Genomic DNA, 144179 nt, shown 5'->3' on the forward strand with positions numbered 1-144179 from the left:
TGAGAATCCTAGTTTCGTTAAATATCCGAGTTCAGTTTTTTCCTCATTCTTTTTTATTCTTGCATTCTCATAGTTTGTTGGTTTGTGGCATTTTTATGTCATAACTATTAAAATGATATTCATGCTAATAATGCTAATATGTAATCATGCAATACGGAAAAAGAAATAGCTTTCATCCAGAAATATTATTTCCAAGGGTTTGCTTTCTTTCTACAATAATGCAAGTTAACTCGTGTGTAGCGGCTAATTATATATTCACAATCTTGAACAATTTAATATCCAAATAAATTTCAATTTTAACATTGATATTATACTATACTGAGTATGACTATACTGAGAGCTTGGAACTGATATCTCAAGGTCGGTGGCACATTTACTTTAAGGTTACGCTGGAATAGCCTCTCAAGGCTACCAGCTTAGGTAGGAAAAAAAATTACGTCATAGATGTCTATGGGCTCCAGTAACCACTTAACACCAGGTGGGCTGTAAGCTCATCCACCTTTAAAAGCAATAAAAAAGGATATTCTTATATGTACTTTTTTCTATGTAATTTATAACATCATCAAAACAGAGTAATTAGGATGGAGCCATTACTTAGTTTCTTAGTTAAAGGATTCTCGAGCGAACTTAGGTCTTTGAGGGTTATTCTTCTGAGCATTATTATTACTGTTATAACCTTTGGTTAACTCTTCTATCTTTTACGATATGAATCATTTACCTTGCAAGAATTGTTGGACTTTTAATCTACATGTACTTGTTATGACTAATCGTTTTCCTGATTGAGTATCATTCTTTTTTTTTAAGGGATTTTATGACCTGGTTACTAGGACCTTTAGGTCAAGTCTTATTTTAATTTTAATGAAAACTTTTTTTATATGAATAATGATATTATGAAATGAAATGAAGTTGATTAATATGCAACATGGCATGAAATTAAAGGTGATGAGATGATATGGGATGAAATATAATCTCAGTAAAATGGTGGTCATTTACTGAGACCAGTGGACTTTTTGGAGGATCCCGAGAAATTACGTTCAGCGGCTTTGTTTCATTTTCCCACATTTGTGCACTTTCACAGATACAAAACAGTTAATAAACCACCGTCATTACACATTTAAACCTGAAAAACACTAAGTAGACAAAATAAAACAAATCACACAACTTTACTCCTCGCGTTGGCGCCAAAAAGTTCCGTATATCTGTATCAGTACATACGAATCTATAACGAGTCCAGTGTGGCCATATCTAAAATCACAACAGCGTGATTCGATGTGGCCTCGCATCGACTTGAAAGCATAATATATATACATACATACATATTATATTGAACCGAGACTTTGAAACTGATCCTGCAGTTTATGTAATCAACATATAATTATATAAAGTGTCAAGGAGTTTGGAGTCATAGTTTAACTAAATATCGTGATCTTTTAGTACTAGGCTTAGTATTAGTTTGTTGCTCTTCAACAATCATTCCTGAGCATCAAATTTACTGCTGATTTTAATGGAATCTACAAAATATATAAATAAATAAAGTTCCAGAGAGCCTATCACTGAGGAAAATAAAAAAAAATTGGTAGAAACAATTTCAAATTAATTTCATCACTTTTTGTCAACGATGGTTAATAATATGGTCAGGTAGTGAGTGGCAAACGTTTTTTTTTTTAATTAGCAATGTTAGGTGCTTTTCCGAGCAAACCGCTAAAGACTTTTTTCAAGCCTTTTGAATTTAAAGCACAAAAGAAATGTTGTAGAAAATCAGTAAGGTTAAAATCCGTAAGTTAATGTAGCAGCTCCATATATTAGAAAAGTAACAATATGAAAATTACTTTTTTTTCTAAAACAGTCAATTATAGTTAACTTTCCCTATAAATTATGATTAAAATTAACTAGCAAAAGACATTTCCTAAAATACAAATAATGTAAGTCTTTTAAAAAATTAAAAATGCATTTTCAAAATATAATGGTTTTTCTAAATTGTTGGTAGCAGCTGACTGAACCGTGTTTTGTATCTGGGATGTTGGTCACCCTGGCGTTATTTTACGCGCACATGCGCAGAACGACAGGTGGTCGACGACTCGACCCAGCCGTCCCGACTGAACCTATCGACTTCTCATCCTCATCATCAGCCGCTTTCGTGCTCTAGCAAGAACGATGTGCAGTGCTTTGTGTTGAAGTGCTCGTGGTGACATGGCGTCCCTTTTCTAAGTGTGATTTTAGTGCTGAAACATTCTAAATTTTGTTTATTTACAATGAATGTGAACTATGATAGTGTTTGTAGACTGTGCTTGTCAGCTCGTGGCGAATTACTGCCCATTTTTCCTACCACCAGTTCCGATGACTCTGAACCTCACGTCCTCGCTTCAAAAATTAAGGATTGCGTATCGGTTGAGGTAAGTAATACGTAAAATAAACAATAGTTATAAGATATCAGTGAAAGTAGACTCTTGGAAAACGTGAGAACTCGTCATCCGCCTTTTTCAACGAGCATAGCTGCGTTTAGGTGGAGATGTCGTAAGATCGTCCACCATTTTGTAATGTTCCACGGTTATCGGTCGGCTCGTGGCCGCGACGCACCGCATTCCGTTCAGCCGGCTAGGAACGGCGTTTATCATGAGGTCGGGGTTTGGCATTATTCCCGGGGGTCATGCGGTCATGCCGGGAGGGGGCTGCGTATCGCTAGGTATGCTTGGCGTTGGGTGTATTGATTTATCGGTCGAGACCAGCCTGCAGCTCGTCCCTCGAACGGGTCGAGCGTCACTGTCGGCGTGAGTACGATATAGATGTGTGTGCGTAGGTATATCGAGCGCTAACCCTCGAGGGGCTCACTGGATGCCACTCGACTCGCTTCTACTTATTCGGTCGAGGAGCAGCCGCTTGTCGGCGCGTCTATACCAACGCCTACCTACTTAGTTTCTCCTCGCGTATCTGTAGTCTGTATGTACTGTACGTGAGGCGCGGTTTCGCCTTGCTCGTTCTGATGAAATGCGGCGTGGTGCGCGCCCATTCGCCATCTATACCATGATTACGTATGATTTATTTTTCAGATAACCGAAAATGACGACTTGCCGACAAATGTCTGTAAGAAGTGCATGGATAATGTCAACAATTGGCATATTTTCAAGGATGTATGTGAAAGAACACAAACCAAACTGATACAGTTGATTAATAAAGATGGCAACCAACTAGAAGAGGTGGGTTTGCTCTCTACATATTTGAACATGGAATGTTAAAAATTAAATTGTTTTTAGCTCATTTGTTTACATGTCGAAAATTACATTTTCAGGTGAAAGTAAAAAATGAACCACTGTCAGATGAAGCATATGATGAAGGAGTGGTTATTGATGGCTCTTACCCCGATAATGAGGTTTGTATGAGATAAATCCAAATGATTTATTTTGTATTTCTTTCAATTGATGACCAATACTGATCATATTGAAAATGCTATATTATTTCATAAGCCAATGATATGCAAGTATTGCTGTTTAATGTTGCATTTTAGTGTCAAGGTCATGACTGTTGACAGTTCTGTTTTATATTAAGAAGGTATCTTAAACTTGATGAAGTATTTTCATTCTATAAATTATGAAATGATTGTGTTGTTGGATACAATATGCTGAAATATTTTGTGGAACTAGTTATATTTAAATGAAGGGTTGATAAAAAATTTAAGACTATGATGATGACTCGTTGGTATATGTTAAGGTACTTATTAGTTCAGAAACATAGTTACTGCCTCATAAAATTTCTATTTTTTATAATAATATAGTTTTTCAATTTTAGAATACAACTATCAAAGGTATTTTGTTTGTGTACATTTTATACAAATTTGGTAGTATTCATTAATTTCATAAAAAATACTTATAAATCATTCATAAATTTAATCATATTATGGTTATATAGAGATAATATTTTTGTTAAAAAATGTTATGGTAAGAATATAAAAATTTCATGTTGATTCTACAGTTGAGCTTTTACTGCATAAACATGTGACACCACAAAATACTTGTGGTCATGCACATTTGATAATATTTTTTCTAAATTTAATTGCATCACATAAAAATGTTAGTCATTAATAACACTTTAGTAAATATTTTAAAAATAAAGTCCCATATGTTAAATTTCAGACCCAAAGCTCCCATAAATTACAACCGGAAGGCCCACCCATCTTGACATCGCTTGGGCTCACACCGAGGAGTGATAAGGTAATGAATCTGTTGTATTTTTATCTAAACTACTTTCTCCACTAATGTGTAGCCAATATGACATTTCAACAATAATTGTAATTTTTTAAATAACTATCATTTACAATTATTAATACCAAGAAATGTAAACATAGTGTTGTGTCTTCTGACTTGTTAGATATTGTTTTGGAATGGTTCAATTGAATTAATTTCATCCACAGACATGCATAGACCCCCGTATGGATTGGCATCGGGTGCATGCAATATTGAACATGGTACAAGACAGTGAAGTTATTGATTCCCTACAAACAACAGAAGAACGTGATGTACTCCACTGCTCTGACCATGATTCTTCATCAGAATCTGAACTACAGGACCATCTCGATGACTCCTTCCTTGACTCTAAAATGGGTTATGTCTGTAAAAATCGTGAAATTATTTCTAAAACACCACAAGTAATATCGCCGTCTGTGAACCCAAAAGAACATTTGAAGTCTAGGAAACTGAGAGCATTTGAGCCAAAATACATACAAAATATTGAAACTGCTTGGCAACAATACTTCTCGGATGATTTGCTCGAACAGATTGTCACTTCTACAAATGATCATCTGGGTCAAAACGAAATAAGTTTCACAGACATTCGGGAAATAAAAACATTAATAGGGGTCCTTTATCTACATGGCATATATAGACCCACTCATCAAAAATGTAGTGATCTTTGGGATGACGTCTGTGGAGTACCATGCATTAGAAGTGCTATTACATATGATCGATTTAAGTTCCTCCTTGAGAATATGCGTTTTGAAAAAAACTGTGCTAAGAGTAACGTTCCACTTGATCCTATGCGTCGTATTCGTAAAGTATTTGAAATCTTCGCTCTGAATTGTAGAACCTCTTTTGATGTAAAGAACACTGCAGTTATTGATGAGATCATTGTACCCGTTTATGGACCATGTCCATTTCGTTACGAGATTGATAAGAAATCATTGAAACGTGGCATCAAAATGGTACTTCTTGTTGACCCAAACAACTTTTATGTAACAAATTTGGATGTTATTAGTGATCCTTATTTTGGTGCCGAAGAAGTTGTAAAAAAAATGGTTCAGCATTTAGTCAACACTGAGAGAACAATTGTCATGGACAGCTGGTTCACATCCTTTACTTTGATGGAAATTTTGAAGAATGAATATCAACTTTTTACTGTTGCAGCATTAAAAACAAGCCATCATCATATACCACCTGCATTTTTATCACCCTACAGAAAATGTAAATCTGTCATGACCGGTTTTCTCCAGGATAGCACTTGTATTACATCTTACGTTACTTCTGAATCTAAATGTGTTAACGTTATATCAAATGATCCAAGATATTATCACAAGGGTAGACACATCGGCAATTCGACAGTTGTATCCTTTTATAAGAAGAATCAGTCTGCTGTTGAAGTGCTTGATGTTTTGATGCATTATTACACGACCATGCAAATGACTAATGATTGGACTCTTTCCCTTTTTTTTACTATGCTAAACATCGCTACAATAAATACTCAAGTCCTATGGAGTTCAGAAAATATCAACAAGATAACTCATCGTCGTAATTTCATTAAAGATTTAGCTCTTAGTCTTTTAAGAACAGATAAATTGTTGGTTGAAATAGATGATATTCCGATAAACAATCTTGTACAAAACTCATCTTATTTTATGAACAGAAGAAGATGCCGAATATGTATAAAAACAATGAAAAGAGACAGAAAAACTAAACAATGTTGTGTAAAATGCGGACAAAGTACATGTAAGGAGCACTGTGTCAATGTTTGTGTTCAGTGCTTAGGTTAATTTGGCTGAATGTGTTTAAAATTGGATTAGATTACTGCTTTCACATTCGAAAGTTACTGAAATTTAAAAATACTCAAATAAATCACCTGGTTGGTTTTGTGTACGATTACAATAATTTTATAGTATCAGACGAAATGTCACATTGGCTACTTGGTTGTTAATACGTGATATTTTTACTTAAATCCAAAACTGTTTTAGGGAGTAGAAAGCGAAAAAGATGAAGAAGATGATGAAGATGAAGACGTGAATAATGTAGCCGCGCCTCTTGCGAAAGTATCAAACATGCCTGAAGTTTCTATTACGGTTATGCGTCCCACTGGTGAGACCCTACACGCCCGCCAAGGCATTCAACAAATAGCGTCAAAAGATTGTCTTGTTTGTGGACGCAGCTACAGATACTCACACAACGCCAGGCGACATGAGTTGACCGCGCATAGTTTTGATAGGTACACTAACAAAACCACGACGAAAAAGTCTCGTACACATCTACAGCCGAAATTGAGGCCTAATCCATTTAATCCCAAGGCGCGACTTATGCCTAATCCTATCAGTCACAAAATCCAGTTCAAAAACATCCCGATCGTCAATGCGTCGAAAGCGGGTCCACCGAAACCAATTCCTATTAAAACTGTAAATTCTAAAGTTACACAAAATAATTTACCATATCCCCTTCGTATTAAAGCACTAAAAGACTTGCAAATCAAGAAAAAAGAACCGCAAATTTTGAAAACACTCCTAACAACAAAACCGGAAGTTTTAGTTTCTGAACCAGAAATTATGAATTCGGGTCCTGAAAGTCCCGAAACTTTGATATCGGAACCAGAAATAGCATCGTTTCAGGTAGAAACTATTTTATCTGAGGCCGACCCTGATGCTTATGATCAGCAAGGTGACGACGAAGCGGAAGGTGAAGTAAATGACAGTCAAAATCAGAACTATGACACAGTAGATATGGATTCTGAAAACGAGATCGAAATTGCACGTCAGCGCGAAGAAGTGGATGACGATAAGAAACATGACGAGCAAGATAATGCAGATTATAATGAAAATCATGATGAGAATATGCAGAGTGATACCGAAAAGGATCATAATGAAGACACAGCGGACAGTCAAGAGAATCCGATGGTTGACGAAAATATTCATATAAAGTATGAAGATCATGAAGATAAAGATAATGAAGATAATCAAGATGAAAATGATGATTACGATGAAGACTATGTCCCTCCCGAAGGTCTCGCTCCCGTTGTCGAGATAAACGAGGACATGCAAACAAATTCATATCTTAGCGAAATGAACGAAGAGGAGGAGGAACTCGATGAAACAGCCCAGTCAGGTGAAGCGATTGATCCCAACGACGCTACGGTTGAAGAAGAAGAGAAACCTGCTAAGGTTTTAGACCCTGATAAAGTTTACGTGACTAAATCTCAAAGAGATTTTATAAATAAACATCGCGATATAATTGAGCAAATTAACACTAAGCGATGTCTGTGCTGTGACAGAGAACATCCGCGCAGGAAAGCGGTTATACAACATCTACAGAAAAACGGGCACAAGGTTCCTAAACACACCTGCTACAATTGTGTTGTAACTTTCGGCCACATCGGCGCGCTGCTCAGTCATATGCGATCGAATTCGTGTACGGATCTGTGGAAAATAATTTACGACGAAAACGGCATCACCGACGATATCGTGATAGAGGATGAACCTGTGCCTGTGGACGTCAAAGTTCAGTATAAAGATATCTTCAATGCTAGGTCATACGCTTGCAGACTTTGCCCTGCGAAATTCCAATTGAAACAGTTTATTATGAAACACGTATTAGACGTTCACGAAGATGGACAGTCTATGATGCCACTCCACTGCGTACATTGCAGGGTAAGGTTTAAAGACAAAAATTTGTTAAAGAAACACATACGCGTCGGCGAATGCACCGTTAATATTTCTTGCGATTTGTGTGAAGAGAAATTCAGAAACATCCAATATTTTAATGATCATGCCGTTGCTGTACATGCCGGTACCCTTGATCAGTCTGAAACCTTGACCAAGTGTGTGGACGGTAGGCCAACCGACTGTCCCGTCTGTGGAAAGAAGAACACAAACTATCCTAGTTTGGTGAAACATTTGAAAATCATACACGGCGAAGATAAACCTCATTTCTGTCAGCATTGCGATTCCAAATTTGAACAAGCCGCTGATCTAAACAAGCACATATACACGGAGCATTCGGATAGGACCTTAGGCGTTCAAAGCCATGAACCTGACATGACTCTCGTTAAAGAAGAGGCCGAAGAGTATCATTATTCATGTACTGAATGCAATGCGATTTTTGAAACAGTTGACGCATGGACTGACCACCAAGTTGCCGAACACAATCAGGTGGCACATCATTGCGATCAATGCGAAAAGAAATTTTTACGACCTTCAGAACTCGCGGAACACAAGAACACCCACTTGCGAGTGAAATTTTACCCTTGCAGTCTGTGCTCTAATTCCTACAGTACTCCGCAGAAACTTGCCGACCACGTTCAGCAAATCCATCCTGGAGCCGGGAATACCCCCACCGATGCAGAATTTTACTGCGACATATGCATCAGGTCTTTCAAAAGTCGCCAGGCGTATTCTAATCACATGCGCATTCATGCTAAAGTGCCGACGACTAATAGGAAACCGGGAGATCCTAAGAGTTTTGCTCCACAAATCATCGGGAAGCCAATTAAGTCTTATCCTGGTGTTCAACCAGGCTTTGTATCGTTTAAACCGAATTATAGTAATATCCCTAATGCTCCGTATTGTTGCGATATTTGTGGTAAAGGTTTTATGCACAAGAAAAATATTTGGAAGCATAAAAAGGTATTACACGCTGATCTCTTGAACGACAGAAATGACAGTGAAGAGAATACTATGCATGCCTCCACCGAAGAGGATGAATATAATCCAGATGAAAATGGTACGATTTTGTCGACACCGCAGTTTAATAGTTTTAACTTTGCTAATTTCAATAATACGCAGCCGACTCAACCACAACCCGAATTACCTTATTCATGTGAATTGTGCTATCAACGATTTCCGGTCAGGAATGCTTTGTGGAAACATAAGCGTAATAAACACGGAATTATTAATCCGAATATGGGCTCCGGTTCTGATAATCACACGCAGTCCACAAGCGAGAGGGGCGACACCAGTAGCAGGTCAAGTTGCACGATATGCAAAATCAATTTCGCCGATAAAAAGTCGTATTATCGTCACAGGAAGAACTTTCACAAGACTTCTGTGCAAATGTGCAAAATATGTGGCAAACCGTTGAGTTCTACGTTGGAGCTTTACGAACATCTGAAGGCTGCACACGCCCGTGAATTGCTCGGTTATAACGCCAATCAGGTCACGAGTAGTAAATCTCAAGACACCTCACAAGATGTGGACGGAGACTACGATAACGATCAAGACACCGGCGACGCGAACGTCGACTATCAAGCCAGGTATCCCTGCGAAGCGTGCGGCAAACAGTTCGTAGGACTGCTGGCTTTACAGAACCATCAGTGCGTTAATCAACTCCCCCAGCAGCCGCAGACTTTTGAATGCGAAATATGTCACAAGAGCTACACTTCGATATCAGCTCTGAAGAGCCACCGCGGTTGGCACCTTCGTTCGCCGGACGGAAAAGCTGCTGCCAATAATTCAGGCCTGTGGATGCCACAGCACAAAGTTTCCCACAAAGTCAGTAAACATGAAATCGTCGATGCCTCGCAACTGGCTCGCGTTCAACATTCGACGCCGACTCCGGCATCCGTTGCCAAAAGAAGATTGCCACCAGAGGTTGAAGTCACAGTTGTGAACCCTAATAAGAAGTTGCGATCTGACGACTCTATAGAGACAGACCAACAGAGTACAGGACCTCTTGAAGACAGATACTGTGGCATTTGCGACAAAGAGTTCACGAAACGCGCAGCCTACCAACGTCATATGGATGAGGTCCATCAACCGAATTCAGTTTTTTGTCCTGTTTGCGATAAAAGCTTCACGAGAAAGTCTACTTTGATCGTACATATGAAGAAGCATTACGAAAGCGGCGAAGGAAGTTCCTCTGCTACTGGCTTAGGAGATGAAGAGGTGCACGCTTGCGATCTTTGCGGCGCGCAGTACGATAATGCTGATGCGCTGAGGTCTCACAAAATGAGACATCACGGCGAGGAGGAATCCGGAGATTCCGAAGACGACGGTAACGGCGTGGTGGACCCTCCCGGGGAATTTACATGCGCTCAGTGTGGGGACGGGGTGGCCACCCCACGGGACCTCATCGCCCACCGAACAATGCACGCGACTCCCACCAAATTTTTCTGCAACATTTGCAAAGTATATTTTGCGAGGGCCCTAGACCTGTCCACACACACGCGGGCGCGACACTCCGACAACGAAAAGGTCTACTTCCCCTGTGCTATGTGCGACCGTTCATACATGAACAAAAAGAGTTTACAGAGACACATAGAAATGTCTCACTGATGTATACAGGCTATAAATAACATGGGTTATTTCTACGGGAGATAACAGAACCACTCTTTTCATGTTTGTACTTTCCTGCTAACGCCGTTTGGGGGGACCGTGTTCAGTTATGTACAATTTTATACGCATGCTATTCGTCTTTATCTAAAGCAATTGTAATGTTCAGTCCAAGACTTTATGATGTCATTCCTTAACCTTATTGTTTTGGCATTAAGAAATATGTAGTTATTTTCGTAATTTCGATTTAATTTTTCGTTTTAAGCGTTTGCTCACATAGTGTGTTATTTAATTTTACTTTTCGTTCATAATGAATGCTCCCGCGAACAGTGGGGTCAATTCTAAACTTATGTTTATTTTGTCTGTAAGTACTTACTTATGATTGCTTCGATATTATAATCAATTTAATTTTGAATGTTTAATAACATATATGGGCCAAAATTGAAAGATTAGTCAAAATCAGTCATATTTTAAGCAACCAGTGTGTTTAAATTAATTTCTCATTACGTTTTATAATTTTAAAAAAAATATTCATCTTTTTCTCGGTCGGCATGACCTAGGTTTAAAATATTTGAATTGATACATATATCTTGTAAATATAATTAATGTAATTTCGGGATCTAAAAGAGTTTTTTATCGAAGGACCGTTTGTGTTTAAAATGTACTGATTATTTTAGTGATTTCAAGTATAATAATTATATTTTATACGAAAACCACATAAGACATATTTCCTCATCTATGGCTGAAAATACGAAGTAAATTAAACATAACATAATTCAGAGTTTACTTGATCGTCTGCGAATCAGTGCCAAAATTATGTTTTGCTTCTTGATAAGGTGATTAATATCAGAAATGTTCCTGTAAAAATACAAAGTTATTCTATAAGAACGCTTTATAGATATGCATTTATTTATCTTTAAGATAATTAAGGTCTTGTGAAATATATAATGTAAAATATATTATGTACTATCATACTTACGACTACACTCTTATTAATATAATAAAGACTTTTCAACGAAGTCGATAAATTTTAAAACAAAGCTATCCTCGCTTGATATTCAAACCACAATTTTATTTATTTCTTTAAAATGATATCAACTTTTGCGTAAGCTTAAAACTTGGCGCCTCCATGTTCGGCTTTCATGGAAAAAGCCTGAATGCCAAAGAAAATGTGTACGCCGGAAGTTTAAGTTTTAGTTAAATGCCAATATAGGAATATGAGCATTATACGGCCCTTCTATAATTGAATGCTCATCGTAGCTCATGGACTAATATCAGAGACAAAGCCAAGCAGTTGTCGACTAAGTCAGGTAGTTTGATGAAGGAAGATCTGAAAGTCTATGCCATGTGCGATATAAGTAATCCCCACTATAACACGGTAGATTGGTTCCGCGTTATAGGATACGTGTTGTCAGAATTCTCGCATAACGCGCTTGTATGACTTCATATAAAGCGTTATGTACAAATAGATATACGAATATAATATAGTATAACCAATGTTTTTCCTATTACAAAACTAGGAACGCAAATGTAATAAATTAATTTATTTTAATTTCACATGACAATTACTGTACAATATGCAAAATTAATTATGAATTGTAGAAATAATTATAAATTTCACAGTACAGAAATAGTATAACGTGTGAAAACCCCGCGTTATATGGGGGATACCCGTGTTATACGAGGGACTGAAATCGCGTAATATAAAACTGCGTTATAAGGTTGCCGTGTTATAAGGGGGGGATTGCTGTATTTTTTCCTTAGACCTGCGAGTCACTTTTTCGCAATGACTAAGTTCTTAAAAGTGTCTTTCGGATGATTTATAGATGATATTTTGTCTGAGACCAGATTTCGGAGCCTTTATTGTCAAAATGATAATGAAGAATAATCATTTTCAAAAATTAATTTCGCACATTCGAATATTTTTAAATTGACAAAGTGTAATTACCATTATATTAATCATGTGGCATTGCTATATTACACTATCTCGAAAATGTGCCATAACTCATATTCTGATGTAAAATATAAGATTATGAATTTAATTCGACGTCATCATCACAGATCCTTTATTTTGGTTTAAAAACATCACAATCTAATGTTTAAGACATTTAATGCATACTTTAAATTATATAAAAGTCAAGTTATATCAGAGTCTGTACTATTTTCTTGTGAATATATTTTAGTTTCATTAAAAGATGGTATCTTTATTAATTGTGCCAGGATTAAGTCTTCAAGCTCTCTTGCATTATTTAACGATTTATTCTCAGTTGCAGCACAACTCAGTAGCAATACAAACTAATTATAAATCGAAATCAGTGGGAAATTTAATTTAAGTTGTAAAAATTATGGAATATTATCTTAAATGGAGACGAATTATCTGACGATGGGCAGCGGTAGCTGGTTTATGATCATGTTGGGTCTTTTAATTAAATTGAAAGGTTTGATCGTTTTACAAATTATTGCTTCTTTCGATTGGTCGCCTTTAATTCATTAACATCTGTGCTTGTATCTTTTTACACTAGGATCACCTGGTGCGTAGGTGTCATCGTACCAGCTGTGTCCGATTCAATATTCATGTTGACGATGAAAAATTGTAAAGTTTTGATGGCAGGATCCCAAATAAGACACAAAAATAATAGTTTATAAAAACAAACAAAATACCCTTTTATAGAAAATGTAACTAAAAAAAGGACATGAATTTTAATAAATTTGAATTAAAAATAGTGTAAAAAAATAAGTTTATTGTAAAAAAAGCATGGTGTGGTTTTCAGGATATTATCAAAATAACCCTACTACTCATCTGTTCATAAAATATTTATAACTACTGAGACCATGCACCCTACGCTTTTTTACAATAAAATCATATTTTCATACACTATTTTTAATTCGACATTTATTAAATTTTATTTTCTATTCTTTTCTTGGATTTTTTATAAAAGCGTATTTTGTTAGTTTTTTTAAACTATTATTTATTTTTAATTTTTTAGTTGAACATCAATCTTCATTATATTTTTTTTTTGTTGAATTGTCATCGGTCCTTCATAAGTATACCAAATTTCGAGTTAATCCGACGTTTTGAAGGTGGTCAAAATCATGTTCAAAGATTCCGTTATATACTAACATACATTCGTCTGAAGCTAATAAAAGCGTATTAAAAAACTGCACGTCGTATCAAAGCGATATGTGTTACAAACTAGATGACTAGATACAAGCCAGTCTTTGTGAAAAAATTGTATTTCACAAGTTTATTTTCGATCTTTTTCGAGGCTTTATAGCGTGTATCGGTTTATCGACTTTGATGAAAATTTTGTATTTTTATAATGATGTTAGGTTATGATTTGGTTACTATCGAATATTTAATTTAATGTTTACAGGCATAAACATGTCCATAGATGGGGGTTCATTTTTGTCATTGTGGTATGATAATAAAGTGACTTAATTATTATAATAATCGTTTTGTTTTATTTGCATCTACCATTCATCTAGTGGCCATTTACATTTTCCGTATTAGATTTTCATTTTCTAATAGAAGACTCCCACGGTTTATATAGATCGAAACGAATCTGGTGTAGTAAAATTGAGGTAAAGGTCCTTGGTTTTTAAAGCGCGAACCGTCTATATATCGACTATTGATGCGTATAAAGTGCAGAGCGTCAAAATACCGACTACTGCGCAGTTTGATTAAAGGTATTAATTAGGTATCGACCTATACGGACGTGTTTTAGTGCGCGCATCTATGACTTCTTTAATCGATGTATAAATAATGATTAAAAATTATTTTGCTGTCAATTTAGCACGTTTGCGTGAGCAACCTCATTTTTGAATATTGCGACTGTGGCGCACCTTTTTCTCATTGGTGGTAAGACCAATAAAAAAATTTTATAGGGTACTTTTTCAAATACCTTTTGCAATTTCTGCGAAAATAAGCTCAGCCCTACAAACAACTTTTATGTTACAAGGTGGGCGGCTCCACTTATCTGCGACGGCGGTGGATCCTATTAATAAATAGTTTTAAAAATATATGTTTCAGCTAAATATTTTCATCAATTCTATTATTTAAAAAAGATAATGAATGCCGAAACAAAAGATATTGATGAATTAAATTATATTTTTGCCGTGACGGCTCATTAGTGGGTCGCCTTTCCGATAGGATGGTAGATTCTGTGAAGTATTGCTCTTGCTAGGGTTAGTGTTAGCAACGTCGTCAGGTTTGAGCCCCGTGAGCTCTCACCTACTTGTTAGGTTACGCTGATATAGCTTCTCAAGGCTATCAACTTAGGTAGGCTTAGGTAGTTAAATAAGAAAAAAAAATTAGACACGTTTAGATTTGCTCAAGGTCATCGGCTTAGGAGATACTTGTGATGTTTATGGACCCCGGTACTAATTGAGAACTAGGTGTGCTGTGAGTTCGTCTTCCCAGCTATTGAATTAAAAGTATTATTTAATGAAATTACTATGATTATCTACGTAGGCATGTCTTTTTAATAGGATTGAACAATGAAACAGACAATAGATTGCACAAAACATTTTAATATAAACTTAAAAAGTCGTACAACAATTTGAAAAATTATTGACTAATTATATTAGCCGGCAATGGAGTGCCGCTTTTTACTATATTATGCAAATATTATATTATCTTTAACACTTCATCGAATATATCTTACAAAAGGAAAGAAAAATAAAAATTATCTTTTACAATAAAAAATTTCATTACACTAAATTGTATTAATATTAAACTTACATTATAGATTTTATCTACAAAATACTGTAGCATTTCGGTCAGTTTTTCAATGGATTGTCATAGAAAATACATTTCATGTAATTTAATAATAAGATATTAATAAAGTACACTTTAAAGGTATAGAACTCATACAGCTAGACTTAACTCTAAATCAAAATATAAAAATAGTAAAAATAGTTGTACATTTCCGTTTAGGTACAACTTGTCCATGTTGTGCATTGAATTGTTTCATCTACAATACATATTTGGTGAAATTGCGAGATACGTATAGAGCAATTTCCCGTTGCCAATTATTTCTGTTTTGTATTCGCAACACAGTGACAAGCTGATCCGACTACCCGTTTCCCGCGCTATAGCAGCGCTTAAACTACAGACCTCCATTAAAAAAACTGTACCGATCGCTAATGAAATATAAAAAAGATAAATAACACATAGTATTCAATTTTCAATGAATCGCATGCACCCGTTATTTTAATGAATTGAGATATATTTTTCTATGATTTATTCTTATTCATGTCTTTTAATAACAATTTAAATATTAAGTATACGATACACGCTAAGACCAGCCACCGCGGTGCGGTCGACCAATAAATTTACACAAGGACTAATATCTTCTTAAAAAAATACTGTTAGATTGAAACGTAGCTAATCCTATATTATTATGTTATGTATGTTAATTATTATAAAAAGGGTACAATCGTACGAGTGATGATAACACTATGTGAGATCTCCGACGCCCTCGGGCGGCCCGCCGCGCCGTCCGACCGGATATGCAAATATTACAACATACGAATACAATACACAGGTATACCATACCGATACGCTAAAATAGTATGATTTTTTTTATTTTTTTTATTAAAATACACAATTTCTCTATTGGCTTTTCGTTTTCACGTGAAAAATTATATATTTATCTCGTACGAATATATATTGTATACATAATTAAATATTAATACTTCTTAGATCGGAGGACGTATGTATACAGGCTCGCTCTAGAAGGTACGTCGTCAACGCACTCGGCCGTGCGGCTGTTGGCTCTCTTAAACTACTAATATATCGATATCGAACGAAGACATCAAAAACGACTCGGCTTTTAAATATTACGAAAATAAATCGCCGGCAAGTCGCGCGGCTAATTATTATTGCTCCTATCGATTAAATTTACACATCGACGTAACGAACGAGAATACAAAAAGTTATGGAAAATCGTACGGATATCACAAGCGGCGGGCGGCGCGGGACGCCCCCGCGGAAAATAAAAAAATAAATCGCGGCGCGCGTCTCTCTCGTAAAAAAGTAAAGACTCTATGAGCGGGTCGCGCGGTGTGCGCCTCAGTTGGCGAGCAGCAGGTGCGACGGCGCCGGAGGGTAGGGCGGCGCGCTGCCCGGCGCCGGCTCGCGGCGGGACAGGTACGCCGCTTCCGGGGCCGGCGACATGGACCGCGCCGCCAGCTGCTGCTGCATCGCGCGCTGCTTTATGTAATTGCTGAATTCGGTGGGAGACATGCGGTTTGCGCGCTTGCTGCTCGTTTTGAGCTTGGTGCTGCCGAACTTCGTCTGTGCAAATGTAGCTGTCGTGAAGGTGAGCGGCTGTGCACGGAACGGAGGCGCAGGAGAGAAGGCCGCGGGCGCTGGCGGTGACGGCGCCGCAGCAGGCTCCACTGGCCTGAAGCATTGGGCCTCAGGGTTGAACGCGCGTGTTACCTGCACATTACAATTATTGTTTTATTTTAATTATGATTAAAAACTATTTGTAGTTATTTATTATACTTATCTTAACAATTTTTTTTTATTAAGTTTAATTATAATTAAGAAATATGTTTTTCTATTTATTATCAACCGTTCTATTAATCTTATGAGATACTAGCCGTACTCGACCGCTTCGCTGGGCATTTATACTTGACATTATTATTTGTTGTCATTATTATTAGGGAGTCCAACACTCATAAAAATATTAGCCTATCCATTAAGTACATGTATTTTTTACATGGATACCAAATTTCAAGTCAATCGAATCCATGGTTCAGTAGTTAGAACGGAACACCCGTAAAAACCACCGTAGATTTATATATTAATATAGACTACATAACATACACATTTACATGGATTAATAATGACCATATAAGGTGTTACAATGATCTTCAATTTAATCAATCAGATACTGACGATCTGTTTAATCGGTTTGTTATAATTGATTTGAAGGTGATTAGTCTGCACGTAGATGTTGCTTCCGGGCCACCAGTAATCTTTCAATCACAAAAAAAAAATGTAGATGTTGGTCTTACCTCCCGATCGGTTCTTTCATCGGCAGCACGCTCGTCACTGCTGAACAAAACCTTCACAGCGCCCTTTTCTCCGATACGGTATGATACTTCACCTGAAATTCAAAAGATCCCAGTTATTCAAAAGGAATATCGCGTTGATAAACTAAAGCTAAGTATTTACTGTCATTAGTCGTTTATGAATTACTTCTTAACATTCCCGATCCTGTGGACCGAATGGTAAACAGTCGATGTCGCCCAAAACAGGTCATTTCTGATCCTCCTTATCCACTAACGGTGCTTTTAGGTAGCCCAAACACCGGTCATCGTTCTCGTCGAACCCGTCGCTTGCGACGAAGGGCTCGACGAGTAAATTAACCCACAGACACAGCCCACTGAGTTTCTCGCCGGATCTTCTCAGTGGGTCGGGCTTCTGATCTGGTGGTAGATTCTGCGAAGCACTGCTCTTGCTAAGGTTAGTGTTAGCAACGACGTGAGCTCATCTATTATGTAGTTAAAGCTACGCTGATATGGTCTCTCAAAACCATCAGCTTAGGTAGGGAAAAAAGAGGTTCTTAACGATTCATCTAATAACTTCGTGAGATGTATTTTCGTAAGATATACGGCCAAAAGATATGCATACAACCAAGGCCGTGAGCTCATCTATCCAACTAAGGTAATGAGTAAAAAATATTGTCTGTGTTTGTAATTTTAAGCTATGAGCCATTGAAGACACATCAAATATAATGGTACTGATAATTAAAACTGCTTTTACGGTTTATACTCGCGTATGTTTTGTTTTCATGTAATGAATGTTTCCGACGTTTTCAATACTTTACAGTTTACGTAGTCACGGACGACGATAAAAAGCGAGTAGAAAAATTAAACTTAATTTTAATTACTTGTCTACGACTCGCGAACACTGAAGAAAATACTAGAATGATAGTGTTTTGTCTCCCACATTTTTAGTTAATATGAATGTAATTTAAACACTTTAATGTCTGAACTGTGTGCTTAGTGCGAGTTTTTTAACGTTCTCGTTAGCGTAAAAGTGAACCCAATTTTGTATGCAGTTGGAACAGCGCCCCTAGCGACAAACGTAAGCAAACGATCCCATTCCATACAAATATGAGCTAACTTTTACGTTATCGAGAACGTTTAAAAACTCGCACTAAGCACACTGATGAAATCTCTGTAACGATCGTCAAGTTCAATACACTTAAATGCAAAGTAAACAATAAAATTTCAATTTACACGGCATTCTTAAACAATACAGATGTCACGGACTTCGCTTGCGTCTCGAACGAGGCCTTAGTACGTGCGAGCCAATTTACGTGTATCCGATAATGCCCTCCTGTTCTCGGTCGCCTTATAACTATTACCGAGATTACATCTAGTTGCAATAGTAGTGGTGCTGTAACATTCATGTTATTATTGTCGAGGACTATATGACCTTTACTATTTGTTTGTTTAATAATACACGTACGTGTGGTATATATAATTTTTCATTACGTTCGTGTTAAGTTTTTTTTTATTTGTTTTTATTGCTTAGATGTATGGACGAGCTCACAGCCCACCTGGTGTTAAGTGGTTACTGGAGCCCATAGACATCTACAACGTAAATGCGCCACCCACCTCGAAATACAAGTTCTAAGATCTCAGTATAGTTACAAGGGCTACCCCACCCTTCGAACCGAAATGCATTACTGCTTCACGGCGGAAATAGGCGGGGTGGTGGTACCTATCCGTGCGGACTCCCAAGAGGTCCTACCACCAGTGATTACGCAAATTATAATTTTGCGGGTTTGGTTTTTATTACACGATGTTATTCCTTCACCGTCGAAGTCAATCGTGAACATTTGTTGAGTACGTATTTCATTAGAAAAATTGGTGCCCGCCTGCGGGATTCGAACACCGCTGCATCGCTACATACGAATGCACCGGACGTCTTATCCTTTAGGCCACGACGACAAAGTGTAAGATCGAGAGTGTTTTACAATTTTATCTTGGTTTATTAAGTAGCTCCTATTTAAATGCCATCTGTACTTGTATACCTATACAGTAACATCTGGATAGGTTTTTGATCGTTCGCACGTTTGTGCAAGCTAATTTCTACAATGGCTGACCAATTTGCATTTCGTTTTAATTTGGTCATGAAGATGGTGTAATGTCAGTAACAGAACAGTATTTATAACCAAGAATAAAAGCTAAGCAACATTACATTTGTTTTATTAAAATGTAGCGAGATGCAGCTTTTAGCGAGACGATGTCATAATTAAAACTATATTATCTACTATCACCCACAGTATAAAATAGAATTTATTATTTCCGACGTTTCAAATACTTTGCAATTTTCGTGGTCACGAAAGACACGAGCTCAATGGTCACGATGTCAGTGAGATATGTATTTGCGAGTTAAAAACGAGTGTTGAGGTGTCTTATGAAATTTTACTTTTCAACATCTACAATGAAATAAGAAAAATTGTTCAGTATCTTTTCCCTTTTGTTTTTCAATTGATTTTTTTTACTAATTGCTGCTGTCCATCTTTAGTGCTTATCAATACAGTTTTTTAATTAGAAAGTAGTCAATCACGAATCAAAAGAAAATTTAATTACATACAATTGAGGTGCCAATGAATATGGTAGAATTTCGACCACTAGGCGAACACTAGTAACTAAATATAATCGACCAAATAAATAAATAAATAAAGAATTTAACATCAAACGAACCTGGATCAACCCAGACAGCCAGATCCCTGGGCAGGTGTTCTAGTACATCACGTACGGGCACTCCCGACTCCCTCGCCGCTCTTTCAAGCACTGGATCCAGTGGGCCTCCAGTTTTCAGGCATCGGAACGCAGAGCCCCGGCACGGTCTGTCCGGGTACCAATGACCCCTGAATTTGTCCTTGAGTGCCTTCTCTAATTCTTCCCCGAAGATGTTGACTCGCCGTCTTGGCAGCTTATTGTATAAGTAAGATATGACGAAGTTTAGGGCGACTTGCACTTCAATATGCATTTTTGGGAGCACTGTGAACAAGAATAAAGGTTGAAATTAGTTTTAGTAGACGCTATCGCAGTTTGTTTTAATGGTAGACGAACGAGCATACGGACCGCCTAAGGGTGAGGGGTCACCGTCGCCCATGGGCGATCGATCGATCGGTCGATTTAGATAAAACCACGGACCACCGAATGTACTGTGATATTTACTATAGCAATATACCCAGCGTTCTCCGGCGTTACCATTTACCATGATAAAAGTATCATCAGCTGTCTTAATTCAGGTTGTAATCCATCTCTGTGCTAAATTTCATGTAAATCCGATCAGAGGCATTTCCAATCCATTTTTGCGTAATTTTGTTAAAAACATACGAACATTTTATCTTTCGAATGTTTTACATTTAGTATTTTTTTCATTTATTATAGACGCCATTTTTTAGAATCAAAAATTTTATAAAAAAAATTCCTTGATGTCATGCAACTTATCGTTGCATGTTTCTGCGTTGTTTCATTGTCTTTATTACATTATAGGTTGACTTTTCATAACAAAACTCATTCCATTTGATCATGAAGATGCTATAGCTAATAGGTTACATTCGTAAAATGAGCACTGCAAAAGAACTAATTAAATGTCATGACACGGCTCATTAGATCTTGAAATAAAACGTGGTTCCTTAAACCTAATACTGGTGCTAGGACCTCTTCTGAGTCCGCACGGGTAGGTACCACCGCCCCGTCTATTTCTGCCGTGAAGCAGTAATGCGTTTCGGTTTGAAGGGTGGGGCAGCCTTTGTAACTATACTGAGATCTTAGAACTTATATCTCAAGGTGTGTGGCGCATTTACGTTGTATGTGTCTATGGGCTCTAGTAACCACTTAACACCAGGTGGGCTGTGAGCTCGTCCACACATCTAAGCAATAAAAAAAAAAATTGTAGGCTAATCGATTTTCTAAAGCGGCGGAACGGTAAGCAAAGTTTCAAGTGATTTGCAAATTTATTATTTAAATGAAGATTACTTTCACAATCATTCTGCGAATTTATCGATCGAGTCACTGGAAGCGTTTATTTCAAAAACTAGCACTCACCCGCCGTTCGAATCGTGTTAACTTAGAAATGAATCAGATCTGGTACTTTTTTTTGGACGAAAAGTGACTAATGTTATTTTTTGGACTCCTAGTGATAATGTGTGCATAATTCCATGCTCTTCGGTAGAGTAGTTAAAAGACAAAATCGTAGCAAACAAATTCATATTCGCATTTATAACATTAGTGTCGATTTCGTATAGCTATTATGTTCTTCGATGAAATCTACTTCGACAAGTTTGAAACTGGATACGCGTATTTGTGATAAGTTTATCGCGCTATAGCACTAAAAGCTTAAAGAGTACACTTCAGTGGCAAGAAGGAAGGGGTAGTTGGATTTTAAAGAAACTTTTAATTAATTTTATATTGCTTCCTACCTCAAAACTAGTTTTGGAAGTGCTATTAAACAATAAATATTTTTCGACATTTAATGTTTTTTTTCCTACCTATGCTAATAGCCTTGAGAGGCTATTTCAGCTTCACCCTAATATGTAGGTGAGTACACGGATTCAAACCAGAGTGTTGCTAACAGTGGCCCTAGCAAAAGCAGTGCTTCGCAGAATCTACCACCGGATCGGAAACGCGACCCACTGAGAAAATCCGGCGAGAAACTCAGTGGGCTGTGTCTGTGGGTTAAGCATTCAATGAAATGCTTAGTTATATCGTAGACGAACAGTCTGATACATTTGCTATTGCATGACGGTCAAACGGATAGATAGTGACTCAATGAAAGTCAAAATATTGATTTGTAATACAAATAAATTTGAGACACGTGCGAATCTAAATAGTTCGTGTGATACTACATAGTTTCTTCAATGTATTCAAGCGAAGAGCATAACTAAGTATGTGAATTTGGTACAGTGATATCGGGCATTGTCCCCAGACAAGATCGAAACATGTATATGTAGTTATAAGCGTATTTGATCGCGTGAGAACATATTTGATGACTATTTTTTATCGCCATACTAGGCGACAAGCGTACCCGTGGTGAGTAGTTGTCGTCGATTATGGAAGCCGCTTAGTAACGTCATTTAAAATACCTATTGCAATTAAAAGTCGTTAATAACATAAAAGCTCTGGTTTTTTATAAATAAACATGTAATTAATATTATGTTTAGGTACAAATGCCTTTGTCCTAGAAAAATATTTGTATAGGTATGTGTATGATTTTTAAGCCATGGTTATGTATGTAACCTATGTTAAAATTTGAATATTTTTTGTTTGCGACCTTGAAATATATGTACATTTGGGCCACGTGTGGCTTTTTGTTTTTGGATTTGTGGTCAGTGACCTATCAGTATTGTTAGATATGCTTGGCAAATTTTTCGGTTTCAAATTTTTAGTTCGAATAACTAATAAAATATGTCTACTTAATCATAATATAAATGTGACCACGAATTCTGACCTTGAATACCTTAGTTATGATAAAATTCAATTTACCTTTTTTTCATTTTCACGATTTCGTTTTAATTTTGCTATGGATTTTGTGTAAGTTTTTTTGTATTTTAATATATACAATATTTTTAATTAACATTAATTATTTCATATAAATTTCCCTCAAACTTAATGGTTTTATGGTAAAAACAATTAAAAAATTTAATACCATGTAAAATGTTTTGATTGATAAAATGAGTAATAATAATAATAAAAAAGTTCAAATGTTAAATGGAATGTATTTCAAATATTTTGCTATGCTAAAATCAACTGTAAAAACCCTTACAGTGTATACCTACTCATACATATAACAAATATAGTATTTGTCTCGTGACTTTCTGTTTTGACTTTGATTCTAATTTGAATTTTAAATTACAGTCTGTGGGCCTTGTTTTTCGTATATTAATGCACATTATTTACTTCATTCAGAAACATAATATTTATTTGACGTTCTCGTGTTTTCAAGAACTTTCTAGAACTGGTTTTCTTTACTGTGTGAAGTAGAAGCTATTTTTCTCGGACGTGACCAGACGTGACGGTTGTGTTATGAACTGGAGATAAAACAGAACTGGTTATAGATAAAAATGTTTATTTCAGACTAGCACTTGAAGTCTGAATCGTGATGAATGCGATATAATCGTGTTTTTCGGTAATCTAAAAAAACTGTTTGAAGTGATACTCTATTGGTGTGGTATGACAAAATATGCTATTTAGATTGCATCGGAAAGGAAGCCTTTGGAGAAGCTAGAGTTGCTCTATAAAAAAAAATTGCACGTGACAATAACTTTAGAAAACAAATTCAATGTAATATATAAATCGAAGGTTTTGTTCGCGACGAACGATATAACCCCAAACCTCTTTGAAGGGTACTCAAAGGGTCTTCTGAGATAAGTTTCTTCGGAACAAACTAAACAGCTTTGGCCCAAAGGAATGACAATATTAACCCATTTCCGTCAACACAAAAACCTTTTCACTAAAATATGCATATATTGAAACCGAAATTTACATCTAAAGTTGTTAATGGTTTTTTTGGAAACCGCTGCTTGTTAATCAGACAGTCTTTGGATTCCTAATTACGATTATTACCGAACAATCGAAATTTCTAGAAGATAAAATGGAACAAAAATGCCCTTCAACAGTCAATTGCCGCAAGCTAAGAGTAATTCGGAAAAAGTGTCAGGAACAAGCGCAAAAGAGGCTGATCAGCAATAGTACGATAACTAAATCGTGTAGCAGGGTCACTAACCACTAAAGCAACCATATCCGACCCAGTCGACGGGGAAAGCAAAGCCGCCGTCGCCCAAAATATGTCTTGTCGGATCCCCCAGATCCATTCTCGGTGCTTTTAGGCTCCTCAAGCACCGGTCACCGTCCTCGTCAAGCTCGTAGAGTCCAACGTGCGAACTAGCCCATAGACACAACCCACTGAGTTTCTCGCCGGATCTTCTCAGTAGGTCGCGATTCCGATCCCGTAGTAGATTCAGCGAAGCACTTCTTTTGCTAGGGCTAGTGTTAGCAATTCTCTCAGGTTGAGCCCGTGAGCTCACTTACCGATCCGCGCGAAGTTGGAATAGTCCTCTAGGCTACCAACGATTAGGTAGGGAATAATTAATTAAGGCAACGTGGCAATAAAATTTTATTAATCTTCGGTTTATGTATGTTTGACCTCTGTGCGTTTGATTGTGAACGAACTTGGTACGGTTGTTGTTGACACTACAGGGAAAGTTTCTGTCGTAGTACCATTAAAGCAAGGTAGGTGGCGCGGTAATTTCAAGAAATCAATATTTTTCATACAATTAAGCATGACAATGGCGGGACGCGACCGAGTTTCACTAGTATATAATAAAATATGTAGTTTAATAAGCATTTTTCTGTGTGTTTCTGTAATATGTGCAGTGATTAATGAATCGGTTAGTTCCTTTTTACTTGGAGTTTGTCTTCTATGATTTATTGTTTATAGGCGGAAATAATGATGGATAATGGATAGGATAGAATACGGAATGAATATGTTAGAGGAAGTCTGAAAGTGGCACCTGTGGCAGAGAAGCTGAGGAGTGCGCGTTTGGGATGGTATGGACATGTGATGAGACGAAATGAAAATGAGGTTGGTAAGAGAGTGTTAATTATGAATGTGGAAGGATATAGAGGAAGAGGTAGACCTAAGAAGAAATGGATAGATTGTGTGAAAGACGATATGGGTAATATGGACGATATGGGGAGTGAGTGAAGAAATGGTATATGATAGAAGAGTATGGAAGGAGAAAACATGTTGCGCCGACCCCAGGTGACTGGGAAAAGGGCAGGAGAATGATGATGATGATGAGGCGGAAATAATGAACAAACGAAATGTGGACAGTTTGCCTTATTTCGATTAACATTATGGAGGAGCGCAAGCGTGTGTTCTCGTGTTTATTCTTTATTGTGTCTGTTTCCGTTTTTGTGATACACATTAATTATCGGATGAAGACATGCGCATAGTATACGTGATTAAGTCCGATGAGTATTATTAAGTTTTATAGTGTAAGTTGATGTACATAATAATATGTGCGTATTGTGTTGCTTTTTTTTGTTTTTTTTGTTAAAACTAAAATTTTTAAATTTCTCTTATTTTTCTTCCTTTGTCCACTCTCTACTTATATGTGATTTTTTTTTAACAGCCTTAGCAGGCAGACGAGTATACGGCCCACCTGATGGTAAGTGGTTACCGTCGCCTATGGACTTCAGCAATGCCAGGGGCAGAGCCAAGCCTCGTTCGAAGAAGGACATGTCATAGCGCTCAGGAAACATCGTGGAGGGGAGCTCATTCTAAAGCCGAGATTGTACGTGGCAAAAATGATCTCTGGAAACGCACTGTGAATGAACTCTACTCTAGGATTTTGATGGTGGAAACATGTTTGGCTATTGTTTTAGCTATTTTTTTAAATTTTATAAGTTTGTATTGGACTATTGATTTCCCAAATAAATAAATAAGTTAATAAATAAATAGTATAACAAGTGTTAAATTTACTTAAATTTAAAAAGATCGCAATAATTGTATTGTCTAACTCTTGTCAGCTTCAATTTTTGAATCGCATTGTACTTGAAACTGACAATAACATGTTGGAGCACCAAACAATCCTAACTAAAAATACAATACGGACACAATCTATAAATTAAAGATAGAAAAGCTACCTACATAACATATATTCATTTAAATTTACGTGTCGTGAATCGTCGTGAATTTATATACGAAAAATAAAGCTAAATTATTTTATTTCCAAAAATGATATAAATCTCATATTAAATACATAGTTACTATAATAATTATTATTTTAGTAAATCTGGTTTTTAATTCGGATTTATTATCTTCATTGCCATTGTTATAAAACAATATAAGAAAACGTAATAAGTAGAGGCTGACAATTATACCCAGGTATTATTTTCTAGGTGAATGTTTCCTAACGTTATATCTGGAACAAAGCCACCCTTGTCACGATGAGGAATGGCAGAATGCGGGCGCGGCGTTTGGCAGAAGAGATAGCGACTATGGTATTTTTTATTTATTAAAATGAAATAAAGTAAATAAATAAAATTGTTATAATAATAAAAAAAGCATAGAACAGAAAAGGTTTAAAGGTAGACCAGACCCCAATATCCATAAACTCTGAAAGAAAAATATTCAAACTCAAACTTTATAAGTTCGTACAAAACCGATTGAACGACTTCAAGCAATAATTTTCTCACACGTTAATATTTACCAGAAACATAAATGAAACAAGAACGATTACTAAATGATTTTTCACAAAGATTCCACTACAAATCAAATCCGGACCTAGTAGAGTAGTTATTAAGGATCGTTTTTAAATATTTCATATATATATTTCAACTGACAATTTTCGACTTTGATTTTCCTCGGGTGACACGAACGTAATTATTTATTCATCTATCTAACAAAAAAAACTTATATTTAACCTACGCTATTATTAATTACTATTAATAACATGACTCGTTGAAAAGGTCCTGGCCCTCCCATTTATTGAAGGGTGGGGCAGCCGTTGTAACTATACTGAGACCTTAGAACTTATATCTCAAGGTGTGTGGCGCATTTATGTTGTAGATGTCTATGGGCTCCAGTAACCACTTAACACTAGGTGGGCTGTGAGCTCGTCCACACATCAATGCAATAAAAAAAAAATTTAGTTTATAACAATTATTATAACTATTTATGAGACCTTATAAAATTAAATTAAACTAGTATGTAATAAATGTACAATTTCTTATGAATTAATTCGCAGAAATGCGGTTTCCCAGGCCGCGGCTGTTAGCCGAACCATGTGAGCCGTGAAGTATGAAGGTCGGTAATTAATTTGAAGATTAATCACGCAGCTTCGTATTTGCTTCCAGGCTGATGGTTACCGCGAAAGCTTTTGGCTGTTCATTGACGCTTAACTCGGCTTTGAATTCGTGACTGTATATGAATGATTCTTTGATGGATTGTTAGCAAAGGAAATCTGGTCTAACTGTAGGATGTGGGAACATATGCTGCGTTTGTTTAAAATAACGTGGTTGGAGATTTTCGTGCTCTTTATTCGGGGACCGTTTGAAATCTTTCATAAACAAGTCTCAACATACATTAAAAATAATAGAGAATGGTGAAATAGAGGAGAATAAAATAAATAGATAAATTATTATTGGTGGTAGGACCTCTTGTGAGTCCACGCGGGTAGGTACCACCGCCTTGCCTATTTCTGTCGTGAAGCAGTAATACGTTTCGGTCTGAAGGGTAGGGCAGCCGTTGTAACTATACTGAGATCTTAGAACTTATATCTCAAGGTGGGTGGCGCACTTAACACCAGATGGGCTGTGAGCTCGTTAACCCATCTAAGCAATAAAAAAAAAGTGTACCTAATAAAACAAAACTGCTACGATGTAGCTACGATTTGCCAGTATGTAAGATACAGATCGATCGTTTGACATTTTACTGAATTTCCGTAAACTGTGTATGTGTGTGCGTGCTGTTGTCGACAGTACGAGTCGATTAAAAAGTCATTTTTCTCGCTGGATGTACCAGAAAAAAAAAACATTTATCTGTATTTATTTTTTTGGAACAATGACATTATTAACTTAATTTTAAAGTAAAGTTATATAAATTTTAAAGTAGGTTATTGTTCAAAATGACGCATTATCTGTGTTGAATTTATTAATTATTTTTTTAGCCGACTTATTTCTTAATTAAAAACCACTTGTTTGTATTAATTATATGTATTGAATTTGTAAAAAAAAATTGTTTTTTTTGTCGCCGACATCATTCTTAATTAAAAACCACTAGCACTTGTTCATATTAGAAAAAAACCGATGAAACAAAACCTTAATAAATAATAATTATGGTCTAGTTAGTACGTAAGCGAGCGGTTTCGGAAAATACATTAAGCCTTCATCTGGTGCGGCGGCGGGTCGAAATTCGCCCCCAACGATATTCCCAACAGTGCGTGTCAGGTCTTTTTCGATCCACTAAAACTAGGGTAGATTAAAATGTTATAAATACGCGAAAACATACTGTATCAATTTATAGTACACTAGATGAGGACCGAGCTTTGCTCGTTTTTTTTTTGTTACGCCATCGTGTTGTGTCTTTAAAGCGTTTAGTTGCCCTCAATTAAGGAAAATAGTATTATTATTCGCCAATAGATGTCGGGAAGAGTTGATTATTGAAAACACGAATAAAACAACATTTTCTGAAAATAAATCGTAGCTAGATCGATTTATCGCCCCCGAAATCACCTGTATACTAAATTTTATGAAAATCGTTGAAGCCGTTTCCGAGATTCAGATTATATACATGTATATTAATATACAAGAATTGCTCGTTTAAAGGTATAAGATAGTTGTTGGTGTCGAACTCTTACAAACTCTTGAAATAAAAGGTCCGCACCAGCTACAGCGACATAGTTTTACGTCCGGTTTGAGCCCCGAGAGCTCAACTACAAGCTAGGGTAACGCTGATATAGCCTCTCAAGGCTATCAGCATAGGTAGGAAGAAAAAAACAAAGTTTTTTTCGTCCGCACCATCAAGGGCGGATCCAGCTTTGGTGCCAGGAGGGGGTCACATAGTCATGGTCAAGTCAAGAACTTATAATTTAATTTTGATAACAATAGATACAAGTAAAAAGTAGGTTTTTTTTTAATGTACGTAAGTACTGTACTTAAAAATATTTATTCTTTATTGTACACTTGAAAAACTTAACACATAATAACTTGTACATATACACGTACATACTGTCATCTTCTCTTGAAGAATCCAGAGAAGCACTATCACGCCCGGAATGAGGCAGATTATTTAATTCTATAACCGTGGTCCTAAAATCATTATGTTCAATATGTGGTCCACCTAGGTCCTGGAACCAGCTCAGGGGGGGGGGTCATGACCCCCATGACCCCCCCCCCTGGATCCGCCCTTGCGCACCATCTGAAAGTATCGCGGCGGGCCGACATTGGCCCGTTCCGCAGTGAAAGTGTTAAGGATAGCTTCCAATCCGGTGGTAGATTCTGCGAAGCACGGCTCTTGCTAGGGTTCGCGTTAGCAACAACGTCAGGTTTGAGCCCCGTGAGCTCACCTACTAGCTCGGTGACGCTGATATGGTCTCTCTAGACCATTAGCTTAGGTAAGGAAAAAAAGGATAACTCAAAAACATTGGTCAGAGTTGATAAAATTTAAATAGGATCATAAAGTGAGAAGAATCTTCTCTGAAATAAAAAAAATCATTAAAATGGACCTAGGAAATACTTCTGTTGTAACTTATATAAAAATACAGTTACTTAAAAACCTCCCCCTTTTTTGAAGTCGGTTAAATACATTTTTTTAAATTTTTTTTTGTATTGCCCTTGTAGGCAGACGAACATACGGCCCACCTGATGGTGAGTGGTTACCCTCGCCCTATGGACTTCAGCAATGCCAGGGGCAGAGCCAAGCCGCTGCCTACCGTATAAAAGTGATATACCAAACATTGTGATTGAAACAAAAAATACACCCACAATTTCAAACGTAACATAAATTAAATCCAAAAACTTTTAATTATGATCGCTACAATAATCATTAAACTCACAATAATATCTTTAAATAAACACATTAACTTAAATAAAACTTAAATTGGAGACCGATAGCTGTTATTCATTTGATAATAATTTAATAATATTTGCCATTTGTCAATCAGTTTTCTAATAGGATAATCTAAATAATTTTTTTACACTTTAGGATTGTATGAGTCATAGACGTGATACTGCGACTACTGTGACCATTAAAACGGTTAATTATTCGTTCTTTGATCGCGAAGAAATGATACAAGTCTCCCTAATTTGGAAGTATATTTTTTCATGCAGATAAAAACAACAAAGCTATCACATGTGAAAGTTAGCATTCGAAAAGCTTTTGTGAATTACAAACGAGCTGAGGTACTTATGAAGCCAACTGATGGCGGTCGGTGATTTTGATCCTACAAATGTGTAATCTAGTTGTACTGTAATACTGTTTGAGGTGGAAAGCATGTTGAAGCATTACTGGTGGTAGGACCTCTTGTGAGTCCGCACGGTTAGGTACCACCGCCCTGCCTATTTCTGCCGTGAAGCAGTAATGCGTTTCGGTTTGAAGGGCGGGGCAGCCGCTGTAACTATACTGAGACCTTAGAACTTATATCTCAACGCGGGTGGCGCATTTACGTTGTAGATGTCTCCAGTGACCACTTAACATCAGGTGGTCTGTGAGCTCGTCCACACATCTAAGCAATAAAAAATAAAAATGAAATCAGTGGGATTTTGTAAAAAATTTGAGACACGGAAAGAAGTAGTTTTGTTGTTTTCATTCAAATTGTAAAACTCAGCTGCCGCATCGATTTGCACGAACGAAACCGAGCGTACGGAGCGGCCTTAACTTCGCTTGTCCTATTTATACGACGGCCTGTGACCCAGTATCGATCGGCCGCCCCACTGCCCGACAACCCCCTTTATACGCTCACATAATTACATCCCTTAAGATTCAAGCGACAAAGTTGATATTCCTATGTGCGATATCGCGCTACTAAGCTTTAAATAGTCCGTCCCAGTAGTGTTCTGTGGTTATATTCGAACGTGAATTTTCTTTCTGTTTTTTTTTTTGTCATTGCAAAAATGGAAGTTAAATATCGGAAGCTGTTCAAGCGGTTAATTTTGTTATAGGATTAGGGTCAGGATTATCAAAGATCCTTCGATAAAAAGATAATTAAGCGAAACGCCTACCGATTTCATGAATAAATTACGAACCAAGAGAAAATTACTTTCTTAATCAATTCCGTTGACGTCACGAGACGAAGAATAATTAATACAACGCCCAAACAAATTGCATAGTTCAGTTTTAATATATTAGACATTTACTAAGACTCTGTAAGTCGAGAGATGTGATTTATTTAGGCGTATTAAAACTACAAATGATTAGTAATTAACCACACAAAAAAATACATTAAGTACGTAAGTGTCTTATATTAACATTATTATTTACAATTTGTTCAAGCTCTTTAATCGGATTAAATACAATAGATTGGACAATAGGTACATCGTTCTTAACAAAGCTGATGATTTTAGAATGTTTTCTGAAGAATGTGCATTTCTGTAGCATTTTATTCGATAGCATGTTAGTAATTGGATAGTTTCACGATTCCAGAGTATTTAAAGATAATAATAGTAACGTAACTAAAACTGTATTGTCCGCAGACTGCTAGAAAATGGAAGATAAAATTCAATAAACTCTGAGACAGAGATATTAGTATTTATTTACTCCGAGCGCGTGCACTGAAGTGTTTTTACTTCATTTTCTTTCATTCAATTGCGCACCCTGTGCGGAATGTTATTTTTAAACTGTAGTAATTATTTTAGACATTCTGCAAATATAAAGCTATTATTTCTTCCTTTGGGGTGGTTTGGTGTAGGCTTGTATGGTATTAAAGGACTTTTAATAAGCAATTTAAATTATAAACAGAGTTTTTTAATTTGAATATTTCTTTTCAATGTTCGTATGACATTAAGTTACAAATGAGTGCAGAAAAATGCAAACGACCGAAGAGAATATGTTGTGATAAAATGAAATGGAGACAAAACAAATTCTTACCTGTAAGTAATTTGAATTTATATTTCACTGTCGTAATACATTGAGTACCGATGCTGCATAAGTAAAAGGCACGTTATTCGAGGAAAGGAAACAAATGGCTAAACCCTTCTTCTGTCTCGAGGCTTACAGATAAAAATGGGATGCATCTATCCTATTTACGACTTTCCCCGCAACTAATCTGTTGATAAATTGTTATGGCTTAATATCTTCTTGCACCTAATATATCTGAATGGATTTAAACTTGTTGCTTCTTATAGTTTTGCTAGTGTTGTTTAAATGTTATTCGGCTTAAGTTTATAAAGTTGATTTCTTTAAAATTTATTTCTTCAAAAGTTTTTCATTAAAACTTGTTCTCATTTTATTTTGTTAATAAATACGAATAGTGTTTTCACACTGTAAGAAAGCTAGGGATGGACATGATTGTTTGTCTTTTGTTTCGCAAGATCGTTCTTTATTTTAGAAGAATATATAAATATTTAACACGTGATACTCTAGTGTGAAAAAAGTCACTTTATGGGATAAAATTGTACATGGAGACTTGTTAAAACCTGTAAAGTTCTTTTTACTTCTGCCTCCAGGAATTTGTGCCTTTTGGTTGGAGCAAAAGGATAGTTGTTGGAATTGAGACCGAGTTCTCGCCTTAATTCTGGGTGGCACCATACAAGTCGCCATATCTATGAGCATTGGTGAGCACAACGGAGGCCCACAGCAGCGTGTGAGCAGCAACCGATTTAAAACAACACTCTGTATAAAGAAGCTTGAATATTTCAACACAAAGTAAAACGACTGGAACCGCGTCTCTGGTCGAAATTTTTTCTGATATTCTTTTAGCTTTCAGAAAGCTTTTAAATACATTACACGGTCCGACGACGGAGCAAATTGATGCTAAATGCTGAGCTATGGTTCGGTCGGAGTGAAAGAGCTTATTTTTATTGGTTCCTTGGGTACCTAAATTTCTATCTATCTACGCTGATGTGGTTCTCTGTAAATGGTACTTGAAATGTTTCCTAACGCTTAGGATTTATTTTGTTGCATTAATTTTATTAATCACGGTCTGCTGGTTAGCGGTTACAGAAGCCAACAGAAATCACAAGGAGAACGGCGTCGTCTTTCTTGAGATGTGAATTTAAAGCCTCAATTTTATTGTGTTGGGTATGTTAATTAATTACTGGTGGTAGGACCTCTTGAGAGTCCGCGCGGGTAGGTACCACCACCCTGCTTATTTCTGCCGTCAAGCAGTAATCGTATCGGTTTGAAGGGTGGGGCAGCCGTTGTAACTATACCTGAGACCTTAGAACTTATGTCTCAAGGTGGGTGGCGCATTTACGTTGTAGATGTCTATAGACTCTAGTAACCACTTAACACCAGGTGGGCTGTGAGCTCGTCCACCCATCTAAGCAATAAAAAAAACCCCTCGTGACGGAACGAATAACTGATCCGTCAATGAAACAGGCGGCATGTTGGTTCATACTGGTAGGGTTCCACAATAACCCCTACTCCTTGTAAATTTACGAGCAGGTCCACATATGTTCGGCGGAAGAACCTTAGAACAAGCATTATATCCTTATGTTTTGACGAGACAGACCTTATCTTATTTGAGATCTACAGAGTGGTAATGTCGACACATTTATTCGTAGGTAGGTCATTAACACTGATATCATTTTCCTTATAATTAATAGCATTGTCAATGCTCCGCGCAAACAAGGTTCAGATGACAGTCTCGTTAAACATCACGTATTGGTGAGCGAGGTTACGGCGTGTCGCAATCAGTCATGGTCGTTTCTGTGCGGTCTATGGTCACCGTACTGTATGAACTAATATTTCAAGGATCTCGTGTTTAATACTTTAAATTCTTACTTTGAATCGCATAGACGTAATGTATAATTGGATTTTATTGGAATAATGTATTCAAGAAATAGGGTAAGCATTTATTGAAGTGAAACTTCTTTAGGCGCATGAGGGTAAAATTTTTACAGAACGTCACGCAGGTATGCAACGGAAGTGACGTCAAACTACTATTGAAATTAAGTACTTGTCAAATGTCAGTAGTAGTAGTTGTTGTATTTTTCCAACTGGGAAGGCAAATGTATCATACCATATAGCCTAATATTTTATAATTTTTTTGTGAAAAATGTTAATAGGAATTGAAATGAAATGAAAAGAATTTGGAACATTAATCAAATAGCATGAAATTAAATTAGTCAATTCAATTGGCAAAATATTAGTCATTTACAATTTAGAAATCTAAACATAATGTGACTGTCAACACTGAGGTTTGTGATTGACATTTGACAGACTTTTGGCGGGAACATATCTTCCTTTTTCCCTTCCTCTAAGTCTGGGAAATCTAAAGTTTTAGATTTGTATAAATATAAGCAAGACTCATAAATTAGTTCGCCAAAAAAGTTTCACTTCTGACATGTGTACTTTGTACGCACGCACTTTTTTTTTATTATTTAGAAAGAATCCTTTTTTTTTTTTCAAATTAAATTATTGTTTGGTTTTATTGAGAATATGATTTTAAATAAAGTTTTTTCTACTATCTAAAATAGTAGCTGTCTCGTTAAATTAAAAATTATAAAGAGAGATAATATACTTTATTGCACACCAAAACACAATCATCATTATAAAAATAGTTAACATTTGCACAATAGGCGGTCATATCGCTAAAAGCGATCTCTTCTAAACAACCGTTTAATTTACGGAAATTCTGGAAAAGATAAAGATATAGCAGGTATATTACGGTGTACTATTAACAATACATTATTAAAGAAAATATATACATATAATAAATAGATATATACCGTTAAAATATAATATGAAATAACTATTTGATTTATATACCAATATACATACTTACTCGTTCATACTAATGAACTTACACATAATAAATCAACTGTATGGAAACGATAAAGCATATTACTGTATAGTACATAGTGCATAGTACTGTATAGGTTTAACTATGATAGCTGATATATAATTTTAATGGTAGTAGAGCATACGTTGAGTCCTGTAGCGGTTATCATTTAATAAATACCCTTTATTAAGGATATCGTAAAACGTTATACATCCCGTCAGCAGAAACAGTGTGATACTGGAACGCATCATTTCTGATTACCTTCCGGCGGGGTCCGGTGTGAGCTTTAAAAACAATTCTAAGTTCACTGACATGAGCTCGTTGCTGTGTGACGTTGTGCGGATAAAATAAAAACATGATTCGAGACGTATTATGGTATGGTATGTTTAAGAAGGTGTTCTTTTTTTATATACTTTAAAGTAAATTGTATTCGAATTCGTAAAGTAATGCGCTGGGATAACTTTACGTATCGACAATTCGGGTTTATGTAACTGTCAACCCCTCTTTATATGATATGACATTCCCCGGCCTATTAATATTAATTGTTTATTACCTTTAGTCTATTCTAAACATGTAATTATTCTGTGTAAATTTTTATCTCCTAATAATATTTAACTCTAAAGTAGTCTAACATATATTTGTATGTGTTGCTCTTAAAACCACAGATTCGCGTATGGAAAAACCGACCAAATTTATTTGTATTTACATTTAGTAATTTTTTTTCCTCTCTAAGCCCCTGTCATTTTTGTAAATACTTTGAGATTGGCAAAATCAATGCCTAAGGCGTTGGAGCCACATTCTTTATAAAAAAAAAAAACTGTCAATCTTCGATTTGAATTACGAAAACGGTTTTCATACGGTGTTACTCCAGGTGTTCATACGTAATATTGAGATTTCGTGCAGTTCTTGAGAATAGGTACTTCAAGCACGGTGTTTGGTATCAGGGCATGCTAGGTTTTAAATGATCTTGTTTATTGTCCTTGTAGGCAGACGAGAATACGGCCCACCTGATGGTGAGTGGTTACCGTCGCCTATGGACTTCAGCAATGCCAGGGGCAGAGCCAAGCCGCTGCCTTTTTTTTTCTTTTTTTTTTTTACGCTGGTGAATCCATTTACGGATACCCGGTCGAGGGGGGTAAGAGACCGGGTTATGTCGGACTCCGGCGCCTCCAGAGAAGAACAGGGAGAAGAAGACAGGGGTTCTCCTCCTCTCCCAATCCTACCGTAAGTACCTAGCGAACAGTTTCAACAAATTTGAAGTTTTTCCTATTTTATTTCGCGATAATCACAACAATGTTACCGGGTTACATTAGCTTTACTAACGAAACAGTTTTTTGCTGTAAAAAGTCGACGAAATTAAATAAATATTGTTATCGTGTACCGGCATCGGTAAAATTATCAGCGCCTATGCAAATTTCACCCAGTTGGACCGCTTTCGCATGTGTTCGGGACTAATGCGATAACGATGTGGGTTATCATTGTTTTGCAAGAGTTTACTTGTTTTACGATGTGTGTACACTCATGTTTTTTTAGAAGGAATGCTGGGCTTATAGAGTACTGGTTAGCAGTACGAGGCTCAATATTTTAAATGTGACAGTAAAAGCCTTTATGTACTGTTTACTTATGTATCACCAGAAACTCCCGTTTCTCAAAATTACGTACTTATAACTTAAGTTTTAATTATGAGACGAGTATTGGTAAACTGCGTTTAGCTTAAATGCGTTCAGAACATATAGTTACCGAAAAAATATTACCATAAAAAATTCATAAACAACTTGAGCGGGAAAATGATTTTCTAATTTCTCCCGAGAACTCGTTAAAAGAGAACATTCTTTGATAAACGCTATTATCGTACCGTGGGCTTCCAATTAAAGGACCAATTATGTCTAGAAATTAACACGTTTCGTCCTAGATTTGATTTTGTTTCTTGTTGTTTGTCAATTAACTAACAACTTTAATATCAGTTTAATTGGAACATGACTTTGTAAATGATTTATTTAATGGTTTTATTTAATTATATATTTGAAAAACAAGCAATATCTTACAATATTGCTAAAACTGTATCAGAGGTTTTATTCTGAAAAGTTGCTAATTTTTAACTATTCGAATATTATGATTGACTGTTTAATTGACAAATGAGTTTTTTTTTTATAGTAATAGTTTTGATTTTAGTTTTAAGTTGAATGAATATATTTTATGTATTTAATAGCCAAAATTTAACTGAGAAATTTGCCAATATTGTGTATCGATATGAAAATATAATCATCTACACATATTATATGTTAATATTTCTATAACAAAATCGAACTAGGTAGGTATATCTATCTCCTATGTTATTGTTCCGTAAGCACGAACGAAAGCTTCGTACAAAAATTCAAATCAATACAGAATCTGTCTCGGAGGCGATCACACAATCTTAGTTTGAAAATACAGTCTAGGGAAATAAGTTGTGCCCAGCCTAGCGAGTAGTGACTGCTTATTGATTCCCAGATGTTATTTCATTTATTTTCGAGATGATTGCATGCCGGTTCTCTCTTGTGACGAAGCTATGGAGGATAAATAAAAGTTACCGTACTTCGATCTGATTCAGGTATTGTTTGTAGTATCAGCCATTTCTACTACAAATACACTTACTCTAGTCTTGTTTCAACTTTTTATTATTTATTGCTTAGATGTGTGGACACGAGCTCACAGCCCACCTGGTCTTAAGTGGTTACTGAAGCCCATAGACATCTACAATGTAAATGCGTCACACACCTTGAGATTTAAGTTCTAAGGTCTCAGTATAGTTACAACGGCTGCCCCACCCTTCCAACTCAAGTTGTTATGCTCATTCTTAGTACAAATAAACCTATTATTCACGTCTTTGACTGGCCAATGTACAAAATATTATTTGAATTAATTTGATATTAAAAGAATAGCGATTTAAATAGATTTGTTTCTGTACTAAGCTCATGAAAAGTCCTTAAAGGCGAAAAAGTATCTGTAACTAAAAAACCTCTATGCTATGAAAATCTGTATTCGAGAGACAAAAGTATATATGCAAATATTTATGTTGCCCTAGATGGGCATACGTGTACGCAACCCACCCAGTATGGGATTACCTGAGCCCGTAATTATGTTGCATAATGGACGTCCTACCTACAAAACAGGAAAATAAAGATTTTAGGCATACACTTATATTTATTTCGGCGGCTTGTCATTTTTATTTGTTATGTTATATCCACGAATGACCCGACCGAACTGTTTCTGTTGTATCGCCAGTCGGAAACATCGAGAATCAATTTCGATTTATCGATGGATGTAGGCTTTTATTGCTAGTTAGTACGAGTTCTGCGCGTTTCATACGTTCTTTGTGTATTGTGTTGTTATTGCTGTTGTTGTTGTTCGATTGTTGGCAATTGTAATTATTGTATTGTATTGTATTGTGTACGGAATGAAATATATTTATGACTTTATGCACGAATACTGATTGTTCGAGTTTTAATTCGTCGTCATTATTTCAACGTCAACTGAAAATGGAACGTTATTTGGTTTTATGTAAAGCGGTTATGGAATATATCTTATACCTTTAAATGAGCAATTCTTGTATATTAATATATATGTACATAATCTGAATCTCGGAAACGGCTCTAACGATTTTCAAAAAATTTAGTATACAGAGGATTTCGGGGGCGATAAATCGATTTAGCTACGATTTATTTTCAGAAAATGTTGTTTTATTCGTGTTTTCAATAATCAGTTCTTCCCGACATCTATTGGCAAATAATAATACTATTTTTCTTAATTGAAGGCAAATAACCGCTTCAAAGACAACAAGATGGCGTTATCAAAAAAAAATAACATCATCTAGTAAACATTATGACGTAAATACTGCAGTCTACTTTAAGGCACAAGGTTGAAGTATTAAATTGTATAACTGCTGTATTACCCTATGAATAGAAACCTTCATTCTCATTTGGCAATGAAATCAAAATGGTGTTGCCCAAACAAGATAGAACCTTATGAATTAGGGATTTAGAAGATGGAAAATAAATAAAGATAATACAAGGTTCGCTTGACAGAGGTATTACCAATAGCTAAGATAAGCCATCATCAGAATAATATTATACCAAAGCAGACTTTAATATACGGCCAATCCTCTGATCTAAGCATGAACTGAAGTGTAAAAAACTGAAGACATACTCTCGGATTGGATCAGAAGTAGTAATCGTAAATTACGGATAAAACAGAGACAGTATTGTGTCAATTGAATTGAGATCTTATGGCTCAAGGTGTACGGTGCTAATTGAGCTTATCCAAGCTAGGCCACGTGCCTTTTCATTAGCTTACGTCAACCCCATGCATATGTGATTTTCCACAAGCGTCAACTCACTAGCTAGTAGTGGATGTCACTTTGGTTAGGAATAGCCGGCTTGTCCATTTACGCTCATAAATCTTTGAATTAATTTATTTAATACTAGCAACCCGCCCTGGCTTCGTTTCGGAAACATTACATTTTATTATTGATGATAGTCGAGTCCCGCGATGTTACCCGAGGATATTGTCGTACCGCGGGTGACGCCGCGGGGCGAAGCTAGTCTAAAAAAATAGCCTAAGTTACTCCTTATATCATCAGCTAACTGTCAGTGAAAGTCAAAATCGGTCCAACCGTTCCAGAGATTAGTCGGAGCAAACAAACGGACAGACAGATAGACAGACAGACAAAAATTGTAAAAAAAATTATTTTGGTGTATGTGCCGTATATATATTCATATGCATGTAGTAAAAAGCTGTTATTTCAATATTACAAACAGAAACTCCAATTTTATTTATATATGTATAGATGACTTTCTAGGGAACGTTGTCATATGGATGACGCAACGTTATTCGTGCGAAAACTGAACGCGTGGGTGTCAATTTACGTAAAACATGTACAATACACGTTGTGATAACTAAATACAGAGGGAATGACGCGTAAGGGATTAATTTGTTAGAAATTACGTTGTTCGAATGATAAATTTTGTTCAATTACATTTCTCTTTTATCGTGTTAACACTTTTATTGTGCTTCATGTTATAAAGTAATGTATAACACGGATACAAGGATTGTAGTTTTTATTTTTATGTAAATTGGTCACGTTTTCTTTTTTAATATTCATATCTTTCAGTTTAATGCTTTGAATGTTCGAAATTGAGGCATTTTGTCTGAATTTTGGTTCGAAGTTGCAATTAAGTCAATACATAGATAGTACTTCTTATTCAAGTAGATAGAATTGAATATTGTAGATGAACTCTCGGCCTATTTGGTGATAAGCTACCAAAGCCCATTTTATTAGTGGTAGGACCTCTTGTCAGTCTGCACTGTTAGGTACCACCAACCTGCCTATTTTTGTGGTGAAGTAGTAATAAGTTTCAGTTAGAAGGGTGGGGCAGCCGTTGTAACTATACTGAGACCTTAGAACTCATATCTCAAGGTGGGTGGTGGCATTTACGTTGTAGATGTATTTGGGCTCCGGTAACTACTAATACCAGGTGGGCTGTGTCCACCCATCTAAGTAATAAAAAAAAAAAGATGTCACATGGACGCTGTCATACAACTTAAAATGTGACGTCTGAGTTTTAACTTCAGCATCACACGTACATATGTCAGAAATTGTTAATGAGAATTCCTCAACAAATTTAGTCGTTTTAAAATATATACTTGTTATTTCGTGAAACGTCAGAAGTGAATCGTGAATTGTGTTCTTGTCACAATAAGATACGTCTGTCTCAGCAAGGGTTGCCTAACGCGAATTTGATGTATGTATTTTTTTTTGTATTTTGCATTTTAACCAAATGATAAATGAGAATTATTCATTGATAATCCGTCATATATCTCGTGATTGACGTTACTTATCCGGGGCAACGCAAAGCCGCCGTCGCTCGAAACATGTTTTGTCAGATCCCCCGGACACACTCTCGGTGCGTTTAGATCTCACAAGCACCGGTCACCGTCCTCGTCGAACTCTTCGATTACGACGAAGAGCTCGATGAGCGAACTAGCCCATAGACACAGCCCACTGAGTTTCTCGCTGGATTTTCTCAGTAGATTCCGCGAACGGCTCTTGCTAGGGCTAGTGTTAGCAAATTCTCTCAGGTTGAGCCCGTGAGATCACCTCCCCGTCCAGACGTAGCTGGAATAGCTTCTTAGGCTACCAGCGAATAGGTCGGGTAAAAAAAACTGGCGCTAGGCGGGAACTAGATGGGCACGTAACAATGCTTTCCGAGATGTTGTCGTGGGCGGTAAAAATCATGACCCATTTGTTCGTATAGTTTTTGTAGCTCATAATATGTTCTACATCTTTATACAGTCTGAGACTTCAAATCTTAATAAGCTTTAATTATTCACAGTAATCTTCTCTTTTAACTGTAATGCATGTTTGCTTTAATGTGGTAAATAGATCCTAGTAAATAGCGCTTTAACAACTTCTTATTATCCGTAAAACAGGTACATGGGTAATGTTTTGCCAAATATACTAGAACGCAGAGGACTACGTCAACATGATATTCAATTTCCAAACAATTTTTTTTTTTTTTTTGTTTCTTAGATGGATGGACGAGCTCACAGCCCACCTGATGTTAAGTGGTTACTGGAGCCCATAGACATCTACAACGTAAATGCGCCACCCACCTCGAGATATAAGTTCTAAGGTCTCACTATAGTTACAACGGCTACCCCACCCTTCGAACCGAAACGCATTACTGCTTCACGGCGGAAATAGGCGGGCTGGTGGTACCTACCCGTGCGGACTCCCAAGAGGTCCTACCGCCAGTGATTGTATTCGAATATATTTATTTTGCAATGTAGCGTAAAATGAGTTCTTAAAAAAGAACATAAGATTTCAATAACGGTTGGTTGCAATATTTGTCGATTTTGCCCAACCCTATTAACAGAGTACGCTATGATAAAGACAAACTCACGTTTTCTTACAAAGTGATATGCCCGAGACGCACATAAGATACATACATATATGTATGTATAATACGATAATGTTACGTATGATACGCATATTCAGAAATTTTCGTAAACTTCCCGATGAAAATTCTAGAATTTGTATTGTAGGTATATCGTTTCAAAAGTTTTAAATTGAAAACCTTTTTGCCTGAATACTTTGTTTCTCTCTTATTGCTTACATAATTGTTTGTGGGGAATATTGTAAAGTCGTACGATTAGTACCAACATCGTGGCTATATCTGCTGCAAAGCATAATATGTATAGGTTTGATAGGGGGTCGATTAGCCATTATTACAATTCAGATTTTGACATTGTACATTGCAACTACGATCGAAAATGAAGCCCAAATAGACTTATGAATTTTAAGTATCTCTTTCTCTCTCTCTTTCTCTCTGTCGTCTGACATTAATGAACTACGGTCACTGATGGTAACAGAATCGTAAGCCTCTCCAAAAAAAATTTAAAACGGATCGATGATTCTATCGATCGATTGTAAGCTTTAAAACATTGTTCTTAGCGGTTGTAAGTCTCAGTTATTTTCACTATAACACCAAATACTTGATTCAAAGGTGAGAACGGTAGCGCATTCATTACAAACACGATTTGTATAATAATTACAAGTCACTCTCCCAAGGTTACAATAATAACACATAACGACTTCGTTCGAAATACACGGTTTCAGCAAAACATTGTGTATGTTAATTAAGAAGTTTCTGTGACAGGAATGACAGTTTTCAACGAGTTTTGCATATTAAAATTAAGACGGATAATAAAAACAAAATAAAAATAAAACAATGTTACTTTTGTTTGTTTGTAACTCAAAATTCGTTTGACTGGAGCTCAAGTCTAAATTTGACAACAACAAAACAACACGCGTCTTTAAACTAAAATAATAGTTCTTTGAAAGCAATACAAATGGCGGCAGTGATCTTCAAGAGACGGTATCTAATCTTTGAAGTACTGCTTTTTTTCACACTATGAATTGTGTAGATACCCCGTAGTTTAGGCATGGTTATAAGCTAATTGTAAAAGGCAATATCACGTTTCATTCCTCATCGCAACCTCATTATTCAAATGGACAACATTTTGGTTTAATTAAAATATTTCCTGTCGTAAAGAGAAACCAATTTTATTTTACTGGTAAATTCTTTAAAATTTACGACGGCAGAACCTAGATTTTCTAAATAATCATTCATAAATCATTCTTGCCAAACCACACGTCAAAACTTAAGTAAGTAACATTTAGGAACGATAAATTTTCACACATCAAAATGATGGATCATTCATTTTTTACTATCGGAAAGTTTTGAGACAATGATTTATCTACGCACAGGCTCTTGTCTTATTTCTGATTCTCGACATGATAAAATATTTAATAAAAATGAAAACAGAAATTTTTTTCAAGGTTTTTTAAGCATAGTCTTGCGAATTAAAATTCTCCCTCAGCTATTAATTACTATATTTACAAATATGTACAACGATTTTAGTCAAAACCTAATAATGACCTATTTAAATATTTGATTGTCAATGAAGCTAGTTGTTAGTAGGTAAACAGGCCAAAAGTTACGTAAATGCCGTAAACAATTTATAATAGTGACATAGTGACAATAGGCATGCCGTAAACAATTTATAATAGTGACATAGTGACAATAGGCATGCCGTAAACAATTTATAATAGTGACATAGTGACAATAGGCATCATGGTAATGCGATGAGTGTGTCAAGGCATTTCCTATTACAGTTTTGACACGGACCATATCAATAACTACAGTGACCTAGCTTAGTTCTTTGTTTGAATAAAATTCTTTTCACAAGGGCCCCTGTGGAGTTTTTTTTTTCATAGATATATAAGTACACGGGCTCTGTTCTCAACCTTGAGGTATACGATCGCAACCCTTGGAACCGGAACATACAACAGTTTCGCCTTAAAATTACCAACGGCAGTAATTAATGACGTTCAGCAAATGACGCTCGGTTTTAATTACAAGACGTTTCTCTGTACGTACCCAAATAGCGATAGTGACAGTGAAGACCTCTTCGAGTAATTGTCAATGTAGTTTTAAAATATTGTTCTCACTGTTTTTTTCTGTAAACGCAATGAATTTAACTCGAGTCAACCTTAATAGCGCTTTTGTTATATTATGACGATTTTAAGCCACATATTGTTTTTTATATTGTCTCGATTCATGAAATAATCCCACATAAAGTAACTTTACAGGTGTAATTTAAATATAGTAGTTTGTGACGTCATCACGAACAATAGTCTACATGAAATTGAACCTTGCCTGAAAAGCTTTAAAAATTGTTTTCGAACGATAGCGTAGTCACCACTAATGTGAAAAGTTTTACGTCACCGCCCCACATAGCAGGGTCGTTTAAATAAACCACACGTCAAAAAGTTAACTGTTACATATGTTATAAAGGCAGTTATCTGATAAATGTTTTTTGTTTAGCAGGTTGGGAAGCTTTATAAGTTAGTCATATTGCTTTTGTTCTAGAAAATTCATTTGCAAGAAGCGAACGACTTTTTTCATCCTTTAGGGAGAGCGTGAATTGCGCAAATTCTAAAATATTTCTCCTTCCAACAACGCCAGTAAAATTCTGGTTCGACTTGTATTTTAGAAAGTTGTTTTTTCGATAAAGTTTTCAGGGTCCGATCGAATACCGAACATATTTTTATGATAAGCAACCCCAGTAAATTATTTCCTTTTAAAACACTGTATTTTACTCGGAATGGCGGACGTACAGCCTAGAGATATAACGGTTTTGCGAAGGGATACGGCGAACTGAGGATTATGGCGATTCCTTTAATAGTCCCAGACCTTATCGATTTAATGGAATAGTCACTTTAGAAGTTGCCACTATTAGATCGTATTGATCGCGTGTGATAAAGAACGTTACTTGATTACATTACTTCTATTCAAGTCAAAATTAAAACCAGATCTAATAATGTTAATGTTTGAGCCAATGATAGCTAGAAGGACTTCTTAAAATAAGAGAACAATAAAAAAAACGACATTACAATTCTCGACAAAAAAAACATCTGCCCAAGACCCATTTTCCCAGACGCTCGATAAAGCATAGAAATAAATGGCAAGAGATATCTCAGATAAGGCATTCAGCGAGGAAACTCAGCCGTACTGCGTCCGATAATGATTAATGTTGCCCATTACATCGTATGGAGGGCCCCAAAGAAACTTGATTGATGGAGGGTAGGGAAGCGGGGCAATATGTGCCCCTGTTTCGGAGATGTGTTTCTTTCAATCTATATAGGGCAGTAGGGCGGCCCTTGTTGAATTATATCGACGGTACGGGTCGTGGATAAGAAAACATGGGGATGCTAATAATTAGGTAAGTTTGTATTAAATTATTACATTAGATAATATGTTAATTTCGATGGATTTTCTTGCGTAAATAAGGCATTCTAATAAACAGCACACGTTAGAATGTAAAATTGATTATCTCTGCACAGAGTTTTGATAATTGTACGTTACTGATCGGATTAACTGTTTCCGATGTGTATCGTTGATTCAGAGGTAAATGGCAATCAATCGGGAATAGCATATAATGGTTTCTGGCTTGTTTTAAATAAATGACAAATAGAACTTGTTATGAAACTGCAAATGCAAAGAAATAAAGGTATAAGCCGTAGAGATGATCTGACATAATAATTTTTAGTACGACTATTTTTCAGAGGATACAGGTATACCAGCGCTGAAGCAACTACCATTAGATTTCCTCCATATTTGTGTGTATTAGTGAAATAAATACTTTATTTTGAAACCTACCCATATTTTATAAAATTTTGTATTAGATTTTGTTATATAATGTCTTATTCACCGTGAATATAATTCGCGAGCATGTTTTTTTTTATTTCTATGTGGGTGAACGAGCTCAGGGCCTACCTGGTGTTAAGTGGTTATCGGAGTCCATACAGATCTACAACATAAATGCCGTCACCCTATGCCGCCAGACTTCTATGCCTCATTTTGTATCATGTTGTGTCACTGTACGATTATATCGAGTGCCTTATTCAGAAAGAGCTTTTCATATTATCTTGATTGGTTTACTTGATGATCGCTTGAGTTTTGAGTTGCTGTGTCTTATTTATTGGGTGGGTGTCTTAAATTCCTGTTTAATTCCTATTTAAAAGAATTTTTGTCTCGATCGTACATAATACATATCGACGATTGAAGGGCAAATGTGACTAAGCGACAATGCGTGAACTTTACAGTAGACTAATTTTTAACTTTAAGTTGAAATACTTGAAAAATATTCTATTTTAACGAATCTAGCTGTAGGATTGAAATTATTTTAATAGACCTAGAAATATATATTTTTTGCGCATCGAATATGGTTATTGCCTATCATTTATGTACAAAGCAGCTATTGTTTCTTAGTCACGTTTGCCTTTCAAGCGTCGATATACTGCCAAAGATGGCGTTCGTATTTTATTGACGGGCCCTAGTAATCATTTCATTAAAACGCGCATCCGACATACTAGTATATTCACTGATAAAAGATTAACGCTATTTATTTCGTTCTGAAAATAAATATCATTTGCCTCATGTCCCAAGGGCCTATATCGATTTCATAATTTGCATAATTTGAAGAAGGAAAAAAAACAAGATTCTAGACGTTTTCACTTAAGAATTTTAATAAGATTTTAGGCCGAGATTACGGATTAGGCACGTTCCAGGTTAAGTGTCGACCGACACCTAAAAATACAACCGGCCTATGATGACATAACGATAAGTCGAGGTTAGATTAACCTCGTTAATTCTTTCACAGGGTCGTAGATATAATCTAAATAAACGCTGAAACCTGGTATATGTATATACGGATCAAATACTCTAATTCAACCTTTCTCAAAGTGGGTGGGCGATGCAGGCCTAAAGGGGGACGGTAAGAGACTCAGAAATAAAATGGGGGCGTTGTGTAGAAGCTTGGGAAGCGCTTTGTAATTTCATCTAGGAGGACTCTTAGTCACTGACTGAGCCCTGGCTATAGTGGTTTTTAAGTAGGTGAAAAAATGGGGGCGCTAAAAAATAATTTATTCTTAAAGTGGGCAGTAGACAAAATAAGTTTGGGAACCCCTGTTCTAATTCATCAAAGTGAAGCCACTGCAAACTTGAAGTTTTAATACTTTTTTATGTTTGAGCAACCGCTGCGAAAGCATGTTTCGACGTTTGCCTACGTTTGCCGCTAGGGGCGCTGTTCCAACTCCATACAAAATTTAGTTAACTTTTACGCGATCGAGAAGTTAAAAACTCGCACAGATCGAATATGGGCCACTTCGACCTTGTATATTAGAACGGGGGCATAGCTGTGCCATTCATTGCTAACAGTAAAATATATTTTTTTAACTTCGCACGAAGAAATGCCTTTGTCATTCTATAGTTGAAACTCGAAGACAGACAAGACGTCATTGTCGTTCTGAATTTATCGTATTATCATAGATTCGAATTTCGTGTTTAAATTTTTAAGGCCCAGGACGCACAGATTAGGTTTACGTAAAACATGTACGAAGCTAGTTATTTATCATCATCATCTGCTGGTGTAAACACAATTCATGTTTCATCCCTAAAACAAAATGTTGTGGAATTAACGAAAACGTTTGGCGGATTTTTTTTTTGCTATTTTCAACTAAACAAGAAAAGGTTATAAATTACGTAAAATCAATCACAGATTGCTATTTGCATGAACTATACTTATACGCTAATTTAACATCAAGGTCATCAGGTAATGGCCTTATCAAAACTTCTATATTCATGGAAAACGCATTTGCGGGATTGTAGAAATATTATTAGATCGATCGATTACGTATTAACGTCACGATAGCGATCGATTACCTTCCCCAAGACAAGTCCTGTTATCAATCAAAGAAAATACAGTTGTCAAAATCAAACGGAGCGTAGTTGACGGATGCGCCCAATTTTTTTGTTTCATTATTGATTATTTTATAAATCTTGAAATGAAAATTGTGTTTTTTTTACTACTATCCGTAAGTACAGCCATGTTTTATTGCAATTAATGATAAAATAGCAGTGACGCGGCTACAGAGTAATGCCTCACTTCACACGAGTAAACAATAGCCATTGCCCGTGACATTGACGAGGTCGGCGCAGCATTGTAATGCGAACAAGACAGATGGTCGCTCGAAAAACACGCGTCCGATCGCGTTCAGGATGGCACGCTACGTGACGTCACAAGGCCATAGAAATTCAGATTTTTGATAACGATTTTAAATTGTTGCGTAATGAAAGAATTTGTGCATCGGCCTCAGCCTGAGGTCGCGGTAAGGTCGAATTTGATTAGACGTGTGGCAGTAGAAAAATTTTGATGAACATCGGACTATTTATAATACGTATTTTCCTCGTAATATCGAACAACCTCTGCATTTGAGGTTAAGTGAACACGGTAAATAATGTGCCTCGTTAACTAACCTTTAATAGCAAGGTAATTTTAAAGCTAACTTTTTTTTTTGTTTATGAGTATGTAATACAAACAACTCTGACCATCATTGACAGAAGAACCAGTTAGCTATACGTGCGTAATACTCGTATAGTCTCACTTTAGTAACAATGGATGGTATTATGCCATTGACACGCATGTATAAACCAACCAATGCAGTGCGCTGTTTGTGTTTTTTTTTTCCACGTGATTTTATACTGCATGACTGGCGCCGGAAAGTTGGTTTTCAGACGAAAAAACAGTACCTTCAAACAAACGCAAACTGTATGACGACCTTTATAGTTTTTAGGTTTATTCAGCATTCTATCAACAGCTGTCGTATTTTTTTTGTTATTTCTTTTCTTATCTAGTGCGTTTCCAGAGATCTTTTTTGCCACGTACCATCCGGCTATGGAATGAGCTCCCCTCCACGGTGTTTCCCGAGCGCTATGACATGTCCTTCTTCAAACGAGGCTTATGGAGAGTATTAAGCGGTAGGCAGCGGCTTGGCTCTGCCCCTGGCATTGCTGAGGTCCATGGGCGACGGTAACCACTCACCATCAGGTGGGCCGTATGCCCGTCTGCCTACAAAGGCAATAAAAAAAATAAAAAAAAAAAATTATCCATAAATCATGTGGTTTTGTATTTGCTTCAATCACTGTTTAAAAAGGTCAGAGTAATATAATTTTTTTTTTCGCAAAAAAATACTGGCAATGGATGTTGTTTTTGAAACATTTTTAAAAACGTTAAGTTATTTACATGCTTAATATTGCATTAATGTATTAAGCATACGAATCCAATTTTAATATTGATGCTCACAAATCACAAATTCACTACAAAGCGCACAAAAAAAAAAAACTGTTTTTCGAAATTCATAAGCGAGGACATTATAAGCAAAGACGCTCAAAGTCATCTCTATAAATTTTAAAATACAATTATCCGTAAGCGAACTATGATTTATTCATTCATGACGTGTTCCATTTGCATCTTATTAATACCGAATTTTGATATGGACCTTAACACATCAAATTACATTCATTAGCATAGTTACAAGGCGGCATTTCAATCAAATAATATCCATATCTATTTAGCAAGTCAATATTCGGGTCGTTGCGAAAATTCCAACAGTATTTCAAAGTAGGTATCGAAATTGCATATTTATAGATAGATTATACTAAATTTAAAGTGAACCCCTCTTAGACCACGACGACCTTGTTTAAAACGGCACAAGCGCTATTGGTGGTGATATTACTCTCTATTATTCCTATAAAAATCTATATTGAAATTCAAACCGATTCCTTCACAAGATTTCAAATCAATTGGATAAACAATGGACAATGGATATTTTAAACTTATATTCATTAAAATTTTACCTTATTGCAGTTACATTCATTAAACATTAAAGTCGTCGTGGCCTAACGGATAAGACGTCCGGTGCATTCGTGTTGAGCGATGCGCGGGTGTTCGAATCTCAGGCGGGTACCAATTTTTCTAATGAAATACGTACTCAACAAATGTTCACGATTGATTTCCACGGTGAAGGAATAACATCGTGTAATAAAAATGAAACCCGCAAATTTATAATTTGCGTAATTACTGGTGGTAGGACCTCTTGTGAGTCCGCGCGGGTGGGTACCACCACCCTGCCTATTTCTGCCGTGAAGCAGTAAAGCGTTTCGGTTTGAAGGGTGGGGCAGCCGTTGTAACTATACGTGAGACCTTAGAACTTATATCTCAAGGTGCGTGGCGCATTTACGTTGTGGATGTCTATGGGCTCCAGTAACCACTTAACATCAGGTGGGCCGTGAGCTCGTCCACCCATCTAAGCAATAAAAAAACATATAAATGTAAAAAAATATTACATCATTCGTAAGATAACTAATAGTTGTTACGGTTTTGGGATAGATATTCAATCAGTAGCGGTGTTTAAAAGTATTTCTTTGGTAAGCTACTGCTAGAGTTACAAACAGTGAAATTGTTTGTTGATATGTGGTTGTTATTAAGTTTACGTGTGATAATTAAACTAATTACAAATTAATTTTAAACTCTCGTAGTTCAACTTATGTATTTTTTTTATTTGTAATCGCCACACTGTTCCAGAATAGTTTTGGCAATGACAGTTGACAACCGTGTAAGCTGTCACGTGTTTACTAAATTTAAAAACGCACCTACAAAATATTCTAGCACAAACATTCTTAATTATTATTGAAATTTTTTTGTTTGGTAAGATAGAGTCGAGTTTGTAGTATAAAATTTCGTATTTCGAGTCGAACAGTTATAACGTCATATCAACGTCGTCAACAACAGTATCTATATATTAATACGTGAAGCAAAAACTTTGTATCCCTTTTTACGAAAATTGCGCGGACGGAGGAGTATGAATTTTTTTACACTTATAGAGAATATAGAGAAGAAGTGCACAATGCTAATGTTTTTTTAAAATAATGCATAAAAAATATATTAAATCAATAAAGAAAAACTTACATACACTACATACCATGTATTTGACACACACACGCATGCATACTATTTATTGTCAAACTTTTGTTCTTGACGTCTGTGGTCAAATTGAGAATAGATTAAATATTGTTTGTCTTTATTAATATTTTTTTATAGTGTAGTCTTGGCGAAATTTGTGATTATAGAAGTATAAAATACAATCATAATAGTGTGCATACTTACAATTCCAATTAATTTTAGTCGAATTTCGACTACTGCGGGACCTCTAGTAGTTTTTAATACGGATCACTAAGCGTAAACTACAGTACAATAAGCCGCATTCAAAAAGTACGATTGCGTTCGAAAGTCGTAATTCCACAAAATAACAACAACAATAACAACATATAACATGTAGTAACAAACCGTAGACTGCGGATTGGTACCGCTTCCCATATCTGCCGCTAAGCAGTTACGTGGCAGAAGAGCGGATGCGTCATATTCGTACTCATCATTCAATATCCTCATTTCGCGTCGCACTCGTATTGTCTAGATAAATCTCAGTGCAACCGGCACAGTTTCAGCGTTTACGAGTTCTTTGCTCTTCTTAGATTTAGTGGGATAATTTGATTCTTCAGTCTGTCGCAATGTGTAAGCGGGTTTGTTTAATCGGATAATTTTAGGATAGAGTAATTATGAAATACGAAACAGATTTGTGCATTGATAAATTTTATTTGAATGATAGAAATCTAAAAGTTATCATATCTATATTATATATTATATATATATATAAATGAATTGCTGTTCGTTAGTCTCGCTAAAACTCGAGAACGGCTGGACCGATTTAGCTAATTTTGGTCTTGAATTATTTGTGGTAGTCCAGAGAAGGCTTAAAAGGTAGAAAAATATGAAAATGTTCGGAATTAAATAAAAATAACAATTTTGTTTTTCCTTTGATGTGTCCCCCGTCGGACGGATTCATTTTGTTTGTTTTAAGTTTATTTTATACAAAAGTTTAGGTCTTGGCACTACGAAGTCTGCCGGGTCAGCTAGTAATATGATAAATTTAAATTTTATAATAATTAGGTAATGTATACATGTACAAGTAATTAATTACCGATTTGATTATCCTTCTGAATGGTATTCTTCTACAAATATTTGAGGAAATTTATCATTTAGCCATAGGAGCCTAATGCAGACAAAAATTTAAAGGATTATTTATATTTTTAGAAGTTAAAACAAACCTATTCAACTAATCAGCTGCCCTTACTGAACATACTTTTTATTATATAAATATACCAGCAGGTGCTTTAAAATTGTGTCAATTGTCAAAAAAATAAAAATTTAAATCACATTTTTTCAAAGTTCGGATTATATTGTATTTTTCGAAATAAATCTGATTTTATTACCTATTCTAAATGTTTAAAAGTTTACTAACACGAAACTAAACAATGTGTTCCACAAAGAATCTCAATAACATTGCCATTTGAAAAATAACTCCCCTAGAGAGATATTAATAAAATGTAATAAGCCCCTCGTGGGTCGTCAAAGAGTTTCCACTGATTTAATATTACGAAAATAATTTGATTGAAACTTTTAGAATTACCTCATTTGTTTATTTATTTACGACGCACGTTTGATGTTACGTACTTTGATATATTTATATTAATAGTAGTGATGTTTATGTTATAAGCGTTAGGCGACCCGCTTTTAATGATCGAAGAGTATGTAATTTTCTTATAATTTTTTGAACGAGTATATTACTGATGGTAGGACCTCTCGTGAGTCCCGACGGGTAGGTACCACCGCCTTGCCTATTTCTGCCGTGAAGCAGTAATGCGTTTCGGTCTGAAGGGTGGGACCTTAGAACTTATGATTAACTACTGAGGACCTTAGAACTTATATCTCAAGGTGGGTGGCGTATTTACGTTGTAGATGTCTATGGGCTCCAGTAACCACTTAACATCAGGTGGGCTGTGAGCTCGTTCATCCATCTAAGCAATAAAAAAAATAAAAATAATTATCGACTAGCGGTCCGCTCCGGTTCCGCTCGGGTCTTTAACAAAAATTTCATTCCATCAATTCAATTATTTTTAAAAATAAAATAACACTTAATACACGGCATAACTATAATAGTTAGACATATGCTGTCATGACACTTTTTGTAAATAATAATGTGTTCTACAAAGTCGTAGTACATTATTTTATTCTATGCTCAATAGTTTTTGCAGGGCACGCGATGTAAAGAATATTTTAGTAAGGATCCCTAATTTTTTTTAAAAATATTATAGCCTATGTCACTCGGGAATAGTGTAGCTTCCTAACTGAAAGAGTTTTTGAAATCGGTTCAGTAGTTTCGGAGCCTATTCAATACAAACAAACAAACAAATCTTCCCTCTTTATAATATTAGTATAGAAGACGTGGCTGCCGAAACTTTGGTATGCGACTATAAGGTATTTTGTAATAGAAATCAAATATATATACGAGTACTAGCTGTACCGGTCCGCTTCGCTGGGCAATTAAATTTAACATTAGTGTTTCTCATCACCACAAAGATTCTCATCATCAACGCCCGCGCAACTGGTGTAGGGAGGCCAACACTCATATAAATATTAGCCTATCCATTAAGTACATGTGTTTTCTACATGGATACCAAGTTTCAAGGTCAATCGGATGCATGGTTCAGTAGTTATAACGGGACATCCGTAAAAACCACTATAGATTTATATATTAGCATAGATGTACGAAGGTCCAGATTAATACGGCGGGACAATTTTAAGTTTATGACTTGCGTCGGTCACAAAACAAACACCGCTTTCATCGAATGCTGTTTGCATTGAGACCAACTGTCTAAATAATAGTTACCGATCGACTTTAAGATGCAAATAATTTAACAAATAGACTTACTGATTGACCTATGATGTCAGTTTTATTGTGAAATCGTCAGAAAATATTTCAAAGAACATCTTAACGTGTTAAAAATACATACACATATGTTTAGATTTTTTTTTAACTAAAACATACTCGAAGGCAGTGATACGGAGATCGTTGCTGATAAGTTAGCATTTCACGTGATATAAATAAATTCAAAGTGTGCTAAATGACTTTATAATAGCCTTTAAACAAATGTATTAGTACATATGTTACAATAAAACATGATTCATCAACAACAAAAATATATTTTTTTTGTCAGTTGTCATTCCACTACTTTTAATGTATTTCAATCATTAGTAATATACTACAATAATAATAATCCGATAGATAAATTTTTAATTGACTTGAAATACGCGTTTCTGATTTGTTCATTGATAAACAAATCACGTAGGTGACTTTTCATAATATTAGTTTTTTTTTAAGTTTTTTTATTGCTTAGATGGATGGACGAGCTCACAGCCCACCTGGTGTTAAGTGGTTACTGGAGCCCATAGACATCTACAACGTAAATGCGCCACCCACCTCGAGATATGAGTTCTAAGATCTCAGTATAGTTACAACGGCTACCCCACCCTTCGAACCGAAACGCATTACTGCTTCACGGCGGAAATAGGCGGGGTGGTGGTACCTATCCGTGCGGACTCCCAAGAGGTCTTACCACCAGTGTTTCACAGTCATGATAAAATGTATTTTACATTAATATTATTAATTAATCTCAATAATTGATTACGTTTTACTGAGGAGTATCAATCGCGTATGCAGTGAAGACAATATTTAATTACTCGAATCTAAATTCGATTTTATTTCTTTAATCTGCAATTTTGAATGTATGCCAAACGAGAAAGAGAAATGTGACGGATGTTTTGAAAGTGTTTCAAACGGGTAATGTTCAAAAACGAATGGAAAATTTTCTCTGGATGATTTTTTACATGTATTCATAGAATTAGATCGATTTCAAAATTATTGTGATTCTCTTAGAACGTCTCAAAAAAATATGTTTTTTTTTGTCGTGTTTTACCCCGAAAAATGATGTAAATGTTTTGGACTTAAAATTATAAATTACATCATTTCTGACTCGATGCGACAAAAGTGGCCCAAATCTTAAGTTAACCTTCTTTAAAAAGCTATGAAATTGAATATACGCATTACAAACATTTTGATTTCAATTTGAACTATTATTAATATTTTTTATATCACATTACTATAATTTTATTGGTAACTAAAATTACGGCATAGTTGGGTGGACAAGCTCACGACCTATCTCGTGTTAAGTGGTTACCGGAGCCCACAAACATCAACAATGTAAATACCGCCAACAACCTTGAGACATGAGTTCTAAGTAATGTTGAGAGAGATGAGAGTTTTTATAGGACAAGGGCTGCCCCGCCCTTCGGACGGAAATTGCTTCATGACAGAAATAGGCACGGCAGTATCTATATGTGTGAGCTCACAAGACGCCCTACCGCCGGTAAATTAAATAATACTTTTGCCATAATTATTTTATCTAATTCAACGTTTTTATTTTTTGTTTAATGTACATCTCTTGCACAGTACCTTTCGAAGTTTGTATGTCTAATTTCATTACATTAAAATCAAGCATTAGAAATATTTCAATTTTGGAAGTCATACCTTTTAATTTAATGATGCTTGTTCAGAGTTACATATATCTAGAGATGACCTGAATTTGGTAAAACATTGCGTCTCTAATCGTTTTATCTATAAGGCATATAAAATAAGATAAAACGTGTGCCCAGCGCCCGGGCTACTGATTTTGTTGTTGCAAAATGAACGTTTTAATTGTAACAAGGACATCGTTGTTGATTTAGTGCCATTTTTTCATAATACTGTCAACATATTCATGGCTGCTAAGGTTTATATAGGGCTTAACGAAACCAAAAGACGAGTCTACGACGAGATAATGACGCATAAAGCTAAAAAATAATTATAATTTGCGTAATCACTGGTGGTAGGACCTCTTGGGAGTCCGCACGGGTAGGTACCACCACCCCGCCTATTTCCGCCGTGAAGCAGTAATGCGTTTCGGTTCGAAGGGTGGGGTAGCCGTTGTAACTATACTGAGACCTTAGAGCTTATATCTCAAGATGGGTGGCGCATTTACGTTGTAGATGTCTATGGGCTCCAGTAACCACTTAACACCAGGTGGGCTATGAGCTCGTCCATCCATCTAAGCAATAAAAAAAAATATCAATGAATAGTTGAAAAACATTTTTTTAAACGATTGAAATGAGTTGACTGCTCACTGCCGATCCAATGTCCGGTTACCGTAGTAATCACTTCACATTTGACATCGAAATTGTTTTATTTGGAACAAAGGCGTTCTATTATGACTTTGAAGGCGAAATTGTGAGGGCGATACCAATTAATGCCGATCTACGCCGCCCTTATGAATGCTACTCTCGGCATTTTAAGTTAACTTAAATTCTTAATTAAATCATTTTTAAACATCACGCTTAGATGACATTTAATTTGTTATTTTTTTATTAGTGCTACATCACAAAACAAAAGAATTAACGGGTAGTTCTAAGCATTTCGACATCCCTATATTAACTGGCAGTTACCTTACTGAATTAACTGTTAAACAATAAAAATAACTGGGCTCAATTTCTATGACATACGTTCGTTCTCAAAGTGCGAATTAAAAACCAATGCTTGCCTATTTATAATCAAGCAGTTAACATAAAGGAGATGTGGTATATACGTAGCTAGGTTTGTATATTACGTCTCTTGTCTGTGTGAACTTGGCAATGGCTTCTTGACGTCATTATGTAATACTTGGCTCGTTTTCACTCTCGAAAAATTAATTTATTTGCGAACTTTACAAGTAAGTTAATCAATATTACCTCCGTGTATATTTTAGGCTATTGTTTCATTGTTATTATTGGTATTGATTGTTTCATTGTTTCGTAATTAATTTCAATATTAAATGGAGTAGTTATTTTTTTAAATAATATTTTAAGATTCTTAGGTTTAAATTTCGAAATTCGATAAACCACGAATTTCATGACGGACAAACTAGGAAGATTTTACTATTTATTGTTTCGTACGGGTTTTTTTTTCTCTAAGTGTTCCTTAAAACCAATATCATTTAATTCAAAACCAATAATCTCATCGTTAGAGCTCATTATTTATTACACATTATTAGTAACTCATTGACTAAATAGCGGTATTGCGTGTCTATCAATACCTTTGTACGTTTTTATTGCGATACACACATTCTATTTCGGTCACGTAATATTTCGTAACAATCAAAAAACAATTTCTGATGACCGTCACCGAAATACAGAGTAATTTATTTAGTCATTTCCCTAAAAGGTTACCTTTTCGACTTCGGATTGACGTAATGCCCAATTACCGTAATTTACTACGTGTTTTGTTAGTCTATACGTAGAGCTTTAAGTGAGGGTATGTCGAAAGTAGAAAGTTGGATGTTTATTTTGGTTGATTGGCGAGAAAAAGTTATATAGGTCAGTCGATAATAATAGCATGATTCAGGCAGTACGCATTGCCGTTATTACATACAATTCACGATACTCATAAAATAATTGTTGGAGATCGAAGTTAATTATAATTTGAGTGTCAATTATTACTTTTCTTACAAAATATTTTCTATCACTTTTGAAGGAGTAGAATATATTTTTTTCTAATCAAATACGTATCTAGTTTATTTTATTGAGGTGACCATGAAGATTACCCTAATTAATATTAGGCGATACCTAGTATCCATTGAAACCGCGAACGAATGTTGTTGTTCACCTTGATATATTTAGGTCGAATCTTTAGTGACCAAGGAAATTTTACGAAGCAGATTTTTTTTTATCAGCGTACAAAACCAGAGGAAAACATAACAGTAAATTTATAGATCGGAGGAAAAGGCCTCAAACATGGTTGCGTGATGTGAAGAGGTATAAAACGAATACTGTATAAATTAGGACGCGTTCAGTCTGTCATATTGAAGGCGTTGTGAGGGCACGACTTGAATATTCAAGGTTATTAGTGTTGCGATTTTTAAACTGATATATAATACAGGAAAAGGTATATTTATTTAGGGATCGTTAAAGCTATTATTGTTTTGTTGTGTTAAATAAACGACGCTAAAATCAGTCATAATTTAGAACAGGCAAAAAAAATTGCACTTAGAACTTTTAACACACAATTATTATGAAGCGATCCAGTATATTCATTCAAATATAAAATCCGTTGATAATAGAATTTCATAGTGACATCACAGACAGGGTAATTGGAGTTCGTAAGACGAGGATTGGGTATTTTTAGAAAGAAAAAAATACTTGGTGCCTTCCCTAACGACATCGTTATGTAGATTTCGATCCACATTTACGGGTTTGGCCCTATTGAACGGCTGAGTTCTGGTTCCTAATATTCAAAGGCGGCCACGAATTTAAGCCCCTATTAAAGAATTGGCACCCGTTGTTCAAAGCGACATCAAGATAAGGCCAAGAGAAAATTTTAAAGCATTAAAACAAATTGGATTGAATTAAAAAACTAGGTATAAATCGCTAGAATGATCTGTACAGAATTGATTAATAATTTGTTTTTTTTTCAACCCGCATAGAGCCGCCCGCGTCGAATTCGTTTCACGCTATTTAACCGTTAAACAATGCGAAACGTTTTTGTTTATTAAATTAAATTTTATAACTTATGTACCGGCATTATAATTTTTTAAGATGGTTGCAATTTTATAAATCGATCCCGAAACTGAAAGAGGGTTCGGTCTATACACAAGGATCATCTTTTTTTTTCTTACCTATTCTGATAGCCTTGAGAGGCTATTTCAGCTTCACCCTAACCTGTGTAGTTGAGCTCACGGCGCTCAAACCGGAGTGTTGCTAACAGTGACCCTAACAAGGGCAGTGCTTTGCAGAATCTATCACCGGATCGGAAACGCGACCCACTGAGAAGATTCGGCGAGAAACTCAGTGGGCTGTGTCTATGGGTTAATTTGCTCGTCGAGCCCTTCGTCGCAAGCGACGGGTTCGACGAGGACAGTGACCGGAAGGATTATCAAAATAGTTTAATATTAATATCTCTTTTGTTTATCAACTTTTTTGTTTATTGTACTAGCTGTAGTTAGTTTTTTTTCTATCGTTACAAGAAAAAATGTCAATCACAAAACAAAACAGACAATGTTTCACGAAAATATTACTAAATCAGTAGATATTATGGTCAAATTTCCTTCAGACATTGATTGACACACATCAGTAAACTATGCGTACTACCTTGGTAAGTAATATTTCGTGAACCCGCAATGAAACGCGAAAGCAGTTTTCGAGACGCATCCCGAGTTCCGTTGAAATTACGATTGTCGCGTTTATCAAAACTTTATTTGCGTTACATTGCGCGACAGGATATTTCAACTAAAACGATCACAAAACAAAATAAGTTGAGTTCGAATAGATGTGCTCTTATTGAAATCAAATGATTGATTCACGATTAACCGATACAGTCCTCACAGATGCGATTTGTTTAAGTATTATGACGTCACATACATTAGTAATATTTAACTAGTACCTTTAAATACTTGGCTATGTTTTAATTTTGAATGATCCCAGATAATGACCATCGCAAACACCTTGGCATTATTAACAGCAGCTATTGTTTGTATAGATGACGGTTTAGTGGTGAATTGTGATAGTAATAATTTAACGGCCGTCTGGTGTAGTGGTAAGTGACATGGTCACTACACAAGGGGGTCGCGGGTTCGAATCCCGCCAAGGGAAGATATTTGTATGATAAATATAAATGTCTTTTCCAGGGTTATGGATGTATATTAAAAATATATGTATGTGTATAATAAAAATTTTACATTTATATCCGTTATCTAGTGCCTGTAACACAAGTTCTTTACGAACTTATCACGGGACCAGTTAACGTGGCGTGATTGTTAATAATAAGTACGACTTTTGAAAGCGTTCTTTAGAAGTCAATATTGCAGTATCAAGTAGACTCAGGAGTGGTATTTTTCCTTTTTCAATGCAACGACGCATTCCGATGATTCAAATAAAAGCTACTCTGAACCACAACTCTTCTTTAAAAATTCGTTAATACGTTTAAAAACCAGAAAGGATCTCTAGTTTTTTTTTTAATTTTATTACGCAACTGATTATTTGTTAAGATGTAACTAAGAACGTTACACAATTGAATTTTGACATCGGAGGAAGGAAAAAACTTTTGATTAGCCGGGAAAAGTATCAACATATATATAAACAATAAATACTGTTGGTGGGACCTCTTGTGAGTCAGCATGGGTAGGTACCACCGCCCTGCCTATTTCTGCCGTGAAGCAGTAATGCGTTTCGGTTTGAAGGGTGGGGCAGCCGTTGTAACTATACTGAGACCTTAGAATTTATATACCTCAAGGTGGGTGGCGCATTTACGATGTAGATGTCTATGGATTCCAGTAACCAGTAACACCAGGTGGGCTGTGAGCTCGTCCACATATATAAGCAATGAAAAGAATACAAACGTTTATAGGCGAGGTTTATTTGACGTCAATTGAAAACAAGACCTTTACTTTGTTCATCGAAAGGCTTAAAAAGAAAACTAATTTCATGCTCGACTCGGCGTCAACCTTTAAACATTGTTTATTCAACCCTTTCCTCGTTAAAGTACCTATAAAGGGCACGCGTGACTACCTGTGATTTTGGCGTTTTGTTTGCATATAGATTCAATAGTGTTTTTCAGTTTGGTTTTAGTACGAATTACTTTCGACGTAATGTCTATATATATAAAAATGAATTGCTGTTCGTTAGTTTCGCTAAAACTCGAGAACGGCTAGACCGATTTGGCTAATTTTGGTCTTGAATTATTTCTGGAAGTCCAGAGAAGGTTTAAAAGGTCGATAAATATAAAAATGGTCGGAATTAAATAAAATTAAAAAAAAAATGTTTTTCCTTTGATGTGTCCCCCGTCGGACGGATTCCTTTTGTTTGTTTTAAGTTAATTTTATACAAAAGTTTAGGTCTTTTATTTATCGATTGAGGTACTACGAAGTCTGTCGGGTCAGCTAGTATTAAATAAATAGTATATATATGGTATAACAACGAATCGCGAGTGTGAAGTAAAACTTATTTCATGGAAATATAAAACTATCAAAGAAATAAAAAATACAAAAATTCAATTCACGTACAAAATTCGAAATCGAGTTAATAGTTCGTCATTTCCACACGTAAGCACGATACGTAATTGATGTTATTATGATTTTCAAGTAACAACAGTCTATTTATTTTGTGGCCTCACGAATAGAATTTTTATGGAATACGGACATTAATAACTCGAGTGACTAGTAAAAGGAATCACATGATTATTGATATTGGCGTTGTATGTACGCCTCGTGATATCGAGTGTTATGTTTGTGTACAGAATAAATGCTTTATTCGGTAATTTAATTAGCTCTCTTACATCCTGCAAAGTTTCATCCAAATGGATCTATTCTGTATGCATTCCGTTTTCGGTGTGTACAACTCTATTATTATTTTATTAGATCTAGATTTTTCAGAAGAACATTTTTTACGGTTTCCATTGATTTTTTAATTTAGCGTTTACACTAAACGATTAAGCTGAAATTATGACAATACATAAAACTTTTGACAATTTTGAAGTAAAGATTTAGGGATTTATCAAAATCATCTGTGTTATTATTATTATTGTTATTGTTTTACAGGATATTTTCAAATGGAAAGTTGATAAAGTTAATAATTATAACATATACAGGGCAGTCGAGCCAACCAGGCCTGGTTTCAGAAACCCATAGAGACACCCACAACATGACGCATCCAACCATAATAAGTTGCTCGAACTGGATCCAATAGTGACTATCCTGAACGCCTTCGAACTAGAAGCAAGATGGGGCATCTACCCTCTACGGATTAACAACATGCTATATCACTCTCAAAATAGGAAACTTCTTTCAAAAACAACGTTACAGGGTGTGTTGTTTCAATAGGTTGAGGGAAAAATCAATAAAACAAAAATGTTTTTTTTTGAACTCCAAATTATTCGAATAATTAAGGTTTTTATGAGTATACTTTAATAAGCACTGATTGAAGTCTGTGCTCCGTGACTACATAACGCATTTGACCCGTCAGATATAAATAAATACACCTAATTATGCGAACTATTTTTTATCAGTTGAACGAATTTGAACCTGATTTTATTTTGTGTAAACTGTCCGCAGTAAAAAATATATTTCTTTCACAAAAAAAAACTGTTTGTAATTGTAATGCAATCGATGTAACCGCGATAAAAAAACCAATAACAGTTCCAGATAAAGAAATGTGATTTCCATTATTTTTTTTGCGTTTACCAACTCATATTTCGTGAAAATAAATTTATTTGGTTTCCTATTTCAAGAGTATTATTGCCTAATTCCTCACATTGATAAATTGATCGAAAATCTTACAAATCTTCTTAAAAAAGAGTACCTTTCTTTTCGAACTAAAATTAGTTATGTACTAAGAACTACTAGACGAAGTTCTATTTACACAATTTAAAGAATGCAAACATCGAGAGATCTCTGAATGAACCGCTGTCTGAACGACTGCCAGAATACGGATCACTCTCGTCTGATTTAGTGCCACTCTTTAGGTCATGACCATTCTCATGACCACTCCGTCACACATCTGGCCAAATTCAAAAACATCTTGATTGACGTTTCTTTACGAATATATTTTTAGATTGAAACATAAAAGTGTAAGTGATAGAGTAAAAAAATTATGCGCATAACTCTCTCTACCTTTACCATAAAAGCGTTATCGTAATTCATATTCTAAGCACGCGCCGAAGATCACGAGCCGTGAAACCGATTCGTTTTCCTCTCGAACGAATCGCACGTGACAACACGATGACATACAACGCGTAAAAAAAAAAAACTAAACAAGCGTTCAAAACATAAACGTAAACTCTGCAGTAACGTAAGTGAGAACGCAAACAAACGCGGCCTTGAACGTTAAGCAGATCGCCTGAAAATACTCCGGCGCGTGGAAATAGCCGCGATGAAAATACGAACACGTGATGCTACGTACCTAGTGAACAGTCGTATGGAGAAAATCGATGGTGCTTGCCACTCGGCGACCGGCGGTTGACTAAGCCACTGTGTCAGCAGAACGCGCCCCACCCGAACGTCAGCCCGCCTGATTCGATGTCACGGTTTGCAATTAAAAAAAATACTATACACAGTTTACGCACTAAAAATATAATTGAAACACTTTAGATTGTGGAATTCAGGCGGCTTGAGTGAGGTTGTGATCGCGATCGGCCGCAGCGCGGGTCGACTAGCGCGTCTCGTCGAGTCGCTGTGGAGCTATGGACTGTCGGATCGGAGTATCGGAGCGAGGCAGCGGCGACCGACGAGGTGCCTCCCTGCCCCCGCTGTGACGTAGGCATAGCCCGCGATGCTGGAAATTAGCAGCTTCCCGAGCGAGGGTCGGAGGATGTAGGTCACGGGGACTGGGCTGCACTTGCCCGCTCTACCGTGATGCTACACTTGACAAGTTTAAGGACATAACTAGGCTTGATTAGATGCATGCCGTTATCAAAACTATGCCGTCAATATAGATAGCTACGGGACCAAAACTCGTAGCATGCAATAGCGTAGACATACAAAAATATAATTATTAATGGAACAATCGCAATTTTGTTTCGAATAACTTAAAATTTTGGGTAAAGACAACCGAGACGGAAAATTTCTTTTGAAGTGCGAATTGGAAAAGTTTTCAGACCTCTTTTTTCGGGTTATAGTCAAATAAAAGTTGGGCCGTCATCGCTGCGGCGTTTATCAAATTACAAAGGAAAAAGGTGCTTGTGTAAGGAAAAGTGTTAAATCCCGTTTTCTTGGAACACGTACCTTTTTCGTCCAAGCAAACCGTATTTGATACGAGGTCTATTTTACCCAATAATTGTTCTAAATAAAACACAATTATGATTTAATTGAAACTACTTTTACGGTTTAATATTGCGTGTATTATCCATCGTTCCGAATAATTAACAGTTTTCGTGGTCAATCGTTCGTGACCACCAGAAACAAGATTATCAAATAATAGTGACCATTGACTGTTTTTATAGAGAGTCTATTTATAATTTGACTGAATGTTGTCACTTTTAGAAATATACCTGAGACCTGTTCACGAAACATTTCCAGGACAAAGGAAAAATAACGTGTAATGAAAATGAAAATAGAGATCCCAGGCCGTAATGTAAGTCTGTGCGCTTAGAACAACCGGCTTATCCCAACTAATATACATAAGGTCGTAAAATTCTAGATTTAATATGATTTTTAATAAGTTGGTGTATAACTTACGAATCTTTACTCTCTTTATTATCTCTTTTTTACATGTTTCAAGGTAACTGTTGATGAAAGGAATAAATGCGGTTAAAAATATCATCCCAAGTTTAGTCTGTCTAAAGATGTTCAGAATAGAAGAAATAAGCAAGTGGCGAGGTACATAGTCACTTTACTTTACATTTTTGAACAAATCAAAAAGCCGTTATGAAATATCGCCATATTCTCTTAAAGCTTTGAAGGCAGAGTTTGATAATGAACGGATTTACCATTTTTGTTCGTGTAAATAACGTATACCAATAATGTCTACAGCACATATGAACAAAACTTAAATGAAACACTAGGAAATTTTTTTCATCTCAAAAATGAGAAATCAGTCATTACGAGTATTCAGTATACGTATCAATAAACACAACAAAACCTCTTCAGGAATTATAGAGACGTTTTTTTTTAAAATTAGATAGTTTAAAATTAAATTAGCCTCTATGTAAAGGAATTTTAAAAGGACGACGAATTACACCCATTTGACAAAATTATCGCTCGAAGTAATCTTAATATGTATACGCTTAAAGAAATCTCGAGCATATTTAAGAAAGACAGCTCGATCGGGAATCCAATCCGGAGTCTGTAATACAATACAATAATAATTTAACACATAACAGACTAGACGAACGAGACAGTCTAGATTGAAAATATTTTTCAGGTCTTCCATTAGCTGAGTTTGTTCCCGAGGGTGAAACTGTAATGATAATTACAAACTTACTTGTATCTAAACGTAAAACTATGCTCATTTTCGAAATTAAGCCGGAGCGTTCTCCGAGTGCCATACCAGAATACTGCGATCATTATTTGACATTTATTACTGGTGGTAGGACCTCTTGTGAGCCCGCGCTAGTAGGTACCACCACCCTGCCTATTTTTGCCGTGAAGCAGTAATGCGTTTCGGTTTGAAGGTTGGGGCAGCCGTTGTAACTATACTTAAAACCTTAGAACTTAGATCTCAAGGTGGGTGGCGCATTTACGTTGTAGATGTCTATGGGCTCCAGCAACCACTTAACACCAGGTGGGCTTTGAGCTCGTCCACCCATCTAAACAATAAAAAAAATTGCCTATTTTAAGGTGTATTGTGACTACGCATGGGCGGGTGACCACCATCCTGCCGCGAAACAAACATGTGTTTCGGGTTATAGGGTAGGGGTAGGGTAGGAGTAGGGTAGGGTAGGGTTATACGATACAAATGCGGGTTCCACATAATGTCTAAAACTGGGCGACGGCGTTTAACTTGTGATGTCCATATGCTCCGCTAACCACCAGCTGTACCGTGAACTTGGAAGCGCGAGCGTGTGCAATTTATACACTCAAAATTTAATTTAAAAACAGCTGGTGGCCATCTGCGTCCGAAAAGATACAAGTCAGCTGATTTTTAAGTGCTATGTACATTGCTTGCAGCGCAATAAACATTATTCAAATATTTATGTAATTTTTATATGCGCTGAAACTTTTTAGCGTCATTTGGCGCTTGTTTGCCACTGAGTGAATTCAGAAAAAAACTTCCACCATCATCCTATTGTGCAAGTTACCTTCTCCTACAGCTAGTGTGGCAATACCACTATTTCATCCACACTCACACATAACTAACTCTCAATGCATATGTCTCTCCGCGCTTTATAGGCTGTAAGCGTATGTACTAATAGGTTGGAGAAAAAGTCTTTTCGCATTATGCGAAAAGACTTATCTATTTCGCAAACCAATTGTCGTTGTATTTTGAACAGAGGCCTCAAAGTTTCAATAACAATGGGATCATGTCCCTTCCTACAAGATGGCAAAAAGTTATCGAACAAAATGGTACCTACATACTTTAGTTAAATGTAAATAAACTATTTTAAAAAATGTTGTGAATTTTCTTAAAAAAATACGAAGAAACTTTTCCCCCGACCGTCGTTTTAAATTCATAAAAATATGCTCTGATGCTCTCACCCTCTTGTTCCGTCTCAATCTGCGTACATAGATACGTCATACGTGTGCTTTTTAAGCGGTTTTAGAACTCTGTAAGCAAATTCGAAACATTTAATCTGAATTATAATTTTTTGTTGTTTGTTGTTTGTTGTTTGTTGTTCGTTCGACCCTATAGATCTAACACTTGAACTTAGTACAGTTGTTCTTGCCACTTCAGGAAGTTTTGGTGATACCAACAAAGTACGACGGGTGGCGTGCAAATGTTTAAATAAATATATTATGTCTATTCCATTTAAAATTGTAATAGGTAGAACGAATCTTGGCCGGATTTCACTAGTTTAAGATAAAATTTGTTACGTAGTCTCACCGATTTTTTAAATTGGATAAAGACTTCGATTATTTCGGACTTTTCGTGACGTCAGACTTTAGTTAACGCGTCGACACATGCCCTTTTAGTGGCTTCCTTTTTGAAAACGTTCCCCTTCCGAACGGCTTTGGACAGTAATATTGATGTGAAATAATAATAAAAAAATCGTCAAATAAAAAATCACGATTTCCGCAACGCGACTACGAGGTGATAATTACACTGCACACGTTTTTCAGTGCGCGGTTTACGCGGTAGTCAATAGTAGACAAACCAAATAGAAATACAATGATGATAAGAAATTTACAGACTTCATGCGTCTGTGGTTAGTTTGCTGTACTCGTGATCAATTTTATTCATGCCTAGCTTTGATCCTGTGGCATAAACTTCTAAATAGCCGCCCTTAACCTGTTTTCACGAACGTTTTTGACTATGAAAAAACAATATTGGATGAGAAAACGAAGTATTATTTTATTTGTGTTCTTTTTTATTTTTATTTGGGTAAACCTGCGAGATTTGAACATTGGTACAGTCGCATCGCCTGATACGAGTAAACCGGGTGCCTTATCATTAGGGCCACGACGAATCCCTCTTCTTGCATTTAAGAACAAAACGTTGGACGATCTCACGACCCACCTGATCTTAAGTGGTTACCAGAGCCCATCGATACCTATAACGTAAATGCCGCCACCCACCTGAGTTGTAATATCTCACTTTTAACAGTACAACGGTTGCCCCGCCCTTCAAACCGAAACGCATTACTGCTTCACGGCAGAAATAGACAGGATGATGGATGGTATCTACCCGTGCGGACTTACAAGACGTCCTATCACCAGTAGAATTAAAAAATTGGACGTAATATTTTAAATATTTAATGATTAAAAGATTATTATATAACACATGCAAAAGATGAAGCTTAAGAAGTTTGTTCATTTATCACGTTAAACAGAAACATAATGTAAACAATACAAAGCATTGGAGATTTCTTTTTACCTTAGAAGGTCGCTCACCTGCTCGGTTCCTATTAAGTAACCGCTGCTTGCAAACACTGCTATGTTACTGTTTTTTTTCTTTACATAATCAATGGTAGTCTAAGCAGCTATTCCAATTACGCGCCGAGGAGCAGGTGAGCTCACAGGTCGCCACGATGAGAGGGTTATCGCGTCTCGCCGCTTTTTCGAATGAGCATTCTGACGCTGTCTGCAGATACTTACGTATCGTCGTGAAGATCTACATTCGTCACACCCCACGATGCCCCGAGGGCTATCCCGCAGAAACGGGATGACCTGGAGAGAGTTTATGTCGTGAGCGATTACTTCACTCACATAGCTCATGACGGAACGTATCCAAGATTCATAGAGTTACACCTTGTTACGAAGGGAGAATTTACTTCGCTTGCAAATTATGGTGTAGAGACGACCTAGTAAGAGCGCGACTCAGTGGTGGACTGATTTTACATGCGTATTATTGTCGCCATCCACTCCTATACAAGAGGTCGAATATCGAACCGAGTGCAGCAGAAATAGACAGAATGTAGTAAGAAGGTCTATGATGGCTTTGAACATGACATCGCCAGGAATGAAATTAGCAAGTAATGCTAATTAATGTAGTTTAGAAAATAAGCTCTATGGGAAATAACAGTAAATCAAGGTCCCGTCATGACTTAATGTGAATGTGGTGTTCCGTTACGCGGCATGCACACACATAGACACCCCTCAATCCCTACAATCCCCTTTTTGCAGGTCAGCCGTCTAAGCTCCATGGTTTGTAATGAACGTCGACCTGCACGACGACCTGGGCCTCGAATCGATCCGAAAAACATTAAGTCAGCGTCGGAACAGTACTTTGATAATGCTTTGATGATCGCTTTATCGTTATCGTCGCTGACTACTCGCCGAATCTGGCTCACGCAGGAGCATATTTACTCGTCGTTTTAGCCCTAACACGTCCTTACGGATCCATCAGTTCCAATAACTGTGGCATTAGACGCCTTAAGCTATAATACTAGGAGAAAACTTAGGGAACCCGGTAACCGTACTCGTCGACTCGCCAAAAAAATTGTTGTGCAACTTAATCCATGCAAGAGCCCGCTGAGTTTCTCGTCGGATCTTCTTAGCGGAATTACGATCCGGTAGTATAGATTCATTCGCGAAGCAGCTGCTCTTGAGTTTTTGGGTCTCCTTTGGAGGCGTTAGGGCAACTGTTCAAATTCTACCCCTCCTGGCTTAGTCTTTGCTCGCTCGCCTGTCCTGGTAAAACTGAAAAGGCCTCCGGGCCAGCAGTAATCCCTCAGTTATAAAAAAGTAACTCGAGGTACTTAACCGAAGCTAAAGTATATCTTCACTTTTCGTAACCGGACAACCCAAGTTATCGTAATAATGGATCGTCTGGCCAAGTTTCAGGTACCCGAAAAGTAAAAAAAAATTTGGTCACTAATTTGAAAATATTGACTCAAGTAAATTCGTCTCTAGGAAGAGTTGAATTGAGTTTATTTCCAAAGTTTCGGCTTGGTTAAATTCATTCACCGGATGTGTTTCATAAGTCTCTCTGCAAAGTTGTATTTTTCTGTAAAGCGAAATTTGTAAATTGTAGTGTAATCCAACTTAAAAGGATAACTAATTTAGTGATTATTTTCTATTTATATTAGCACATTGGTCGTTTCTAAGTGGCTCTGATTTAAAATTCACTACTGTTTTTGACGATTTTGGAATAGCCTAGAAAAAATGAGTATTTATTGCCCATCTTTCGAATTATCGCGCTTTGAGGCTCATCCCAGTCTTAGTGATGTAGATGATACAGATTGGGTATTTTTGACAGTCAGTCTAGCAATTGGTCAATGAGGTTTGCTGACCCTACGGATGATCTCTGGATAATAGACCTGATGAGCTGTTTCTGGCGATATTCGACTCCTAGAAGTGACAAGGAAACTCCACGCCTATTCGCTGCCTAGTTATGGATAGATGCAGATAGGACTTTTTTTTGTTACTCTAACCGACATTTGGTGGCTTTTGGACCTTGATGATACTCCCTATTTTCATAACCTTTGTATTTCCCGACAGACCTAGAGTAGACTACATAAGACAAGGCCTCAAAGCAAGGAAATAGATTCAGAGCAATGCCCTTAAACCAGTTACCAATCTGTGGACTCTTATAAATGGGTATATTTTGGGGGAAACGATAAAGGTACGACTTTTCACCTAACTGGTCAATTGCTTCGTAGACAAGTGGCTCGAGTGTTACCGTTTGGAACTTGTTTGCGTACACACATAGATCTTGAGAATGTCATTGCAAATGCCTCCTGCAATACAATACATAGCGATAGCGAGGATCCATTTTATTTGAAAGATTATTTTCTCTAAAAAGTTTATTTCGATACCTCATTGATACTTCTAAAATTATATCTGTTTTATCTTATTTTATCACTTTTTGATAAGAGATAAGTTTGTCTCTCAACGCACGTAACACAGATAAACTTAGGATGCTTAAGAATGTTTAGTTCAAAATAACAATTTTTACATCATGATGTTAATATTCTAGTGTACTCTATTATGTACATACCCATGTAAAATATTTGGTTTCAACTTTAAGCGTGAAAAAATTGTTCGTTGGATATCTCTAAGTCTCCCTATCTCTAATGTAAGACAGGATGTAATCCGATTGTTCAAATTCTATAATACTAGTAAATTAGATTTACTTCAATTTACTTTTACATAGGATGTTATCATGATTCCGAGATTGAAGTCCTGACGTCATAGGTATTGATCGGTATATTTTGGTTTGTTATTTCTGAGCAATGTCTCATTTGTATGCATCCTTCGATGCCTAATATAGGAGACATGTATTTATTGCCAATACAGGCAGATGAGTTAAACGGGTCACCCAGTGGGCTGTTGGTAAGTCGTCAACGTCACTCAAGAACATCAGCAATACCAGGGGCGCAACCCAGCAATTGGCTTTAGCTCTTCTCTCTCTCAGAAGGTCATGCCATAATTCTCGGGAAAAACTGCGGAGGGGAGTTCATTCTAAAGTCGGATGGTGCGTGGAAAGTATGATCTGTGGGAACACATTGTGGATAATCGCACTGGTTCCAAATAGTGGTACGAAACCTACTCTGCTGACGACAAGTGCGATAAAAAGAGATGAAGATGATTATTTCGAATACCTCTTTAGAATACTCCCCATGGAACATACAGTGCAAAACACATATAATAAATGGTGATTTACTATTGTGAATTTACATAGCCACCAAAGGACCTGATTTTTTAGATTAAACATAAAACGAGTTCTTCTGTCGACGAGGACGAGGACGAGGAAGGTGACCGGTGCTTGTCCTACATTACCACAAGCACTGATCACCGTCCTCGTCGAACCCGTCGTTTGCGACGAAGGGCTCGACAAGCGAATTAACCCAGCCCACTGTGTGTCTCGCCGGATCTTCTCAGTGGGTCGCGTTTCCGATCCGGTGGTAGATTCTGCGAAGTATTGCTCTTACTAGGTTAGCATCACTCCGGTTTGAGCCCCGTGAGCTCACCTACTAGTTAAGGTTACGCTGAAATAGGCTCTCAAGGCTTAGGTAGGAAAAAAAACCTACATTAGTACGTTTGATATGTTATTCTAATATTTAATAGCCTTTCATTTTGAATACTTTTACAAATGAAGAACGACAGATGTGCATTTAAAATCTAGTTCGTTATTTTACTTGTTCAGAGCACAGGAATTTCCATATATGCACATTTGAAATAAAAGAGTATTTCACTAACATTCTGAATGCGGCAAAATTTAACGAGCGCTTTTGTTGTTGTAATTCAGGGAGCAGCGCTTTTACTTACTAAAATAATCGTTGGAATATGTTTCAAAGCTAAAACTTCATTGCATCGTTTAATTATTTTTATTGCTTTTATTGCTTAATTTAAACTGGAGGTAGGACCTCTTGTGAGTCCGCGCGGGTAGGTACCACCACCCTGCCTGTTTCTGCCGTGAAGCAGTAATGCGTTTCGGTTTTGCAGCCGTTGTAACTATACTTGAGACCTTAGAACTTATATCTCAAGGTCGGTGGTATATTTACGTTGTAGATGTCTATGGGCTCCAGTAACCACTTAACACCAGGTGGGCTGTGAGCTCGTTCCGCCATCTTATTGCTTGCTTATTCAATCGTTCTCGCCATCTTGCTTTTATCTTTAATTCTTTACTCCCTTTTTTATCGTTTTCTCTCTCTCGCACTTTAGCTATCCCTTTCACATTTGTTGCATATGTTCCGTTGTTAGACACGCTACATAAATGTATATGTAATATTACACAATACATTTTCTATTATCGTTGTTTAAACTACGAGGGAATAACACGTACACCGGACGACTTTTCTTTAGGCCACAACGATTAATCTACATTTATTTACGTAATAAATTGACTACGTATCAAGAATAAAGATAATCGGACGAGTAGCTAGTACAAGTATGAATCATAGTAGCAAAATGAATACGAACAGCTTTAAAGTCGGTTTTGATAAAAGGATTGAAGTGTTCACTTTACTTATGGCCAGTTCCCAATAAGATAAGAAGATAAAACCTAAAGGATACGTTGAAAATTTGAATACGCAATGTAAAGCAATCTAAGCAAGCCGGGCGCAAGTTTGCATAAAGTAATGTATATGTGAAGCAGTAATGCGTTTCGGTTGGGAGGTGTGTGGTAGCTGTTGTACTATACTGAGACCTTAAAACTCATATACTGGTGGTAGGACCTCTTGTGAGTCCGCACGAGTAGGTACCACCGCCTTACCTATTTTTGCCGTGAAGCAGTAATGCGTTTCGGTTTGAAGGGTGGGGCAGCCGTTATAACTATACTGAGACCTTAGAACTCATATGTCAAGGTAGGTGGCGGCATTTACTTTGTAGATGTCTATGGGCACCAGTAACCACTTAACACCAGGTAGCTTGTGAGCTCGTCAACACATCTGTACAATAAATAAATAAAAAAACCCAAATGTCATTTAGTACTCAAGTACTGAAATGAACACTTAGTGCACCCTCAAACGACATGAAAAACTAGCTACTTTTAAAAATAAAATACTTTTAAACATTACTTTGCTGTGAGTATAGATAGGTATGACGGTGGTATCAATCGGCGAGAATATAGAATCAGAATATCAGAAATTGATAAATGTTTCTTGATCAGATAATCACTGATCTTCAGTTGAGTCACAATGGTATCGGCTTACGATAGCAATTAAAAAATGTCATCATGAACATTTTTTTTGAGGTTTTACGCAACATGAAAATAAATTCACTATGCTTTTAGATCTAATAAATAGCTATTTTATAAATTGAAATATGCTTAAACTTAATATTGTTTTCCTTCCCTTAAAACATGATTTAGCTAAATTAAGTAACACTAGTGGCTCCGCAGTAGTCGAGATTCGACTATAATTAATTGTAATTATAAGTATAAATATTATTATGGTTCTATTGTCAAACACTATTATATTTCGATAATATAATCACAGTATTCACCAAAACTGCACTATAGATCAATAATATTAAAGACAAACAATATTAATCTATTTTCAATTCGACCACAGACTTTAAACAATAACAAAAGTTTCCCAATTGACAGTAAACAGAGAGTATATTTTTATGTATGTGGTGTCAAATACATGGTAGTGTGTGTAATGTTTTCTTTATTGATTTAAATTATCTTTTGTGCATTGCTTTTAAAAAAATATTAGCATTGTGTACTCCTTCTCTATATTCTCTTTAAGTGTGAGAAATTTCATACTCCTCCGTCCGCGCAATTTTCGTAAAAAGGGGCACAAAGTTTTTGCTTCACGTATTAATATATAGATTACGACTTCATATTACTAAAATTACTCAGTTATTACATTAGGGGCTAAAATATCGATTTTACTGTTGTTAGGTTACTGGAATAACGGGTGCTAGGTTTTTCGTAGTGATAAATTGCTCCACCGTGACGCGTGGAAATCGCCGCATTACAGAACCTTTAGATAATTATATTGTTCGTGAGAACGTTACAGATTAAAGGGCTTGCCCCCTGCGGCTGGTCCGTTCCTACAGCTTTTGTGAGCTGTTTAAAAATGTTGCAATTCTTTCAGCGATTTAATGCGTTAATCGAATTAAAATAATTGGGATTCTACAGTTGATTCAGCTGTAGACCTACCTGATGGTGAATGGTTACCGTCGTCCATGGACTTCAGCAATGCCAGGGGCAGAGTCAGGCCGCTGCTTACCGCTTAATACTCTCAACAAGTCTCGTTTGAAGAAGGATATGTCATAGCGCTCGGGAAACACCGTAGAGGGGAGCTCATTCCATAGCAGAATGTTACGTGGCAAAATCGATATCTGGAAACGCACTGTGGATGACCGCAGTGGCTTCAGGTAGTATGGATGAACTCTACTCTGGTGGCGGGCGGTGCGATGGTAAAAAAAAGATGATGGTACCTATCATCTCAAACAATTCCTCAGAGCACTCCCCAAGGAGTTATCATGCTCGTCTACATATACGTCTATATGTGCCTATACGTCAAAGGCTACATCAAAATTTATAATAAAATAATATAATTAAAATGCAAATTAATTATTTAGCTTTACAATAACTGGTGGAAGAAATGTCCTACTGTAAATTTGAATTTCACAAAAGGATATCTGTTTTTTTTTTCAATAGCTAGTGTTGTAATAAATAAAGCCAGTTATGATTTTTTAAAGTCCGACAACATGCTACTACTTTAATATTATAAATAGCGTAATTAATTACAAACGTTAAACTGAAAATTTTTCGTCTTTAATTTTCTATTTCCTAACTTTTGCCAATGCCTCCGAACATTGTGCGTATCAAATAACAAAGTCGTAAAGTAAATATGGTATCGCCTAATATTACCTCAGCGCGATTCGGGAAATTAAACCGCCATCTGTCGACCATTTCTCTAAACTTTATCCGTTTTTCTCGAACAAACTTTAGTAAGATGGATTTAGATTTTCATTTGATATAAATGAAGTTGTTTGTTTAACTGAATTTTTTAAGAAAGAAGAGGAAGAAGTATCCGTCCTCACCTCCATCACAGCATGTCACTTGAGTTTCAAACCTGCACATATAGAACCATACCAGCAATTTCACCACCCCAGCCTCGTTAGGCAAGGAGTCTCAAGCCCGGGCAGAGTGGTTTCCTCGAGGCCCGTTCCGCGCCCCCGTAAGGGGACGTGACGACCCCACGAACTGAATATTTAGACTTATCTGAAAAATAAATATTTTTCATCTTACCACCCCTTTTGCCTTTATTTTGGGAATTAATTGGAATTTATTAAATATTTATATTTCATTTTTCTTATAAAAAAATATATCTTAAACCAATAAAAAAGTACCGACAGCAAATAACATTTTCCATATTTTTCCATTACCCAAGTTTTGCATTTTATGCGAACTACGAGGTCCCCAAGCCTAGGGGGCGCGCTGTGTATGTTGGAATGGATGGTCCACAGATGTTAGGAGCGGACCTCGGTCTCTAGGGACGTATTTATGCCAATATCCACTAAACGACTCCCCTGCACTCTCGCCTAAGCATCCGATCCCCCCTGAGGTCAGAACCAGGGTGAGGTACGGAGGTTACCGCGGTCAACACTTCAACCAGACAGCGCAGCTCACCCCAAGGACTCCCCACCGACGGAGCTTTCGAGGCGAAACGAAAGCTTAGCAACGTCAGCCCTCTCGGTACGGCAGCCCGTCAGGCTGCCCAGATGGTGCCGCTGGTGTCCCGAATACCCCGCTGGACCTGAACCAGATCCGGGTTTTGTCTAACTTAACCCATTTTTTCATATTTTATAAGTTATTCTAAAGTTATATGTAAGCTATATTTAAGGTATATAATAATATATGTTGCTAGTTGCGTAGTGCCGTATCATCCTTTTTTGTTCCAAAAATAAACATGCCCCAAAAAAACCCGTTTTTAGTTTTAGTTCGGTAAATCCTCGAATAATGAAACACATTAATCATGTCGAAAACGTCGATGCGTCGGCACGCGTGCCCACAACAATGACTTTCATAAAAACGTGTGCGTAAACATCCAAAGATTGAATTCGAAATTGATTTGAGCCTGAAAACTTGATTTACTCTCGCTAGTAACGTCTAGAATACAAAAGATGCAAGGACTTTTTCGTTTAACTCAAGTGCTGTAGTAGTTGAATCGTGAACGTGTGATTCAGTCAAGGGAATTGTTCGATTGTCAAACCTGAGACATACTTCAGTCGCTTTCAATTACGACTGAGTACAAAGGCACTGCTCATTGGTCTGGTTTTGGTCTCTAAAATTCGTAAAGAATAATATAAAATAGTTTTTTTAAATTGTATTTTATGCTAGTTATCGGCCAAAGTTATCGGAATCACTGCCTATAGGTGCTGGTAAGGGTAATACTTATCCTCAATTCAATTGAATTCTATGACAAGCTGTGATTAAATGAGTTGTATAATAAGAGAGAAAGATTAAGCGGGTAAAATAGATATAATGTTACAAACGTGCCCCTATCTAGTATGTTTTTCCGGGTAAAATATCTTCACATCTTCTCATGTTATATCGTTAGTATTTATATGACTTCTCGAACCACAGTTGCTAATCATTACCTGTTTTACGTCAAATAAATTTAAAACAAATTTAAATCCTCAAGTAATCTTGCATTGTGATAAATTGAAAGCCACTTCTGTCATCTCAATCGGACCCATGTCACTATCATAGCGACAGGCCCGCTTTCGTGCAGAAACAAGTGACCTACAAGTAAAGCCTCTACAAGCCTCCTGATTATTCTACTTCGTAAATTTTATCACAGAAGTAATCGCCATTGTATATTCTTTTCTTTGGTTTTATGGCATAGACAGTTGAATGATCTTACGGCCTATCTGAATCAGGAACCAGGAACACATCTAAACGAAGTGGTTACCACAGTGCATAGAAATCGCAACGTCAAAGCCGCTTCATATTGAGACATAATTTCTAAGTCTCAATTATTCAGTATATTGGTTGTTCCACCCTCTAAGGATTACGTATCCGTAGATTACCGAAACGCAATGGATTATTGCTTCACTGCAGAAATAGGCAGGGTTATGGTGCCGACGTGAGCGGTTTCACAAGACCCTACCGCTAGTAGTTATACGCAGTGAATATTTGGCGGTTTCGATTTTAATGTACCTTAGAATATGTGCCGGCCCGGTAAATAATTACTAAATAATATAGCTAATGTAATGTATTGTACATTCTTTAACGTGACATTACGCATTGAAATTTCGACGGAATATGGGCAACGATATTACGTTGTCATTTACGCTAGTCAAGAACTTGGGTAGTTCCATACTGGACGTAAGGCAATTCGACGCCCAAACTCTAATAACAAACCTCAAGATAATAGCACCCATTTGCTCAGTTAAGCACAAATAAATAAGACAAGCAGTTTGGGAAATACCGATGACCCGATTTTAAGCAAAGATAGATCGCATTCGCACGTGACCTATTGCTTGCTACTAGTATTCGTTGTTTATGATTTTCATATCCTTATTAATGTTAGTGTTCAACTGTTGGTTGGAATTCAAACTATATTCTTCTGATTTTCATTTCATTGCATTTGTGGGAATGGAAATATTTTTATTTATTTCTTCTTATTGATACAATCGCATAGACCTATATAGTACTTCAGTGTACAATCGTTATTTATTCTGACATAAATTTTTGACACTAACAGATTACAGAACTATCGTAGCGAGTAAACACGGATAATAGAAATTATTTGTCCACCTTCGGGACAAATAAAAAGTCTGTTCTGTGGAAGTGATTAATATTTTTAGGCCGACAGTAAAAATTAGATGAAATGTTTGAAAAATTTATCAAAAAGGCGCCAAAGCCTTCATTTTTTTTAAGGGATTTTATGACCTGTTTACTATGACCTATGTCTTATTATAATGTATATAATCTTATTTTTATGAAAAAATGATAATATGGAGTGAAATGAAATAAGATGAAATGGAGATGATTAATTTGAGACATTAATCAACGGGATGAAATTAAATGAAATGGGATTAGATGATACGGGATGAAATGTAATCTCTGTAAAATGGTGGTCATTTACTGAGATTTTTTCAGTGGACTTTTTGGAGGATCCCGAGAAGTTACGCCCAGCGGCTTTGTTTCGTTTTCCCACATTTGTGCACTTTCACAGATATTAAACAGTTAATAAACCACCGTTATTACACATTTAAACCTGAAGAAACACTATTTAGGCAAAATAAAACCAATCACACAACTTCACTCCTCGCCAAAAAGTCCTCAAAGCCTTCATTGGTTAAAAAATGCACAGATAATATAAGAAAATGAGCACATGCGTTTCGTTCCACGCTGTGAAGGATCTTGAACACTATGAATTCCTGATAGTTTTAAAGAAAATAAACTAAACAAACTAAAATTTATTAAATATTCCTTATCTACTTAGTCTGGCCATAAATACTGTTACAATTAAAAATTAACAAAAGATTAAATTTAAATTTGGAATCTGTCATTTTTATATGATTGCTCATTGAGTTTTCTCATTTTGGCACCAATACATTGTACAATATTTTGTGATATTAAAATAGAGTGGGGTGATATTAAAGAGAACCGAATCGCTGTGATTGCATTAAACAAAGTAGGTATGGAGCCAAATGCAATTTTTAAAACTCTCCATACGCTTGATGTTAGTAAAATGTTTGTGTACCGGGCTATTAATAGGTGCAATGAGACCTTGTCTGTTTGTGACAGAAAAAGAGCTGGCCGTCTACGTAGTGTTCGTACGAAAAAGGTGGTCAAAGCAGGAAGGGAAAGAATTCGAAGAAATCCTGTCCGATAGCAAAAGATTTTATCTCGGGAGATGAAGATAGCACCTAGAACCATGTCGCGTATTTTAAAAGATGGCTTAGGACTTGCAGCCTATAAGAGACGTACTGGTCATTTCTTAACTGATAATTTAAAAGAGAATAGGGTGGTAAAATCGAAACAACTACTGAAGCGGTACGCAAAGGGAGGTCATAGAAAAAATTTGTTTACAGATGAGAATTTTTTTACAATTGAGCAACATTTTAACACACAAAATCACCGTATTTATGCTCAAAGTTTTAAGGAAGATTCCCAATTAGTCGACAGAGTGCAACCTGAGCACTATCCGACTTCAGTGATGGTTTGGTGGGGTATTAGCTATGAATAATTCGCGGTAATTCTTTTGACGTTCAACAAGTATGTACTTTCATTTATGTTGAATAAAACTTTTTTGATTTGATTTGATTTGATTTGATTTGAAAGAGTGACTGAGCCATACTTTTGTGAAAAAGGTATCAAAACATCGGCACAAGTGTATCAAGATACCATTCTTGAGAAGGTAGTGAAGCCCCTTAACAATACCATGTTCAATAATCAAGAATGGTTCTTCCAGCAAGACTCGGCGCCAGGTCATAAAGTTCGGTCTACGCAGTCTTGGTTGGAAACGAACGTTTCGGACTTCATCAGAGCCGAAGATTCGTTTCGTTTTGATTCGGATTCCTTTTGTTTGTTTTATAAGTAAGCTTATTTAATACAAAAGCTTGGGTCTTTTATTTATCGATGAAGGCACTGCGAAGTCTGCCGGGTCAGCTAGTATACATATATAAATAATATTTTATAATTCTAAAATGTAATTAACGATAACGAGAATTTGTCCGCATTGAGTTTCAATATCTTCTCGGTAAGCTGTACCTTTGTTCAGTGACCTTTTGGGTACGTAGCGATGAGATTAAACACACCGTTTGTACGACGCGATACACCGTTTTATATATTATTCAGAGCCAAGCGAATACGTTCTGTTTGAATACGGTTTTAGGAAAACACAAGTAGGAAAAGCTACATACGGAACGGGTTTCTGGAAGATAAGGGTTTGTTTAAAAAAAAAACAATTGATGTTCCTGAAAACAAAAAACAATGAAATGTATTTTTTTTCTTTTCACTAACACACAATAGAGACATTGTAAATTTGATCTGTACTGTTATTTTCTGTCTACATAATTATGTAAGCTGTAAACGTGAAAATTTGGGTTGGGGAGAGCTTAGTATCTTTAATCAAAAATGTTTGTTAAATATTTTTAGAAAAATTAACGCAAAAACTGCCTGGGGTTCCGGTCATCCACGTTAAGTTTGTAATACAGAAGGAATGGAACACGTTGCAATGAAAAGTTGCTTATCACTATCTAGTACACAAACTACCAGAGGATTTTGAGATTCATTGGTACGTAATGTAGAAAACAACAGTCGTATTTATTACACATATACACGGCGTATAAAGGTTTTATTTAATACCACATTAAATTACAAGCCGCGACGATTTTATTTTTAATGATTTAAAAAAAAGGGGTTTGTTTGAACGCACCGGCTGGATGTTTCAAGTATTTTAATTTGATTAGCCGGCTTCATTTTAACCGATTTTTTAATTAAATATATTTATGTAATTAGTAAAAATAATAATAATAACATTGAGGATTATCGACGGAAGGAAGGAAAGAAACCGGCTTCATAAAAATATTAAATACGTGCTAGGTTTAGTATAAGTTGAGGTAAAAACTAATTCAATAGCTTGAAGCGTCCTAGCCGTTAGTGATTACGTGATACTTGTTTATCTGTTTACTTGAAATCGGTGAGTCGAAACGAAATCAATGCATTTGAAGGCCAAGATAATGCATTTCCTACTTCCTAAACAATTCCAAATAAAAAAGTTAAGACGCAAATAAAAGAAAAACAGTGAAGGGCCTCGAAAGGCAGCGACGCGAGTAATAACGTATTAAGGATTCGGTTCCCCTATAAGAACTTTGTTTTTTTTTTTCTTTCTAATAACCGTTTTTGAATGATTATTTCGCTTATTGAAATAGGATTAAATTTTAAAATTTATAAATATTTTAATTTCTCTCTCACGTAAATTCTAATGAACATTAAAATTAATAAATTCTAGCCAATACCTTGTTTTGATAATGCAAAACGAAATTTAGTCCAAAATTATAAAGTACATAATCATATTATTATGTACGATTACGAAACTTCCTTACATAGTGCAGACCAAGGTTGCAATGAAGAATGGAAAACCTCGGACAAAATTATCGGTTTCGATAATACTAATCTTCGATGTCAATAGCGCGAGAAGAGTAACAGGAAATATTAGATGTACGGTATTTTCAATCACTTCCTTAGTTTAGTCGTCAGTGACTCTGTACTTAGTGCGAGTTTTTTAACGTTGTCGATAGCGTAAAAGGTAACTCAAAATTGTATGCAGTTGGAACAGTGCCCCTAGCGGCAACGTTTACGCTATCGAGAACGTTAAAAAACTCTCACTAAGCACACTGATTTCTCTGTATCATAGGCTCCGGTTTCGATTCCCGATCGTATTCAATGTTATATTTAAAGTTAACTTTTAAATCAAAGCTTTTATTTATATCTTTTATTTATTGCATTGATGGGAGGATGAGCTTACAGCCCACCTGGTGTTAAGTGGTTACTAGTGCCCATAGACATTTTCAACGTAAATGCCGCCCCCCACATTGAGATATGTGTTCTAAGTCTCAGTATAGTTACAAAAATTGCCTCACTATTCAAACCGAAACGCATTACCTACTGCTTCACGGCAAAAATAGGCAAAGCGGTGGTACTTACCCGTGCAGACTTACGACAGGTACTGGTGGTGCCAGTAAGTGATATTTTTTTTGAGTTATTTTATTTTACAGTTTTTGAGGTGTCCCTGTAACGTGTCGTCATAGAACATATTGCTTGGCCGCTGAACGTGGAAGGTTTAGGTAAGTTAAGCTTGTACGTTTCTTCTAAGTTTTTATATGAATCAGCGTACATAAATTGGAAGGAAATTATGACGTCACATACAAAACGAATTGTGTAAGATTGTAAGAAAAGTTTGTGAGGCAAACGCAATATTGTCAATGTTTCAGAGAATGTTTGAAAATTAATATTAGTAACGAAAAATTTAATAAAAATATTCCAGTAGGAGCGGCTTATTAATGAGGATGAAATATCTATTAAATAAATAAATTATCTCTAGCATCACCCATTTCAATAGATGATTGTAGACACTTTCATTAGATGCTCTACAAATTGAGGTAATGAATGAATTATTTTGATTTTAATTTTAATTATTTTGGTTTATTTTGATTTTTATTTGTTTTTAGACTATATCTCTGGGTTAAAGTCGCATTTATTATTATCATTTCACTTTGAGAAGGCGGCGCGACATGAGAACTCTCTTGTCGTGGCCGCTGGAAACTACATACCCGATGCTGTAGACCGAATGGTAAACAGTCGTCGTCGCCCAAAACACGTCATTACGGATCCTCCCGATCCATTAACGGTGGTTTTAGGTACCACAAGTACTGGTCACCGTCCTCGTCGAACCCGTCGCTCGCGCCGAAGGGCTCGGCGAGCGAATTAACACATAGACACAGCCCACGTAGTTTCTCGCCGGATCTTCTCAATGGGTCGCGTTTCCGATGCGGTGGTAGATGCTGCGAAGCACTGCTCTTGCTAGGGTCAATGTTAGCATCACCCCGGTTTGAGCCCCGTGAACTCACCTACTAGCTAAAGTTACGCTGAAATAGCTTCTTAAGGCTATCAGCTTAGGAATGATAAAAAAAATATATCAGTTTATTATTTCCAATTTTATGATTTTTCGAATACACTACAGTTTTCGTGATCAATTTAATACAGATTAAATAGTAAATTGTTTTTAAATGCATAAAAACAATATAAGTATATTCAAAAACTGGTAGTATCCTAATATTGTGATTTTAATTCACCTTTTAAATGTAGTTTTTCATTACCATTCAAACATTATAAAATCATCATGAAACTGTTTGGAAATTTTAATAATAAAAACTTTTTGTGATTAACAAGAGAAATTGGGCACACGAAAATTGATCACGCCAGTAAAGTATACCAATCTTGAAGCGAAAGACTTCCTAGAGCTGCAAATAAAATAATCAACGTAGGTTCAGCTTAATAAATAATTTACAAAGCCTGAACTCAGACGAAGACAAGGGCAAATCAATTATGCCCATAATTAATAATTTCACTGGATTGGTACGGAGCAGTGCTCGTACCTACTACGGCATTAATTAAATTTAATAAAACAAGCAATGTTGTATGAAACACAAATTCTAAAAGAAAGGGCCCAATTTAGGAAACGTTAAAGCTTATAATTTGAAATGGCTATAAACTATGTATTTACATTTTCGTCACGGGCCTATTCTTAATGTAGAGAGAGAGAAAGAGCGAGAGAGAGATAGCGAGCGAGAGAGAGTGAGAGAGCTAGAGAGAGAGAGAGAGAGTGAATACACTTTATTGCACACGAAAACATAATTTACATACAAAAACAGTCAAAAAGCAGATAAGTTTGTACAATAGGCAGCCTTATCGCTAAAAGCGATCTCTTCCAGACAACAGTTTCATTTACAGAAAGTTCTGGAAAATATAAAAACATGGCAGGTATGTTTGGGTATACTATATATTATTATAGAAAATATATACATACAATAAATAGATATAAACCGTTTATATATAATTTGAAATATATAAGTATATTAAGTAATAATAATAGGTATATAACCTTTATAATACCTATATAATACGATACAGACAGAGATTAAGAGTCTAATCAAGAGCGTGATGAGGTAGACTAGGCGCATATTTCGTAGTCAATGTATCTCTAAGGTATTCCGCCTGTCCTGTATTGTTAATAGACTATCTAATTTGTGAGCTCCGGATCGACGATATTTGTTCTCATTAAGCTTACCTCATTTCACTTTATCACCGATTCGCAGAGGCAAGCGTTCTGCCTATACATACTAAACGAGGATTTGTATACGAAGATCGTAAATCAATTGAAGACATGAGTGGGTGAGGGGGTTAAGTACCATTTTTAAGATGTTTGAGGAATGCTCTGAGGAATTATTCGAGATGATCCCCTCATATCCTTTTTATCATCGCACCTCCCGCCATCGGAGCAGAGTTCATCCATATTATCTGGAATCGCTGCGTTCATCGATAGTGCGTTTCCAAAGATCTTTTTTGCCACGTACCATCCGGCTTTGGAATGAACTCCCCTCCACGGTGTTTTCCTTCTTCAAACGAGGCTTGCGGAGATTACTTTATGGTAGGCAGCGACTTGGCTCTGCCCCTGGCATTGCTGACGTCCATGAGCGACGGTGACCACTCACCATCAGGTGGGCCGTATGCTCGTCTGCCTACAAAGGCAATAAATAAAAAAATGATTGAGTTTTTACATTGAATGAAGGTGTTATGTGTCTATAAACCATATTAGACCTTAAAACTCCGGGTTTAAAGGCTATTGTTAGAAATCGCATGTGATGAAGTACTTTTTTTTTTTTTTTTTTTTTTCCACAGGAGAAAATCGCCGGATCCCCACCCGCACGGCAGGTGGGGTATGTGGGAGTCGAACCTCACTAAAAACTCCTGCCGCTCACAGCCGGCGCCCTACCCCGGACCGGGTGGGAACCCAGTCGGAGTTATTGAGACGGCGGGACAGGGTTTACGCAGAGCACATTACATCCATCCCGCCGTCCCCCAGACGCCGGACCGGCGGCCGCCAGCAACATGACCGCCGGTTCCTTCGGTCGACGGGCCAAGAGCCCGATTGATAGCGCCGCGCTACACCTTCCCCCGGAGCGGTCGGGGGAACGCGACCTAGCACGCCGCCCCACGCCTAAGCTCCTCCCCGCACAAAGCGGGTGGAGCCCGAAGCTCTTAGGGGGCCGGGTTACGGACGAGACCCCGGTCCCGACCCCCTGCTCGGCGGCGGCGGGTTTCTGCGTAGTGAGGAGAGCTTTGCCTCACTCGCCCCGCCGCCTCCTTCTGCGAGATGGTGCACTCGCAGAAGTCGAGCATAGCCTTCCAGGACTCGTCACCGCCAAGCATCGACGCCACGACGCTAGGCAGCGACAAGTCCGGTCCTATCTTTGCGACCAGGACACGGCGCTGCACCTCCCAAGCGGGGCAGACAGCGAGCGTATGCTCCGCCGTGTCCAGGTCGTATGTGATGAAGTACTAACAAAAGTTTGTTGCCCGTTTTCTCAAAATTAACAAACTGTGCTATATCCCCTTCATCCACTCACATCTTCAATTGTTTTCCATTGCGTTTCGTGGAATTTTAATTTTCTTGTTTTTTAAATACATTTATATTTACGATGCTTGAAGGATCTGAAAGGTTCTTACGGCTCACCCGATTGACTTGTCAATTGTGACAACAGTTAAAATTTGCGGCACGAGAAGAAGTGACGTATGAATGTTTTTTTTTTACCCCCTATGAACGACGTGTGGATTAAATTTTTATCATAAGGTGCAGGAGAGTTTGTCGTATGCGTATATATAGTAGTGTTCATGGTTTCGGCAGCCAATTACAATGAGATGAAGCGTAAGAACGTCCATTTAATATTAGATGTTAAAGTATGAGACTGCCGTTTTATTGTAATAGGTACTTCGAATTGACATAGAACCTTCATGGGTTGAGATTTTTGAGTGAAACTTTTTTCAAATGGTACCTATGAGGTTCTTCTTTTAAAAAATATGCAACATTTGATTATTAACTTTCAATTGTTTTCTTTTTCTTCAGCTTAGACAAGAAAGATGGATACTTCAAAAATTGGAGTGATTTTTGAATATGAATTCCGACGCGGAACTAACGCTGCAGAAACAGCTCGCAATTTCAATGTTGCGTTTTGAAGAGGGGACTGCTAATGAACGCGCCGTGCGATTTTAGTTTAAACGCCTTCGTGATGGGAATTTTGATTTAAAGAACGAACCACGTGGAAGACCGCCCCACGCATGTGAATAACAACGAATAGAAAGAGATGGTGGAAGCGAATTCGAGCCAAACTACCCAGAAATTAAATGAAAAAAAAGCTAAGAAAAAATAAGAGCTATTTATTGTACACGAGCACGTGGTTATTATCGTGAATACCACCTAAAAAAGCTTAGGAAGATCCATTTGATCATTAGATCCTTCATCACCTACTTTTTCAATAACATGAACGATCTAAAAACATTAATGTAAAACGTGACTATAATTATTTACAGTTGCTTCCATTTCTTTGCCTTGAAGGAGCAGATTTCTTTATTTTCTATCTGATACTCAGGTTATCCAGAGTTGATAAACAGCACAATATGGAAGTCGTCGCTTAACTTGAATCTTAAGACTGAAGTCATAGTTGTAATGTGACTCTGCCAGCCGGGATAGCTGATTGCGTCGCGATGGCTATAGACAAGACCGCCATCGCAATCAGTACCGGCTCACAACATAGCCTACCACGATTTCAAAATAAGAATCTTGGGGGGTTGATGAACTTCACACTACTGCTACTACGGAAATATTTAATTTTGAGTGGAAGAGAAACGGTAACTTAGAAAAGCCACGATTGATACCCGAGTACAACCATGTGCAAAGAGCCATGGAACGGGCTATGTTAGGCGTTTCTCTCCAAGACAGAATGCGCAATACCGAAATCGGCAGAAGCAGTTCTTCTGCCGATTTCGGTTTGACTGACATAGCCAAAGTGATTGCTCGGAAAAAGTGGAAGTGGGCCGGCCACATATGCTGGCGCACTGACAATCGGTGGGGCACAAAAGTATTGGAGTGGAGACCTCGTAGTGGACGTCGTAATGTGAGCAGACAGCCAACGAGGTGGACCGATGACATGGTCAAAACTGTTGGTAGAGACTGGATGAGAAAGGCAAGAGACCGAAGAGAATGGTGTGCATTCGAAGAGAGACCTACACACAGCATTGGGTGGACACGGTGAAGAAAAGAGACTACCATGTAAGATACTTTCACCATTTTATTTACTAACTTTAAACGCCGTCTGCAGTAAAAATGTTATTTAAAACACCATAACACGCTTTAATGGCAAATCGAACTAAAAATTCAAATAACATTTTTTATCTTGGTAAGTGTGGTCAGGATATTAGGTCGATTAAAATTATTGTACAGCTATCGGTCCTCGATATGTGTGCAATTTTTCAATTAATCGTACGTCTTGAAGTTGATGAAATATTCCGTTACATGTAGTGAAAAAGGTCAAGCTAATGTTAGCATGCGATGATTTAACATTCAAATGGCTGCCTCAGAATTGTCCAAGGCACATTCCCGTCACTCGTCTTATTCGTTCAAGTTCAACAAAACGAGTAAGCACTTTGGCGTGTTTTCACGAAAGCGTACATACAGTTTGCATTATTCACAAACACACCGTGTTTTCTTAACTTAGTTTACGTTTTCGTTATCGATTCGATTCTCTTGCGCAATATTTTATCGGTGCCGCTGATTTTACGTAACGCAAATGCGTAACGTATGTTTGTTTTGTTAGCATACTGGTTTTTTACTGTTGGTTTACTGGTGGTAGGACCTCTTGTGAGTCCGCACGGGTAAGTACCACCACCCCGCCTATTTCTGCCGTGAAGCAGTTATGCGTTTCGGTTTGAAGGGCGGGGTAGCCGTTGTAACTATACTGAGACCTTAGAACTTATATCTCAAGGTGGGTGGCGCATTGACATTGTAGATGTCTATGGGCTCCAGTGACCACTTAACATCAGGTGGGCTGTGAGCTCGTCCACCCATTTAAGCAATAAAAATAGCATAAGGTAGAAACGACGAATACGTTCGCAGGTCACATTGACCGTACAAATCTTTAATGCAGTGCATTTATAATTGTAGTTTTTTTTCGGCCTATAACAACAACCCGTTTCTATGAATAACACCGTTCTGTGAGTGATACTAACGTATTGCAATCTATCTATCTATAAGGGGCTATGTTAAAACTAAACATACTTGTATATCTCACTCAAAACAAGGTCGGCTACTACACGTGAAGCGCTTAAGACGACGGGTTCGAGAACTGTTTCTCACAGAGTTAGCAGAGTCATATAATTGATAATATAATTTATTTATATCGACGCTTGAAAGGCAAACGTAACTAAGCGACAAATATTCGATGGGCAAAAGAAATATATTTCTAGGTCTATTAAAATAATTTCAATCCTACAGCTAGATTCGTTAAAATACAATTTTTTTCAGGTATTTCAACTTTAAATTAGTCTACTGTAAAGTTCAGGCATTGTCGTTTAGTCACGTTTGCCTTTCAAGCGTCGATATGTATATGTACAGGGTGGCCCATAAGTCCTTTGATATGAAAAAAAATTTATTAAAATAAAACTAATTACATTATGAATTAAATTTTTATTTACATAAAAAGCTTAAAAAACGGGAATTATTTTTTGAAAATAACATCTCCTAAATGTAATCGGCACGTCACTGCTGAAATGCTTGTCATTTCTCTGCGGATGTTTTCTTTTAGGACCTCAATTAACCGCGGGTTTGTGTCGTATACTTTAGCCTTAAGGTAGCCCCACAAAAAAAAATCCATCGGGGTCAGATCTGGACTACGTGGAGGCCAGGAAATGTCTCCTCTCTTAGAGATAACTTTGCCAGGAAAAAGTTGACGGATAACGGGCATAGCAGTGTTAGAGGTGTGAGAAGTGGCCCCATCCTATTGAAACCACGTCCTGGCATTAAAGCCTGAAAAGTTTTGCAATTCTGGTATGAAAAACTCTTCGATCATAGCCACATATCGCTCCGACGTAACAGTAACTGCGCGCCCTCTGCCATCCTCAAAGAAGTAAGGCCCTAGGATACCATGGGCTGACATAGCGGCCCAAACAGTCACTTTCGGACTATGTAAGGGCTTCTGATGCTTAAGTTTTGGATTGATGGGGCTCCAATAGCGGCAATTTTGTTTACTAACATGCCCGTTAAGATGGAAATGAGCCTCGTCAGAGAACATTATGTTATTGAAGGAAGTAAACCGATTCAACATTTCATTCGCATAATTTTGTCTTTGAATACCGTCAGTTTCCTTTAATTCTTGAACCAACTGAATTTTGTAAGGGTGCATATGTAAATCTTTCTTCAAAATCCGTTGTAACGATGTCCTGGATACGTTTAATGCTCTGGCGCGCTTACGAGTTGACTGTGTCGGATTTTCGCGAATAGACTGTGTCACTGTGTCTATGTTTTGTTCCGTACGTGACGTCCTTGGGCGACCCAACCGCGGTTTATCTAACGTCGAACCGGTCTCCTCGAACTTAGCAACCCAGTTCTTAATCGTTTGAAGAGTTGGAGTGTCGTCAAAGTTGTGTAAACCTTTGTGTTCTCGAAATTTACGCCGCGCAACGGTTGCCGAATTGTCGTTTCTATAAAACTCGCGCACACAAAACGCACGGTCCGCTCCGGTAAAACGCTCCATCGCGACTAAATTCCCAGAAACCGAAGTTACTCCCCCCGCTTCCCCTGCACCGCTCACGCGCGCCCTGTTCGTTTTATTCAAATTTTACTTTTCAAAGGACTTATGGGCCACCCTGTATTTATTTAAGTACGAGTATTTGTATCTATAAATATTATGTATGTTATATATTATACATATATAATATGTTTAAGTACCTAATATCACTATAACGCTACACCTACCAAGGTTCATCTCTGCACTCCCCTAAGGCAGACTGTCAGAGAATACCTATGGCATTAAGTCCGTCTTTATACTGTCTAGTATATAAAGTTATAAATAAATAAATATATAAAAACACATCTAAGACAACGCTATGGTGCTTGCCGCTCAAAAATATCAATATCTATATATATATAAAAATGAATTGCTGTTCGTTAGTCTCGCTAAAAGTCGAGAACGGCTAGACCGATTTGGCTAATTTTGGTCTTGAATTATTTGTGGAAGTCCAGAGAAGGTTTAAAAGGTTAGATAAATATGGAAATGCTCGGAATTAAATAAAAATACCAATTTTGTTTTTCCTTTGATATGTCCCCCGTCGGACGGATTCCTTTTGTTTTAAGTTTATTTTATACAAAAGTCTCTTATTTATCGATTGAAGCACTACGAAGTCTGCCGGGTCAGCTAGTAGTTCATAATTTTAATCCAAGAGTATATTTTTGCTCTATATTCGACAGTATATTTAAATGAAATAAAGTTATTTACCTAGTTGTCGTTGAGCTGACAATACCGAGCGAGTCAAATATTCTTTTTTGAACAGTATAGAAGCAATGTTGAATATTTTATAAAGGTTTTGTCAGATTTATGTTGTCCGTCCATGAATAGCTAATGTATCATATCGCTTACTTATTTATGGAAGCGTCACATAAATCTAGCAAAATCCTTAGAAGATACTCACGTATTTTGTCACTGCTAAATAGTAGAGTACCAATAATATCCTGATGGTTATAGGTAACAAACCCGAATGTGCTGTTTTGAGACACTGGTTTCATATACATACCCATATACCTGGTGCCTCAAAGCAGCGCAGATTTATGTATAAGATTTATGAATGAAATGTTTAAATGTTTTAATTGCTAATTTTAATTTTAATTATCTTTATATTAATATGTGAAGCAAAAACTTTGTATCCCTTTTTACGAAAATTATGCGGACGGAGGAGTATGAAATTTTCCATACTTATAGAGAATGTAGAGAAGAAGTGCACAATGCTAATATTTTTTTATCATAATGCATAAAAGATACATTAAATCAATAAAGAAACATTACACACACTACATACCATGTATTTGACGCACACACGCATCCATACTATTTATTGTCAAACTTTTGTTCTTGACGTCTGTTGTCAAATTGAGAATAGATTAAATATTGTTTGTCTTTATTAATATTTTTTATAGTGTAGCCTTGGCGAAATTTGTGATTAAAGAAGTATAAAATACAATCATAATGTTGTACAAACTTACAAATCCAATTATAATCAAATTTCGACTACTGCGGGACCTCTAGTAATTTTAATTTTACTAACATAGTTCTAAGTATTATTCTACTTACAACGTATGGACTTAAGAGGGTCTGAATTAAATGAATTTTATTTATTTTTAAAACTGAGCAAATTTCACTTGCGCGGTATTGTTCGCTAGTTATATGACGTTGTGAAAAATTTCGCGTAAAGTACAATTGGAAAACACTATATGAAGATCGGGATCGAGCTTATTAATTGTTTCAAGTTATTTATCTTAGCTTTAAATATATCACATAGTTTTGTAGAACTCATTAAGCCTCGTAAAAAAGATACCATAGCTATTTTAGTTGATCAGCTGACATAAGTAATTGTTATACAAATTTTGGTCTTTTTTATCAACGGCCAATTTTATTTTTATTTTTTTATTGCTAGATGAGTGGACGAGCTCACAGCCCACCTGGTGTTAAGTGGTTACTGGAGCCCATAGATATTTACGACGTAAATGCGCCACCCACCTTGAGATATAGGTTCTAAGGTCTCAAGTATAGTTACATTTATAGTTTACTTTTCTTCTTTATTCTTCTTATAATTTATGGGGCCGGTTTTTAGCAATAGCTAATTTCTTTATTGTGTTGTTGACTCAGACATTGAGAAATTCACTTTTCAGTATCAATTTCATCATATTACTTAACATACATCTGACTGTTTATTGGTTAGTTCTCGCAAATCTCTGAATGGAATTTAATGTACTTTTCACAGAAATGAACCTGCAGACTATATACTTGTGTAATGAAATTGTATGTTATAAAATAGAAAGTTTTCATTATTTTTTCTTAGAATTTACTTTTAATTAATAATAATTTATGTCTGTCTATTACGATTTACGTCCAAACCACTGAACCGATTTTACGAAATTCTGTATAGAAATAGTGTGAACTCTAGAGAAGAATATAGGCTACCTTTTATACCAGTGCCTAAACCAATTTTCGACTACGCGTTATAAAATGTTTTTTATTTTTTTATAGCTTAGATGGGTGGACGAGCTCACAGCCCACCTGGTGTTAAGTGGTTACTGGAGCCCATAGACATCTACGACATAAATACGCCACCCACCTTGAGATATAAGTTCTAAGGTCTCTGTATAGTTACAACGGCTGCCCCACCCTTCAAACCGAAACGCATTACTGCTTCACGGCAGAAATAAAGGAGGAGAAGCTGGTATATAGGACGGATGTTAAATTGTTACTTTTGATTCTTGAAATTGAAATGCTGTTAGATAAATCTTATAGACAAGCTCTAATACGACTACTTTCATTTTATAAAATACCTAAATAAGTTTTCTCAACATAGGGAATTAAAATCGAAGTGAAATTCGTTTAGAAAAATAATCCACATCAGCTCATTTTCACCGTGAATACTTTGCTTGTTTTCGTCTCAAAGGGACAACATTTCACTGTCGGAATGAGTTTGAAAATTAATACCTCCAGTCATTTGTTTTAATTAATTCATGAATATGAATGAAATACGCAGATGACATAGGTAAGGAGTCGTAAATTAGTTTGTTAGTGTTAATTTATATGTAAATAGTAGCATCGTCCATTAGAATCGTTGTAGATGTTGCATACAACTTACATTAAAATCTTACTTATTACTTATAACATTACTTAAAACTAACTAGTCTTGTATAATTAAATAAAAGAAAGAGATCTTGTTTTATTATTATATATTACTTTATTGCACACCAAAACACAATTAACTATAAAAAACAGTTAACAGGCAGATATTAGCCCACTGAGTTTCTCGCCGGATCTTCTCAGTGGGTCGCGTTTCCGATCCCGTGGTAGATTCTGCGAAGCACTGCTCTTGCTAGGGTCAGTGTTAGCAACACTCCGGTTTGAGCCTCGTGAACTCACCTACATGTTAGGGCGAAGCTGAAATAGCCTCTCAAGGCTATCGGTATAGGTAGAAAAAAAAAGGCTGATATATTTTTACAATAGGCGGTCTTATCGCTAAGATTAATCTCTTCCAGACAACCATTTATTATTACCGGAACCGTATTTACAGAAATTCTCTAAATACAACGGTGTATAAAATAAAATATATATTAATACTAGCGGACCCGACAGACGTTGTCCTGCGAATGCATAGATAAAAATTTATTCAAGTCGATCCAGCCGTTTAGTTGCAGTATAGATAAATAACCTAGATACCGACTGCAGCTGCATCTGCCGGGCTGATTTGTGAATCTAAACCATCCAGGGCGCCACCCAAGCGCATCCAAAAAACTTTATTCAAATCGGTCCAGCCGTTTAGGAGGAGTCCAGTGACATACACACGTATAGTAGAATTATATATATTACTAGCTGACCCGGCAAACGTTGTGTTGCCTTAAATAAGATTTCTAGGGAAATTCTACTGTAGAAAAAAAAACCTCATTTAACCACATAATACCTCATTGTAAACAAAAAAAAATATTCAAAAAATTAAAATAAAAAATAAATGTTTGGGGTCGACAACCCTTTTCACTTAGGGGTATGAAAAATAGATAGTAGCCGACTCTCAGACCTACTGAACATACTATTGATACACAAATAAAACCAAAAAACATGGCTGAAAAATTTATAGTATTGTATAGCTCTCAAATATATTAAGTGTATAATCTATGATGTATAGTGAGTAAGTAAGACAGGAGACCGGCTTCGTCCTCATCCCTACTACGTGATGTTTGCTGGATGAGTGGTGACACCTGGCGGGGATAGCTGATCGATTGATAGTTGATCAGTAGTCGACCGGCGAGGGCGGGAGATCAAATTCAATTTAAAAAAAATCATAATTAAAGGAACTTGAAATTATAAACTCTGAATAAGAGTTTATCGTACTACAATTATATTATTTGATTGCCATCTTGCAACCTTATTGCGGATCTGTGCATAGAATAAAAAAAATATTGATCGGGATGGAAAAATAGGGGTTGATCGTATAAGAGTGAAAATTGAGAGTAATATAATTTTTGTTATTTTAAGTCATGACAAAATACAAACAAAATTCTCGCAAAAATTTTTAAAGTTTTTAATTAGCAAATAAAAAATAAGGGCTGATCGTAGAGGGGTGAAAATTGAGGATTGTATGTATTTTTGTATGTTGTATCATAAAAATATAGAAATGAAAAATTTTGTTTAAAAAATAAATAAAAAAATTTAGGGGTGGACTACCCCTAACATTTAGGGGGATGAAAAATAGATGTTGGCCGATTCTCATAGATACCGGATAAGCACAAAAAATTTCATCAAAATCGGTCAAGCCGTTTCGGAGGAGTATGGCAACGAAAACTGTGACACGAGAATTTTATATATTAGATATAAAGATAAATATTATAAAAATATGTAGACTGTAGTTTTGACTGCTCACTATTTTAATTATATAGACGGTTAAATTACATAAACAAACAGGGATTACAAAAATAGTTAGCGATGTAGAGCCAATGGGTTCAAGTATGAAAAATGCGTGTTACCATTGTCGGCTAGAGAATGAAATGACTTGACGTTTGTCCGCATTGATAAATGTTCATTCGGTGTTACCCGCTCTTATTAAATTTACCATTTAGAAAAAAACAAAATGATTTACCCATGATTACAAAAATAATTTTACTTATCTCTTAAAATTTACTATTAATTTCATTATTTAAAAATGTCATATGTCGCTGTAATAATAAATAATAATAATAAAATAAATGATGGACCTGGCGCACGAGGTGACCGACATGTGGAGGGTGGTATCTACAGAAATAATCTTGTAGTTGTGTCGGTGAATGGTTTGGTCCCTAAAAGCCTCTCAAAACATCTCGAGAGGCTTGGTCTCAACAAAAAGTCGGTGGTGGCCCAAATGCAAAAAGCAGTCTTGCTCGACAATGCCCGTATAGTTCGCCGGTTTCTCTCCCAATAGTCCCTAACGCTCCGGCCGATTGTTGCCCACCTCGCCGGAGTGTGTCCTGCCGTCTTCCCAGGCGTGGCAGTGTTTAATACGAAATAAATGATAATAATATCATCATAACACATTCTGCCGTTGAGCGATTTTGTACTTCAGTTTGGAGGAGTTATTCCAAAACATATTTTGACTTTGAAGGTGTGTTGCAGTACTTACTAATTGTGTAAAATTTACTTATAGAAATACGTATTTTTAAATATTAAGCCAAAAATTTTACCTTGAGTGTTTTCGTCACTGGGTACTTCGGTTTGAAGACATCGAAAACTTAATTTTTGGCTGCAGTAAACGTTTAGCAAAAGACTGTTTAATGCTGGTCATATTTGCAATTTTGTATGCAAAAAATCAATACTACAGTGCCTTAAAATAATGAAATCGCACATTTTTCAGCGCAATCAGTGCAAAAATTGAACGGGGAACTCCACCCCACTATAGACTTAAGGGCACTCGTTAAACAAATGAATTGCTGAAAGCGAAAATTAAAAGCCCTACTTGATTGCGAGAAGTGGCCGTCGAAAACGGGGACACCGATTTCATTACCGTCAACGGACAATGGCTGTGTGTCCAGCCTAATTAGGTATTACAGAACTGGAAGGGTCTCCGAACTGTATCTTGGTCCTAAACTAACAAACTGAATTTCGGCCGAATCGGCGATGTCATGATAATTCAATAAATATCTTAGAAATGTTGTCTTGTTATTATTACAAATCGTGTGTAATTTAATTTTCTTTGATTCACGTGTTCGTATTAATTTAAGATATACAGTATCAGTTTTACTATATTACGGAGAATTTGAAGCTATTGCATAAATTTTATCGCGGGCTTTGAGCGCGGCGACCAAATCAAGAAATTCCGTAACGAAAACAACCTTTCCGCCTACCACGTAGCTCGCGTTCAACACATTCACACGTTGCGCTTGTGTAGTGTTTGTGAATAAGCGCGCGGCGTGACGTCGCACTGCATGCGCATCATGAAAAGTCTGCCCATCTCTCTCTCGCGCGGTCTAGCTTATGAGTGTGAAGGGGACAGTTAATGTTTTGCTTTAGTTAATGTTTATAAATATAGCGCGGTCTTATTTTATTATTGTTTTAATATTAAATTATTATTGTCTAATTATAATTGCATAAGTTGATAAAAAATGCTATGCAATAGTTTTACCGTGATAGTCTCCAAGTGCCACACGTGTTTTTTTATATATCTAAGAATAAATTTTGTAATTTACAAAAAAATATGGTATAGATTTGATATGGCATGAAGTATCGTAGAAAACATTTTAGGTTCAAAAGGAGTTCAAACAATGATACAAACGTAATTAGGTCACGAAAATACAAAAGCTAGTTCTTTTCCTTTATATTTTTCGATAAAGTTGTGTATTTACAAGGATGCTGATTATATAATATTATTTGTGCAGCGAAGCAGTGAAGAGTCCCCATTTTAAGGGATTGCCACAGCACAACGGGCAAAAATGTACGAGTATATACCACGGAGGATTTATCATTGAAATAATTGTACATATTGACATTTCTGAATGTTTCGAACGTTGATGTTAGGTAAGCTTACGAATCCGAATTGTAATCTGGTTACCCAAGGCATGATTGCTTTGTAGTATAGATAAACAGAACCGGGGACCTTTCCAAGTAGGCTCACTAACCACCCTAAAGCCATTCTAAGGTCTCTCCCAATATATCGAGTAATTTAATATTTGAAACCCATTATTTCGCTTATTGAATGATTTATGTCTCAACCGATTTCGGAAGGCTTCGTTATCTTCAAATTCGAATTTCAAAGCAGCGAAAACTAAAGCGAACGTCATTAACTGAAATAAGATTTAATAATATTCAAAGTTCTCTGACGTCATTCCCAAGTTCGCCAGATCTGGATTCGGATAATTAAGAAGGTCCGTATAGATCCGTAGGTCAAGTGAAATTAGATAAGTTCTGTACATCTCAAGTTTCGTTAGATAAACTTCTCTGGCAGATCATTCGCAGTGTCTTGTTAACAAAGTCAGGGATTTTATCTGTTCACTAAATAATATGAGATCCCTTTTAGAACGTCTTTAGCGAGATAAACTTATTTTAAGCTTCATTGTCTCTCTTCAACTAGAATAGTTTGGATTCAGTACAAGTTTAATAATAACACTTTATTTTAATTGCTTTTATTTTAATTAAGTACTTCCTCGGGTATTTTGATAGATTCAATTATTCCTTATACTTTTCTATAATTGTTTGTAACAGGCTAGTAAACTAATATTTAAGGGGTACAGTAATGAATGTAAATATTTTAAAATAAATGAAGCAGCATAATTTGAAAATTTTAAAGAAAATAAAAATTTCACTTGAAACTTTAAACAAAAAATTACTTCTACTTAAATTTATTTTCAACAAAGCCTAATTGGTTTGATGAAGGAATGGTGTTTTCTTTTATGACTTTGTCTCTCTCCCATTTAGAAGTAGTATCGCAGTATATTATAAGATGAAGGATTACTGGTTTTAGAGTGCACACATTGAGATTTACCCCCGGCCGGTCACTTGACCACCCGGCTTGATAGATGAGTCCGAAGTTACATAGCGCAAACATTAGAAATAGAACGCGGGTATGTAATTCTTTCATTTATCTAATTATTTAGAAAAATGTTATATAATAGGAAACGACTTGTCGTTGCCGAGTGTTGTGGCATCGATGCTCGGCGACGACGAGTCGTGGAAGGCGATGCTCGACTTCTGCGAGTGCACCATCTCGCAGAAGGAGGCGGCGGGGCGCATGAGAGACGTACAATCCCGCTGCCGTCGAGCGGGGGCCAGGGAGGCGGATCTCGCCCAAGCCCTGGCCCTCTAAGTGTTTCGGGTCCCCCTCACATGTCGGTCTGGGGACCGGCGAGGGGGGCCTAAGAAGACGACGTGCAAGCTGCTCTGCACGCGTTTTACGCAAGAGCATCCGGGTGATGGAAGGCCGGCTATCCTCGACTCACGCTGGTTCTGGTCCAGCGGGGTATTCCGTAGGATAGCTCACTCTAACCGACGCCATCTAGGCGGGCTTCGGATAGCCTGCCGACCGAGAGGGCTGGTGGTCGTGGCGCCGACGACCGCCGGTCCGGCGTCCCGAGGGGGAGGGTGATGGGAGAGATGTGCTCCGCACTAAGCGCTTCACTTTCCCCCCTCTGCCTCTTCATGAGTTCTGTCTCATGCGAGGTTTGGACGTTGGTTGTTGAGCGACAGGAGGTTTTAGTCAGTTCGACTCCGACACCCGCCCTCCATCCAAAAAAAAAACGTATAGATATTTGGATTCTGTGTTTGATGTTAGTAAGTTTGAACTTTGATTTATTATTGTACTCTTAGTTTATACAGAGTGTATTAGAAGAGCTTTCAAAAAAAAATCAAATCTTAACATCCCGAATTTTGGATAATTGTTCTATTTATTAAATTGATAAATGATCAAAATTTCAGTCGCGCTTTTAAACCGTATGTTTTCATGGGCACATATGTTGAACCACTGCATCTGTAGAGTTCTTCATCGCTGCCCTGTATATTTCCATCGTGAAACAACGTTCTAGTATCTATCTGGTAACAGCTTACAAGGTAATGTCTAAACTCATCAGCTACGCTATTGAAAAACTTGATTCGATTTCCAAGACTAATAACGATAGGAAATCTTAAAAAAAAACCTTGAATTATTCTTTCGTTGAATTTGTAAATTTCATCAAGAAACGAATAGTAAATTTTATCACTGACAATAAAAAACGATAAATCCTCACACATCTCGTATGTTAAATGTGAAATTCTACTAGCAAAACGATCGTTAACAACATCCACGTTACAAACTCCTCACGTTAATTGCGAAGGCAGAGTTTGTCAAAATTTCGAGACTATTAAAACTTGTACCTTCTCTAGGAGGTTCGGACCATAAACACTTGGAGCGACTCCAGCGGTTCGGAGTTAGAATTTAATCCACTTAAATTCAAGAACACGTTCGAGAACTTTTGTTCTGACCACAACATAGAACGACAGTCTTCTTTGTCAACTTACGAATAACTACGATAGCTGCGCATCAGAATAATAAATCGCGATTTCTTTACTATTGTTAGCTTTATGTATGTGTGGTCTAGCTGGATTTATAAATTTTATCCTTCCTAAAACTCCAATAATGTAACCAAGGTGTAAAAAAATTACCTAAAATATTCTTTACATCGCTCGCCCTGTCAAAACTATTGATGACAGAATAAAATAATGTACTACGACATTGTAGAACACATTATTATTTACAAGAAGTGTCGCGACAGGATATGTCTAACTATTATAGTTAATCCGCAATAAGCGTTCTTTTATTTAAAAAAAATAAAACAACGTCAAATATCGTTGAAATTTTTGCTAAAGACCCGAGCGGAGCCGGAGCGAGCCGCTTTTATCTTATATTCATATTAATAAAATCATCATCTAAGTTTGATTCTTCCAAATAAACTATAAACAATGAATGTGATACCATGTTTTTTAATAGCGGTAGGGCGTCTTGTTGGCATGCACTCGTAGGCACCGCCTATTTCTGCCGCGAGACTCTTAGCTTTAAACGGTGGTATAGCCATGGTACTATTCTTAGAACTCATGTCTAAAGGTGAGTGGCGGCATTTACATTTTTTATGTCTATGGGCTCCAGTAAGCACTTAAAACCAGGTAGGACGTCAGCTCGAATAATATTTTATTATTTTAAAACAAAGTTATAAATCTAAGCCGATTTAGATTACAGAAAACCGAATTATAAAAAATACCATTTACCTTTGCCGGTTTTCCCAATAATAATGTTCTCACTTCACTGTTAAAGGATATCGGTTAATACATTAATTACAGTTGGGCGAAATTGGCAAAGATAGCCCTGTATTACCCAATATCTAAGCTTCGTTGGAGCCACGTAATCCGCTCAAAATTTATTAGTAAACGCTGGGTCATATGAATTTAGGGCTAGCTGAATTAGCGAACAGCGAAGTGCTTCAGTTTTAAGTCAAACTTTCATTAAGTATAATTTAGTAAGTTGCGCAGTAATGTTTGCATGGTATCAAAAAAATGTACGTGTTAAGACGTATTGTGAGAGCGTACGAAGAGAGTATTAGTAACCTGCTTAATTTTGTCGCCAAAAAGACTTGCGTTCCGGTTTTCAGAAGGTTTGAGTATAATTGATTGAGGTCTCATATTTCAACTTTTAGATATTCTTTTTTTTTATTTGTACATTACATATTTGGGGGAATAGAAAGATGATCAAGTCTCGAAAAATACACTGGGTATGAAAGGAGACAGTATTGTGAAAAGGGCGTTTCCCAGAAAGACTTGAATGGACTGTGTAAAGAGGATATGCAAGATAATGAAGCAAAGGTGTCATATGGCAGGCCTGAGCATAAGAAGAGAACATGCTGCGCCGACCCCACATAGTGTGGTATAAGGGCAAGAAGAAGAAGATGGGGAACACCCTAACTGCGTACCAGTTAAGTTATAGGCGGAACATATACACGCTCTAATGTGAATATCATTACCAACCTTAAGATATGAGACCTAAGTTTAAATTGTATTGTATAATGGCTGTTCTACTCTACAAACACAAATGCAAGATTGTTCCGTGGTGAAAATAGACAGAATAGGTACCTATCAAGAGCCCCTAGCAATGTTGAATAATCTGAGGTCGCTTTTTATGACATCCGCGGAAAGAGCAGGGGTAGTGCTTACATACCAGACCCCCAAACTTCATATATTTTGGTTTGCTTTATAAAGTCATTTATTGCTGTATTTAAAGTAATATACACTACAAAATATAGGAAGTATCTTTCTATGACAACAAAACTAAATTTTGTCTATCTGAAGACTTGGACTCTATAAGAAGTGAACATTACAAAAGAAAACCACAATGACTGCTTCTTTATATCTCACATTTCGCGATAGCCATTGTATGAATTTTTTTTATCAAGCACGGACCTACATCATTTTGGTTCAGACATTTGAGTTTTTTTCGTGCTTTAGTGAGAGGACCTTCGTTATTTCAAATGAGGGTCATAAGGGCTCTTTAATGAACTGCCTGAATTCTTTATGTACGTGGGTAACGATTTACTGTACGGACATTTATTATTTATAGTGCTGTCAGAAATGTTGATGGATTTAATTTTTCTAATGTTAGTTTTATACAAGGGCTTTGAGGGCGAGCTGGTAACTGCGTATACATCTGCCTTTTCTTGAATACTGCCATCGACATTGATGTAAATGAGTAACTCTCTCTCTCTCTTCTCAGCTATTTATTCCACATGGTGGTGGGGTCAGCTTTCCTTACTTTACTCCTCCACTTCGCTCTGTCAATGAGAAATGAGCTTTTTGTATTGCTTAGACGGGTGGACGAGCTCACAGCCCACCTGGTGTTAAGTGGTTACTGGAGCCCATAGACATCTACAACGTAAATGCACCACCCACCTTGAGATATAAATTCTAAACGGCTGCCCCACCCTTCAAACCGAAACGCATTACTGCTATACGGCAGAAATAGGCGGGGTGGTGGTATCCACCCGCGCGGACTCCCAAGAGGTCCTACCACCAGTAAATGTAACTGTAATTGATAAATAGTAATTACTTACCGTATTGCTGAGAATTAACCTTGACATGTATCATGGACCAGGCTTATTTCAACGTTCATAATTGACGTGATATGATCATATTTCATAACCTAATCCTGATTTTCGTTCTTTGCAAACTGAGAAACCGTTTTACCGTTTTATTAAAGAAGCAGATGTATTTGTTGGCAATTAATTTCATTTCGAACTTCTAATAGTTTAGTTCAAATTTGTTATTGTGTCATTAAATACAATTTACTTTCTATTTTAAATTTATAAATCAACCAGACGTGCCGGATGATTTCGCTTCAAATTTTTAATTAAGAATAAGGGATTAAATACGTGTAACTGTTTCTCTTTGTTTATATTTATTTATTATTATTTACACTTCATGTATTTATTTATAATAGCGGACATAATGCAGAGAGAATTATCTACCAGTCAAACTATGTTTTTTTATAAGTCAGTTTGTATGTAAAATTACCAATTAAATAGTGAACTTTCTGTCATATTAATTACCAGACCTTAGAACTCATGTCTCAAGATGGATGGCGCATTTACGTTGTAGATGTCTACGGGCTCCAGTAACCACTTAGCATCAGGTGGACTGTGAGCTCGTCCACCCATTTAAGCAATAAAAAAAACATCCCTATCCACATAATCTTTTTTTGGATGATTCAGTAACAAACACAAAGGCTATCACATTTATAACGCGGCTGAAGATTAATTCCAATCAATTACAGACCATTAAAGAGTTCATGTGATGTAAACATCATTCTATCAATTAATCTTAACAATCTGAACACTCCAATTGTACGTTATCAGGTCGACCGAGTTCACAAGGCCAGCGCAGCGCAGCTAAGACAATGATAGATCGATGTACCTTGATGAATTGGTTTTGGGCTATTCCGGTTCAGCGATAATGCGACGCGAATGAAATTCTCCTCATTTTCCAACGAAAATCTTGGGATAATTTCCGGCAATGGTTTCAAAATTTAAGGCCGGCAAAATGAAGGTTCAAAATGGCAAAATTAATATACATGTATTGCGCGAACTCCACTTAATGGCACAGGAGGAAGATGAAATATTAAATTTTAAAATGCTGAATAAACTCTTCAGAGGAATTGCCCATGACAAAACTACTACAAAAACATCATCCTGATATTGTCTTTTCTAAGTTTAAAAGTATAACACATATTGAATCAGGACACTATTTAGAAGGGCTATTAGTTATTATTCTTCTTCTCAGTCGTACACTCCTGGCGGAGTGGTGGTGGTTATGTATTGTCTTATTGCTTGATTCCGGCTATTGCGAGGCTTCTTCATCTCTCTCTATTTGTGGCGGCGCGTGTATGTTACATTCAATAAGGGAACGCTTCGTAGGTGACTTAATAAAGTCTGTCCATCTTGTTGGTGAATTTATTATTATAATTATTACAATATTCCGTTATTTAAAAGAACATTATTAGAATTTAGAGAATAGAAACCAGGACTGGTAGTAGGATCTCTTGTGGACTGGTGATAGGACCTCTTATGGTCTGGTGGTAGGACTTCTTTTGGACTGGTGGTAGGACTTCTTCTGAGTCCGCACGAATAGGTACCATCCCCCTATTTCTTCCGTGAAGCAGCAATGCGTTTCGCTTTGAAGGGCGGGGCAGCCGTTGTAACTATACTGAGACCTTAGAACTTATATCTCATGGTGGGTGGCGTATTTATGTTGTAGATGTCTATGGGCTCCAGTAACCACTTAACACCAGGTGGAAGTAACCACTTAACACCAGCTTATCCACTCATCTAAGCAATAAAAAAAAACACAATATATATACTCGAATTTCGTCCACTAAATTTTTATTGCGGCACTTCATTATCGTCTCTCAACATAGAAACGGTTTTGATGTAATTTGGTAAATCGTTAAACTTAGCTCACAACGAAGCTGGTGATGAAATGATAGAGCATGCCATTCTAAGCTCACGATATGACAGTTTGTTTTAAAAAGAACAGTTAAACAAATAATTTTCACCACAACGTGAGATACCTTTGGTAGGGTATGGACAATGTGATATTTGATGCTAAGAACTCTTTTCCTTTCCTTCCTGTTTGAAGAAGACCAATAGCGGCGCTATGAATATGCGAATGAAGCATTCTAGTACCTGATCTTACTTCCAAGAATAATATTATATTTAGAAACGCACTGTTGATCAACATAGGGGTTTCAGGTAGTATAAATGTACTCTGCTCCGGTAGTAAAACAAGATTTTCTCAGTGGGTCGCGTTTCCGATCCAGTGGTAGATTCTGCGAAGCACGGCTCTTGCTAGAGTTCGTGTTAGAACATCGTCAGGCTTGAGCCCCGTGAGCTCACCTAATAGTTAAGGTTACGCCGAAATAGCCTCTCAAGGCTATAAGCAAAGATAGAAAAAAAAAAGTAAGACAAAATTTTCTTGCATGTTGAAACTGCACACGCTATACCTTTTTAACAAGTATAATGCTGCAACAAGGATTGGATTACTTTTTTTTTGTCAGGAGGAAATCGCCGGACTTCCGCCCTTCTCTGGGGATGGCGGGCGGTGTATGTCAGAGTCGAACTGACTAAAACCTGTCGCTCAACAACCAACGTCCACTGTAGTCTGATTCACTTTCTGCCGACCGCCGAAACTATTTAAAAGTATCTAAATCATTTCAAATTTACTTTGTGTTTCGTATTTCGATTTAACGAAAAGGTCAACTCTGTATTGAACCCGAAATAATTAATCGTATGTATTTTCCAGAACATAAGTACGGCATATACCTTCGTGTTGTATTCTGAATATAGAATGAGAATGTATTTTAATGATTAACTACGAAAAGTTCACTTCGATCCATTGTTTAGTGCAAAGTTTATAGATACCGTTAACTAATAAATAAACAATGAGGTATTCGTTCGCAAGAAGGCTGTAAATTCGCAAAACTTAAGTCATTCTTATATAGATATTTGTTTCGTTATTCAAAATGAACACGGCTTACAAAAATATTTTGAAGCATAGTTTCATTCCGAATGAATATTTTATACGAACGATCTTATATTCTGTTCGGAGGGCTTCGGTTTAATCGTCCTGAATACTAAATTGCTTTCATTTGTCGAACGTTTTCGAGTAAAGCTTTTTTTTTTTTTAAATTCTGTATCGCACTTTTATCATTAAAGAGAAAATTTCAGTTTTAACTTGTTTCACTAATAAAATCATTTGTGATTTTCTTATACAAATTATAGTATAGTTAGTTGAATTTTTGAATTTAAAGTGAGCTATGTTTCTTTTAGGAATAATCATTTGTAGCCTAAACGGTCAGTAGACTTAAAAACTATGTGATTAGATTACAAGTTAAATCTTAAAACATGAATGTCCACCTTCGGTTATCTAGTTCGTGTACTAGACGATGACTGAGCTTCACTCGGTTTTTTTTTGATAACGCCATCTTGTTGTGTCTTTAAAGCGGTTAGTTGCTCACAATTAAGAAAAATAGTATTATTATTCGCCAATAGATGTCGGGAAGAGTTGATTATTGAAAACACGAATAAAACAACATTTTCTGAAAATAAATCGTAGCTAGATCGATTTATCGCCACCGAAATCCCCTATAAACTAAATTTTATGAAAATCGTTGGAGCCGTTTCCGAGATTCAGATTATATACATATATATTAATATACAAGAATTACTCGTTTAAATAACTCGGTATAAGATTTTATTACTATTTTTTTATTGCCCTTGTAGGCAGACGAGCATACGGCCCACCTGATGGTGAGTGGTTACCGTCGCCCATGGACTTCAGCAATGCCAGGGGCAGAGCCAACCGCTGCCTACCGAAATTAGTGACCAATACCCTAATAAGTATTCTTTAGTTAGCTACAAATTCATTTCCTTCGAGACTATTAAAGAAAATTATTTTCCATTTCAACTCACCTTATATACCCCCGGAGCGCTAACAATCTACATAAATTAGCGAACTCTTCAACGCCAAAACTGGAATTCTGATAGCGTCAAGTAAAGTTAAATTTATTAAATTTTCTTAGAGTTATTACGTTGATTTTATGTTATTTAGTGGCTCGAGTGGAGGCTTTGAAGGTGGATACCGGTCGAGAAACATGAAATATTATTTACCTTGAAAGGAAAACGTCACAACTTGTAACATCGAAATTTATAGCTCTAATTATTTTGTACAATTTATAATGTTAGTAAATTTGTGTTTTATATTTTATAATACAATTTAATTTTATTATGTCATTAATTTATGGGATCCATACGATGTCTTGTGAGCGTGTATAGGAATCTCTGTTTTGGATATGTTTGAAGCAGTCATGCGTTCCGGCTAGAACACAATACGATCGAAATTTCGATCTCATGTCTACCGCTTAACATGAGTCTGACCGATGCCGACATAAGGCTGAACTCTCAAAATATTTAGATGGCAACTGATCGTAGCTGAAATATGAAGGATACAAATAAGATAAATTTATATTTTCTGAAATTACCTCTACTAAAATTATGCCGTACATCCGATTACACAAACAAACTAAATTACTAGATTATGTTATGAACTAAAATCTCAATGTAGTTTATAAGTTACTAGCTGTACCCGACCGCTTCGCTGGGCATTTAAAATTTACATTATTATTTCTCACACCCACAAAGATTCTCATCATTAACGCCTCCGCAACTGGTGTAGGGAGCTCAACACTCATATAAATATTAGCCTATCCATTGAGTACATGTATTTTCTATATGGATACCAAGTTTCAAGTCAATCGGATGCATGGTTCATTAGTTATAACGGAACATTCGTAAAAACCACTGTAGATTTATATATTAGTATAGATACATTAAAAAATTCTGACCCATTCTTCTGAGCTTGGTTCCTTAGAATTCGCATTTAGCTAAGTTCGGCGTTAAGGAAGATAAAACATATTCGACATATTTCTTTCAAACGTAATAAAAGAGCCGCACTTTTCTTTTTTCTTTTATGCTGATTCGAATATCACGGATCTAATAAGAGAGGGTGGCACGTGATTGACACTTCTATTACATCAGACTTCAACGAAAATATCCTATGAGATATCACAATAAATATGTATTTATGTACATCAACTGTCAACCTATTTGTTTCCGATTTATTATTATTATTTTTTGATGTTCCGTAACATTGTCAAGCTAAAATCATTTCTAAAAACAATATGTTTAAAGAATACAGCACAATTAAATCTATATTTACGTTTCGTCCATTGTGGATTTGTGCTTTTGCGGACTATGTTAAGCTTTACATATGACTGAGAGGATCTATTTCCTCTGAATGAGCGACGACTTTATCGGCTAGTTTAGGTAATTAATTAAATAAATATCCTCTAATCGCTTCAAATATCTAATGATTATAACATATTCAACTATCACTCAGAAGATGCGTGACTGTGGCTTCGTAGAGTATGTGTAGTCCTAGCCCACGTTCCTATGAATAGCACAGCGCAGTATTCCGTTCGTAAAATTAATATCTTTCTTTAACCTTCATGGTTAACTCTAGCCCTTTTTATTGCACGGAATGATCACACAGCATACTGGATGTTAGCTAAATGACTACCTAGACATGAGGTCTAAGTCTTGGTTTTATACTGTTACCGGAACGCGTGACCGAATATTGAAATAGATAGGGTGGTATTTTATGCGCCTTAACACTACTAAAGTACTTTAACTAGGATCCTTATCTTCGACTGTTAGTTACGAGATCTATAACATTGATTCATCATCATCATCATCATCATCTCAGCCTGTCTACTGTCCACTGCTGAACATAGGCCTCTCCAACTGATGTCCAATGCGGCTGGTCCGTTGCCACCTGCATCCAACGTGACCCAGCAATTTTCACCAGGTCGTCGGTCCATCTGGTAGGTGGCCGTCCCACACTGCGTTTGCCAGTACGTGGTCTCCACTCGAGGATCTTTCTGCCCCATCGGCCGTCCGATCTTCGCGCTATGTGGCCTGCCCACTGCCACTTCAGCCTGGTGATTGATTCACATTACATAAAAACAGTTAGGTATTTGTTTTGAATGGGGGAATAAATTGTATTCTAATTTCATTAACATTAAAACCTCAAGACTAAAGATACGCGATGGTATTCACGTTGTTACGTCTATTGCTACAAGTAACATTTGATACTAACTAATCGAATGCTCATCTCCATATCGAATTTGAATCGTATGCAGCAGCATTAAAATCTGTTTTAAAATGTTTCGGCGGCACGTCTCCTCGTTAGAAGCTGTTTGATTTCGAAAATCGGATCCACTACTTCGTAATTCATATCTCGTTTAAATATTTTAGCCACGTACCTTGATTTGGCACAAGCAAGTACACAAAGAGAATGGCTTGCGAATGTTAAGCCTTCAAAATCTTAAGATCCCGTAGGTACATTGACGCAGAATAATATCTTTCTCCTGCTAAAGCGTAGGATAATCTTCGAGAGGCTTTGTTGTACTCTGTGTTGAAATAATAGCAGATTCTTTAATAATTTATTTGCAGTTTTCTTATACCGTTTAATTGTCAACAGCTGCGAATCAGCTTGTAGAACACCTGGTGGTAAATGGCAACAGTTAGTAATGAACACTGGCAATGCCGGTTCATGCAAGCTATAGCTTATCGAGTCGAACTCTCTTGGAACTACTTTTCATCTGAAATTTTAAAATAAACAGAACATAATCTGTTTATTTTAAAATGGTATAGCTTAACTGTAAGTTTATTTATTCTGTGAATGATAAAAAACAGACACGTCTATTTGTACTACGTTGAAAACAAAGCTCAAACTGAATTATAATGACACTAGCAGAATTTCAAAACCGTGTTTTTTTTCTATAAATGATCAAGAAATTCGATTTACGGCGTCCCAAAGAAATGCCTATAAAAACATAGCAAGTTGAACGGATTCATCATTTATCGAGCAGTCTCGTCACTTTATGGACTCATAAAATACGACGATTCAAAAAAAAATCCCCGGGCTCTCATAAATTTCCCTCCTCACTATTGAGACGACATCCAAACTGAATATGCAATAATCTTTACTCGGATACAGCCCTAATGCTAGCCATAAATCAGATGCGTATCGCGGATGTACTTTAGTTATGGTGGTTCAATAAATTGGGTGCTACGACGGTTATGGCCTCCGCCGATGACCTATATACTTATACTGCTCGTTGAATATTGCATGTGATGATACATTAAGAGTTTGATAGACAATTCTGATTTGAATAGAACAGAATTATTGATATACTACCCGACTTCTTTTGTTTATTTTTCCTACCTAAGCTCAAACCTGACGACGTTGCTAACACTGGCCCTAGCAAGAGCAGTGCTTCGCAGAATCTACCACCGGATCGGAAACGCGACCCACTGAGAAGATCCGGCGAGAAACTCAGTGGGCTGTGTCTATGGGTTAATTTACTCGTCTAGCCCTTCGCCGCACGCGACGGGTTCGATGAGGACGATGACCGATGCTTGAGGTACCTAAAAATGATGTGAGCGACTTCTTTGCAGTGCATTGAAAACAGTAGAAGGGAAAAAATGTGAAAATATCTGGGCCTTATTTTATTTTATATAAGATCAATGTCCTTTTTACATAGCATCTGTGCTGATTTGGCTACATTGAAAGTGGGTTAAGGGAAAATCGAGTGGCATACTGAGTCCTAGGTATAGTTCGTAGCCGGAGTCCGATATAATCCGGTCTGTTACCCACTTCGACCGGGTATCCGTAAATGGGTTCGTCAGCTATAAAAAAATAAAAATAAAGTAAACGCTGGTAAGCTACAATAGTAAATGATCTTTGCAAACTTTAAACTAACGATAAGCTACTGGGTACTAACTTAGAGATCTTATTTCGGAAACCAAGTTCAACTTAAGATGGAAAATTAAGCAATAAAATAATTCACAAGCCAGAAGAGTAACTAAGTTAACTATTTTCTTAAGTTTTTGCGTGTTGTAGACATAGTTAAAACTAGTGTTAAGTTTTAGTCTTTCGTTTTTTTGTTTATCATTCGATTTATTTGCGAGGTTTCAAATACTCTACAGTTATTTTAGTCACGAACGAGTCTTATTTGTCGATATATCAATATTGTAGCTTTTAGAGCTGGATGAGAGAAGCCGGGGTTCGTGCTCAGTGGCGTGCAATTGGAGAAGCATATCGCACATACGGTGCTATAAAATCACTTATGCAATTTTTGTTAACACTGAACTGAGTGTGAGAAAATACATTTTTTAATAGTTATTGGTGAGACGAGAGAGATGTTTTCTGATGAAGTTTAAAGTTGTAGTTTAAATATTATCATTTTGTTTCTATAGTCTAGAACTCACTCACTCTGGTCTTTTCCATTTTTCTATACGGAGCGGAGACCTGGACCCTTAAAGCAGCTGATCGCAAACGCGTGAATGCTTTTGAGATGTGGTGCTGGCGAAGAATGCTCCGGATACCTTGGACAGCGAAGAGAAGCAACCAGTCTATTTTAGATCAACTGCAGATCAAGACTAGACTGTCCACACTCTGCCTTCGCCGCGCACTCGAGTACTTCGGTCATATTGCTCGGAAAACACCGGATAGCTTAGAAAGACTATTCGTGTCAGGGAAGATCGAGGGAAAGAGACCGCGCGGGCGCAGTCCGACAAGGTGGTTCGACCAAATCCGCACCACACTAGAGATCCCATTCCACGACGCCCTTCATGCGGCCAATGATCGGAGGCGCTGGCGGGACATCACAAGGAGTAAAATCATGTCGAATTATAATGGTCACGACCCTCAGCAGTGAGGAAACGACGCGAGGAGGAGTCTAGAACTATATAAGAATTATATAAATAAAATGTTGAATTTTCCAACGTTTCTCCTGAAAAATGACTTAATTTGCATAAGTGACGTTATCGCACCGTATGCGATATGTACAGTAGTGGACTCCTATAGGTTTTTAGAGTTAGCTTATCGGGTTCATGAAAACTCAAGACAAACAAACTGCCAGACCATATATAGAATATTATTAGTTCGATCTTTGTGAAATGAAACACCAAGTTTTTTTTAAAGGAAAAACTGACAGTATGTATTTGAATGACAGAACAAATAAAATGCTAATTAATAATGTGAGATTAGATCAAAGCAGTGTAAGTTAAGTAAGTATATTCTTACTGGTGGTAGAACCTCTTGTGAGACCGCGCGGGTAGGTACCACCGCCCTGCCTATTTCTGCCGTGAAGCAGTAATGCGTTTCGGTTTGAAGGGTGGGACAGCCGTTGTAACTATACTGACATCTTAGAACTTATATCTCAAGGTGGGTGGCGCATATACGTTGTAAGATGTCCATGGGCTCCAGTAGCCACTCTTAACATCAGGTGGCCTGTGAGCTCGTCCACCCATCTAAGCAATAAAAAAAAAATCTTTTCACGCTTGGACCATCATTCATTATTTCACCATTGGAACATTTGTACTCTGTAATCAGAACGTCTCCAAATAAACGATGTCTATTCACAACGTTCTACCTATCCTGTTTTTATTGGATACATTTACGCCTCAAAAGCGAGAGATTATTGAATTTCCTCGCTGAATATACCTAAAATTCTTTATATCATGCCCACAATTCTTTTAAGGAAAGTTATATCACAAGCTACGGGCCCGGATCCCGAAAAGATTTCATTTTCAGGAATATTCAGGTTATTGAACTCTCGCATGAAAACCGGAGATACCGTGAAATTTTTATGTAGGCAGCGGGATTCCTTTTCTAACTTATCGATCAATGTCTGAAACTTTTGACTAAAGAATCTCTTACAAATTCATTGATATTTTTGTTGTCTGAATGAAATCACGCGTATTTACTATTTTTAGTGGAAGCAGTCTTTTTTTTTTATTGCCCTCGTAGGCAGACGAGCATACGGTCCACCTGATGGTGAGTGGTTACCGTCGCCCATGGACTTCAGCAATGCCTGGGGCAGAGCCAAGCCGCTGCCTACAAAGCAATTAAGACTTCATTTGGGGAGAGAAATTCATTGAAGTGAGTCTATAAGATCTGCAATCTAAGCACCAAATTTTCTTCAAACACTAAATGAGTTCTTCAAGTTCGTTAAAATATTTTAGTCGCTAAATCATCCTACCATTTTATTACATTTCCTATCGCAATTTATCAATTGATGCTTATACATGGCAGTCGCGTGTTTTAGCAGAACACGTTTCTATACATCGTGTACATATCAAACAGAGAATCATTATATTCAATCACTACATAGTATAAAACAAAGTCGCTTTCTCTGTCCCTATATCCCTATGTATGCTTAAATCTTTAAAATTACGCAACGGATTTTGATGCGGTTTTTTTTAATAGATAGAATGATTGAAGAGGAAGGCTTATATGTATAATAACATCCATTAAATAGTGGAGAAATCAATAATAAATTACAGTTTCCGAAGCGAAGCGAGGGTGGGTCGCTAGTATCTTATAATAAGTAAGCATTTTTGGCTTTAGAGTACTTTAGTCGTGTGGTCGTTCTATTGAGATTTACATTTGCCCCTCAAGCGCCACAGTCAGGCCGTGTATCTGGAATCACTTCTGTTCACGAGCCACGAAGATAATCTAAAAGATAAACACTGAAACACAATCATATCATGATGGGGCTTAAAAACTTGCCCACGAAAATTAAATAGATAAAATGAAAAAATTAATTTTAGCCTCACTCGTGTTTATTCTCAGAATCAACCAGATTATTTACAATCTAATTCTCTTTTCGTTATAAATTACGAAAATACGACGGAAAATATTCTCCCGTAAAGCTTTTTAACCTCCCACAAGATTCCATTAACTTAAAATAGTCAAATAATCTGACTCCCTTATTGTAAGCAAGGTCGCTGAGGAAAGAAAATGGAATCTTTCCCAAAGACTTCAGAAATCAGATATGCGTGTTTAAAGTTATTAATTATTATCATTACTTTTCTACGCTCTGACGTTGTGCGGCTTCACTGTTCTGTCGGAGCCCGTATGGGTTAGTTAGTACCACTCATAACTATTACTGCAGCTGTCATGTATTAGGAAGTCCCTAATGCATGACAGCTTGTCATGAATCAAGCTGGGCTGCGGACTTTTTGTTTGGTGGGGTATTGTAACATGCTAATCTATATATTAATACGTGAAGCAAAAACTTTGTACCCCTTTTTACAAAAATTGCGCGGACGGAGGAGTATGAAATTTTCCACACTTATAGAGAATATAGAGAAGAAGTGCAGAATACTAAAATTTTTAAAAATTATGGATTAAAAATACATTAAATCAATAAAAAAAACATTACACACACTACCATGTATTTGACACATATACATATACTCATTCTATAAACTTTTGTTATTGCTTAAAGTCTGTAGTCAAATTGAGAATAGGTTAGTATTGTTTATGTTTAATATTACGAGTATTTGTCTATAGTATAGTCTTGGCGAAATCTGTAACAATAGAACCATAATATTGTTAAAACTTATAATTTCATTAATTATAGTCGAATTTCGACTACTGCGGGAGCACTAGTAAATATTACTATACATTATGTATTCAGGTAACAGCATCATTTGTCACTTCCTCTTTTGCAGCAATACCAAAAAAAGACAAATACAATCTGACTCAAAGAATATAGATGACGTTAATATTTTACATTAATCATTCACTAGCAGAACTCAGAATACCAATAACAAATTTTGGAACATTCATTTTATTTGCCGCACTAACACTTCCGTGCTCATCTTCATTTATGATCGATGTTCTAATTAACGTCAAGACGGATTTGCTATTAGTTTCATTGCGTGAAAATAACGAGTTATTACGTGAACTGTGCTGGGTGAGTCCACGCTGATTGGATGCAACCTCTGAATAATAAGTTGACTTGTCGTTATTTTTGTCTATTTTTTGACAAAGAAAGACATGGATATAGCATAGTATATTGATTATTGAACAGTTTTGAAACGAAAAAAGTTTTCCAGCGAGCAAAATCATAACGAGTCGAAATTTTCGAATTTCAAACTTGATAATTGGATGAGAATATTTTTTTAATCCGCACATTTATTCTTAGAGATCAGAAATTTAATTTTGATGTTTGAATCTCATTTTTCATTGTGTTCAGGTAATGTGTTATGCTCTTTTTAAATTTATATTATTAGTTTAAAGCTGTTTGAATCCACGATAGATTTTTTCTCTAGAATTAATTATTTCAGCTCAAGTTGATAGATTATTTAAATTTTTTAACAAAGGGCAGACGAGCCTCCCTGTACTTTAAAGTCCATTAACGGTGTAGGTACCTCAAGCACCGGTCACCGTCCTCGTCGAACCCGTCGCTTGCGACGAAGGCCTCGACGAGCGAATTAACCCAAAGACACAGCCCACTGAGTTTCTCGCCGGATCTTCTCAGTGGGTCGTGTTTCCGGTGGTAGATTATGCGAAGCACTGCTTTTGTTGGGGCCAGTGTTAGCAACACTCCGGTTTGAGCTCCGTAAGCTCACCTACATGTTAGGGCGAAGCTGAAATAGCCTCCCAAGGCTATTAGCATCGGTAGGAGAAAAAAAGTACTTTAAGGTCGATGTTATTGCTGATCTTGTAATATAAAATTCACTTCGCGGTAGGCTTGGACAGGTTGCGGATACGTGTGCGAGTTCAATAAACTTCATACCATCAGCACTCAAACTAGGTACTTTTACTTTTTAATTATTTTTTATTGCGTAGATGGGTGGCCGAGCTCAAAGCCCACTTGCTGTTAAGTGGTTACCGGAGCCCCTAGACATCTATAACGTAAATGCCGCTAACCACTTTGAGATATGAGTTATAAGATCTCAGTATAGTTACAACGGCTGCCCCGCCCTTCAAACCGAAACGCATAACTGCTTCACGGCAGAAATAGGCATGGTGGTGGTACCTACCCGTGCAGACTCACAAGAGGTCCTATCACTAGTAAAATACTAGGAAAGGAGTGAGAAATAAGGCATCCAGGTAGGAAATAGTTGAATATATTGCAGCTATGGATAGTAGAAATAGAAGGTTATCGAGGCCGCGGTCTTATACGCGAATGTTCTGACAACGCAATTCAATTATAATATATTACATGAACGACTGCGTGTATGTGGTTAACATAGTATACATACTCGGATAGTTTCGATGTTATTAACGTAACGATAAATGAACATGAGAATTGTTCATGAGAGATGTCAGATTATGAAATTTAACCGATATATGACCTTATGTAAAATGTCATTGTCTTGTATTATGAATAGTGTAATAGCATGTTACATATTTAACAAACGTTGATAAAAATATTTGTTGTTAATCAATTATTATAATGCAATTCGGAATTAATATCGAAACTATTACTGTTAATTTGTTATTAATATGTGTTTAGTTATTTGATCTCCGTATTAGCGGGAAACTCTCACTTAGAATAAGTAAGTCAAACACTTTTTCAAAAATACATATTATTACACCGGTAAGAGTAACGCCATCTATCGCCGAATAGTCGAACGAATATCGAAGGATCTAGTAGGATCTAGAAAGCTCAAGAAGTACAACGCCATCTATTATCAGATAGCGGAAACACACAATACTCGAGTTTTGTGGAATATTCTGGATAATTCTAGGGATGTCGTATCGACTATAAAAGCGTTGCAGAGATGGCACCCAGTCAGTAAGTAATCGGAACTTCTCGAAGCGAAACAGCGAACGTACTACCTGAAGCGAAGCGGAAGAAGAAAATTGAGAATTTTAAATTGCTTGTGAAGTGTTTTGAGTGTTCTAAGTGATAAATACAGTTTTAAGTTGTACGTCGGTAGAATTTTTATTTATCCCGAACACCAGCGCGTAATAATATGATGTTTTAGATGTATGTGTACAAAATTGAAATATTAACAAAAAGGAGAAGACGATGCTAATTATACTCAAATTACGATTTTATGATAGATGTACTTAAGTCGACGCGCGAATCTAGTTGACTGACGCCCGAGTGCGACTTGATGTGCCAATGTTGCACGCTACAAATATGGGAAATTAATTTTAAAAAATCCTACGAAGGTTGTCGAGCAAATGCCCATCTGATAGTGCGATACTGTCATTGTGGACATCAGCAAAACTATATTCTGCTATTACTTAGCCAAATCACGATCTTTTTCTAAATTTAATTTGACGAGGAACATGTCAGATTGCTGGAAAATATCGCGATATTAATATCTGGGAACTTACTGAAGATGAACGTAGCGATTTCAGATATCTGAGTCCTGAGTTTGTGACCAAAATGAATGGCCGGTTGCATGGGTGAAGGCTCTAGTCAGAACCACACTAACTACTTAACACCAGGTGGACTGAGAGCTCGTCTACCTATCTATGCAATATAAAACTTTTTTGACGGTACAGGTATCCGATCCTACTCGAAGCTACTGCTTAATACAATCCGTGATCTTGAACTTGCTTTAAAGAAAATACATTATGTAATTTCCTGTAGAGACATTTCTAATTCCATAAATAGTTCTATTTTTTGAAGATTGTGCATGACAATATTGTTATTACAATAGAGTTATAGATCGCGATAATATAGACATACACACCGGATTTCACTAATTTATTATATGTATTTATTATATCCAAACAAACGAACTAAACCAATATAAAGGTGTGAATACAACGTTCGTAGAGGCAGTTTGTTGTTAATGGAATATGTTCATAATACTGAGTGCTTTATATTTATACATTACGCTGTTCAACCATAGAATGGGGTCGTGACCTCGTAGTCTCTTTCCCATCCGCAACGCCGGCAACCATTAAGTTATCGAGATAACTAATAACCGCTCAGGAACACGCTTATCTCATTACTTGGAGTGGTGTGGATGCTAACATTAAATTTAAAACATGGCGGCGGTTTTCTTTATGTCTTCGTTCGTAGAGAATTGTTCTTTATAAAATTTCCTACGAGAACTTAAAAAAAATTATGGAAATACAATACGGTGCTTTCGCACAGCAAGCGATGTACGCAAAAATATTCGATGCTGGTTCGGTTTAAGGGTCGGTTAGGCGGGTGCAAGTAATTGTTACATTATATAGGGTATATTGGAATCGTTCCAAATAAAGGTTGTGGCAATGCTTGTAATTATGAACAGTAGAACATTTTTACTGGTGGTAGGACCTCTTCTGAGTCCGCACGGGTAGGTACCACCACCATGCCTATTTCTGCCGTGAAGCAGTAATGCGTTTCGGTGTGAAGGGTAGGGCAGCCGTTGTAACTATACCTGAGACCTTAGATCTCAAGATGGGTGACGCATTCACGTTGTAGATGTCTATGGGCTCCAGTAAGCACTTAACACCAAGTGGGTTGTGAGCTCGTCCAACTATCTAAGCAATAAAAAAAAAAGAACAAAACCTAGTATTAACAACATCTATATCTAGGGGAAGAATATACACAGATAAGAAAACGTATAGAATCGGCTAAATGATTATAGGTTTGGTTTAAATCATCACATCTATTCATCGTGAACACTTACATAGATCATACGATCAATACTGTGTATTTTTTTTTTATTGCCTTTGTAGGCTGACGAGCATACGGCCCACCTGATGGTGAGTGGTTACCGTCGCCCATGGACTTCAGCAATGCCAGGGCAGAGCCAAGCCGCTGCCTACAAATATAATATAATAGTTTTATAATAAACTAGCGACCCGCCCTCGCTTCGCTTTGGAAACTGTAATTTATTATTGATTTCTCCACTATTTCATGGATACATATAAACCTTCCTCTCCAATCACTATATCTATTAAAAAAACCTCATCAAAATCCGTTGCGTGGTTTTAAAGATTTAAGCATACATAGGGACAGACAGATATAGGGACAGAGAAAGCGACTTTGTTTTATACTATGTAGTGAAGTAGTATTATCGATGAAAATGAACCACATAACTACTTAGCGACAAGTAGAGCATTGACATTTACTCGTGCGAGTCCAAAATACTCACAGTATTCATTAATATGTATTAACTATTTGTAAATGCACGTTTGTCAATGTTTTTTAATCTTCTAACACACTTGTACGCCACTTCGCCGTGGTATCAACGTCCGATAATGTAGGAAATTATTTGAGATAATGATTGATCGGTTCTCCAAGCTTATTATAGACTTAGTCAAATCAATCTAGTTAGTCAGACGTTACGTCAATATGCTTGACAATCAATAGCATTACAACTATAAAAATAAATAAATTCATTTATTGGTTATATCACTCATCTTGCAGTGTTGCAAAGTTATAGATTTTAATTTTTAAGTGTTGTTCCAATTATTATTATTATTAACAAAATACAATTGAAGTTTTTTGAATTCGCTAGTTTTCTCCATATTTAGATGCGGAACGAAGATCTGAATACTGGAAAAGGACGACAGAGACCGCATGGAAATTGCTGTAGATTCCATGGACTGCCTTTCACAACAGTGTGCAGATCCTTCAAGAACTTGTCATTAAAACTAGACTTTCCACTATATGCCTTCGTAGGGTGCTGGAATTCTTTGGACACATTACTCGAAAGGATGGGCACAATCTCGAACAGCTAATGGTGACAGGCAAGGTGGATCGTAAACGTCCCAGAGAACACAATAAATATTGAGGCAAGGGACGTGAGGAGGAGGAGCTTCCAATTATTGATATCGCGCACGGTCTTTTCAGCTTTAAGATGTGGTATCTACAGCCTTAAGCAGGAATGCATTTTGGTTTGAAGGGCGGGGTAGCCGTTGTAACTATACTGAGACCTTAGATCTGATATCTCAAGATGGGTGGCGCATTTACGTCGTAGATTTCTATGGGCTCCAGTGACCACATAATACCAGGTGGGCTGTAATAAAAACAAAAGTGACGCAGAGCTCCACCCTACCTTACTTTTTCCAGCGGTCGCTAAGCCGGTAGGCTACCCGGAACTGAATGACCATGAGCTAGTTAATCTACCCATATAAAATGATTATAATAACATGTTACCGCAAGCCACTGTTATTATACATAAAAAAACATTTTTAGGATAATATTTTCCATGTTTTTCACATATTATAGACAAGATTTAAAACTACTTTACTATCTAATATCGCGTTTATTATTTCTGACGATTCGAATACTTTTCAATTTTCGTGTTTACAAACAACTTTTTAAGGTGTTATCCGTCGACATTTAAAAATTGTGATAGCTATCGTCTATTTTTATTAAAGTATAAACGTAAAAGTAATTTTAATTGGAAGCTATAATATTCTATAACAAAAATTTATTAGCAGCGAAATTTCCTCTCGTAACACTCAACCTATAACGCAAACAATAATAACATATTCAACAGAGCTCCGTGATTTCCTATTCTAAGGATCAATGCCCTCGCATGAACTAAATACAAGGTATTTTATTTCATACAAAAATAGGTCGGTTTCTGTAATATCATGGCAATGTACGCTAACAATGCTTGTTGAAGTATATCAAAAACAAGACTCGTGATTCTGTATATCGAGCCCGAATGTTGCCTGACGAAAGAATTTGTCAGATTGCCTAGATAGACAAATTAAAATTCACAATAACTTTTTAGAATGTTTAGATATTTTTTTTATTTACAGCGTAGATTGGCGAACAAGCTTACGGATTGTCTAAATGGCTAACGGAAATCATGGACATCAGCGCATCAATGCCGCAAGTAACCTTAAGATATAAGGACTTAAGGAAGTCTTGCGTTGTCCTTCCTTCCTACTGGAATGCCTACCCGTGCGGGCTTACAATAGATCTTACCAGCAGTAAATGCCGGTTGCAGAATCTCTTAGTTGTCTTTCACGACACCCACATGAAGAGAGGGAGTTTTAATATTCTAGGCCAACAACAAACAACAGTAGTGTTGTTAAAGTAATATAACAATTGAATAGATAGCAAAATTTGTGTTTGATAGTTTAGTATAGATTGCTAAAGTTATCGAATTTATTTGAATGGTTCCTTTAATGTTAATAATGTTTTAATTTAAAATTAAGAATAAAAAGTACTAAATAATCATTAAATAATTTGATAACAATCTCCGATCGGATTTTTCTAGATTCGTTATTTATTTTGTCTGTCAACCCCAAATATTATCCTTGTGTAAGGTTAACCACCGGGTAACAGCTGTCTGTGGATTTACGAGACATCTTTTATTTTCTACGGAACAAACAAGCAATGCTGGGACCAATTAATGTTTGTTCAACAAAACGTATTTCGGTATGATACCGTCTTGTGAGCGAGAATTGTGCTCTGTGTATTTAGGTCGGTGCCCATTGTAAGTGTAAGGGATATGGTGTGAGTGGAAGGGATAAGTTTTGGCTTAGTAGACTGTTAACTTTATGTATACTGACAAAAGATGATTTTTCATTCATATCATTGTAGTTCATATTTCTTGTATTAAAAAAAAGATGAAAGGCCCCAGATAGTTTTTTCTCCCGTTTATGGGTATCGGGACCACACGTCCGGGACAAAGACAGCTATACCCAGATACTGATACTAGCCGGGAAGCTTTATTAACGATATGACGTATCCAATAATACGAAAACGATAATTTTATATATACATATGTCGGAGAAGCCACAATTATTAACACCATCGTCAGATATCATAGGGGCGAATAAGGTGATCGAGCTAAGAGAAATATTGAGTACACCAAACACGTTTGTTGTCTTAGAACGATTTAGAAATCTTCTCTTGACGTTAGCAAACGAAAATGAATGACGGTTCTTAGGGCGGAGGCACCGCTCTTCAAGAAGGCTGGTTGGTAAGTGTGATGACGTCTATGCGCCTCCATCGGCTAGGCTCTGTCGTAGCACGAAGTTAGTCGAGTTCTGATGATACCGCAATCGTGCTGCCATCTCATTGTACATAACATTGTACCTAAGCATCATTAGCGCGATTTAGGTTATTCCAGGATTTTTCGACTCGACTAGACTTTAAAATCATTGTAATTACTGTAAACAAAAGCTAAATCTTCACAGCGTGTATATTCGAAATGAAAATCTTGAAAGTACGTAAATAAAATTTGTCGTAAAGACATTATCGCATAAATGTAGCGTCATTGCCGCATCAATCACTCCGGACGGAAGATTTATCATATTATCTTGAACGAAAATACACCTGTTTCCTCGTAATTGTTAGGTACATTGATTGCTTAAAATAACAGTTTTTACAGATTTCCGTGACAAATTAATATATTAAGTAACTAACTCGTATTAAAGTTAAATCCATTAGTATGAACTATTTTGAACTACCTATATAGAAACCGAGCTTGGTAATTTTCATTTCTAAGTTCTCCTGCTATGTTTTAATTATCAATTCAAAAAAAAAAAAGTTTAATCTTCGGGTGGCGCATTCACACTGTGATATCTATGGGAGTCCATACATCCGGCAATCATTTTACATAGGGTGTGGTCATGAAGTCGTACTTACCTAAGCAATATAAAAAAATATAAATATATACTTACATATGTACGTTTAAATATATAAATTTATTATATAGGTATTAAAAAATTCATAAAAAGAACGACCAAACCTGTTCGTCCTTCGGCTTAGCAATCGTTGCCACTAGCTATTGCGCCCCCGAGTCTTACTAATAATTTAACAACAAACATCTTTACAGTATGTAATTATTTGATACGTACATCCCTGCTCTTAAATACGTCGTTCCCAACACTGTCGCGATCTAATCTAAAAACTAAGATTTCTCAAACTCCGTCGCAAGGGCGGATCCAGGGGGGGGGTCATGGGGGTCATGACCCCCCCCTGAGCTGGTTCCAGGACCTAGGTGGACCGCATATTGAACATAATGATTTTAGGACACAATATATTGTTGCTCCTTAATTAATTTAATATATTAAAATAACTTTGTATGGTGGCAATTGTTTGGGAACGAACGCATCGAAAATTTTTAATTTTACCGCGCCACACTCGCGCGCGCTTGTCGACTACGTAACGTCTAGCTCTAGGCCTAACCTCAAATTGAATCCTAACCTCAATCGGAATCGGAACGACTAAACTTCAACACATCATAACATAGTTCTAAGTTAAAAAACTAAAATTTATTTCTAGCTTTAATGTGTTAAAATTGTACCTTTATGAGTATTCTTAAAAATTGTTACTGTAAATTCATTAATTACAAGAAATGGCAAGTAATCAGTTTCTCATTATCCCAGTGTGTGTGTTTTAACTTAAATGTTATTGTTGTTAATGCTCATAAAGTACCTCATAGGTAGATATGTAGGTACCTACTTACTGACTGGTCGGCTTGTCCTTATTCCTAAGGAAGGCCGGCCACGTGACGAGCCAAGCGGGTACCACCCAATCGTCGTGCTGGACGAGCCTGGTAAGCTCCTCGAGCGCATCGTCGCCAGTCGCCTCGTCCAGCACCTCGAAAGCGTTGGGCCTGACCTGGCTCCTAACCAATATGGTTTCCGGAGAGGTCGCTCCACCATGGACGCGGTCTTGCGCGTCCAACACCTCTCCGATCGTGCGTGCTCCGAGGGGAGCGTGTTATTGGCTGTGTCGATTGATATCGCCAACGCCTTCAACACGATCCCTTGGAACACGATTGTGGAATCGCTCCGGTTTCACCGCGTCCCCCCTAGTCTCCGCACCCTGATAGAGGATTACCTCTCAGGGCGAAATGTGGTCTTCCCCGAGAGGAGGGGGTGGGGACGGAAAGCGGTGTCGTGCGGGGTCCCGCAGGGGTCGGTACTTGGACCACTCCTGTGGGACATCGGTTTCGACTGGGTATTGCGCGGTGCTAGCCTGCGTGGCGTCGACGTAGTGTGCTATGCCGACGACACGCTGGTGACGGCCCGCGGAGCTGACTACAGAGCCGCAGCGATCCTTGCGACGGCGGCGGTCTCCACCGTCGTTAGTCGCATTCGGAGATTAGGTCTTGAGGTGGCCCTCCGCAAGTCCGAAGCGATGTGCTTTCACCCAGTCCGGAGGGGACCTCCTCCGGGAGCGAATTTCATAGTTGGCGGAGTATCGATCGCTGTCCAGCCGAAGCTCAAATATTTGGGCCTTGTGCTGGACAGTCGATGGCGCTTCGACCACAACTTTGGTGAGTTAGTCCCGAAGCTGCTGGGGATGGCGGGTGCACTAGCCCGTCTTCTCCCCAATGTCGGTGGTTGCAGCGCCGGCGTCCGGCGTCTGTACCTGGGGTTCGTGCGCAGTATGGCTTTGTACGGCGCTCCCGTGTGGTCGCCCACACTCTCTGCGCGCAATGCAGCTTTGCTGCTACGAGCGCAGCGGGTGCTCGCGGTGAGGGTCATCAGGGGGTACCGTACGATCTCCCGGGAGGTCGCCTGCGCCCTCGCCGGTTCCCTTCCTTGGGATCTCGAGGCCGAGGTAGCAGCTGCGGTATACCGGCGGAGAACACAGTCCCTGAGTCGGGGACGGACGCCCGGCCCTTCGGCTGTCGGTCGGTGGAGGCGTGCTGCGCGTCATCTGGCGTACGCCAAGTGGAGGGAGCGGTTGCTGGAGGAGCTTGGCCAAACTTCACTCACTCGCCGACGCACCCTCGAGGCCCTGGTGCCCGTGCTGGAGGCATGGTTAGATAGACGACACGGCGTGCTCTCCTTCCACCTAACGCAGGTCCTCTCGGGGCATGGTTGCTTCGAGAGGTACCTGTGGAAGGTTTGCAGGAGAGAGCCACATCCGGGTTGCCACCAGTGTGGGCATCCGGATGATGACGCTCAGCACGCACTCGAAGGGTGCCCGCGTTGGGAGCGCTCGCGGCGAGACCTCATCGCGGTGCTGGGGAGAGACCTCTCCTTGCGGGCTGTCATCGCCCGCATGCTAGAGGACCAGAATTCTTGGGAGGCCATGACCAGGTTTTGCGACCTGGTCATGGCGTTCCGTGAGGCTGAGGAGCGCGAAAGGGAGTGGGATCCCTCTTCGGCTTCTCAGCGAAGAAGGCGGAATGGGCGGCACGGGCGCGAAGCTCCCGTTCATCTCCCGTAGGGGCTGTCGGGTGCCGGGTGCGGGGGTGCCCGGTACTCGGCTGTTGGTCCGGTGGTGAGGCGGCGCAAGGTGGCTCCTGTGCACCGCTCACGGTGTGTCCGAGACGACGTCCTGTGGGATTTTCCCGGGAATGGAGTGCCGTCCTATTAACAGGATGGGTACCGGCGACGGCGAGCCTTCGGCGCGCACTGTGTGGTACCGTGGGTTTCGTGGAGTCGGAATGGTGGGGCTCGATGGGGTTTAGTCGGTAGTCGGTTTTGCGGGGTAGCTCTTGGTGGCTGACGCCGTGCAGTGCCTCGTGCGCCTTTCTCAAGGCGTAGTCTCCCGGCGTGAATTGGGAGAAGAGGAGGACCCCTGTCTTCTTCTTCTCCCTGTTCTTCTGTGGAGGCGCCGGAGTCCGACATAACCCGGTCTCTTACCCCCCTCGACCGGGTATCCGTAAATGGATTCCCCAGCGTTAAAAAAAAAAAAAGGTACCTACTTACTGAAAGAGTCCTGCGTGACTTATGTACCTACTTATATATATTTTTTAGACGAGAGAGATTGAAGAGCATAAGGTTTCTAACCCAACCTAATAAAATCTTAGATAAATTCACACAATGAAATCAAGTGTATCGTCGTGACCACATTGATTTTAATGCTTTTAAAAATAAAAGCTTTTAAATATGTACAAGTTATTATGTGTTAAGTTTTTCAAGTGAACAATAAAGAATAAAAGTAATAAATAAAAGTTTTAAGTACAGTACTTACGTACATTAATAAAAAACCTACTTTTTACTTGTATCTATTGTTATCAAAATTAAATTAGAAGTACTTGACTTGACTATGACTATGTGACCCCCTCCTGGCACCAAAGCTGGATCCGCCCTTGCTCCGTCGCAGAGATTCACTCTAAGGTTCACATAGCGGTTCGTTCCATTTAGGTCTTTCAGTGTTTCTGCAATCAGATATTGGAAGCTATGTTCCTCGGTTCTTTTACGCTCTGATTTTAAAAGTTATCGTCCCTAAAACAGGATTACATTAGCTTTATTGTGTTTGAAAGTTTACGAATACTAAAAGAATATGCTGTACCGACTTCACTAAATGTGACGATAACAGTAAGAAGATAAAACTATCTTTAAGAATTTTGAATAAATACCATTCTAATTACGTTAATTTAGCTTCGCGTAAATTGTTTGTTTCTAATAAAAATTGCTGATATCTAATTCAATACATTCAAATAGGCCTTGCTTGTTTATTCGACTTATCAATTAAGCAAATGTGTCTCGCCCAAGTTGTCTTTAGTCATAATATAAACAGTGGCTGTGAAATTCATTGATTTGGTGTACGAATTTGAAATGAAACCTAAAGGTATCAACCGTTTTCGTATTATAAGGCAACTATTTTTTTACGCTTATATGAGCTCACGGCCCACTAGATGTTAAGTGGTTACCGGAGCCCATTGATATCAACAACGTAAATGCCGCCACCCACCTTGACGTATGAGTTCTAATTTTCAGTTTTATAGTATAACGGCTATCCCACGCTTCAAATCAAAACGGGTTACAGCTTCACGGCAGAGAAATAGAGTGTACTTTAACAATGTTTCAGAGAAATTATTATTGAATTTTGTACAATCAAACAGAAAAACTCGGCGAAAACAGTATTATTCCAAATTATTAGTATAATCTCGATTATTAATATAATTGGAAAGCTATGAAGAATTAGTCTAGCTATACTGATTGATTCTTTCAGTGTAGACGGGCTGAAGAATTTGGTCTACACTATGTGAAGTGGTTACATGAGCTTAGGAACACACACAAGCGTGTGCGCTGCTGCTTGAGACATGATACCGAATTCTCAGTTTTTTTTTAAATTCCATAGATGGATGAACAAGCTCACGCCCTATTTCGTATAATATACTTATCCGATGTCATAGAAATCATATACTACGCCACCCACTTAGAGGAATAAGGCAAAATTTTACCTTTCGTTGCGTAATCTGTATTTTTTGGATAGCCGCATAACACTGGGTAGACTGTGTATTTGTTCATCGAACTAGTCCAATAAAAATAACTCTAAATTGATAGCATTTCAGCGACTACTACATCAAAATATGCGGTTTTCAAATACAAACTCAACCTGGTGGTGAGCGGTGAAACTTATATCAAACCGCGATAACACAGTCAAAGGGAGAAGGCGAAAAATGGTACTAACCAATAGGTGCAAATTAGAACATTTCATTTATATAACAGACCAGTTGAATGCAACTCAGGGTGGCTGCACAGTTAGCTCGACCGTAAAATGTCCTGTGTCGCTTTCAAATCTAGCACTTTACCAGTATGGGGAATACTTACTTTCATTGCACACACAACCCCCTCAGCGGTACTTATGTGTTGTAAATGTATGGTTCGCTCTTTGTTTGCTTTTGAAGATACAGCTATGTATAATTTCTTAAGCGGCCGAGAGAGTGTGAACGAGATCTCGCCGCATCCAGTTTCAAGTAACTACCGGATCCCATAGACAACAACGTAAATGCCACCACTCATCTTGAGACATGCTTTGCTTTTTCCTACCTATGCTGATAGCCTTGAGAGGCTATTTCAGCTTCGCCCTAACGTTTGTAGGTGAGCTCACGGGGCTCAAACCTGACTACGATGCTAACACTGCCCCTAGCAAGAGCCATGCTTCGCAGAATCTACCACCGGATCGGAAACGCGACCCACTGAGAAGATCCGGCGAGAAACTCAGTGAACGGTGTTCTTAACCTCAGTTATATAGTACAACGGTTACCCCACGTCGCTTGCGACGAATTGCTTGACGAGCGAATTAACCCATAGACACAGCCCACTGAGTTTCTCGCCGGATCTTCTCAGTGGGTCGCGTTACCGATCCGGTGGTAGATTCTGCGAAGCACCGCTCTTGCTAGGGCCAGTGTTAGCATCACTCCGGTTTGAGCCCCGTGAGCTCACCTACCAGTTAAGGTTACGCTGAAATAGCCTCTCAAGGCTATCAGCTCGGGTAGGAAAAAAAAAACACCCTTCAAACCTACGGGTTACCGAAATTTTTAGGCTTCACAATTGTGAAACTGACCCCAATATAAGGTCAAAGTCTCTACTATAATCTATTAAATTGGTCTCGCTTTACTCTTTCTACTCTACTACGCTCTACAATCAGTAGTTACAAAAACGAATAACGTCTGCGGGCTTGATCTTTATAACACGATATTATTTCTTCATCGTGGAAGTCACTTGAGAACATATTATGCATCATATTTCTTTCAGGCCTACGTCGTTTAAAAATTTAAACTTTAATACCATATACATATGGTCTTTAATAGTTTTCCGCTCTGCTTGTACATTTTTTTCAGCTTAAGTAACCGAACTATTTCTTCAGTAACAAAATCCTTTTGTGTTTACGCTTGTAACAAACAATCAAATTTAATATTCTTTCTGAGTAAGACGGCATAAAATCTATTATTTCGGTCTTGAAAATTTACAATGATTCAGCCTCGCTGCACTAAACTAGCATTGGAGCCGAAGTTTTATGCGACCATAACGACGAGAGCTTTACAGCCTTCGAAGGAAGTAAATAATAATAATAAACATCCACAAAACGAGGTACGAATCTAATCGTCATTACTATTTCAGTGAGCCTGTCCAAATCCGCGCTTCGCCGGCTGAGTTGCAGCCCCGTTGGGATCAAATCTACTTCGCAATTCATTTATTATTCAACCATTCCTCAGGTATGAATGTTCATTAGACCGAAAATAAATTCGATGGGTTTTTGTGTCCACAGACCTTTTTAGATGTAAGCGGAGATCCGTACGCTGCGTAATATTTTGGATGTGGACGACGAACTAGCTCGCACCGGTACACCGTGGTAGGAGTGTGATTTTTGGAAACACAAGCAAATTAGAAATTAATCAACAGCAGATGTTGCTGTAACTACATGAATGAATAAAACGTAGATTATTTCAACAGTCCAAAGCTAAACACAGGTTAAATTAAATACAAACTTAACACAAAACTACGTGGATCAAAACTTAGTGCACGAGTTAAAGAGAAACAGACAGTCCAGTATTTATATTGGATAAAAAAGATATAAAAAGGAGGAATGACAGAGAAAGAGAGAGAGAGATTATTCTTTATTGTACACCAAAAAACAAATAGACAGTGCGATACATTAAATACAAAAAAGTACGGGAATGTTGAAATAATGAAAAACATTTGAGACCAACACAGTTCGGGTCACGCGTTCTGCATTTATGAAAACTCGTTTCCTCATAATTGGTATTTTCAGTTCGTTCGCTGTTCGAATGATTGATTTATATTACGCTCGATTGAAATTGATTGCAAGCTTCAAAGTAAATTCGGGGAAATTATAGACCAAAATTAATCGGTTGTAGTTTAAAATTTTGGCAATTAAATTAAAACATGTTTTGGAATGAAATAAATCTATACATAATTTAATTTACTGTTACACTAATGTCGGCAAACCTTCCGCAGAAAAATGAAGAAAATTGTGACTAATTTTATGTAACCATTTAGTGTTGTTTTACATGAATATGACATTACGGCATTGACGTCCGGAACGAGATTAAACAAAAATAGTTTTAGAAGACATTTTTAGAAGACATTTTTAGTAATCTTCGTTGCGTGAAGGGTAATGAGGCAGGTGTATCTAAGGATGAGTAAATGCTACAGACAGGTGCACTAATTTTCCAAACACAACATCACTTTTTTTTTATTAGGCAACAAAATGATATTATGGTCAAACAGAAGGACTTCTTGCGTCACATACGATTTATATACACTGAACTGAAAACATGATTTAGACATAAACTGTCGCCATATATGGGCAAATGAATTGTCTACCCGGTGTTAAGTTAAGGTGGGTACCAAGTTTTCTAATGAAACACGTACTCTACAAATGTTCACGATTGACTTCCACGGTGAAGCAATAACATCGTGTAATAAAAAAACAAACCCGCAAAATGATAATTTGCGTAATTACTGGTGGTGGGACATCTTATGAGTCCGCGCATAGGTACCCTGTCTATTTCTGCCGTGAAGCAGTAATGCGTTTCGGTTTGAAGGGTGGGGCAGTCGCTGTAACTATACCTGAAACTTTAGAGTTTATATCTCAAGGTGGGTGGCGCATTTACGTCGTAGATGTCTATGGGCTCCTGTAACTACATAACACTAGGTGGGCTGTGAGCTCATCCACACATCTAAGCAATTTAAAAAAAAGTTTCAATAGTACAAGTATTGTAATAATATAGTTTTTTTCGTTAAGTCGTATGCATGAAATTCGCGACAGAAACAGACGTGTTGGCAATGCTTAACCGTGGAGGTTAACGTTAATTAAATCTGTATTGGAAAAGTGTTTGACTTTCGCACTGAGACAAAATGGTAGCTGTCCCATTATTAAAACTTTTTATAGTTACTTCATTCGATGCAATTTTACCGAATAGATCGCGCTGATTTTACATACTTAAAAGTGTAATTAAAACTATTTTCGAATTCAGGTAATCATTATGATTTAAACCAAAGCCGTTTGAAAAGGCTGGACATAATTTGATTATCCGTTTTCAAACGTTCGTAACTGTCCAAATGAAGATCTTAGAGAAACATTAGCCCCAAAAACTCGGAAAATTCACTCATCGATAAACAAAATTGAAATCGTCCGTCGGTTCAACCTGTAACAAATTTAGAAATATGAAAGACTAGCTGTACCCGTCTACTTTGCTGGTCATTTAAAATGAACATTATTATTTCTCACCCCCACAAAGATTCTCATCATTAACGCCCCCGCAACTGGTGTAGGGAGTCCAACACTCATATAAATATTAGCCTATCCATTAAGTACATGTATTTTCTACATGAATACCAAGTTTCAAGTCAATCGGATGCATGGCTCAGTAGTTATAACGAAACATCCGTAAAAACCATTGTAGATTTATATATTAGTAGTATAGATAAAGGTAACAATTAACCCTTCTGTAATTTTACTGGCTGTATTTCAGTCTAGAAAAGGTATTACAGTTGAATGCACCCTGGATAACATAATACGAGATGCACCGACCGCTGAACAGTGCAACTCAGTCATCGACCCTGAAACATTACGTCACAGAACTTTAAATAAGCTACCAACCAGCTAGTTCATTTCCACGACGCTCGTTATATTTCGAATGAAATTCTGATTAATATTATTATGAAACTTAAGGACAAACCGAATCACTAATCCACTCGCTTATAGCTGATAGTATATGATAAGAGGGATCAGGATACATTTCATACGCACTTCCGACGTATTTGTGGTTATTTTAGTTATTGGTCGTACTGCACGCTAGCTCTGTGTCGAAAGACGACCACGCGTCTATTTTTCTTGGAAACCCCATCCCATCTATTTGAATTTAAACTATAGTAGCTGTGACGCAAAAGTGACACACAAATCATTACGGATCCTCCCGATCCATTAGCGGTGCTTTTAGGTACCACAAGCACCGGTCACCGCCCTTGTCGAATCCGTCACTTGCGACGAAGGGCTTGACGAGTGAATTAAGCAATAGACACAGCCCACTGAGTTTCTCGCAGGATCTTCTCAGTGGCTTGCATTTCCGATCCGGTGGTAGATTCTGCGAAGCACTACTCTTGCTAGGGCCAGTGTTAGCAACACACCCGGTTTGAGCCCCGTGAGCTTACCTACACGTCAAGGAGAAACTGATATAGCCTCTCAAGGCTATCAGCATAGGTAGGAAACAAAAACACACACACACACACGCACTTCCGAGGTATTTGTGGTTATTTTAATTTTTGCCCATACTGCACGCTAGCTCTGGGTCGAAAGACAACCACGCGTGTATTTTTCTTGGAAATCCCATCCCGTCTATTTGAATTTAAATTAAAGTAGCTGTGACGTAAGAGTGACACAGAAAGGTTCATCAACTTATTCCTTTTGTGAAGAATCAATGAACTCTGGAGCTATCTAGAACTTATGTATTAAAGCTATGTAATAATACTTTATACTTTGCAGTGCATTCGCGTGCAGTGCATTCGCTTTGCTGCTTTGAGTAATTTTACAAAGGTTGGATGTTCAAAGATGCATGAATATGTGATTGCTTAGAATTACCATCTCCGTAAGTAAATAGTTTCCACGAGTAATTTTCTAAGTACTCCAACTGAATATTTATTTTTTATAAAATATGCTAGTAAAATCACGAATCTACTAACAAATTGTACCCAACCGAGAGTTTTCGTGTAGAAAACAAAAATGCGACATGTGCGTGCTCGCAATATTCTGTTATACCTATAATAAATAGGTTATACCTATATAAGAATAACCTATGAAGTTTCTGTAGTGCGAAACTGGCCATTTAAAACATAATCCATGTATGTATGGCTGACAATAAATTCTAAATTCAAATAGATTTTATTTTAAAAATAAGGAATATCATTTCCCATTTCAATCATTTGTTTATTGATTAGTGTTTTGTTTTCACTAAAAATTTAAAATTGGAAAATTTGTCAAGAATAGATTTTTCATCTACGGCCTCATTCGTAATAATGACGTAACATTGGTAGGCTTTGGGTTGGGTGTGCCTCAGTCTTTGCTAATGTTCACCTCGTCTGCATACAGTGGCAATAAAAAAGTACGATTCTGAATTCCCCTTAGTATGTCCATTTTATTCTCTAAGTGTCTCTTTTGTCCTATCCTTCCTAATTCGACTTAAAAATCAGGCTAATCCAAGCTCTACATTTCCCGAAGAGGGTCGATGTTTGACCAATCGAAAACAGAGTTCAGCGTATTGGGAGAGGCCCATTTCCGGCATTGGCCAGATGTGCCAATTAATAATAACAAAGTGGCCGATCGCAAGCGCAACTTCAAGTTTATATACATTAGAATTAGCTCTAACCGTGATTTTGAATATTATTAGGTTTTTCAATCCTTCAGTGTTGTGTTATAGCATTTATAGGTACAATAACATGTGCTATGTTGTCACCAATTACGGAATAATGACAAGAATAAAACCGTTAGAGTAATTTAGTTAAGTATGTTGTATTATAATAACTAATAATGATAACTGGGAACAAATCACGCACGGTCATCCGCCCCTAATTTTGGATACCCTGTCTTATGGGTACCAGAGACTTATAAATAAATGTATACTTATATATGCTTATTATTATACATATACTTAGTCTGGCCATAAATAATGTTTAAACAAAATATTACATTTGAATTTGGAATCTGTCAATTTTATATGAATGCTCATTGAGTTTTCTCATTTTGAATATTTTGCGATATTAAAATGGAGTGGGGGGTGATAAAGAGAACCGAATCGCTGTGATTGCATTACACAAAGTAGGGATGGAGCCAAATGCAATTTTTAAAACTCTCCATACGCTTGGTATTAGTAAAATGTTTGTGTACCGGGCTATTAATAGGTGCAATGAGACCTCCTCTGTTTGTGACAGAAAAATATCTGGCCGTCCACGTAGTGTTCGTACGAAAAAGGTGGTCAAAGCAGTAAGGGAAAGAATTCGAAGAGATCCTGTCCGAAAGCAAAAGGTTTTATCTCGGGAGATGAAGATAGCACTTAGAACCATGTCGCGTATTTTAAAAGATGACTTAGGACTTGCAGCCTATAAGAGACGTACTGGTCATTTCTTAACTGATAATTTAAAAGAGAATAGGGTGGTAATATCGAAACAACTACTGAAGCGGTACGCAAATGTACGTATTTATGCTCAAAGCTCTAAGGAAGCTTCCCAATTAGTCGATAGAGTGCCTATCCGACTTCAGTGAGGGTTTGGTGGGGTATTACCTATGAAGGAGTGACTGAGCCATACTTTTGTGAAAAAGGTATCAAAACATCGGCACAAGTGTATCAAGATACCATTCTTGAGAAGGTAGTGAAGCCCCTTAACAACACCATGTTCAATAATCAAGAATGGTCCTACCAGCAAGACTCGGCGCCAGGTCAAGCTCGGTCTACGCAGTCTTGGTCGGAAACGAACGTTTCGGACTTCATCAGAGCTGAAGACTTGCCGTCGTCTAGTCCCGATCTTAATCCGCTGGATTATGATTTATGGTCAGTTTTAGAGAGTACGGCTTGCTCTAAACGCCATGATAATTTGGAGTCCCTAAAACAATCCGTACGATTGGCAGTGAAAAATTTTCCCATGGAAAGAGTGCGTGCTTCTATTGATAACAGCTGGCCTTAACGTTTAAAGGACTGTATTGCAGCCAATGGAGACCACTTCGAATAAGCTTTTTATACTTTAAATTGTTTTATATTTATGTATTAAACCACACTGTAAAAGTAATAAATGTTATTTGCAATAGAATTTTTTTTCCTTTGTCTCAGTGTTTATGGCAAGACTAGGTATAGATAATAAACACCCAGACAAAGACCAAACAAACCTGTACATCACATAATGTTTGTTCGATGTGGGAATCGAACTTACGACCCTCGACGCAACAGTCAGGACCGCTATCTACTACACCACCGAGTTAGTCGGTATTGAAAATATCATGTTGTTTCATATATTACAAAAATTACACATTACGTATTAATATTAGCAACGGCTTCTTAATTTAAAATGAGTCTGTGACTTTAGGTAAGCTAACACGGAGAGTCTGGTTTCCATTACGTTTTGCAAGAGACCGTACTTGTGAAGGCCAGAATCGTATAGCCAATTACTGTTCTGGAATTACACACGCTTTCCTGCTATGTAATGGTCACTTAACGTTTCATATGTTTTACGTATTTGGTGTGTTAATTCGACATGAGATTACTAGGTCAGTTTATTTTGATTTCAATACCTCCGTTTTTGGCAGAAATGTAACTATACGAGCAATACATAAATGATTTTGATTTCAGGAAATGTGTCCAAATTTTATTGTGATTGTTTAACCTGTAACTTTAATTTAATTCAGTTAGAAAAAACCGAAAACCCTAGGTTGAGCCTATGACTAACGGCGAATACATTTTCATTTTGGCTGATTATAATGATTTGGTCCATTTATTATTATTTAATCTAAATTTTATTATTTCGGTTGCCAATTTTTTTACCACAGGCAGATTAACTGATAACCTCGCTGTTCAGAATAAAAGCCTATAAATATTACAAAATGCCCATCTTAAGCCTTTACGAAAGTGAAATCTCAATTGCATCGGAATAATTAATGGCAGTGCTTTCCTTCAAAAGCAAGTCTTTCCCACTGGTAGGTAGGTACGCTTAGCATATTCGCATCAAAATAACCAAACGGTGCTAAAAACAGGAAATAGAGGAATCTATAATACGTAAATCATTATCATTGGCTCAACAATACCGTCTGTACTATTATTTACTTGATGTCGGATTTCATTAGACTAAAGCTTGCTGTATCAACATACTGTATTGTAGATTGGGTTTTAAACGGTGGGACAGTTGTTATAAAATACATTAAATACTTCAACCTTTTACATCCAGGTGAGGCAGTACTCCGGATCTATTATTGGCTTCAGTGACCACTCAACATCGCACCCTAAAAGACATTTAATGTACAAATTTGGGTTTTAGACACTTGCTGTAATGCTTGTTACCTTATTCTGTCAAATTAGGTCCTTTTGCATGATGTTAAGTAATAAGAAAACCATTATGTTTAAACATGTAATGGAACGCAATGTGTCATTGACCTTAGTGTTGTCAAAGTATCGAAACTAGATATCAATGTAATAATGGTAAATATTTTTAAAGATTTACTTTAGTTGCTTGCAAGCCTAGGCAGAATAGCTCACGGTCGTTAGTTTGGAGTCTCAGTTACATTGACATTGTGTCATCAAATCAGAATACTGGCTCCATATCGGCCTCAATTCATCCCTTATCCCTATCCTCAATTTAGGTATTAGGATGAGAAATATAGGAAGTAAAGTGAAAACATATTATTATGACTTGACTTAATTGAACGACGTGAATTAGTTGGCAAAGGAGGCCGCGGTCATCTTTTGAATAATAGTACAAACGGAAAACCACTATTTTGTCTATTATTATAAAAGATCCATGGCTACAACACAGAATGCTTTAAGGCAGGTCAGTTCAGTCGTAAATCTGTTAGCTCAATGAATGTACAGATAATAAAACTCAAATAGTTTTATTCAAAATAGAAGATTTCCAATGTTATTACATTGGCAACACTATTTTTCGGTCGAAGCTCTGTGTTACGTAACTACGATTCATGTTTGCATCCACTCGCGTTGAATAACAAACACTTTTGTTTTCAATTTTAAAATATTGTAATATATATTTTACATTATATTAAAATAAAGTAAAATACATAATGGAGCATGCGAAGTTTTGCATCATGCTATGCGAACTGAATTCAATCGAGATAGTAGATTAGAGTAAGATAGCTTATGTATATGTAGTATAAGAATTTCCTACAAAAATACATATCGACGGTTGAAAGGCTTTAAGTGACATTTTTGCAACTTTACAGGAGAAAAACTCAAACATGTTTTTTTTTAAATTGAAGCACCCAGCATGATTATTTTTAACCATTATTCTTCGCTATTTTTATAGTAATTTTCATATTAACTTCTTATCAACTCTCTATGTGATGGATTGAGAATTGATCACTAAACATAAAGATGCACTATTCAACAATGCATATATAATTTCATGATTACATATGACATTCTCACTTAAATCACTCACAGACTCACAGAGTGAACAGTGAACATAAAATGAATTCGTACAGAGTAGCTACGGAAACTTAAGTGATACTCCATGTTCGAAATAAAACTTTTACACGTGGATGGGTAAGTTATACAGGCTTACAAACTCCACTTTGCCGGTCAATGCAGAGTATCTCTAAAAGGTCAAAGGGAACAAGAGAATTTCCAATCCACTTTTCGATAAATCACCTACTGACGTCACGAAAACGACGCAATACTTTTTACGTAATGTATTTTATTTGACGAGCGAATGCTTTAATTGTTATCTATATATTAATATGTGAAGCAAAAACTTTGTACCCCTTTTTTTTAAAATTGCGCGGACGGAGGGCTATGAAATTTCCCACACTTATAGGGAATATAGAGAAGGAGTGCAGAATGTTAATATTTTTTTAAATTATGCATAAAAATACATTAAATCAATAAAGAAAACATTACACACACTACCATGTATTTGACACACACATACATACTCTTTGTTTATTGTAAAACTTTTGTTATTGCTTATAGTCTGTAGTCAAATTGAGAATAAGTTAATATTGTTTATCTTTCTTGGCGAAATCTGTCACTATAGAAATGTAATAGTCTTTGACAGTAGAACCAAAATAATGTTCAAACTTATAATTTCAATTAATTATATTCGAATCTTGACTACTGCGGGACCACTAGTGTTAATAATTCGACTAGTTCGGCGGTGTAGTTGTTAGTGCTCCTGGGTCAAAGGTTGTCGCTTTCCACGTAAGGCAAATGCTCGTGTCACGAAAGATGGCATGCCGTCTTGTGAGCTCACTCGGGATTTTTTTATTACACTTGTAGGCAGACGAGTATACAGCCCACCTGATGGTGAGGGGTTACCGTTGCCCATGGACTTCAGCAATGCCAGGGGCAGAGGCAAGCCGCTGCCTACTATTAAGTACTCGCAACAAGCCTCGTTTGAAGAAGATTATGACATAGCGATCGGGAAACACCGTGGAGGAGACCTCATTCCAAAGCCAGATGGTACGTGGCGAAGAAGATCTCTGGAAACGCGATGTAGATGAACGCAGGCCATCACCTGACCTCTATTTGCCGCGAAGTAATAATTCGTTCATATTTAAAGAGCGGGGCAGCCCTTGTACTATGTACTGAGTCTTAAATCTCATATCTCAAGATTGGTGACGACATTCGCGTTTATGTAATGGCTGCGGCAACCGCTTAAGACCGGATCAGCCGTAAAACGAACACTCCTTACAAAAAAAAAAAATTTCTTTGCCCCGATGTTTGCTATCGATACATATACGTATATAGATATGTATACATATAAGTTCTGGTTCCTTAGTAGAGGATATCTTAAGCCGGGGTCAGACGAGCATGATAAATTGGGTATTAATTATTTATTTACTTGAAGCACTGTGTATGTAAGCATTGCTTTTTGTTTAATTTTATTGCGTAGATGGGTGAAGAAGCTCACGGTTTCTACTGGTGGTAGGACCTCTTGTGAGTCCGCACGGGTAGGTACCACCATCCTGCCTATTTCTGCCGTGAAGCAGTAATGCGTTTCGGTTTGAAGGGTGGGGCAGCCGTTGTAACTATACTGAGACCTTAGAACTTATATCTCAAGGTGTGTGGCGCATTTACGTTGTGGATGTCTATGGGCTCCAGTAACCACTTAACACCAGGTGAGCTGTGAGCTCGTCCACACATCTAGGCAATAAAAAAAAACCTGATATGAAGTGATTACTGGAGTCCATAGACCAAACGACAATGATGCTCTCAACTCAACGGCTATCTTAAATTTCAAGCCAAACCACATGACTGCTTCACGGCAGAAATATGCAGGATTGTGTGTAGTGCTTATTTTCGTAGGTTTAGAGTACACATTACCATCAGTATGTTCTAGATGACGATCGCTGTACGTTAGTATAATATCAGGAAACGCTACTATACTTTCTCCGGTGAATCTATTAATCAAAATTTATTAGATCTGTGGGAGCAGATGGAGTCGTGTTAGATAAATACCAAACACACAGATGACGCTTCCAATTATATTATCAAAAATTAATCCGTTGGTGGGAACTGAATCCCACACTTGGTACTCAACTGTGCCCCTAGCTTTGCTGATGTTCATGAGCATCGGTGATTACTAACCACTATGCTGTACGCTCATCTGTTTATTAAGACAAAAACCGCCAATTAATGGGATACCAATCAGATCACGACAAGTAAAATGAATAAGTATTTAGAGAGAGAGAGAGAGAGAGAGTGAGAGAGAGTATTCTTTATTGTACACCAAAAAACAAACAATGCGATACAGTGAAATATATATATTAATAGATAATACATATACATACATACATACATATACATAAATATTATGCACATACACACATAAACATACATACATATATCCGTAAATATACATACAATGAATACACAATGTAATAACAATACTTATTGACATTTTAGTAGTAGTAGATTTGTTGATTTAAAGAATGTATCGCTTATAATAAAATATTTAATATGCGATGTATTCGATTGAATTTTTACAGAAACAAAGAAAAAAGATTCCGCCCTTATGTTTATTAATTTATTGTAAAAAGCATCCTAGCGACGAGACCTTGAGAATCGCTATCGGTCAAATCTGCCCCACCCTATACCGGGGGTGAACATTCGTTTAACTGACCTAAGAAAGCGGGTTTCTTTGACGTAGCATCGCCTGCATCTATGTAAGTGAATGCAACTAGAAATTCAATGTTTTATTTTCGCTATCGAGGTCGTTGCCCTTAGAACGACACATTGTTTTGATGGATTCAACTTAACAAGAGAAAATTGTGCGCTCGTTTATAAAAATGAGTTTCGTAGCTTAGAGAAACGTATGGATGTTAAATTGAGGATTTGTATGCAAATCTTCCTGTTCGCTCGGTCATGTTTTTACGTAGCTATTCTGCGAGATGTATCACGATCAACATCTTCTGAGAGCGATATTTTTATGACACGTTAGACGTATGTACGTTTCATACTTATTTATATTATTCGCGCCGTAAACATATTATACCAAAGCATTTACTTTCATTAATAAATTAAAGTAATCAGTGTGATTACTAAAGATATCACTATCACTACAAAGTATAAAACAAAGTCGCTTTCTCTGTCCCTATATCCCTATGTATGCTTAAATCTTTAAAACTACGCAACGGATTTTGATGCGGTTTTTTTTAATAGATAGAGTGATTTAAGAGGAAGGTTTGTATGTATAATAAAATCCATTAAATAGTGTAGAAATTAATAATAAATTACAGTTTCCGAAGCGAAGCGAGGGCGGGTCGCTAGTTTATTATTTATTATATTAATTCAACTGATGCAGCTCTTGGCCACCGCCACTGATGACTGATATTTAATACATTAAATTTCGTATTTTCTTTGATTTTCAAATAGACGTAATTAATACAACACCTAACGTTTGATTGCGCGTGTCCACAAAAACTATAAAATATTTGACACATTAGTATAAATAAAATGATAATAATAAAGTCGAGATTAAACCGTATAAAGTAGTTTTAAATACACGCACAGTGTTATATTAAATTTCAAATAATTTGGCACGATGCCTTTAGAAATAATAGGTTTGTAACAATGTACCAAAAGTCTAAATACAACGGAGCGAGACAGTAGACCTAACTTTAATTAATTATTTAATGTTAAACGAAAACCTGCGAAGGTTTTGGTTGGTAATTAAAGGAGGTAAATTTGTTGAGTACACTACATATATATACATTTAACACAAGAGTAAGTTTATGTGGGTTTGCAAACACGCTGTGGTTACTGTTCCGCGAAGGCCCTTAATTATGTGGAAATGTTTTGAGAAATTTGCTGCTCTGTTGTACTTTGCCGTTTAAATAATATGAAAATACCATCGCTGTTTCTGAAGGTTTTAATACGAAATTGAAATAAAGGCAGCGTAAAAATAAATAATATACGAAGTGATACATATGTGATATACTTAAATGATATGTTTCATTTTTAAGTTGAATAGTTTTCATATGGTACGGAAGTTCGCAAATACTACAGCTGTACATCCAGATGCGATTACTTTTATTTAAATTATTAAAATAACGTCATTTTTAAACACATTGAAACGTAATTAATACATTTTTGGTCCTTACAAACAATGGTTACAAACTAGTACTAAAATAAAATATTGTTGCAAATTCTATTAATTTGTCAACTATACATTAAAATTATTAGTTTTCTATTATTTATTTTCATTATAAATTTATTTATACTTTTTATTAAAGTATAGAGCAATCTTTCAATAAACTCAATTATTAGTTAGGTTCTATTTCTTCGTAACAACAGTTAATGTATTTATTAGTTCGTTTTACTAGCAAAAAAAAATTAGAGATTGCAAATATGAGATTACAATTAGAGATTTCAAAAATGTCTCGTTCACAGAATTTTAAATCTAATGAATTAGAGATTATAAAAGCAATGGTTAAATTCTCTTTGTCAAAAATTCTTCTTGATGTTTTTTGTCGTCTTTTTAAAACTACATTGACACCTTTAGAATTGAAAAGCTTATGGGAATATAATCGGCGTAACCATTTCATCTGAAAATATTACTTTTTATACAAGTTTTTGTGTATCCATCTTATTACAAGTGCCCTGTGATTTTCCGTGTCGCAGTAAGCAAAATTTAGCCTTATTGGTTTGGGCAAAAAGACAGAAATTTGAAATGGCCGACCCGGAGCTTAAGAAAAGTAAAGTATCGATGATGGCTATGAAGAGTCAGTCGCATACACGATCGCATGCAGCATTCGGTTCTAAATCAATGAGTAGAATGAAAATGAGGAAGGGATCTTTTGGTTTCGCCAGTGTGCCCGGAATCAGACCTGTGGAAAGAACTTCTCAGGTGATAATTGTTAGGTATTTTTTACTTGTGGTAGGGCGCATTGTAAGTACGATCACGAGCAGGTACCAACATTTAGGATGACGTGGTTTAGGTTTGAAAGGTAAGACAGTCATTATGCAATACAATTAATTATAACTTCAACTTCATGCTTTGAGGTGGTGACGTTTACATTTCTATGGACTCTGGTAACCAAATAAAAGGGGGGCTATCTCATGAAGCTAGTAACTTCATTTTCAGTTTTAAATTCACATTGTAATTATTATACTGAGATTTAAGTCGGCTTATAAAAATTTACTACACTAAGAATCTTGTTGTTGCGAAGTTGTAAATATTACGTACTTAATTCTAAATTCAGGCGTTTGTTAGATTTTATTCAATTCAGTAGTGGTAGTGGCCTTACGGAAAATAACTAATGGTGGTAGGACCCTTGTGAGTCCGCGCGGGTAGGTGGCACCGCCCTGCCTATTTCTGCCGTGAAGCAGTAATGCGTTTCGGTTTAAAGGGCGGGGCAGCCGTTGCAACTTTACTGAGACCTTGGAACTGATATCTCAAGGTGGGTGGCGCATTTACGTCATAGATGTCTATGGGCTCTAGTAACTACTTAACACTAGGTGGGCTGTGAGCTCGTCCACCCATCTAAGCAATAAAATAAGAAAAGCTATCTTCTTTCCAAGATTTTATTTAAATGTAGTCGTATTTTTGCGCGTTCTAAACATACCTTCCACATACATGTCCACGGCTCGAACGAAATATGCTTCTAACTCTTTTGTCCGTAGATCTTGTAGGTTGTATGATACTAAGTTCTCTAATGCTAACAACATCTTTTGTTTGTCGCTTGTAGCATATAGAAATGCTATTTTGGAATATTTATAAGGTGATTTAGTCCAATGAGTATTATTTAGTTTTATAGTGTACTAGCGACCCGCCCTCGCTTCGCTTCGGAAACTTAATTTATTATTGATTTCTCCACTATTTACTATACATATAAATCTTCCTCTTCAACCACTCTATCTATTAAAAAAAACCGCATCAAAATCCGTTGCGTAGTTTTAAAGATTTAAGCATACATAGGGATATAGGGACAGAGAAAGCGACTTTGTTTTATACTACGTAGTGAAGTTGATGTACATAATAATTATGTGCGTATTGTGTTGCTTTTGTTTTTTTGGGTAAACTGCATTTTTACTTTGTCTTTTTTTTCTTCTTTTGTTCACTTTCTACTTTTAAGTAATTCTGATGGTGGAAACATGTTTGGTTATTGTTTTAACTAAATTTTTTTAATATTATATGTTTGTATTGTACTGTTGGTTTCCTAAATACATAAATAAATAAACATTTTAATGAATGTGATATTGTAAGTTTTATCGCTAATCAGTAATATAATTTGATAAATCATTTACCGGCTTGTTACAGCTGGCCATAGAGTTTAAGCGTCCACCGTTACTATTCCTGAACACGTACCAATTAGATCCGCACCCGGATGGTATATTTAATGTTCCAAAAGTTAGAAAAATTACAGAAGAAACATTAAATGAAAACTTCACTGGTCATCGCTACAATATGCAGGTATATTTGCACGACAAAATAGTAACGTGAGCTCTCTGATTAATGGAATTCGGTGCAAATAAGTTTAAAGACGTGGCCTAAAATATAAGATGTCCCGGTGCCCTTGTGTAAGGCGATTCGTATACGTCCGTGGACAGATCCTATCTTCGGGTAATCATTTTTAACCAAATACATACGCTACATGACGTGTTCACGAATGATTTCCATGCTCTTTCAAAATCGAACTCATGCAATGTATGCAAATGTCTAGTTAGTGGTAGCAGCCTTTTTGTAAGAAAAACCGCACGACCGTGCTGCCACGTAGCAAACCACGTAGGGTTTGATGTGGGGAACAAACTTTGTATATAACTAAGTCTTACGTTGGACCTCAAGGTAATTAATAATTAACACCCATTAATTAACACCAGACGGTCTGTGAGCTCGCAAGAGCTGGGCTAAAGCGATATAAAAGAAAACAAAAAATCTAGTGGTATTTATGTCCTTTTTTGAATAGGCTATTTTTAACGGCTACCTATTTAATCAAGGTGAGAAAAATAAAGATATGTTGGTATAAGAAATTTTTATTTTTATTTTAAGCCACGTTTAGCATTCAACAAAACGTATAAATTAGATTTTTATTATAATATCACTGCGTTTAGTTTTATTATAAGATAGTTTTCAAATAATTTTGAAATGTCTTTGAAAGTGTGCGGAATATTTTTTTCTTGTCCTAGGAATCACCAGCGGTCGCATTGAAAATAGCAGGTGAAGTAATGCGTAAAGTCAAAGCTTTGCAATTTAATCGATACAGAATATGTACTGTCGTCACTATTGGACAAAAGCGAGCTCAAAGCTACAATAACGCAGTGTCGTTCCTGTGGGACCACGAAAGGGATAATTACTTCGATGCTCAGAGAGAAGAGAGTACTGCGTTCATACAAGTTACCACGTTCGGGGTTTATCTTGATTAGTTCCATAATAGTTTGCTATGTAGTATTTTTAGTATATTATTAATCTATTAATCTATATATATAAAAATGAATTGCTGTTCGTTAGTCTCGCTAAACTCGAGAACGGCTGAACCGATTCGACTAATTTTGGTCTTGAATTATTTGTCGAAGTCCAGAGAAGGTTTAAAAGGTAGCTAAATATGAAAAGGCTCGGAATTAAATAAAAATGGCAATTTTTTTCTTTTGATGTGTCCTCCGTCGGACGATTTCCTTTTGTTTGTTTTATGTTTATTTTATACAAAAGCTTAGGTCTTTTATTTACCGATTGAGGCGCTAAAAAGTCTGCCGGATAGTACGAAATAAATAAATTATTCCAGGGGCTATTATTATTGCTATCGAGTCGTTTTCGTTGTAGATAAACGTTTGGTGTTTGTCTTACTTGTTTTTGCACTTGTAACGCAGCTCTATATGTTAGCAAACAAATAAAATTGATGTATTTTTCTAATATCAATATAATAACTATTAGATGCTTATGAAAATATGTACGGCTCTTTTATTTTGTCTGTGTGTCAGTTTATTCCCGATAATCGCCAAAACGATTTTGACCCAAGTTTCATTGATCGAAAGCTTGTGGTAGAAAAAGTAGCTTAGGCTAAGTTTGTCTTAGAAAAAAAATTAGGTCTCTTCAAAACAAAAAATAATGTTATTAAAGTTATGAAATTGTGAACAAAATCGGTTTTATCCATCATTCTGGATTACTGTCCTTGTTGTTGAAAATTTCACATTTTTCATTATTCTCATTTGAACAAAAATAGCCGTCGGCAGTTGTCTTAAAAAAATGTCTTATTATAAATGTGTTTAAATTTTTTTAGAAGGTTTTAGGCATAGCATCCTTCATTTGTATAATAAATAAGGTTAAAGTCAGAAAGACAAGACATTTTTCCTGCTAATCTCATTTATTGATAATATTATAATATGTCTCGTGTAATAAAATTTGATTAAACGTTAAAAATCAAGAGCGTTAAAAATCAGGAACGAACATGGTTATAATTGAATAGTCACAGACGAAGACTAGGACTCAACAAAAATAAAGAGCCGTTCCATCAGTGCGCAAATAACGTGTGTTGAAAGCTATGGAAGAAGAGAAGAAAGAGTGCAAGTGAAAGTAACTGACTTTGATACTAAAAGTTAATATCGATAAAATTAAGTATTTTTTAATGTTAGTCAACAGTTATGGTGTTGATTAACGTCCAATGATACAAAAGTATCTAAGTAGATAGGCAAGTGCCTAGAATCGAGAAATATAAATGTGAGCTATCCACGTTAATGTAGGTTGCTTGCAGCAGCGAAGGCAATTGCTTGACCTAAAATGATACGAAATCTTATGACAGTAAAGTGACTTTTGATTTGATTCGAATTTAAATTTTACTAGACGCCAAATGTTGACTATTACTATAAAAAAAATATGCTTATATCTGTCCAATTTGCGGATTGCACCTGTGTACCTGGGGACTATCCATTGTGTAAATAATCCTACTAATAGTAATGCGAATATTTGTGAGAATAGAGAGATGTCACTTACTTTTTTATAAAAAACCCAATACATTTTGATGAAATTTCACTTCGCTATACATTAGTATAAGGCTTAACAATTATAATACAATGTGATTAAAGTATAATCAAGCGCGGATAGTTTAGTTTTTATAGTGTAGTCTAGTCTAGTCTAGTCTTTGGCTTAGAATAGTCACAGCGAAGCTTGGTCTGGTTTCACTCATTAAAAAATAATATTTTAAATTCAAAAAGCACACGTTTATTTTAAGAAGCTCTAGTCAACCTTATTTAAACAATGTTAGAGGGAACGGATAATAATAACTATTAAACTACGTATTGTTTGCATTTAATTTAGGCGCTTTTTAGATACGATCACACATTGTACATATATATCGACTTCGTCACGAACGATAAAAAAATGAAAGCCTTGCAATACGTGTCTTCGCATACCGACTTTGTAATGTAAACATGAACCGCGGCTGCACGACTAATTCATGATTCTAACACATTCTAATTAACATAATTTTTTTGTTAACGTTAAATACAGATTTATAAATGCAAATTATTTTGGGGTCAAAATTAGGCAAGCAGTCAAAAAACATTATTGTGTTGGTATAAAAGTTATTCTATCTATGGTAAAGGTCAACTGTACGGTACTTGATCAAGATAGAAATTAGACCGAGGTTTAAGACAATATAAGGTATATTATTAC

The 144179-nt window shown here is 36.8% G+C and overlaps 3 protein-coding genes and 1 long non-coding RNA gene across 4 annotated transcripts; 3 read left to right on the forward strand and 1 right to left on the reverse strand.

Moving 5' to 3' along the window:
* Positions 1–2024: 2024 nt before the first annotated feature.
* Positions 2025–13961, forward strand: LOC105842967 (zinc finger protein 91). Its single transcript, XM_021353492.3, has 5 exons — positions 2025–2393; positions 3048–3194; positions 3287–3367; positions 4128–4205; positions 6215–13961. The coding sequence occupies exons 1-5, from the start codon at positions 2253–2255 to the stop codon at positions 10511–10513; spliced, it is 4746 nt and encodes a 1581-aa protein (XP_021209167.2). The 5' UTR covers positions 2025–2252; the 3' UTR covers positions 10514–13961.
* Positions 13962–15020: 1059 nt separating this feature from the next.
* Positions 15021–63201, reverse strand: LOC101744020 (protein Tob1). The gene is made up of 4 exons (XM_004923180.5): positions 62857–63201; positions 20243–20542; positions 17537–17628; positions 15021–16955 (listed from the first exon to the last, which is right to left on the reverse strand). Exons 2-4 carry the CDS (start codon positions 20529–20531, stop codon positions 16584–16586), a joined length of 753 nt encoding a protein of 250 aa, XP_004923237.1. The 5' UTR covers positions 20532–20542; positions 62857–63201; the 3' UTR covers positions 15021–16583.
* On the forward strand, positions 61121–62178 carry LOC134199445 (uncharacterized). Its single transcript, XR_009973935.1, has 2 exons — positions 61121–61286; positions 61497–62178. It is a non-coding gene; the product is annotated as an uncharacterized LOC134199445 (long non-coding RNA).
* Positions 63202–139052: 75851 nt separating the features above from the next.
* LOC101744164 (dynein light chain Tctex-type protein 2B) lies at positions 139053–142457 on the forward strand. The gene is made up of 3 exons (XM_004923181.3): positions 139053–139421; positions 140835–140987; positions 141701–142457. The coding sequence occupies exons 1-3, from the start codon at positions 139245–139247 to the stop codon at positions 141935–141937; spliced, it is 567 nt and encodes a 188-aa protein (XP_004923238.1). The 5' UTR covers positions 139053–139244; the 3' UTR covers positions 141938–142457.
* Positions 142458–144179: the final 1722 nt, after the last annotated feature.

The sequence above is a fragment of the Bombyx mori genome, chromosome 10 (genome assembly GCF_030269925.1).
Source record: "Bombyx mori chromosome 10, ASM3026992v2".
NCBI classification, from domain to species: domain Eukaryota; kingdom Metazoa; phylum Arthropoda; class Insecta; order Lepidoptera; family Bombycidae; genus Bombyx; species Bombyx mori.

What these genes read in the sequence shown, in the direction of transcription:
- LOC101744164 (XM_004923181.3), top strand. Translation starts at nt 139,245, where the DNA reads ATGGCCGACCCGGAGCTTAAGAAAAGTAAAGTATCGATGATGGCTATG. An exon ending in CTGTGGAAAGAACTTCTCAG is followed by an intron (nt 139,422 to 140,834) that starts GTGATAATTGTT and finishes GGCTTGTTACAG; the next exon opens with CTGGCCATAGAGTTTAAGCG. An exon ending in GTCATCGCTACAATATGCAG is followed by an intron (nt 140,988 to 141,700) that starts GTATATTTGCAC and finishes TTCTTGTCCTAG; the next exon opens with GAATCACCAGCGGTCGCATT.
- LOC105842967 (XM_021353492.3), top strand. Translation starts at nt 2,253, where the DNA reads ATGAATGTGAACTATGATAGTGTTTGTAGACTGTGCTTGTCAGCTCGT. An exon ending in AGGATTGCGTATCGGTTGAG is followed by an intron (nt 2,394 to 3,047) that starts GTAAGTAATACG and finishes TTTATTTTTCAG; the next exon opens with ATAACCGAAAATGACGACTT. An exon ending in TCACACCGAGGAGTGATAAG is followed by an intron (nt 4,206 to 6,214) that starts GTAATGAATCTG and finishes AAACTGTTTTAG; the next exon opens with GGAGTAGAAAGCGAAAAAGA.
- LOC101744020 (XM_004923180.5), bottom strand. Translation starts at nt 20,531, where the DNA reads ATGCATATTGAAGTGCAAGTCGCCCTAAACTTCGTCATATCTTACTTA. An exon ending in GGCTGTCTGGGTTGATCCAG is followed by an intron (nt 17,629 to 20,242) that starts GTTCGTTTGATG and finishes TTTGAATTTCAG; the next exon opens with GTGAAGTATCATACCGTATC. An exon ending in ATGAAAGAACCGATCGGGAG is followed by an intron (nt 16,956 to 17,536) that starts GTAAGACCAACA and finishes TGTAATGTGCAG; the next exon opens with GTAACACGCGCGTTCAACCC.